Here is a 129,504-nt window from a genome sequence, read left to right on the forward strand (position 1 = left end):
TTTCCTGGCCTCTGCCACATAGTTTCCTATATGAAGGCTTCTGTAAGTGCCAGGATTAGAGGCTCTGGGCTTTCCAGGTTGCACACATGTCAGCATGTATTTCTTGTTAGTTTATGCCCATTCCCTCATGCATGCTTCTTCTCAGTGCTGGGATGAGAGGTCTCCAGATTTCCAGGTGAGGGATGTGTCAGTGTAGGTGGAAGTGCCAGAGGGGTCCAGTGGAGGTAGGTAATTTCAGCCTCAGGAATTCTGGTGGCTTATTTTTATTTAATGATCTTACTTACAGGAAGAGCCTGAGCTGCTCCCAGCCCTGCAATCCTTGGCTCATCCCCAAAGAGCTCCTGTGAGTGCGTGCACTGTCCTCTCTGATTCCCTCCCAGCTTGTTTCAGCAGTCAGTTGCTGTCTGAATTCCCACACAGCTGGGCTGCACTTTCTGTTTTCATCTCTCTTTCACCCTAAGCTGCCCTCAGGAGGACATTGTGAAACTCTTTGACACCCTCCTCTCTCTGGGCAGTCCATGGATCCCTGAGACTAATCCAAGCAATGCTGCCAGTGCATCTGTCCTGCTTAAAGTGCCCCGTTCTTACGCTGGAGGGAACATCTGCAACTGCTCCTCAGTCCCATTCATTGCTACGTGCTGGCTGGCTCAGCACACACCTGTTTGCTTCTAGTGAGACCATTTTTCTGTGTACATGCCTGTTTCTTTGCATGTCTCTGGCCTAGTGCACATTTGCTTGCCTTTGTGCATCTCTGTGTATCTTGGTGCACACGTGAGCATGTTTGCTTATGTGCATGTGTGTGTGTACACAGTTGTGCCTGACCAACCCAAAGCCATCATTGACACCCCTCTGTGCCAGTCCCAGTCTCTGGCACAGTCTCAGCCTATTGTTATTACAGAGGGCAGAGCCAATGCCACAGCATTCTGGTCTCAATGAGGAGAATGCCCAATTCTGAACAACTTACTTCATGTTGGCTCCAGGTAGCCTCAGAAGGGCTCAGCTGTTTCACAGGGTTCCTTCTCCTTACTCCTGTAAAAGCTTTGAGGTGACAGGATTCACCTGGTCCATGACTGATACTTGTCCAGACTCAGGACCTATGGGAGAAGGAATGAGAGCCTCGGGAACCTGGGAGGAGGAAGATGGTGAACGTGAGGCATGTAGACAATGGCACCAGTAAAGAGCACCGACACTGGAAAGAGCTGAGGATCCCTAGTGCCAGCAGCACTAGAGAAGGCCAGCTGTGCCATAAGGTCTCTTTACAAGACTCTAGTGAGACACTGACTCAAAACACTGGTTCCCAGCCAGTTGGCCATGGCTGATATGCAGGAGATGTAGCTTCTGGGCACCAAGGAGTAGGGAAGGAAAGGGGAACTCCAGCAACAGCTAGCATCACCACACAGGGGAAACCATCTACTGGCTCTCCTCTGAAAAGCTTTTCTGAAAAGCAAGTATTCTGGCAAAATGGATTGGCATTTACCAGACAAAGCCTTTCATCATGACAAGTTGCAGTTACATGCCCTGACCATGAGGTTTTTGCCAAGTTCAGTTGGTTGTTGCCAGTCCTTACAGGCTACCCCCAGTATCCCTCTCTCAGGAGGTTTAGTTTCTTAGAAACACCAGTGACACTGTTTTTTGCTTCCTCAGCCTTGCTGCCTCCCTGCTCTGACAGCACTGAGATGCACCCCACAAGCTCACACCACAGTGCACTTCCTCTTCCCCACCCAATGGCAGGGAGACCCTACTCAGGCTTCCCAGTATGACCTGGGAAATGGTCCATCCCTCCTCAGAGGCAGACATATGACGGCATGTCTGGACTGACTGGGCTGGGGATCTTGACTGTGCCCTGCTCTGTACCTGGCCCACATCAAGAAACTGTGGGGAAAGACCACAAGGTAAAGCAGCAACACCAGGAAATTCAGGCTTGTCTCAGGGCCAGCACACAGGGTCTCAATTCATTTGGCCCCCATCACAGAAAAGCTCTTCTGTCCATATCTTTTCCAGGCCCATGCTGAAGTCCAGCAAAACCCTTGGGTCCACCCCTTCAGGAGACACTGCAGCAGCCCTGTCCAAAATGTCTCTCCAGAGCTACTCTCACTTAGCCAAGCACCCTTGACAGGGCACTGTGAGGCCTTGTCATAAAGCGGGAAATCAAAGGCAGCATAAAGGGAAACAGCGGCACGTGTCATGACATTACCTGCAATGTAACCATTCATTAAGAGAATGCAGGGAAATTGTGGCTTATGCAGCAGCTGTGTTTGAGATTGAGGCCACGTGAAGACAATAGAAAAGCCATTTCAACTGTTTGCTCTCTGAAGTCACCTCCTTCACCTTAACAACATGGTGAATGGGAACTCCCTCTTCTCCTCCTCCTCCTCCTATAGGAAAGGGTCCAGCCTGCAAGGACATCAGTTGATATCAGATCCTTGGTCTTGTGTTAGTGTTCTGAGATTGTGGTTGTGGGAGAAGGCAGAGATGGTTTGTCATGGAGAGAGGCTAAGGCTGGGCTGAGGTGGCTTTGTGGCTATAGGTCCTGCAGGAGGATCCCTGGGCCTGGTTTCTACCTGAGGGACCCTGCTGGGCTCAGGCAAAGAATACCTTGTTCCCCCTGCAGAACCTCCAACTTCCCATCCAGCAGGTGACTTGTCTTCCTTTTTGTGGGGTTTCAGGCTGTTCCTCAGGTGTTCCTGCGTGCTTCCTCCTCCCTGCCCTCTCTCCCAGGTGAACTACCAGCACCATGACATGTCCTGTTATAACCAGTGCCTGCCCTGCCAGCCTTGCAGCTTAACCCCACTGGTCAAAAGCTCCCCTGCATTACCAGCCTCTACTATGACAGCAGAAGGTGTTCCCCTTGCTAAAGCCACTGGTGATGGTCTAGACCAGGAGGCCCAGAAATGGAGAGAATGATGAATCTGGCATTGGAAAGGACGTAAGGAGACTGTTTCCCACCCCATTCACCAGCAACACAGCATCAGCAGGGTATCACTGCAGGGACAATGGCCTGCACAGCTCGGCAGGGTTTCTTGGCATTTCTCCCTGTCTGTAAAGCAGGAGAGATAGGAAGAGGAGGCGGAGACTGCATTTCAGTTCTCTGAGCACCTCTCTGCCAGGACAAAGTCATCACCATTCAGCTGCAGATGGGCTCCTTCTGGCAAGGGCAACCTGCTGCTCTACAGTGCCCGTGGACATACCAATGGAGAGTCCCCCACTATGACCTGCACATGTCTTCATGATAACTGTCAAAGAGGTACAGACTGACACAGGTGTGCTCTTGCAGGCCTGCATGGAATTGTGCAAAAATATGTATGGTCACAGAAAGTCCAGAAAATATCAGCAAGTGGGGACTGTGCTGTGATGCTGGGGACCACATATGATACAACCTCTCAAACACAATCCTTGGGCATCTGGCCACACGCATTGCAGTGTTGCTCATTTCCTAACACCTTTGCCACAAAGAAGCCTTCATATGGGAAAGCACATGCCAGGTGCCAGAAAATGAAAAGGCGGTAGTGCAGGAAACCAGAACACAGCCCATACGATTAGCTGGCGTGATTTGCATTCAACATGAGCTTGTCATAAAATTATTACTTCCACAATGGGTTCTTGGGCCTGAGGCAGTGCAGGACTCCTATAAAAGGCAGCCCAACTCTCTGCTCTCTCATCCACTTCTCTCGCCTCCTTCTCCTTGGGCATCAGGTGAGTTTGAAGCCTCTTGTCCTTCTTCAGGATCAAGTGTGTCAACCTAAATGTGTTTCTCAGCTGATGGGGGTCGGTCCTGGCCCTGGGGTGGGAGCTGCTTCTCATGGGAGAGGGAAGGGGAGAGAAGGTCTTCTGCTGAGAGATGCTGGGACTTAGTGGAGGTGGCTTCTGGGACTTGACATGGGCAGTGTATGTTGGGCCAGGAGGTGCACTGGTTCCACAGCAGCTGGGTGCAGTGCTGCTTCTCGTGATCAACTTCACATGCTCTACTTCCTCCTACCTTCTATTCCAGGCAACCCTCTTTCCCAGAGACATGTCCTGCTGCAACCCATGCGTGCCCTGCCAGCCCTGTGGCCCCACCCCACTGGCCAACAGCTGCAATGAGCCCTGTGTCAGGCAGTGCCAGAGCTCCAATGTGGTCATCCAGCCCTCCGCCGTGGTGGTGACCCTGCCAGGCCCCATCCTCAGCTCCTTCCCACAGAACACCGTTGTGGGCTCCTCCACCTCTGCTGCTGTTGGCAGCATCCTCAGCTGTGAGGGAGTGCCCATCAACTCTGGGGGCTTTGACCTCTCCTGCATTACCAGCCGCTACTGTGGCAACAGATGCCGCCCCTGCTAAAGCTGCTGGCAATGTCCTTGGGCAAGAACCTTCTAAGACCTTGGAACATGGTACTTGAAAGGTGATAGAGTTCCATGGCATTGTGTTCAGAGCTTTGAACCATTGCTCCATTCTTCCACTCGTATCTCTCTCTCTTTCCACTGTTCTTTCTGTCAAGAAGGCCAGCCTACCTGTTGGCCTCCCTCCTTCTGCAGGGCAGGCAGACTGACACCCTGCAGGAGTTTCACCAAATCCTTGTGTCTGCCAGTGGTGTTCCCTGTGAGCCACCTCCTTTTCCTTTTGAGATTCATTAAAGGTGTGTTGCATCCAAGCCTGGTCCTCAGAGTCCTCCTTTGTTCTCAGGCAACTCTTCCAGTCTGCTGCAGGAAAAAAGTGGATGAAGGAGAGAGTTGGACTCCCTGCTGTGGTTTTTGTCACTTGCAAACAAAGTATAATTTCTTTAATGTTTTCATGAATTAATTCATTGGACGTGGTTCTGAGCAATGATCAGCTTAGTGGCTGTCTCACTTCTCACCCAGCATTGTCTCCTTTTCCCAGTCTCAGTTGATGAAATGTCCATCCAGCAGTATTAGACCTAACAGGCACGTTTCAGCATTTGCAGTAAGAAATTAAGAATGAGGCAATTAATAATCCAGTGTACCCAGGAACTGTCACATATCCAATTATGTGCAACTTGAGTCAGTGTTGTTATGACAATGGTGAGTTCCGATAGAGCAGAATTTTTGGTCAGAACTCTGCCACGTCCTTTCTGCTCTAGTCTACAAAGCACACCTCAGCCCAGGTATGTTCAGACCTTTACATGGGGTAAGTTGGTTGTCTCAGTCAGAAACGGGGGTTGTTTTGTCTCTCTAACAGAAACAGAAATAATAGATTTAACCCACCACAGCTTTGTTCTTTCACTCTTGTCTGGGTAGCTGAGTCCTTCTGGTCATGTATTGGGCCATGACAAAGTAATTGTAATTGATCTCATTTCCCGGGGCTTCCCATCCCTCCCAAGGTGAGCATGTGAGGTTCTCCCTGTTTAACTGCCCAGACTGGTGCTGTTCCCTGCAGAGCCCAGTGTAGGCAGAGGTGCCCTACTATGGGGGCACAGCCCTGCATGTTAATGTGCCCATGTTGTTCCCAGGAGTGTGCAAGGTCTCTTGCAGGACAGCTCTCTAAGGGCCAGGGACTACACTGCTGGGAAGACTCTGGCCTGCCAGTGAGGAGTAGTGGTGACATGAGCAGAGTTCAGGCTGGCCCTGCCTCAGAGCTCTGGGGGAGCCTGGGAAGCTGAGTACTAGCAGGGTCATCGCAAGAGTTTCAACAGTGCTTGGATTGGTGCCTGTCCTGTCCACTGCAAGTGCTCAGCATCCAGTGAAATGGATAATGGTGATGTTTCTGCCCTGAAGTGTGGACAGAATGAATATGAGGGGAACCTTCCATGGTCCATGGGGTGCTGTGTGCTTCAGCAATAATTCTGAGCCCAGCAGTGCCTTCAGGAGTTCCTTTTCTACACCCAGAAGGCCACAGGAGGTGACATCTAGAATGACTTGTTCTCATCACTTTTACAGGGATGGAAGTAAGGTGGGCTAGTCTGTAGTTTTCTAGGACATCAATCGGGCACATTTGAGATTTAGGTAGACAGGGTCCTGGGCTATCTTGTCTAGCCTGTGATTTTGCCAACAAGCGGGCATCCAGGTGATCCTTATGCTCCCTCCCATCTTGGTGTTTGATGATGCAGATGCATGTCTAGAGAGCAGCTGGGCCCTGCCACATGCTGAAGGACTGTAGGAGGTTCCTCTATCTCATCTCTCTATGTCCATGTGTGTTGCCCATACACACTAGATCAGGCTATGGAAGGGAATAAATGAGAGAGATGAGGGTGTGGATTGTCCCCAGGAATTTCTGTTTCCCAACCCCACTCTGGCCACACTTTGGAGCCCTTTCCTCGCTTAATGGCATTGGCTGTGGAGTAGCCATGAATGTCTTCCTCAGCTACAAGGGAGAGGGCATAAAATAAAATGCACTGCAGGGAGTCCCACCCTCCCCTTTCTTCTCCTTTTTCCTGCAGCAGACTGGAAGAGTTGCCTCAGAACAAAGGAGGACTCAGAGGCCCAGACTTGGATGCAGCACAACTTTAATAAGTCTCAAGAAGAAAAGAAGGTGTCTCACAGGGAAGACCATGGACACACACAAGGATGAGGAGAAACTCCTGCAGGGAGTCAGTCTGCTTGTCCTGCAGAGGGAAGGATGCCAACATTTATAGCTAGGGCAGCCTTGGGGAGAGAATAAGGGAAGGAAAGAGTGAGAAACACAAGTGGAAGAAGGAAGCAATGATACAAAACCCTGAATGCAAAACCATGGATCTCTATCTCCTTTTAACAATGATGTTCCAAGGTCTTGCGAGGTTCTTGCCCAAGGACATTGCCAGCAGCTTTAGCAGGGTCGGCATCTGTTGCCACAGTAGCGGCTGGTAATGCAGGAGAGGTCAAAGCCCCCAGAGTTGATGGGCACTCCCTCACAGCTGAGGATGCTGCCAACAGCAGCAGAGGTGGAGGAGCCCACAACAGTGTTCTGAGGGAAGGAGCTGAGGATGGGGCCAGGCAGGGTCACCACCACGGCGGAGGGCTGGATGACCACATTGGAGCTCTGGCACTGCCTGACACAGGGCTCATTGCAGCTGTTGGCCAGCGGGGTCGGGCCACAGGGCTGGCAGGGCACGCATGGGTTGCAGTAGGACATGTCTCTGGGTCAAAGGTTCACCTGAGAGAAAGGGGAGGAGGAAGCAGAGCATGAGGGCTTGATCATGAGAAGCAGCACTGCACCCAACCACAGTGGAGCCAAGGCAGCTCTTTGCCCAGCAGATACTGCCCAGTTCAAATCACAGGAGTTACCTCCACTAAGTCCCAGCATCTCTCTGCAGAAGACCTTCTCTCCCCTTCCCTCTCCCATTAGAAGCAGCTCCTACCCCAGGGCAAGGACTGACCCTTTCAGCTGAGACACACATTGAAAAAAGACACCTGGTCCTGAAGGAGGAGGACAAGAGGCTTCACACTCACCTGATTCCCAAGGAGAAGGAGGCGAGAGAAGTGGATGAGAGAGGGGAGAGTTGGGCTGCCTTTTATAGGAGTCCTGCACTGCCTCAGGTCCAGGCTCCCTTTGTGGAAGTAATAATTTTCTGACAAGCTCACACTGAATGCAAAACATGCCAGCTAATCAGTTAATAGTATAGGCTGTGCCCTGGTTTCCTGCACTGCTGCCTTTTCATTTCCTGGCTTCTGCCACGTGCTTTCATATATGAAGTCCTCTTCTGTAACGTCCAGGATGAAAGGCCCCAGGATTTCCAGAGCAGACACACGTCAACACAGGCATAAGTGTCACCCCAAGTGCTTGTGGTATGCTGTGCAGACAGGTGATGTGTACCTGGGTCATTCTTGTAGGCTTCTTTGTGGAAAAGTTGTCTGGAAATGGGCAATACTTTCATGTTCCACAACTGTTTGCTAAGTGCTGCCATATGGGAGGATGTGCTATATCCTTTTCTCTTGTTATCCCATCTCTCTCTGATGGTTGCTCATTGTTTTACACAGGTGGGCCTCTACTGGGATGGTTGGAAAGTATATCAACACTAACAGCACATTCAGGACTCCACAGGTCCTCAGGCAACACCAGGAGATTGTCCTAAGCCTGTTTTGTCCCTGTGGTACTTGACTCCTTTTCTGCCATTGTAGAAGCCTGCCTTCCCTGACTGCTCATCAGCCGAGTATTGAGTGAGACAGAGACTGAGAACTCAAACCAGAGGGGTATTGCACTAAAAGGACAGGAGACCAGAATTTGCCCTGCTGTGAGATGGAGGATATTTGTACCAGCCCAACTTAGAGGAAGAGTAGCTGAGAGCTGCTCCCTTCCCTTTGTTGGATTTGCTTTGATCATTGCCAGTTGGTGCTGGCAGGAGGCTGCAGCCAGTACCATCTCCCCTTCCCATGGGTGCAGCTTTGAAGCTTTAGTTCTTGTTCTCAGCACCAACCTGAGTTAGTAGTCTGGTGGTGACACTTCTGTGCCTGTGTCTGGAAATGGACTCCACTGATCTCAGCTTGGACCTTTACAGGGGACCTTTTCCAATGAGGCCTGAGGCCTGTCACATCTCCATGGACACACTTGCTTAGGGCTGGACTTTGCTGAACTCTCGTTGTTGTCATGAGACATCATCCAGTCTTCAACTCACTGATACGCTGTTCTTGTTGTTTAAGCCAGCCTTGATCAAAGCACAACATAGCCCCTCCCTCACTCCTCCCAATTTGGATGGTGTGGAGAATCAGAAGGTTAAAAGAGAGAAATATTATGGGTGGAGGTAAAAACAGTCAAAAAAGAATTAAGAGAAAACAAAGGAAAAAATGACAAAAAAAAATAAAGGAAAATAAAGTTAAGAAAATCAAGTAATGCAAAAGAAAATAATCACTCACCACAAACTGCCGGTCTCCAAGAAACTGTAGCACCTCTAACTTAATGCCCACAGTTTTATTGTGGAACATGACATTATATGGTACGGAATATCCCTTTGGTCAGTTGGGGTCAGTTGTCCAAGCTGTGTCGCATCCCAACTTTTTGTGCATCCCCAGGCTACTCATTACCCAGACTATCTAAGGAGCAGAAGATGCCTTGATTCTCTGTGTGTGTGTAAGCACTGCTCAGCAATAGCTCAAACATCCTGGTATTACAAACACTATTTCCAGCATATATCCAGAACATAGTCCCGTACAAGCTAGTTTGTAGAATCTTAACTCTGTCCCAAACAAAACCAGTACATGCACTGACTTGCCTTTTCCAGCGTGACCTCAGACACATCTGAGGCAGGAGCCTGAGACAGAACACAAGTGAGATGACTGAAAACTCTGTGCACACTTGCAGACCTATGTTCTTCTTAGGATTTTGGAAAAACTGGGATAGCTCTCATGTCTGGCGTGTGCAGTGGCTGTGCAAAACAGAAGGCAAAAATTGTAACCCTGCCCTTCTACTTCCTGCAAGATCTACCAAGGACATTAGATGCCCATTGGCTTGGAACATTTATTCCAAAGTATTAAGTGAGAGTAATAATACCATTTTTTTTTATTATTATTATTCAAAGCTATATCTATCCCATAATGAAGCCTGGGCTGGTAAATTTCTGTTTACATTTTTATTCATCTAATTCTTCCTCACAATCTGTTGAACTCACTCTATCAGGCTTACATGGCAAGGCTTTGGTAGTGTTGTCCCAAAACCAGGGTTCTTTACACGGTGTGTGTGCAAATGAGCCAAATTTAGCATAGAGAGATGAGATATTGTTTCTTACAGAGTTGCGCAAGCCTGAATGCTGGAATAAAGCCAGTATACCAGAAAGAAAAGTAACAGCCATTATACAAACCCTTATCACTACATTCACACCCGCACGGCAAGTCCTAAGAGTCAACTGCTTACACATTTGCATATTGCATTACATAGAGTGTATAATGAGCAACGTTCAGATGAAGGACACTTTATCCAACAGTCTCAAGATATGTGTTAAAAGAAGACTAAACAAATTGCAGAGTCTTCAAAATATCTAAAGCTTCAAGGTCGGTAGTGTCTGTAGTTTCTGATTAGGTGTTTTGCAGGTCAGTCTTATCTTTCTCAGAGGAGCAGCCTGCAATTTCTGGCAGGATTCGTTCTTTTAAGTTGTAATAACTACAGTAGTGGGGGGAGGAAGGTTGCAGAGATGGTCTCTGAAAAGAATCCAGGGGATGCTGTGACGGATGCCCCTGAGTCCACCAACAAGTCCATAAGTAACATGTCAGAGTGTTTTAACCTGGTCGGGTTGGAGTGTGACAGATTCACTTGTTCTTCCCCACATGAAGAGAAGCTGCCATATTCATGTATACTGTGGTTAAGTTACAAAAGATGTACCCATCATTAATTAATTGACATGATAAATGCTTTCTGACCACCTGCAAAATGAGGGGATATCTTTCAAGTTTTAATCCTTCTGCATGACAAGAGGGAGACAGAAGATTAAGTGATACATTGTTTAGAAGCAGAGTGCTTAGTTTATATTTAACTAATAATTAATAGGTGTATTGTAAGTAAGAAACTAAACAATTATAGCTAACATCATCAATTATTTCTTAGCAGAGATGTATTGTATGCCAAAATTTTCAAAAATTGTAATGCATATGTAATAATTATGTGAATATAAGCAAGGCAAGAGCATCCAGTCTTCGGAGAACTTATGAAGAATGATCCCCAGAGCTCCACAGCACTGATAAGATAAAGAATGCCGCTTAACAGTGTAATTGACTCTGCTGTTAAGTTTATTTCTCCATTTCACACAACCGAACCAGCAGCAGCTGGGTTCAGGTTCCAAAGTGTTAGCAAACGAGACACATAACCACGGACGTGGTTATATGCGGTGCTTTTATTTCAGCGCTGGGAAACCAGGGGTTCGCACCCAAAGCTGGCTTCGACCACTGATTCGAACTCCACTACATTTATACAATTTGGTTACATACATATTCATTAGGGTTACAACATATGTATTGCATATTAATCAGATTACACAACTATTTCACAATATCAGTTGCAACACCTTGGAACTACTCTAAGCATGTACAGTGTCCTCTGGTGGTTGTTCAGGTGGTCTTCAGGATGAAGTAAGGAGTCTTCTTCACCCATGTGCTTTTCACCTTTTGTCACCGCACATGCGCACTATTCCTATGTTCATTGTGAAATCATGTAAAATTCTTGGATTTCTTAGATGTGCATTCTCAGCACATCCTATCCTTTCAAGATAAGATACGGACTGAGGACTAAATTTCAGTTCTCTTTTTGTATACAACTTGCAAAGCCTCAAGATAAGGTAAGAATCTTGGATACAGTTTACAAAACTTAGTTACAACCATAACAAAAGGAGGGAAAGGCCTGAGCTGCAGCTGGGCCAAGAACCCCTTCTGGAAACCCACAAGGAAGTAGAATGACACACTGAACACCAAGAAGTTGTGGCTGCAAGAAGTCTCGTGCAGACCTTTCCCATTGTGTGTGATTTGCCTATGAGCCAACCACTTTATTCCATAAATACGACAGCCTGAGTGAGCCTACTTGAACTCTGCCTGCTAGACAAACGTGGCTGTTTGGCAATGATCTTTTACTGACCACTGAATGAGCCAAATTAAAGTTTCGTATTAATAGTTTGCCATAAAGAAGTACACTTTAAACAGAATGAATCCCTTAGAATTTTTAGTACCCTGTCTGCTTAACATTACTTAGTAGATAAATTTGCTGAAATTGTAAACTGTATGTTGTAAAGTTCTGCTGACATTTACCAAACTTGTGGCTATTTGAGCAAAACAAAGCAGCTACAGACCATCAACACCACCTGTATAATAAGGCCTGTTTTGTACCCTATTGAGCAAAACAGGATCGACTCAAGCAAAATGACACCCTCAAGGCCAGCACAAAGCATCTACAATCAACACCACCTGCAGCTAAACAAGAAAAGGGTCAGTCTGAAGACAGTGAAAGGATCTGATGAGAAGCAAGAAGAACCCCGATTCAAATATTACTCTTGGACTGAATCATCTTATGAGGCCCAGGTAAAGAGACTGTGAGGTTATCATTACCCAGGGACTTCTGTGATCAGTTCGACATCTCTTCCAAAATAATAAGTTAAATGAAACTTCCGCAAGTCAAGCCTGTTTTGCCTGTGACAGTAATTGGTAAGTAATTCCCCAGTCCTTATCTTGACCATCAAGCTTTTTACCTTACTTTCTCCTCCTGTCTTGTTAAAGAGGAAAAGGTAGAGAGCAAAGAGCTGAGGGGTTGCCTTGGAAGCCGTTCAAGGTCTTCTTGGTTTTGGAGCAACTGTGGTAATTAGAAGTGCCATGGGTGTCATTTACACATTTGGCACTGCTGAATGAGTGCCTCCTGAAGGGTGCGCATAGGTGTTTTTCTGGACTGCAACATGGCCCTGGGGAGAATACAGACAGCACCCACTGTGGTGATGGTGGACAACTGAATTAAAAGTCCCAGTGAACCACAGCAGGTCCAGTGTGGATCCTGTGCATGGGCTGCAATTTTTCCTTTCACTGTGACCTCCTCAGAAAAATCTTGTTTCCCTCTTTAGATTCATTCATCTGTTGTATCAGATGACACTGTCTCTCTCCAGTTCTTTCTCTCTGGATGCTCTCTAAAGCTGTCCAGAGAGAAAGGACATATGCCAGTAGGGAACAAATGGGTGAGCAGGTGGACTCTCTCATTCCTAGAGGAATGGGAGGGCAGGACACGCTGTCTGTGTCCTTCAGTTCCTGTCCATAGGAGCTGAGGATAACATCTCTGGCTATTCCACAGCCAATGACCACCAGCCCTTCCCTTGCTGTATCTCTGTCCAGAAATATTCCCCTTGGCCTCTGAGCATACCTTAAGGATGCTGATCCCAATTTGTGCTGTCATCATAGGGGATCCCATTGTTGCAGGAGGCCCTGGCAGGTTAGCAGCACCACACACACTCAGGGCCATTTCTGTTGCTCTGGAAGGAGCTGTGCTGGGGCAGAAGGCTCTGATATTAGATTGCAACGAGGGTGGAAGGAGTGGATGTTAGCAGAAATCACTTTGGCTAGAGCCCAGATCCTCCTCCTTGGCTTCCCACTAGTCTTGAGGAGGTGGCATGGAATACATCCAAGGGCAAGGATCGCGAGGGCAAGTCCCCTCTTTTTCCCTCGCAGCCACACAGTGCCCTGTGGAGGCCCAGCAATTCATTACACAGGTTTACATGCCAAGGTGTTTTGCAGACGGCACATCCCAACTCCATTCAGACAGTTATCTCCAGGACTAAAGGTTATTCACATGGGCCTACAAGATGACACAGATGAGCAATTTGACAGTTCCTCCATGGTACTGTAGAGAGAGCACAGATCAGTAGATTACCCGTGCTCTGTCTTTGCAGCTCTTACGTAAGTTCAATCCCATTCTGAGGTGCAGGGAAGAACAGTTCCATTGTAGAAACTCCTTCAACACCTCCATATATATGAGGCACGAAATCCAGACCCTCAAAGGAAAAGGATTTTCATTGGCAGATCTCTGGGTGCACAGGAAAAATGGAGGTGCCAGGGTAGAAATGAGGACTCTTTCCAGTACTCAGCCTTGCACAGCAGTGTGTCCTTGCAGGATGCCAAGAGAGAACTGTACAGTGCCCCTCTTGCCAGCTCCCTTCTCTTCTGAAGTCTATAGATCACAGGGAACAGCCTTTGATGCTTACACTTAGGAAATCTGGGACTAGAAAGACAGCCAAGATCTTGTGCACTGACCTATCTGTGGAACATTGAGAGTGGGTAGGCAAGAAATAGAGGCAAAGATGGCTAATTAACATAACTGTTGCAAAACCAATAAGACGGTTCACTGTGTGGTTTCCAGGCACCCACACAGCCGTATGCCTTCTCCCTCCTCTACAGGACAAGAGAAGAATGTAAGGTAAAAATGGTCATGGATCCATGTAAAGGCAGGGGAATTGCTTACCAATTAACATGATAGGGAAAAACAGACATGACTTAGGGAAGATTTATTTAACTTATTACCAAGAAAAATACAGCAGGATCGGGAGAAACAGCAAAACTTACTAAAATTACTAAACTACCTTTACCACTTCACAAACAATTTTTCACAAACTCAATTTCCCTCCTTCATTCCAGGTTTCTCTATTTGTTTCACTCTTAAACAAGAGTGGGATGAAAAGAAGGGGGTTGCGGTCAGAGCACAACAGTTTCTTCCTGAACAAGGAGAGACTTCACCTGACATGCTAATGAAAATATATCAGTTCTCTGGTGGTTTCCCCTAAATCACATGTCCCTGCAGCCACAGATAAGGCTGCTGGGCCCTCAGGCTCAGCTTTTAATGAGACACATGGAAGACCTGGTGTTGAAAACCAAAGGAGTTTGACTCAAAGCTCTTTGACTCCAAATGATCCACCTAGAGATTTTGTCCTCCATCTCCAACCAGGGTAACACCTGGGACCCTGTCCCTTTAGTCCAATACCCATTTAGTGAGAGCCATTGGTCCCTGCCACACTGAGCAAAAGGCTGATGAGCTGCAAAATGTATTTGGCATTGGCATGGACATGAGGAGGCTGTCCCGCCCCAGTCACCAGCAACACTACATTAGCAGGGTATCACCACACAGATAACGGCCTCCACAGGCAGGCAAGGTTTCTTGGCATATCTCCCTGTTAGTAAAGGAAGAAAGGGAGGATGCAGGAGGAAGAGATTGCATTTCAGTTCTCTGAGCACTTCTCTGTCAGAAGAGAAGCACCACCATTCACCTCCAGATGGGCATCTTCTGGCAAGGGTAACACTCTTGGAGAGTTTACAGATCACAGATCATGGAAGGAGGGGCTGGCCACTTGGGAAGAATATAAGGCTGTTGTCAGGGGATGTAGGGAGGCAACTAGGAAAGCTAAGGCCTCATTAGAATTAAAGCTGGCACAAGGGGTCAAGGACAACAGAAAGAGCTTTTTCAAATATGTGGCAGATAAAACTAACACCAGAAGCAATGTAGGCCCACTGATGAATGAGGTGGGTGCCCTGGTGACAGAAGATACAGAGAAGGCAGAGTTACTGAATGCCTTCTTTGTTTCTGTCTATTCTGCCAGAGGCTGTCCTGAGGAGCCCCCTACCCCTGAGGCCCCAGAGGAAGTCAGGACAGTGCAAGAATTTGCAATGGTTGATGAGGACTGGGTTAAGGAATAATTAGGCAATCTGAACATCCACAAATCCATGGGCTCAGATGGGATGCACCCATGGGTGCTGAGGGAGCTGGCTGGCATCATTGCTAGACCACTCTCCATCATCTTTGCCAAGTCTTGGGAGATGGGAGAGGTGCCTGAGGACTGGAGGAAAGCAAATGTCACTGCAGTCTTCAAAAAGAGCAAGAAGGAAGACCCAGGTAATTATAGACCGGTCAGCCTCACCTCCATCCCTGGGAAAGTAATGAATGACTTATCTTTGGTGCCATCTCAAGGCATATCAAGGACAAGAGGGTCATTGGGGGCAGTCAAGATGGCTTCACCAAGGCGAAGTCATGCTTGACCAACCTCATAGCCTTTTATGAAGATATAACGAGGTGGATAGATGATGGCAGGGCGTTGGATGTGGTCTACTTTGACATCAGTAAGGCATTTGACACAGTGTCCCACAGCATCCTCACAGCTAAACTGAGGAAGTGTGGTCTGGATGACCAGGTAGTGAGGTGGACTGCGAACTGGCTGAAGGAAAGAAGCCAGAGAATCATGGTCAATGGGGCAGAGTCCGGTTGGAGGCCTGTATCTAGTGGAGTGCCTCAAGGGTCGGTGCTGGGGCCAGTGCTGTTCAACATATTCATCAATGACTTGGATGAGGGACTAGAGCGTACTATCAGCAAGTTTGCCTATGACACCAAGCTGGGAGGAGTGGCTGAAACACCAGAAGGCTGTGCCACCATCCAGTGTGACCTGGACAGGCTGGAGAGCTGGGCGGGGAAAAAATTAATGAAATATAACAAGGGTAAATGTAGAGTATTGCATCTGGGCAGGAGCAACCCCAGGTTCCAATATAAGTTGGGGAATGATCCATTAGAGAGCAGTGTAGGGGAGAGGGACCTGAGGATCCTGGTGGACAGCAGGATGACCATGAGCCAGCACTGTGTCCTTGTGGCCAAGAGGGCAAATGGCATCCTGAGATGTATTAGAAAGGGGGTGGTTAGTAGGTCGAGAGAGGTTCTCCTTCCTCTCTACTCTGCCCTGGTGAGACCACACCTGGAATATTGTGTCCAGTTCTGGACTCCTCAGTTCAAGAAGGACATGGAACTGCAGGAGAGAGTCCAGCGTGGGACAACCAAGATGATGAAGGGAGTCAAGCACCTCCCTTATGAGGAAAGAGTGGGGGAACTGGGTCTCTTTTGTTTGAAGAAGAGGAGACTGAGGGGTGACCTTATTAATGTTTACAAATATACAAAGGGTGAGTGTCACGAGGATGGAGTCAGGCTCTTCTCAGTGACAAGCAATGGTAGGACAAGGGGTAATGGGTTTAAACTGGAACATAAGAGGTTCCACTTAAACTTGAGAAGAAACTTCTTCTCAGTAAGAGTAACAGAACACTGGAACAGGCTGTCCAGGGAGGTTGTGGAGTCTCCTAGTCTCCTACTCTGCAGACATTCAAAACCCACCGGGACACGTTCCTGTGTAGCCTCATCTAGGTGTTCCTGCTCCGGCAGGGGGATTGGACTAGATGATCTTTTGAGGTCCCTTCCAATCCCTAGCATTCTATGATTCTATGACAAACTAGTGGAGAATCCTCCACTATGACCTGCACATGTCCACATGATGAGGGTCCCACAGGTACAGACTGACACAGGTGTGTTCATGCAGGCCTGCAAGAACCATGCAAAAATTTGTATGGTCACAGAAAGACAGGAAAACATTAGCAACTGGGAATTCTGCTGAAGAGATGCTGAAGATGACATATGACCTGATCTCACAAATGTGAGACCTAGTGATTCTCAACATGAAAATGACAGCGTGCTCATTTCCAAACAACTTTGCCACAAAGAAGCCCACAGGAATGACCAAGGTGCACATCACCTGTCTGCACGGCATACCACAAGCACTTGGGCTGAGACTTCTGCCTGGGCTGACGTCTGTCCAAGCTGCAAGTGCCCAGCACTTACAGAAGTCTTCATATGGGAAAGCACATGGCAGAAACTAAGAAATTAAAAGACAGCAGTGCAGGAAACCAGGACACAGCCCCTACCATTAGCTAGTGTGTGTTTTATGTCCAACACGAGCTTGACAGAAAATTATTGCTTCCACAAAGGGTGCCTGGGCCTGAGGCAGTGCAGAACTCCTATAATAGGCAGCCCAACTCTCTGCTCTCTCATCCACTTCTCTTGCCTACTTCTCCTTGGGAAGCAGGTGAGTATGAAACCTCCTCTCCTCCTGCTTCAGGATCAGGTGTCTTTCCTCAATGTGTGTCTCAGCTGATAGGGTCTGTCCTGGCCCTGTGGTGGAAGCTGCTTCTCATGGGAGAGGGAAGGAGAGAGAATGTCCTCTGCAGAGAGAGCTTGTGATGTAGTGGAAGTGGCTGCTGTAGTGAAGTGGAAGTGGCTGCTGACATTTGAGCTGGGCAGCATATGTTGGGCCAGGAGGTGCCTTGTGTCCTCTGTGGTTGTGTGCAATGCTGCTTCTCATGATCTATTTCCTCCTGAGCTCCCAGGTGAATCTCTGTCCCAGAGGCACGTTCTACTACAATCCGTGCCTGCCCTGCCAGCCCTGCAACCTGGTATCAAAAATAATGGAGAATTTCCTTGTCCTGAAGAAAGTCCTCTGTGTTGCCTAGTGGCTGGCACAGTCATTTTCATGTTTGCCTGACTTCCTGGCTATCACTGAGTTAATGATCCTCTCAGTGATGTGCATCAATTATGATGCCACAATAAGCAAACCTCTCCACTGCACCACAGTCATCACAGAGAAAATCCAAATTCCAAAAGAGTTTATATGCATTGATACTGGCATATTTTGCAAAGAAAACAGAATGCTGCGTGGAAAATGTCCTCTTCATTTCCCAGACTTGTTCAACAAAAGAGACATACTCTGCAGGCAGGGAATAGCAAAGAGGGACATGAACCTTTCAACTTCTCTATACAGACAGTGAAGATCAAGAGAAATGAGAATCCCTTAAGTGTGAATCAGCAGGTCCATATGAGACTTTCACCTAGAGTGAAGGATATGTGTCTGGATTGTCTAGGTCTTCTCACTGACAGCTCTCTTGTGTGTGCACAGGTTCCATGCTGGGGTCCATTGCCTGGGCCCAGGGCAGAGAGGGTCCACAATATCACGCGGGGAACTTGCCTTCCTGGGCTTAGGACCAGTACTCATTCTCCCAGTGTACATGCCCAGACTGGTGCTGTTCCCTGCAGATCCCGATGCGGGGAGAGATGCCCTACCATGAGGGCACAGCCCTGTACTTTACTGTGCCCATGTGGTTCCCAGGGGTATGCAGGGTCTCTTGCAGGACAGCTCTCCAATGGCCAGGGGCTGCAATCCTGGGAAGACCCTAGTGTGCAAGTGAGGAGCAGTAGTGACAGGAACAGAAGGTCGGGCTGGCCCTGCCTCAGAGATCTTGGGGAATCCCAGGAAGCTGAGTACTAGCAGAGTCAGCACTTGCGTATCAGCTGCGCTTGGGTTAGTACCTGTCCTGTCCATTGCAAGTGCCCAGCACCCAGTGAGATGGGTAATGGTGGTGTTTCTGTCCTGAAGTGTGGACAGGAAGAACATGCGGAGAACCTCATGTTGTCCATGGGTCCCTGTGAGCATGAGCCATCATTTTGAGCCCAACAGTGCCTCCGACTTGTTTTTCTGCACACAGGGCACCACGGATACTAGAGGGATTCCAAGATTTAGAGTAAAAGCCAGGACTGAGGGCCAAGGTCTACAAAGATATTTTCAAATATCATTGAAAAGTATACCTGAATTTTGACCTGAACAGTGAAAGCACAAACTCAGGGAAGATGGGTACCGGAAACAAGCCATGAAAAGGCAAAGGGCCTCTGGATTGTAGAGAGTCCAAGCTACTGTGGGGATGCTCTGTGCACTGCTGCCATTTACCCAGTCACCCTTTGCCTGTAAGAGGTGGGGTGGTGGCCAGGAAATCGGTCTTTGGACACTGGGCGCTGTCCTGGAGCTGCAATAAACCAGGGAAGTGGTGGATTCTGAAACATTGAACACATTTGAGATTGAGCTAGACAGAGTGCTGGGCCATCTTGGCTAGCCTGTGCTTTTGACAAGAAACATTAGTGCAGGTGATCCTTGTGCTCCCTTCTATCCTGGTGTTCAATGATGATGATGCAGATTCATGTCTAGAGAGCAGCTGGGCTCTGCCACATGCTGAAGGATAGTATGAGGTTCCTCTGACTCATCTTCTTGTGCCCATCTGTGCTGGCCATGCACACTAGATCAGGTCATGGAGGGGAATAAATGAGACACAGGAGGTTGACAGTTGTCCTCAGGAATTACTGTTTCCCAGTCAAACTCCTGCCACATTTGGAGCCATTTCCTCACTTCTGGCCATTGGCTGTGTATTAGCCATGAATGTCTTCTGCACTTCCAAGGGAAAGTGAACAAAAGAAAATGCAAAGCAGGGAGTCCCACCACCCTCTTCTTCCAATTTTTTGCCTGATTGGATTGGCAGAGCCACATGAGAAAGAAGAAGGACTCAGAGGCCTGGCCTTGGACGCAGCATAACTTTATTGAGTCTCAAGAAGAAAAGGAGGTGACTCACAGGGAGTACCATGGGCAGCCACATGAATGCAGTGATAGTCCTGCAGGGTGTTGGTCTCCCTGCCCTGAAAAGGGAAGGAGAGCAACAGGTCTCAGCTAGGCTAGCCATGAGGGAGAGAAAGAATAGAGTAAACAGAGAGAGAGAGATGAGTGGAAGAAGGAAACATTGGTTCAAAGGTCTGAATGCAATGCCATGAAGCTTTATCTCCTTTTAAGGACCATGTTCCAAGGTCTTGGGAGGTTCTTGCTCATGAAAGTACCCAGCAGCTTTAGCAGGGTCGGCATCTGCTGCCACAGTAGCGGCTGGTAATGCAGGAGAGGTCAAAGCCCCCAGAGTTGATGGGCACTCCCTCACGGCTCAGGATGCTGCCAGCAGCAGCGGAGGTGGAGGAGCCCACAACGGTGTTCTGAGGGAAGGAGCTGAGGATGGGGCCAGGCAGGGTCACCACCACGGCGGAGGGCTGGATGACGACATTGGAGCTCTGACACTGCCTGACACAGGGCTCATTGCAGCTGTTGGCCAGTGGGGTTGGGCCACAGGGTTGGCAGGGCACGCACGGGTTGCAGCAGGACATGTCTCTGGGACAGAGGTTCACCTGAAGAGAGAAAAGATGAGAGGGGAGAGGAGAGAGGAGAGGAAAGAGAGGAGAGGAGGAAGAAGAACGTGCAGGTCTGATCATGCGAAGAAGCACTGCACCGAACCATAGAGGAGCCAAGGCGCCTCTTGGCCCAGCATATGCTACCCAGCTCAAATCCCAGGAGCCACTGCCACTACATCCCAGGCTCTCTCGGCAGAAGACCTTCTCTCCCCTTCCCTCTCCCATTAGAAGCAGCTTCTACCCCAGAGCCTGGACAGACTCTGTCAGCTGAGACACACATTGAGGAAAAACACCTGATTCTGAAGGAGGAGGAGAAGAGGCTTCACACTCACCTGATTCTCAAGGAGCAGGAGGCGAGAGAACTGAATGAGAGAGCAGAGAGTTGGGCTGCCTTTTATAGGAGTCCTGCACTGCCTCAGGTCCAGGCTCCCTTTGTGGAAGTAATAATTTTCTGACAAGCTCGTGATGAATGTAAAAGACAGCAGCTAATGTTAGGAGATGTTTCCTGTTTTCCTGCATTGCCACCTTTTCATTGCCGGGCTTTTGCCACGTGATTTCCCATATGGAGGCTTCCCTAAGCCTTGGGATGAAAGGCCCAAGGATTTCCAGAGCAGACACACGTGTCAGCCGCAGGCATAAGTGTCAGCCCAAGTGCTTGTTGCATCCTGTGCCGGCAGGTGATGTGGACCTAGGTCATTTTTGTTGACTTCTTTATGGCAATGTTGTCTGAGAATTGGCAACGCTTTTATGTTTCGCATCCGCTTCCCAAGGACTGCCATTTTAGACAATGTGACATATCCTTTTCTCTTGTCAACCCACTTCTCTCTGATGCTTGCTCATTGTTTCACACAGGGAGGTCACTACTGGGAGGGATAGAAAATATGGCAATGGTACTCTCAGGACAATTCGGTTGGACTCCTTTGCCTCAGCCCCTCTCTGTGGACTCGCTACTGCTCCTCAGGAAACATCAGGAGCATGTCTGGGCCCTGGGTTTTCTATGGAATATTTTTTCACCACCCAGTGCTCATGCATACTCCAGGGGAGAGTCCCCAGCTGTGACCTGCACATGTCCTCATGATGAGGGTCACACAGGTACAAACTGACACAGGTGTGCTCACGCAGGCCTGCAGGAAACCATGCAAAAATCTTTTTCGTAAGAGAAAGCAAGGACAACATCAGCAACTGAGGACTCTGCTGAAGAGATCCCAAGGACAACATATAAAATAACTAATGAAATGTGACCCTTGGGCATCTGGACCTGAGCATGACAGCGTTGCTCATATCCTAACATCTTTGCCACAAAGGAACCCACAGGAATGACCAAGGTTCATATCACCTGCCTGCACAAGATGCATCCAGCACTTGTGCTGAAGCTTCTGCCTGCTCTGACGTGTGTCCCCACTGGAAAACCTCAGGCCTTTCATCCCATTACATACAGAAGCCTTCATACGGGAAATCACGTGGCAGAAGCCAGGAAAAGAAAAGGTGACAGTGCTGGAAACCAGGAAACATGTCCTAATATTAGCTGGTGTGTTTTACATTCAACATGAGTATGCCAGAAAATTATTACTTCCATTAAGGATGCCTGGGCCTGAGGCAGTGCAGGACTCCTATAAAAGGCAGCCCAACTCTCCCCTCTCTCATCCGCTTCACACACCTCCTTCTCCTTGTGAAACAGGTGAGTTTGAAGCCTCTTCTTCTTCTCCTTCAGGATCAAGTGTCTTTCCTCAATGTGTATCTCAGCTGACAAGGTCTGTCCTGGCCCAGTGGTGGAAGCTGCTTCTTATGGGTGAGGGAAGGGGAGAGAAGGTCTTGTGCAGAGAGAGCCTGGGATGTTGTGGAGGTGGGTCCTGGGATTTGAGCTGGGAAGCATATGCTGGGCCATGAGGTTCCTTGTCTCCACTGTGGTTGGGAGCAGTGCTGCTTCTCATGATCAAGTCCTCATGCTCTGCTTCCTCCTGTGCTGTCTCTCAGGTGAACCTCTGTCCTAAAGATATGTCCTGCTGCAACCCATGCGTGCCCTGCCAGCCCTGTGGCCCAACCCCGCTGGCCAACAGCTGCAATGAGCCCTGTGTCAGGCAGTGCCAGAGCTCCAACGTCGTCATCCAGCCCTCCGCCGTGGTGGTGACCCTGCCTGGCCCCATCCTCAGCTCCTTCCCTCAGAACACTGTTGTGGGCTCCTCCACCTCTGCTGCTGTTGGCAGCATCCTCAGCTGTGAGGGAGTTCCCATCAACTCTGGGGGCTTTGACCTCTCCTGCATTACCAGCCGCTACTGTGGCAACAGATGCCGACCCTGCTAAAGCTGCTGGGGCCATTCTTGAGCAAGAACTTCCCAAGACCTTGGAACATGGTCCTTGAAAGGAGATAGAGCTACAGGGCATTGCATTCAGAGCTTTGAATGGATGTTTCCTTCTTTCACTTGTGTGTCTCTCTCTCTTTCCTTTTCTCTTTCTGCCTTCCTAGGCCAGCCAAATGAGTACCTCTTGGCCTCCCTCGTTCTGTAGGGGAGGCAGCCTGTCTGTCTACAGGAGTTTCACTACATCCTTGTGACTGACCCTGGTGCTCCCCGTGAGCCACCTCCTTTTCTTCTTAAAACTCAATAAAGTTGTGATGCATTCAAGCTTGGGCCTTCAAGTCCTCTTTTGTTCTGAGGCAACTCTTTCAGTTTGCTCAGAGAAAAAGGTGAAGGAAGGGGAGAGTGGGACTCCCTGTGGTGGGATTTTGTCACTTGGTCACACAGTAAATTATTTTCAGGCTTTCATCAATTAACTGTGTGGTGTTTAGTCTGAGGGATGTTCAGCTTATTGGCTTTCTCACCGTTCCTGACCTTGCTTGGGCAAAGGCATTGCTATTCCTTACCCCACATTCTCTCCCATGCCACACCTGATGAAATCTTCAACCATGGTCTGTGTTAGACTTAACAGGGACTTTGGGCATTTGAAGTAAACAATTAAAAGGAATCAATTAAGAATTCAATGAACCCAGGCATTACAACACATCCTATTACATGTAATGGGTGCCCACCATTCCATGGTAATGGTGAGTTCTAGCAGCTGAAAAATGTTGGTCACAATTCATTCTACATGGTCTTTTCTGCTCTGGTCCACATCTGCACCTCAGCCCAGGTATGGACAGACCTGCATCTAAGTTAAGTGTGTTCTCTCAGTTGGAAACCAGGGCTTGTTTGTCCATCTGAAAGCAACAGAAAAAATATATTTTTCCCACTACAGCTTTGCACCTTCAGTCTTGTCTGGGTTCTGATTACTTCTGGTCATGTACTGAGCTGCAAAGGAGAAGAAGACACCTGTATTTGATCTCATTCTCCTGGGTTTCCCATCCCTCAAAAAGTGGGCACATGGCCCCATGTGCCATTATCTTCTCCATGTACCTTCCAACCCTGATGGAGAATGGCTTCCGTTCTTTATGCTCCTCAGGTTTCAGTTGTGGAGACCTGATATATTGTCGTTGTTGTGTAAAAATAAAGGAGACTTTCCTTGTCCCGAGGAAAATCTTTTGTGTTGCTTGCTGGCTGGAGCAGCCATTCCCATTTTTTATTGCCTTCCTGTTCATCACTGAGTTCATGATCCTCTCAGTGATGTCTTTTAATTGTGGTGTCACCATATGCAAACTTCTTCATTCCAACACTCACATGAGAGAGAAAATCGGCTTCTGGTAAGCCCTGGCAGCATGGTCATTGGGATTGTGGTCATACTCATGCAGGTGTCACTTCCACTGACTGGCCATTCCACATCAAGAAAACTGCAGCAGGGATCCATTCCCCCGGATTCAGCCTTCGCTGATCCTTTTCCAGGAGCCACCACCTCTCTTGTGTGTGTCTCTAATTGGACCAAAGGCCTGCAGAACCTGTCCTCTGAGAGAAGAGTGAAGGAGATAAGTCCTTGATCTTGGGAGAACAGAAGTCTTGGGGGAACCTCATCTTAACATTCTTGTACCTAAACGGCATCTAGAAAGAGGACAGATTCTCCCTCATCACAGGGAGCCAGGTGGAGAAGGCAAAGTCCAATGAGTACATGTGTCACTGGTAGAGGTTTCACTTTGACAGAAGAAATATTTTTTTTTTTTACCATTAAAAACAGTCCTTCACAGGAATGACATCTCAGGGCTGTGGTAGAGTCCCTGTCACTGGAAGATTCCAAAATATGATTGTACAGAGTGGTTGATAATCTCATCTAGTCTCTCTTGCCCATGAAAGATTGGACGAGATGACCTTTCAAGTTCCCTTCCAATATGGAATATTCTATAATTCTATGACCTCTCAGTGACGTCATTCAATCATGATGTCACAATATGCAAACCACTCCATTGTACCACTGTCATCACTAAAGAAATCCTTATTCTAAAAGAGTTTATTGCAATGGAGACTGACATTTTTGGCAGAGAAAATAGGATGCTGCATGGCTAATGTCCCCTTCATTTCCAAATCTTGTTCAACAAAAGAGACATATTCTGCAGGCAGGGAATAGCAAAGAGGGACATGAAGCTTTCAACTTCTTCTCTAGCAGGACAATGAAGATCAAGAAAAATTAGAAACCTAAAGTGTGAATCAGCAGGTCCATATGAGACTTCCATCTAGAGTGTCTGATGCATGTGCCCAGAGGAGTGTCTTGATTGCCCAGGTCTTCTCACTGACACCTCTCTCTTTGCATGCAAAGGCTCCATGCTAGGGTCCATTGCCTGGGCCCAGGGTAGAGCAGGACCATGGCACCATGCTGGGAGCTTGCCTTCCTGGGATTTGGACCAGTAATTTTCCTCCCAGTGTTCATGTCTAGACTGTTGCTGTTCCCTGCAGTTCCCCGTATGGAGAGAGATGTCCTACCATGAGGGCACTGCCCTTCACTTTGGTGTGCCCATGTGGTTCCCAGCGGTGTGCAGGGTCTCTTGCAGGACAGCTCACTAAAGGGCACGGGCTGTATGGTTGGGAAGACCCTGGCAGGCGAGTGAGGAGCAGTGGTCTCATAAAGAGAGCTCAGTTTGGTCCTACCTCAGAGCTCTTGAGGGAGCCCGGGAAGCTGAGTTCAGGCAGGGTGACTACTTGTGTATCAGCTACGCTTGGGTTGGTGCCTGTCCTATGCCCAGCACCCAGTGAGATGGGTAATGGTGGTGTTTCTGTCCTGAAGTGTGGACAGGAAGAGCATGAGGAGAACCTCATGTTGTCCATCGGTCCCTGTGAGCATGAGCCATCATTTTGAGCCCAACAATGCCTCCAACTTGTATTTCTACACACATGACTCCACGGATACCAGAGGGATTCCAAGGTTTAGAGTAAGAGCCAGGACAGAGGGCCAAGGTCTACAATGATATTTTCAAATATCATTGAAAACTGTGCCTGAATTTTGACCTGAACAGTGAAAGCACAAACTCAGGGAAGATGGGTACCAGAAAAAAGCCATGAGAAGGCAAAGGGCCACTGGATTGTGGAGAGCCCAAGTTACTGTGGGGATGCTCTGTGCACTGCTGTCATTTACCCAGTCACCCTTTGCCTATAAGAGGTGGGGTGCTGGCCAAGAAATTAGTCTTTGGACACTGGGTGCTGTCCTGGAGCTGCAATAACCCACAGGGTCTTTGAGTTTACAGGAAGTGGTGACTCCAGTATGTAGCCTGAGTGTGGCTGATACCAATCCTAATCTGTGAATTATCTCAGCCTTGAATGGAGGGTCAGCCTGCAGGATGACCTGGAGTGGTTGGAGGATTTGGCTGACAAGAACCTGATGAAGTTCAACAAGGACAACTGTAAGGACCTGCCCCTGGGACAATATACACCAGGAGCGCAGCACGGGCTGGGATCTACTGGGCTAGGAAGCAGCTCTGTGGAAAGGGACCTGGGGGTCCTGGTGGACAACAAGGTCAATATTAGTGAACAATGTGCTGCTGCAGCAAAGAAGGCCAACAGGATGCCCAGTTGCATTTGATAGGGCATCACCAGTGGCGGCAAAGAAGTCATAATGATACTCTACTCAGAGCTTGTCAGGCCAAATCTTGAATATTGTGTTCAGTTTTGGTCTCCTCTATACAAAAAAATGTGGACAGGCCGGAAAAGGTCCAGAGAATTTCCACAAAGATGATCAAAGAACTGAGAAGCTGCAATACAATGAAAGCCTAAGAGAACTGGGTTTGTTCAGCTTTGAGAAACTTACGGGAGACCTCAGCACCATGCTCCAATATATTGAGTGCCTAGAAAGAAATTGAGACTCCCTTCTTACAAGCACTCATGTGGAAAAGACAAGGGGCAAAGGCTACAATGAACTCCTGGTAGCATTCTGATTGGACAAGGGATAGAAATTTTCCATGGTGAGAATAGGGAGACATTAGAGACATCTTCCCAGGGAAGTGGTGGATTCTGAAACATTGGACACATTTAAGATTGAGCTGAACAGGGTGCTGGGCCATCTTGCTAGCCTGTGCTTTTGTCAAGAAACATGGGTCCAGATGATCCTTGTGCTCCCTTCCGTCTTGGTGTTCAATGATGATGATGCAGATGCATGTCTAGAGAGTAGCTGGGCTCTGCCACATGCTGAAGGACTGTATGATGTTCCTCTGTCTCATCTTCCTGTGACCTTATGTGTTGGGCATGCACAGCAAATCGGGTAAAGGAGGGAAAAGAATGAGAGAGATGAGAGTGTGGATTGTCCTCAGGAAATATTGTTTCCCAGCCAAACTCCTACCACCATTTGGAGCCATTTCCTCACTTCTGGTGATTGGCTGTGGATTAGCCATGAATGTCTTCCCCAGTTCCAAGGTGAACAAAAGTGAACAAAAGAAAATGCAAGGCATGGAGTCGCGCCATCCTCTTCTTCCAAATTTTTGCCGAATTGGACCGGCAGAGGTACCTCAGACGGAAGAAGGACTCAGAGGCCCAGGCTTAGATGCAGCACAACTTTATTGAGTCTTAAGAATAAAAAGGAGGTAGCTCACATGGAACACCATGGGCAGCCACAAGGATGTCGCTCAATTCCAGCAGGGAGTCAGTCTACCTGTCCTGCAAAAGCAGGGAGACCGACTGCTCCCACTAGGGTGGCTTTGGGAGACAGAAAGAGCACAGGAAAGCTAGAGAGAGAGACACAAGTGGAAGAAGGAAACAGTGTTTGAAAGTTCTGAATGCAATGCCGTGAAGCTCTATCTCATGTCAAGGACCATGTTCCAAGGTCTTGGGAGGTTCTTGCTCATGAAAGTTCTCAGCAGCTTTAGCAGGGTCGGCATCTGTTGCCACAGTAGCGGCTGGTAATGCAGGAGAGGTCAAAGCCCCCAGAGTTGATGGGCACTCCCTCACGGCTCAGGATGCTGCCAGCAGCAGCAGAGGTGGAGGAGCCCACAACGGTGTTCTGAGGGAAGGAGCTGAGGATGGGGCCAGGCAGGGTCACCACCACGGGAGAGGGCTCAATGACGACGATGGAGTCCTGGCACTGCCTGCAACAGGGCTCATTGCAGCTGTTGGCCAGCGGGGTTGGGCCGCAGGGCTGGCAGGGCACGCACGGGTTGCAGCAGGACATGTCTCTGGGACAGAGGTTCACCTGAAGAGAGAAGAGGGGAGAGAGGAGGCGAGAGGAGAGGAAAGAGAGGAGAGGAGGAAAAAGAACGTGCAGGTCTGATCATGCGAAGAAGCACTGCACCGAACCATAGACGAGCCAAGGCGCCTCTTGGCCCAGCATATGCTACCCAGCTCAAATCCCAGGAGCCACTGCCACTACATCCCAGGCTCTCTCGGCAGAAGACTTTCTCTCCCCTTCCCTCTCCCATTAGAAGCAGCTTCTACCCCAGAGCCTGGACAGACCCTGTCAGCTGAGACACACATTGAGGAAAAACACCTGATCCTGAAGGAGGAGGACAAGAGGCTTCACACTCACCTGATTCCCAAGGAGAAGGAGGCGAGAGAAGTGGATGAGAGAGCAGAGAGTTGGGCTGCCTTTTATAGGAGTCCTGCACTGCCTCAGGTCCAGGCTCCCTTTGTGGAAGTAATAATTTTCTGACAAGCTCGTGATGAATGTAAAAGACAGCAGCTAATGTTAGGAGATGTTTCCTGTTTTCCTGCATTGCCACCTTTTCATTGCCGGGCTTTTGCCACGTGATTTCCCATATGGAGGCTTCCCTAAGTGTTGGGATGAAAGGCCCAAGGATTTCCAGAGCAGACACACGTGTCAGCCGCAGGCATAAGTGTCAACCTAAGTGATTGTGGCATCCTATGCCGGCAGGTTATATGGACACAGGTCATTTTTGTTGACTTCTTTGTGGCAATGTTGTCCGAGAATTGGCAACGCTTTTATGTTTCTCATCCGCTTCCCAAGGACTGCCATTTTGGAAAATGTGACATATCCTTTTCTCTTGTCAACCCACTTCTCTCTGATGCTTGCTCATTGTTTCACACAGGGGGGTCACTGCTGGGAGGGATTGAAAATATGGCAATGGTACTCTCAGAACAATTCGGTTGGACTCCTTTGCCTCAGCTCCTCTCTGTGGACTCGCTACTGCTCCTCAGGAAATATCAGGAACATGTCTGGGCACTGGGTTTTCTATGGAATATTTTTTCACCACCCAGTGCTCATGCATACACCAGGGGAGAGTCCCCAGCTGTGACCTGCACATGTCCTCATGATGAGGGTCACACAGGTACAAACTGACACAGGTGTGCTCACGCAGGCCTGCAGGAAACCATGCAAAAATCTTTTTCGTAAGAGAAAGCAAGGACAACATCAGCAACTGAGGACTCTGCTGAAGAGATCCCAAGGACAACATATAAAATAACTAATGAAATGTGACCCTTGGGCATCTGGACCTGAGCATGACAGCGTTGCTCATATCCTAACATCTTTGCCACAAAGGAACCCACAGGAATGACCAAGGTTCATATCACCTGCCTGCACAAGATGCATCCAGCACTTGTGCTGAAGCTTCTGCCTGCTCTGACGTGTGTCCCCACTGGAAAACCTCAGGCCTTTCATCCCATTACATACAGAAGCCTTCATATGGGAAATCACGTGGCAGAAGCCAGGAAAAGAAAAGGTGACAGTGCTGGAAACCAGGAAACATGTCCTAATATTAGCTGGTGTGTTTTACATTCAACATGAGTATGCCAGAAAATTATTACTTCCATTAAGGATGCCTGGGCCTGAGGCAGTGCAGGACTCCTATAAAAGGCAGCCCAACTCTCCCCTCTCTCATCCGCTTCACACACCTCCTTCTCCTTGTGAAACAGGTGAGTTTGAAGCCTCTTCTTCTTCTCCTTCAGGATCAAGTGTCTTTCCTCAATGTGTATCTCAGCTGACAAGGTCTGTCCTGGCCCAGTGGTGGAAGCTGCTTCTTATGGGTGAGGGAAGGGGAGAGAAGGTCTTGTGCAGAGAGAGCCTGGGATGTTGTGGAGGTGGCTCCTGGGATTTGAGCTGGGAAGCATATGCTGGGCCATGAGGTTCCTTGTCTCCACTGTGGTTGGGAGCAGTGCTGCTTCTCATGATCAAGTCCTCATGCTCTGCTTCCTCCTGTGCTGTCTCTCAGGTGAACCTCTGTCCTAAAGATATGTCCTGCTGCAACCCATGCGTGCCCTGCCAGCCCTGTGGCCCAACCCCGCTGGCCAACAGCTGCAATGAGCCCTGTGTCAGGCAGTGCCAGAGCTCCAACGTCGTCATCCAGCCCTCCGCCGTGGTGGTGACCCTGCCTGGCCCCATACTCAGCTCCTTCCCTCAGAACACCGTTGTGGGCTCCTCCACCTCTGCTGCTGTTGGCAGCATCCTCAGCTGTGAGGGAGTTCCCATCAACTCTGGGGGCTTTGACCTCTCCTGCATTACCAGCCGCTACTGTGGCAACAGATGCCGACCCTGCTAAAGCTGCTGGGGCCATTCTTGAGCAAGAACTTCCCAAGACCTTGGAACATGGTCCTTGAAAGGAGATAGAGCTACAGGGCATTGCATTCAGAGCTTTGAATGGATGTTTCCTTCTTTCACTTGTGTGTCTCTCTCTCTTTCCTTTTCTCTTTCTGCCTTCCTAGGCCAGCCAAATGAGTACCTCTTGGCCTCCCTCGTTCTGTAGGGGAGGCAGCCTGTCTGTCTACAGGAGTTTCACTACATCCTTGTGACTGACCCTGGTGCTCCCCGTGAGCCACCTCCTTTTCTTCTTAAAACTCAATAAAGTTGTGATGCATTCAAGCTTGGGCCTTCAAGTCCTCTTTTGTTCTGAGGCAACTCTTTCAGTCTGCTCAGAGAAAAAGGTGAAGGAAGGGGAGAGTGGGACTCCCTGTGGTGGGATTTTGTCACTTGGTCACACAGTAAATTATTTTCAGGCTTTCATCAATTAACTGTGTGGTGTTTAGTCTGAGGGATGTTCAGCTTATTGGCTTTCTCACCGTTCCTGACCTTGCTTGGGCAAAGGCATTGCTATTCCTTACCCCACATTCTCTCCCATGCCACACCTGATGAAATCTTCAACCATGGTCTGTGTTAGACTTAACAGGGACTTTGGGCATTTGAAGTAAACAATTAAAAGGAATCAATTAAGAATTCAATGAACCCAGGCATTACAACACATCCTATTACATGTAATGGGTGCCCACCATTCCATGGTAATGGTGAGTTCTAGCAGCTGAAAAATGTTGGTCACAATTCATTCTACATGGTCTTTTCTGCTCTGGTCCACATCTGCACCTCAGCCCAGGTATGGACAGACCTGCATCTAAGTTAAGTGTGTTCTCTCAGTTGGAAACCAGGGCTTGTTTGTCCATCTGAAAGCAACAGAAAAAATATATTTTTCCCACTACAGCTTTGCACCTTCAGTCTTGTCTGGGTTCTAATTACTTCTGGTCATGTACTGAGCTGCAAAGGAGAAGAAGACACCTGTATTTGATCTCATTCTCCTGGGTTTCCCATCCCTCAAAAAGTGGGCACATGGCCCCATGTGCCATTATCTTCTCCATGTACCTTCCAACCCTGATGGAGAATGGCTTCCGTTCTTTATGCTCCTCAGGTTTCAGTTGTGGAGACCTGATATATTGTCGTTGTTGTGTAAAAATAAAGGAGACTTTCCTTGTCCCGAGGAAAATCTTTTGTGTTGCTTGCTGGCTGGAGCAGCCATTCCCATTTTTTATTGCCTTCCTGTTCATCACTGAGTTCATGATCCTCTCAGTGATGTCTTTTAATTGTGGTGTCACCATATGCAAACTTCTTCATTCCAACACTCACATGAGAGAGAAAATCGGCTTCTGGTAAGCCCTGGCAGCATGGTCATTGGGATTGTGGTCATACTCATGCAGGTGTCACTTCCACTGACTGGCCATTCCACATCAAGAAAACTGCAGCAGGGATCCATTCCCCCGGATTCAGCCTTCGCTGATCCTTTTCCAGGAGCCACCACCTCTCTTGTGTGTGTCTCTAATTGGACCAAAGGCCTGCAGAACCTGTCCTCTGAGAGACGAGTGAAGGAGATAAGTCCTTTATCCTGGGAGAACAGAAGTCTTGGGGGAACCTCATCTTAACATTCTTGTACCTAAACGGCATCTAGAAAGAGGACAGATTCTCCCTCATCACAGGGAGCCAGGTGGAGAAGGCAAAGTCCAATGAGTACATGTGTCACTGGTAGAGGTTTCACTTTGACAGAAGAAATATTTTTTTTTTTTTACCATTAAAAACAGTCCTTCACAGGAATGACATCTCAGGGCTGTAGTAGAGTCCCTGTCACTGGAAGATTCCAAAATATGATTGTACAGAGTGGTTGATAATCTCATCTAGTCTCTCTTGCCCATGAAAGATTGGACGAGATGACCTTTCAAGTTCCCTTCCAATATGGAATATTCTATAATTCTATGACCTCTCAGTGACGTCATTCAATCATGATGTCACAATATGCAAACCACTCCATTGTACCACTGTCATCACTAAAGAAATCCTTATTCTAAAAGAGTTTATTGCAATGGAGACTGACATTTTTGGCAGAGAAAATAGGATGCTGCATGGCTAATGTCCCCTTCGTTTCCAAATCTTGTTCAACAAAAGAGACATATTCTGCAGGCAGGGAATAGCAAAGAGGGACATGAAGCTTTCAACTTCTTCTCTAGCAGGACAATGAAGATCAAGAAAAATTAGAAACCTAAAGTGTGAATCAGCAGGTCCATATGAGACTTCCATCGAGAGTGTCTGATGCATGTGCCCAGAGGAGTGTCTTGATTGCCCAGGTCTTCTCACTGACACCTCTCTCTTTGCATGCAAAGGCTCCATGCTAGGGTCCATTGCCTGGGCCCAGGGTAGAGCAGGACCATGGCACCATGCTGGGAGCTTGCCTTCCTGGGATTTGGACCAGTAATTTTCCTCCCAGTGTTCATGTCTAGACTGTTGCTGTTCCCTGCAGTTCCCCGTATGGAGAGAGATGTCCTACCATGAGGGCACTGCCCTTCACTTTGGTGTGCCCATGTGGTTCCCAGCGGTGTGCAGGGTCTCTTGCAGGACAGCTCACTAAAGGGCACGGGCTGTATGGTTGGGAAGACCCTGGCAGGCGAGTGAGGAGCAGTGGTCTCATAAAGAGAGCTCAGTTTGGTCCTACCTCAGAGCTCTTGAGGGAGCCCGGGAAGCTGAGTTCAGGCAGGGTGACTACTTGTGTATCAGCTACGCTTGGGTTGGTGCCTGTCCTATGCCCAGCACCCAGTGAGATGGGTAATGGTGGTGTTTCTGTCCTGAAGTGTGGACAGGAAGAGCATGAGGAGAACCTCATGTTGTCCATCGGTCCCTGTGAGCATGAGCCATCATTTTGAGCCCAACAATGCCTCCAACTTGTATTTCTACACACATGACTCCACGGATACCAGAGGGATTCCAAGGTTTAGAGTAAGAGCCAGGACAGAGGGCCAAGGTCTACAATGATATTTTCAAATATCATTGAAAACTGTGCCTGAATTTTGACCTGAACAGTGAAAGCACAAACTCAGGGAAGATGGGTACCAGAAAAAAGCCATGAGAAGGCAAAGGGCCACTGGATTGTGGAGAGCCCAAGTTACTGTGGGGATGCTCTGTGCACTGCTGTCATTTACCCAGTCACCCTTTGCCTATAAGAGGTGGGGTGCTGGCCAAGAAATTAGTCTTTGGACACTGGGTGCTGTTCTGAAGCTGCAATAACACACAGGGTCTTTGAGTTTACAGGAAGTGGTGACTCCAGTATGTAGCCTGAGTGTGGCTGATACCAATCCTAATCTGTGAATTATCTCAGCCTTGAATGGAGGGTCAGCCTGCAGGATGACCTGGAGTGGTTGGAGGATTTGGCTGACAAGAACCTGATGAAGTTCAACAAGGACAACTGTAAGGACCTGCCCCTGGGACAATATACACCAGGAGCGCAGCACGGGCTGGGATCTACCGGGCTGGGAAGCAGCTCTGTGGAAAGGGACCTGGGGGTCCTGGTGGACAACAAGGTCAATATTAGTGAACAATGTGCTGCTGCAGCAAAGAAGGCCAACAGGATGCCCAGTTGCATTTGATAGGGCATCACCAGTGGCGGCAAAGAAGTCATAATGATACTCTACTCAGAGCTTGTCAGGCCAAATCTTGAATATTGTGTTCAGTTTTGGTCTCCTCTATACAAAAAAATGTGGACAGGCCGGAAAAGGTCCAGAGAATTTCCACAAAGATGATCAAAGAACTGAGAAGCTGCAATACAATGAAAGCCTAAGAGAACTGGGTTTGTTCAGCTTTGAGAAACTTACGGGAGACCTCAGCACCATGCTCCAATATATTGAGTGCCTAGAAAGAAATTGAGACTCCCTTCTTACAAGCACTCATGTGGAAAAGACAAGGGGCAAAGGCTACAATGAACTCCTGGTAGCATTCTGATTGGACAAGGGATAGAAATTTTCCATGGTGAGAATAGGGAGACATTAGAGACATCTTCCCAGGGAAGTGGTGGATTCTGAAACATTGGACACATTTAAGATTGAGCTGGACAGGGTGCTGGGCCATCTTGCTAGCCTGTGCTTTTGTCAAGAAACATGGGTCCAGATGATCCTTGTGCTCCCTTCCGTCTTGGTGTTCAATGATGATGATGCAGATGCATGTCTAGAGAGTAGCTGGGCTCTGCCACATGCTGAAGGACTGTATGATGTTCCTCTGTCTCATCTTCCTGTGACCTTATGTGTTGGGCATGCACAGCAAATCGGGTAAAGGAGGGAAAAGAATGAGAGAGATGAGAGTGTGGATTGTCCTCAGGAAATATTGTTTCCCAGCCAAACTCCTACCACCATTTGGAGCCATTTCCTCACTTCTGGTGATTGGCTGTGGATTAGCCATGAATATCTTCCCCAGTTCCAAGGTGAACAAAAGTGAACAAAAGAAAATGCAAGGCATGGAGTCGCGCCATCCTCTTCTTCCAAATTTTTGCCGAATTGGACCGGCAGAGGTACCTCAGACGGAAGAAGGACTCAGAGGCCCAGGCTTAGATGCAGCACAACTTTATTGAGTCTTAAGAATAAAAAGGAGGTAGCTCACATGGAACACCATGGGCAGCCACAAGGATGTCGCTCAATTCCAGCAGGGAGTCAGTCTACCTGTCCTGCAAAAGCAGGGAGACCGACTGCTCCCACTAGGGTGGCTTTGGGAGACAGAAAGAGCACAGGAAAGCTAGAGAGAGAGACACAAGTGGAAGAAGGAAACAGTGTTTGAAAGTTCTGAATGCAATGCCGTGAAGCTCTATCTCATGTCAAGGACCATGTTCCAAGGTCTTGGGAGGTTCTTGCTCATGAAAGTTCTCAGCAGCTTTAGCAGGGTCGGCATCTGTTGCCACAGTAGCGGCTGGTAATGCAGGAGAGGTCAAAGCCCCCAGAGTTGATGGGAACTCCCTCACGGCTCAGGATGCTGCCAGCAGCAGCAGAGGTGGAGGAGCCCACAACGGTGTTCTGAGGGAAGGAGCTGAGGATGGGGCCAGGCAGGGTCACCACCACGGGAGAGGGCTCAATGACGACGATGGAGTCCTGGCACTGCCTGCAACAGGGCTCATTGCAGCTGTTGGCCAGCGGGGTTGGGCCGCAGGGCTGGCAGGGCACGCACGGGTTGCAGCAGGACATGTCTCTGGGACAGAGGTTCACCTGAAGAGAGAAGAGGGGAGAGAGGAGGCGAGAGGAGAGGAAAGAGAGGAGAGGAGGAAAAAGAACGTGCAGGTCTGATCATGCGAAGAAGCACTGCACCGAACCATAGAGGAGCCAAGGCGCCTCTTGGCCCAGCATATGCTACCCAGCTCAAATCCCAGGAGCCACTGCCACTACATCCCAGGCTCTCTCGGCAGAAGACTTTCTCTCCCCTTCCCTCTCCCATTAGAAGCAGCTTCTACCCCAGAGCCTGGACAGACCCTGTCAGCTGAGACACACATTGAGGAAAAACACCTGATCCTGAAGGAGGAGGACAAGAGGCTTCACACTCACCTGATTCCCAAGGAGAAGGAGGCGAGAGAAGTGGATGAGAGAGCAGAGAGTTGGGCTGCCTTTTATAGGAGTCCTGCACTGCCTCAGGTCCAGGCTCCCTTTGTGGAAGTAATAATTTTCTGACAAGCTCGTGATGAATGTAAAAGACAGCAGCTAATGTTAGGAGATGTTTCCTGTTTTCCTGCATTGCCACCTTTTCATTGCCGGGCTTTTGCCACGTGATTTCCCATATGGAGGCTTCCCTAAGTGTTGGGATGAAAGGCCCAAGGATTTCCAGAGCAGACACACGTGTCAGCCGCAGGCATAAGTGTCAACCTAAGTGATTGTGGCATCCTATGCCGGCAGGTTATATGGACACAGGTCATTTTTGTTGACTTCTTTGTGGCAATGTTGTCCGAGAATTGGCAACGCTTTTATGTTTCGCATCCGCTTCCCAAGGACTGCCATTTTGGACAATGTGACATATCCTTTTCTCTTGTCAACCCACTTCTCTCTGATGCTTGCTCATTGTTTCACACAGGGGGGTCACTGCTGGGAGGGATAGAAAATATGGCAATGGTACTCTCAGGACAATTCGGTTGGACTCCTTTGCCTCAGCCCCTCTCTGTGGACTCGCTACTGCTCCTCAGGAAATATCAGGAACATGTCTGGGCACTGGGTTTTCTATGGAATATTTTTTCACCACCCAGTGCTCATGCATACACCAGGGGAGAGTCCCCAGCTGTGACCTGCACATGTCCTCATGATGAGGGTCACACAGGTACAAACTGACACAGGTGTGCTCACGCAGGCCTGCAGGAAACCATGCAAAAATCTTTTTGCTAACAGAAAGCAAGGACAACATTAGCAACTGGGGACTCTGCTGAGGAGATCCCAAGGACAACATATAAAATAACTAATGAAATGTGACCCTTGGGCATCTGGACCTGAGCATGACAGCGCCGCTGATATCTTAACATCTTTGCCACAAAGGAACCGACAGAATGACCAAGGTTCATATTACCTGCCTGCACAAGATGCATCCAGCACTTGTGCTGAAGCTTCTGCCTGCTCTGACGTGTGTCCCCACTGGAAAACCTCAGGCCTTTCATCCCATTACATACAGAAGCCTTCATATGGGAAATCACGTGGCAGAAGCCAGGAAAAGAAAAGGTGACAGTGCTGGAAACCAGGAAACATGTCCTAATATTAGCTGGTGTGTTTTACATTCAACATGAGTATGCCAGAAAATTATTACTTCCATTAAGGATGCCTGGGCCTGAGGCAGTGCAGGACTCCTATAAAAGGCAGCCCAACTCTCCCCTCTCTCATCCGCTTCACACACCTCCTTCTCCTTGTGAAACAGGTGAGTTTGAAGCCTCTTCTTCTTCTCCTTCAGGATCAGATGTCTTTCCTCAATGTGTATCTCAGCTGACAAGGTCTGTCCTGGCCCAGTGGTGGAAGCTGCTTCTTATGGGAGAGGGAAGGCGAGAGAAGGTCTTGTGCAGAGAGAGCCTGGGATGTTGTGGAGGTGGCTCCTGGGATTTGAGCTGGAAAGCATATGCTGGGCCATGAGGTTCCTTGTCTCCACTGTGGTTGGGAGCAGTGCTGCTTCTCATGATCAAGTCCTCATGCTCTGCTTCCTCCTGTGCTGTCTCTCAGGTGAACCTCTGTCCTAAAGACATGTCCTGCTGCAACCCATGCGTGCCCTGCCAGCCCTGTGGCCCAACCCCGCTGGCCAACAGCTGCAATGAGCCCTGTGTCAGGCAGTGCCAGAGCTCCAACGTCGTCATCCAGCCCTCCGCCGTGGTGGTGACCCTGCCTGGCCCCATCCTCAGCTCCTTCCCTCAGAACACCGTTGTGGGCTCCTCCACCTCTGCTGCTGTTGGCAGCATCCTCAGCTGTGAGGGAGTTCCCATCAACTCTGGGGGCTTTGACCTCTCCTGCATTACCAGCCGCTACTGTGGCAACAGATGCCGACCCTGCTAAAGCTGCTGGGGCCATTCTTGAGCAAGAACTTCCCAAGACCTTGGAACATGGTCCTTGAAAGGAGATAGAGCTACAGGGCATTGCATTCAGAGCTTTGAATGGATGTTTCCTTCTTTCACTTGTGTGTCTCTCTCTCTTTCCTTTTCTCTTTCTGCCTTCCTAGGCCAGCCAAATGAGTACCTCTTGGCCTCCCTCGTTCTGTAGGGGAGGCAGCCTGTCTGTCTACAGGAGTTTCACTACATCCTTGTGACTGACCCTGGTGCTCCCCGTGAGCCACCTCCTTTTCTTCTTAAAACTCAATAAAGTTGTGATGCATTCAAGCTTGGGCCTTCAAGTCCTCTTTTGTTCTGAGGCAACTCTTTCAGTCTGCTCAGAGAAAAAGGTGAAGGAAGGGGAGAGTGGGACTCCCTGTGGTGGGATTTTGTCACTTGGTCACACAGTAAATTATTTTCAGGCTTTCATCAATTAACTGTGTGGTGTTTAGTCTGAGGGATGTTCAGCTTATTGGCTTTCTCACCGTTCCTGACCTTGCTTGGGCAAAGGCATTGCTATTCCTTACCCCACATTCTCTCCCATGCCACACCTGATGAAATCTTCAACCATGGTCTGTGTTAGACTTAACAGGGACTTTGGGCATTTGAAGTAAACAATTAAAAGGAATCAATTAAGAATTCAATGAACCCAGGCATTACAACACATCCTATTACATGTAATGGGTGCCCACCATTCCATGGTAATGGTGAGTTCTAGCAGCTGAAAAATGTTGGTCACAATTCATTCTACATGGTCTTTTCTGCTCTGGTCCACATCTGCACCTCAGCCCAGGTATGGACAGACCTGCATCTAAGTTAAGTGTGTTCTCTCAGTTGGAAACCAGGGCTTGTTTGTCCATCTGAAAGCAACAGAAAAAATATATTTTTCCCACTACAGCTTTGCACCTTCAGTCTTGTCTGGGTTCTAATTACTTCTGGTCATGTACTGAGCTGCAAAGGAGAAGAAGACACCTGTATTTGATCTCATTCTCCTGGGTTTCCCATCCCTCAAAAAGTGGGCACATGGCCCCATGTGCCATTATCTTCTCCATGTACCTTCCAACCCTGATGGAGAATGGCTTCCGTTCTTTATGCTCCTCAGGTTTCAGTTGTGGAGACCTGATATATTGTCGTTGTTGTGTAAAAATAAAGGAGACTTTCCTTGTCCCGAGGAAAATCTTTTGTGTTGCTTGCTGGCTGGAGCAGCCATTCCCATTTTTTATTGCCTTCCTGTTCATCACTGAGTTCATGATCCTCTCAGTGATGTCTTTTAATTGTGGTGTCACCATATGCAAACTTCTTCATTCCAACACTCACATGAGAGAGAAAATCGGCTTCTGGTAAGCCCTGGCAGCATGGTCATTGGGATTGTGGTCATACTCATGCAGGTGTCACTTCCACTGACTGGCCATTCCACATCAAGAAAACTGCAGCAGGGATCCATTCCCCCGGATTCAGCCTTCGCTGATCCTTTTCCAGGAGCCACCACCTCTCTTGTGTGTGTCTCTAATTGGACCAAAGGCCTGCAGAACCTGTCCTCTGAGAGACGAGTGAAGGAGATAAGTCCTTTATCCTGGGAGAACAGAAGTCTTGGGGGAACCTCATCTTAACATTCTTGTACCTAAACGGCATCTAGAAAGAGGACAGATTCTCCCTCATCACAGGGAGCCAGGTGGAGAAGGCAAAGTCCAATGAGTACATGTGTCACTGGTAGAGGTTTCACTTTGACAGAAGAAATATTTTTTTTTTTTTACCATTAAAAACAGTCCTTCACAGGAATGACATCTCAGGGCTGTAGTAGAGTCCCTGTCACTGGAAGATTCCAAAATATGATTGTACAGAGTGGTTGATAATCTCATCTAGTCTCTCTTGCCCATGAAAGATTGGACGAGATGACCTTTCAAGTTCCCTTCCAATATGGAATATTCTATAATTCTATGACCTCTCAGTGACGTCATTCAATCATGATGTCACAATATGCAAACCACTCCATTGTACCACTGTCATCACTAAAGAAATCCTTATTCTAAAAGAGTTTATTGCAATGGAGACTGACATTTTTGGCAGAGAAAATAGGATGCTGCATGGCTAATGTCCCCTTCGTTTCCAAATCTTGTTCAACAAAAGAGACATATTCTGCAGGCAGGGAATAGCAAAGAGGGACATGAAGCTTTCAACTTCTTCTCTAGCAGGACAATGAAGATCAAGAAAAATTAGAAACCTAAAGTGTGAATCAGCAGGTCCATATGAGACTTCCATCGAGAGTGTCTGATGCATGTGCCCAGAGGAGTGTCTTGATTGCCCAGGTCTTCTCACTGACACCTCTCTCTTTGCATGCAAAGGCTCCATGCTAGGGTCCATTGCCTGGGCCCAGGGTAGAGCAGGACCATGGCACCATGCTGGGAGCTTGCCTTCCTGGGATTTGGACCAGTAATTTTCCTCCCAGTGTTCATGTCTAGACTGTTGCTGTTCCCTGCAGTTCCCCGTATGGAGAGAGATGTCCTACCATGAGGGCACTGCCCTTCACTTTGGTGTGCCCATGTGGTTCCCAGCGGTGTGCAGGGTCTCTTGCAGGACAGCTCACTAAAGGGCACGGGCTGTATGGTTGGGAAGACCCTGGCAGGCGAGTGAGGAGCAGTGGTCTCATAAAGAGAGCTCAGTTTGGTCCTACCTCAGAGCTCTTGAGGGAGCCCGGGAAGCTGAGTTCAGGCAGGGTGACTACTTGTGTATCAGCTACGCTTGGGTTGGTGCCTGTCCTATGCCCAGCACCCAGTGAGATGGGTAATGGTGGTGTTTCTGTCCTGAAGTGTGGACAGGAAGAGCATGAGGAGAACCTCATGTTGTCCATCGGTCCCTGTGAGCATGAGCCATCATTTTGAGCCCAACAATGCCTCCAACTTGTATTTCTACACACATGACTCCACGGATACCAGAGGGATTCCAAGGTTTAGAGTAAGAGCCAGGACAGAGGGCCAAGGTCTACAATGATATTTTCAAATATCATTGAAAACTGTGCCTGAATTTTGACCTGAACAGTGAAAGCACAAACTCAGGGAAGATGGGTACCAGAAAAAAGCCATGAGAAGGCAAAGGGCCACTGGATTGTGGAGAGCCCAAGTTACTGTGGGGATGCTCTGTGCACTGCTGTCATTTACCCAGTCACCCTTTGCCTATAAGAGGTGGGGTGCTGGCCAAGAAATTAGTCTTTGGACACTGGGTGCTGTCCTGGAGCTGCAATAACCCACAGGGTCTTTGAGTTTACAGGAAGTGGTGACTCCAGTATGTAGCCTGAGTGTGGCTGATACCAATCCTAATCTGTGAATTATCTCAGCCTTGAATGGAGGGTCAGCCTGCAGGATGACCTGGAGTGGTTGGAGGATTTGGCTGACAAGAACCTGATGAAGTTCAACAAGGACAACTGTAAGGACCTGCCCCTGGGGACAATATACACCAGGAGCGCAGCACGGGCTGGGATCTACTGGGCTGGGAAGCAGCTCTGTGGAAAGGGACCTGGGGGTCCTGGTGGACAACAAGGTCAATATTAGTGAACAATGTGCTGCTGCAGCAAAGAAGGCCAACAGGATGCCCAGTTGCATTTGATAGGGCATCACCAGTGGCGGCAAAGAAGTCATAATGATACTCTACTCAGAGCTTGTCAGGCCAAATCTTGAATATTGTGTTCAGTTTTGGTCTCCTCTATACAAAAAAATGTGGACAGGCCGGAAAAGGTCCAGAGAATTTCCACAAAGATGATCAAAGAACTGAGAAGCTGCAATACAATGAAAGCCTAAGAGAACTGGGTTTGTTCAGCTTTGAGAAACTTACGGGAGACCTCAGCACCATGCTCCAATATATTGAGTGCCTAGAAAGAAATTGAGACTCCCTTCTTACAAGCACTCATGTGGAAAAGACAAGGGGCAAAGGCTACAATGAACTCCTGGTAGCATTCTGATTGGACAAGGGATAGAAATTTTCCATGGTGAGAATAGGGAGACATTAGAGACATCTTCCCAGGGAAGTGGTGGATTCTGAAACATTGGACACATTTAAGATTGAGCTGGACAGGGTGCTGGGCCATCTTGCTAGCCTGTGCTTTTGTCAAGAAACATGGGTCCAGATGATCCTTGTGCTCCCTTCCGTCTTGGTGTTCAATGATGATGATGCAGATGCATGTCTAGAGAGTAGCTGGGCTCTGCCACATGCTGAAGGACTGTATGATGTTCCTCTGTCTCATCTTCCTGTGACCTTATGTGTTGGGCATGCACAGCAAATCGGGTAAAGGAGGGAAAAGAATGAGAGAGATGAGAGTGTGGATTGTCCTCAGGAAATATTGTTTCCCAGCCAAACTCCTACCACCATTTGGAGCCATTTCCTCACTTCTGGTGATTGGCTGTGGATTAGCCATGAATGTCTTCCCCAGTTCCAAGGTGAACAAAAGTGAACAAAAGAAAATGCAAGGCATGGAGTCGCGCCATCCTCTTCTTCCAAATTTTTGCCGAATTGGACCGGCAGAGGTACCTCAGACGGAAGAAGGACTCAGAGGCCCAGGCTTAGATGCAGCACAACTTTATTGAGTCTTAAGAATAAAAAGGAGGTAGCTCACATGGAACACCATGGGCAGCCACAAGGATGTCGCTCAATTCCAGCAGGGAGTCAGTCTACCTGTCCTGCAAAAGCAGGGAGACCGACTGCTCCCACTAGGGTGGCTTTGGGAGACAGAAAGAGCACAGGAAAGCTAGAGAGAGAGACACAAGTGGAAGAAGGAAACAGTGTTTGAAAGTTCTGAATGCAATGCCGTGAAGCTCTATCTCATGTCAAGGACCATGTTCCAAGGTCTTGGGAGGTTCTTGCTCATGAAAGTTCTCAGCAGCTTTAGCAGGGTCGGCATCTGTTGCCACAGTAGCGACTGGTAATGCAGGAGAGGTCAAAGCCCCCAGAGTTGATGGGAACTCCCTCACGGCTCAGGATGCTGCCAGCAGCAGCAGAGGTGGAGGAGCCCACAACGGTGTTCTGAGGGAAGGAGCTGAGGATGGGGCCAGGCAGGGTCACCACCACGGGAGAGGGCTCAATGACGACGATGGAGTCCTGGCACTGCCTGCAACAGGGCTCATTGCAGCTGTTGGCCAGTGGGGTTGGGCCACAGGGTTGGCAGGGCACGCACGGGTTGCAGCAGGACATGTCTCTGGGACAGAGGTTCACCTGAAGAGAGAAGAGGGGAGAGAGGAGGTGAGAGGAGAGGAAAGAGAGGAGAGGAGGAAAAAGAACGTGCAGGTCTGATCATGCGAAGAAGCACTGCACCGAACCATAGAGGAGCCAAGGCGCCTCTTGGCCCAGCATATGCTACCCAGCTCAAATCCCAGGAGCCACTGCCACTACATCCCAGGCTCTCTCGGCAGAAGACTTTCTCTCCCCTTCCCTCTCCCATTAGAAGCAGCTTCTACCCCAGAGCCTGGACAGACCCTGTCAGCTGAGACACACATTGAGGAAAAACACCTGATCCTGAAGGAGGAGGACAAGAGGCTTCACACTCACCTGATTCCCAAGGAGAAGGAGGCGAGAGAAGTGGATGAGAGAGCAGAGAGTTGGGCTGCCTTTTATAGGAGTCCTGCACTGCCTCAGGTCCAGGCTCCCTTTGTGGAAGTAATAATTTTCTGACAAGCTCGTGATGAATGTAAAAGACAGCAGCTAATGTTAGGAGATGTTTCCTGTTTTCCTGCATTGCCACCTTTTCATTGCCGGGCTTTTGCCACGTGATTTCCCATATGGAGGCTTCCCTAAGTGTTGGGATGAAAGGCCCAAGGATTTCCAGAGCAGACACACGTGTCAGCCGCAGGCATAAGTGTCAACCTAAGTGATTGTGGCATCCTGTGCCGGCAGGTTATATGGACACAGGTCATTTTTGTTGACTTCTTTGTGGCAATGTTGTCCGAGAATTGGCAACGCTTTTATGTTTCGCATCCGCTTCCCAAGGACTGCCATTTTGGACAATGTGACATATCCTTTTCTCTTGTCAACCCACTTCTCTCTGATGCTTGCTCATTGTTTCACACAGGGGGGTCACTGCTGGGAGGGATTGAAAATATGGCAATGGTACTCTCAGAACAATTCGGTTGGACTCCTTTGCCTCAGCCCCTCTCTGTGGACTCGCTACTGCTCCTCAGGAAATATCAGGAACATGTCTGGGCACTGGGTTTTCTATGGAATATTTTTTCACCACCCAGTGCTCATGCATACACCAGGGGAGAGTCCCCAGCTGTGACCTGCACATGTCCTCATGATGAGGGTCACACAGGTACAAACTGACACAGGTGTGCTCACGCAGGCCTGCAGGAAACCATGCAAAAATCTTTTTGCTAACAGAAAGCAAGGACAACATTAGCAACTGGGGACTCTGCTGAGGAGATCCCAAGGACAACATATAAAATAACTAATGAAATGTGACCCTTGGGCATCTGGACCTGAGCATGACAGCGTTGCTCATATCTTAACATCTTTGCCACAAAGGAACCCACAGGAATGACCAAGGTTCATATCACCTGCCTGCACAAGATGCATCCAGCACTTGTGCTGAAGCTTCTGCCTGCTCTGACGTGTGTCCCCACTGGAAAACCTCAGGCCTTTCATCCCATTACATACAGAAGCCTTCATATGGGAAATCACGTGGCAGAAGCCAGGAAAAGAAAAGGTGACAGTGCTGGAAACCAGGAAACATGTCCTAATATTAGCTGGTGTGTTTTACATTCAACATGAGTATGCCAGAAAATTATTACTTCCATTAAGGATGCCTGGGCCTGAGGCAGTGCAGGACTCCTATAAAAGGCAGCCCAACTCTCCCCTCTCTCATCCGCTTCACACACCTCCTTCTCCTTGTGAAACAGGTGAGTTTGAAGCCTCTTCTTCTTCTCCTTCAGGATCAGGTGTCTTTCCTCAATGTGTATCTCAGCTGACAAGGTCTGTCCTGGCCCAGTGGTGGAAGCTGCTTCTTATGGGTGAGGGAAGGGGAGAGAAGGTCTTGTGCAGAGAGAGCCTGGGATGTTGTGGAGGTGGCTCCTGGGATTTGAGCTGGGAAGCATATGCTGGGCCATGAGGTTCCTTGTCTCCACTGTGGTTGGGAGCAGTGCTGCTTCTCGTGATCAAGTCCTCATGCTCTGCTTCCTCCTGTGCTGTCTCTCAGGTGAACCTCTGTCCTAAAGACATGTCCTGCTGCAACCCATGCGTGCCCTGCCAGCCCTGTGGCCCAACCCCACTGGCCAACAGCTGCAATGAGCCCTGTGTCAGGCAGTGCCAGAGCTCCAACGTCGTCATCCAGCCCTCCGCCGTGGTGGTGACCCTGCCTGGCCCCATCCTCAGCTCCTTCCCTCAGAACACCGTTGTGGGCTCCTCCACCTCTGCTGCTGTTGGCAGCATCCTCAGCTGTGAGGGAGTTCCCATCAACTCTGGGGGCTTTGACCTCTCCTGCATTACCAGCCGCTACTGTGGCAACAGATGCCGACCCTGCTAAAGCTGCTGGGGCCATTCTTGAGCAAGAACTTCCCAAGACCTTGGAACATGGTCCTTGAAAGGAGATAGAGCTACAGGGCATTGCATTCAGAGCTTTGAATGGATGTTTCCTTCTTTCACTTGTGTGTCTCTCTCTCTTTCTTTTTCTCTTTCTGCCTTCCTAGGCCAGCCAAATGAGTACCTCTTGGCCTCCCTCGTTCTGTAGGGGAGGCAGCCTGTCTGTCTACAGGAGTTTCACTACATCCTTGTGACTGACCCTGGTGCTCCCCATGAGCCACCTCCTTTTCTTCTTAAAACTCAATAAAGTTGTGATGCATTCAAGCTTGGGCCTTCAAGTCCTCTTTTGTTCTGAGGCAACTCTTTCAGTCTGCTCAGAGAAAAAGGTGAAGGAAGGGGAGAGTGGGACTCCCTGTGGTGGGATTTTGTCACTTGGTCACACAGTAAATTATTTTCAGGCTTTCATCAATTAACTGTGTGGTGTTTAGTCTGAGGGATGTTCAGCTTATTGGCTTTCTCACCGTTCCTGACCTTGCTTGGGCAAAGGCATTGTTATTCCTTACCCCACATTCTCTCCCATGCCACACCTGATGAAATCTTCAACCATGGTCTGTGTTAGACTTAACAGGGACTTTGGGCATTTGAAGTAAACAATTAAAAGGAATCAATTAAGAATTCAATGAACCCAGGCATTACAACACATCCTATTACATGTAATGGGTGCCCGCCATTCCATGGTAATGGTGAGTTCTAGCAGCTGAAAAATGTTAGTCACAATTCTACATGATCTTTTCTGCTCTGGTCCACATCCACACCTCAGCCCAGGTATGGACGGATCTGCATCTAAGTTAAGTGTGTTCTCTCAGTTGGAAACCAGGGCTTGTTTGTCCATCTGAAAGCAACAGAAAAAATATATTTTTCCCACTACAGCTTTGCACCTTCAGTCTTGTCTGGGTTCTGATTACTTCTGGTCATGTACTGAGCTGCAAAGGAGAAGAAGACACCTGTATTTGATCTCATTCTCCTGGGTTTCCCATCCCTCAAAAAGTGGGCACATGGCCCCATGTGCCATTATCTTCTCCATGTACCTTCCAACCCTGATGGAGAATGGCTTCCGTTCTTTATGCTCCTCAGGTTTCAGTTGTGGAGACCTGATATATTGTCGTTGTTGTGTAAAAATAAAGGAGACTTTCCTTGTCCCGAGGAAAATCTTTTGTGTTGCTTGCTGGCTGGAGCAGCCATTCCCATTTTTTATTGCCTTCCTGTTCATCACTGAGTTCATGATCCTCTCAGTGATGTCTTTTAATTGTGGTGTCACCATATGCAAACTTCTTCATTCCAACACTCACATGAGAGAGAAAATCGGCTTCTGGTAAGCCCTGGCAGCATGGTCATTGGGATTGTGGTCATACTCATGCAGGTGTCACTTCCACCGACTGGCTATTCCACATCAAGAAAACTGCAGCAGGGATCCATTCCCCCGGATTCAGCCTTCGCTGATTCTATTCCAGGAGCCACCACCTCTCTTGTGTGTGTCTCTAATTGGACCAAAGGCCTGCAGAACCTGTCCTCTGAGAGACGAGTGAAGGAGATAAGTCCTTGATCTTGGGAGAACAGAAGTCTTGGGGGAACCTCATCTTAACATTCTTGTACCTAAACGGCATCTAGAAAGAGGACAGATTCTCCCTCATCACAGGGAGCCAGGTGGAGAAGGCAAAGTCCAATGAGTACATGTGTCACTGGTAGAGGTTTCACTTTGACAGAAGAAATATTTTTTTTTTTTACCATTAAAAACAGTCCTTCACAGGAATGACATCTCAGGGCTGTGGTAGAGTCCCTGTCACTGGAAGATTCCAAAATATGATTGTACAGAGTGGTTGATAATCTCATCTAGTCTCTCTTGCCCATGAAAGATTGGACGAGATGACCTTTCAAGTTCCCTTCCAATATGGAATATTCTATAATTCTATGACCTCTCAGTGACGTCATTCAATCATGATGTCACAATATGCAAACCACTCCACTGCACCACTATCATCACTAAAGAAATCCTCATTCCAAAAGAGTTTATTACAATTGAGACTGACATTTTGGCAGAGAAAATAGGAAGCTGCATGGCTAATGTCCTCTTCCTTTCCAAATCTTGTTCAACAAAAGAGACATATTCTGCAGGCAGGGAATAGCAAAGAGGGACATGAAGCTTTCAACTTCTTCTCTAGCAGGACAATGAAGACCAAGAAAAATTAGAAACCCAAAGTGTGAATCAGCAGGTCCATATGAGACTTCCATCTAGAGTGTCTGATGCATGTGCCCAGAGGAGTGTCTTGATTGCCCAGGTCTTCTCACTGACACCTCTCTCTTTGCATGCACAGGCACCATGCTAGGGTCCATTGCCTGGGCCCAGGGTAGAGCAGGACCATGGCACCATGCTGCAAGCTTGCCTTCCTGGGCTTTGGACTGGTACTTTTTCTCCCAGTGTACATGCCCAGACTGTTGCTGTTCCCTGCAAATCCCCATGTGGAGAGAGATGTCCTACCATGAAGGCACAGCCCTTCACTTTGGTGTGCCCATGTGGTTCCCAGGGGTGTGCAGGGTCTCTTGCAGGACAGCTCTCTGAAGGGCAGGGACTGCACAGTTGGGAAGACCCTGGCAGGCTAGTGAGAAGCAGTGGTCTCATAAGGAGAGCTCAGCTTGGTCCTGCCTCAGAGCTCTTGAGGGAGCCCAGGAAGCTGAGTTCAGGCAGGGTGACTACTTGTGTATCAGCTACGCTTGGGTTGGTGCCTGTCCTGGCCACTGCAAGTGTCCAGCACCCAGTGAGATGGGTAATAGTGGTGTTTCTGCGCTGAAGTGCAGAAAGGAAGAGCATGAGGAGAACCTCATGTTGTCTATCGGTCCCTGTGAGCATGAGCCATCATTTTGAGCCCAACACTACCTCCAACTTGTATTTCTACACACATGACACCACGGATACCAGAGGGATTCCAAGGTTTAGAGTAAGAGCCAGGACAGAGGGTCAAGGTCTACAATGATATTTTCAAATATCATTGAAAACTATGCCTGAATTTTGACCTGAACAGTGAAAGCACAAACTCAGGGAAGATGGGTACCAGAAAAAAGCCATGAGAAGGCAAAGGGCCACTGGATTGTGGAGAGCCCAAGTTACTGTGGGGATGCTCTGTGCACTGCTGTCATTTACCCAGTCACCCTTTGCCTATAAGAGGTGGGATGGTGGCCAAGAAATTAGTCTTTGGACACTGGGTGCTGTTCTGGAGCTGCAATAACACACAGGGTCTTTGAGTTTACAGGAAGTGGTGACTCCAGTATGTAGCCTGAGTGTGGCTGATACCAATCCTAATCTGTGAATTATCTCAGCCTTGAATGGAGGGTCAGCCTGCAGGATGACCTGGAGTGGTTGGAGGATTTGGCTAACAAGAACCTGATGAAGTTCAACAAGGACAACTGTAAGGACCTGCCCCTGGGGACAATATACACCAGGAGCGCAGCATGGGCTGGAATCTACCGGGCTGGGAAGCAGCTCTGTGGAAAGGGACCTGGGGGTCCTGGTGGACAACAAGGTCAATATTAGTGAACAATGTGCTGCTGCAGCAAAGAAGGCCAACAGGATGCCCAGTTGCATTTGATAGGGCATCACCAGTGGCGGCAAAGAAGTCATAATGATACTCTACTCAGAGCTTGTCAGGCCAAATCTTGAATATTGTGTTCAGTTTTGGTCTCCTCTATACAAAAAAATGTGGACAGGCCGGAAAAGGTCCAGAGAATTTCCACAAAGATGATCAAAGAACTGAGAAGCTGCAATACAATGAAAGCCTAAGAGAACTGGGTTTGTTCAGCTTTGAGAGACTTACGGGAGACCTCAGCACCATGCTCCAATATATTAGGAGTGCCTAGAAAGAAGATGGAGACTCCCTTGTTACAAGCACTCACATGGAAAAGACACGGGGCAAAGGCTACAGTGAGCTCCTGGTAGCATTCTGATTGGACAAGGGATAGAAATTTTCCATGGTGAGACCAGGGAGACATTGGAGACATCTTCCCAGGGAAGTGGTGGATTCTGAAACATTAGACACATTTAAGATTGAGCTGGACAGGGTGCGGGATCGTCTTACTAGCCTGTGCTTTTGTCAAGAAACATGGGTCCAGATGATCCTTGTGCTCCTTTCCATCCTGGTGTTCAATGATGATGATGCAGATGCATGTCTAGAGAGTAGCTGGACTCTGCCACATGCTGAAGGAATGTATGAGGTTCCTCTGTCTCATCTTCCCGTGACCTTATGTGTTGGGCATGCACAGCAAATTGGGTAAAGGAGGGAAAAGAGTGAGAGAGATGAGAATGTGGATTGTCCTCAGGAAATGTTGTTTCCCAGCCAAAATCCTACCACCATTTGGAGCCATTTCCTCACTTCTGGCGATTGGCTGTGGATTGGCCATGAATGTCTTCCCCAGTTCCAAGGTGAACAAAAGTGAACAAAAGTGAAAGTGAACAAAAGAAAATGCAAGGCATGGAGTTGCACCATCCTTTTCTTCCAAATTTTTGCCGAATTGGACCGGCAGAGGTACCTCAGACGGAAGAAGGACTCAGAGGCCCAGGCTTAGATGCAGCACAACTTTATTGAGTCTTAAGAATAAAAAGGAGGTAGCTCACATGGAACACCATGGGCAGCCACAAGGATTTGGTTAAATTCCAGCAGGGAGTCAGTCTACCTGTCCTGCAAAAGTAGGGAGACTGACTACTCCCACTAGGGTGGCTGTGGGAGACAGAAAGAGCACAGGAAAGCTGGAGAGAGAGACACAAGTGGAAGAAGGAAACAGTGTTTGAAAGTTCTGAATGCAATGCCGTGAAGCTCTATCTCATGTCAAGGACCATGTTCCAAGGTCTTGGGAGGTTCTTGCTCATGAAAGTTCTCAGCAGCTTTAGCAGGGTCGGCATCTGTTGCCACAGTAGCGGCTGGTAATGCAGGAGAGGTCAAAGCCTCCAGAGTTGATGGGAACTCCCTCACGGCTCAGGATGCTGCCAGCAGCAGCAGAGGTGGAGGAGCCCACAACGGTGTTCTGAGGGAAGGAGCTGAGGATGGGGCCAGGCAGGGTCACCACCACGGGAGAGGGCTCAATGACGACGATGGAGTCCTGGCACTGCCTGCAACAGGGTTCATTGCAGCTGTTGGCCAGCGGGGTTGGGCCACAGGGCTGGCAGGGCACGCACGGGTTGCAGCAGGACATGTCTCTGGGACAGATGTTCACCTGAAGAGAGAAGAGGGGAGAGGGGAGAGGAGAGGAAAGAGAGGAGAGGAGGAAAAAGAACGTACAGGTCTGATCATGCGAAGAAACACTGCACCGAACCATAGAGGAGCAAAGGCGCCTCATGGACCAGCATACGCTACCCAGCTCAAATCCCAGGAGCCACTGCCACTACATCCCAGGCTCTCTCGGCAGAAGACCTTCTCTCACCTTCCCTCTCCCATTAAAAGCAGCTTCTACCCCAGAGCCTGGACAGACCCTGTCAACTGAGACACACATTGAGGAAAAACACCTGATCCTGAAGGAGGAGGAGAAGAGGCTTCACACTCACCTGATTCCCGAGGAGAAGGAGGCGAGAGAAGTGGATGAGAGAGCAGAGAGTTGGGCTGCCTTTTATAGGAGTCCTGCACTGCCTCAGGTCCAGGCTCCCTTTGTGGAAGTAATAATTTTCTGACAAGCTCGTGATGAATGTAAAAGACAGCAGCTAATGTTAGGAGATGTTTCCTGTTTTCCTGCATTGCCACCTTTTCATTGCCGGGCTTTTGCCACGTGATTTCCCATGTGGAGGCTTCCCTAAGCATTGGGATGAAAGGCCCAAGGATTTCCAGAGCAGACACACATGTTAGCCGTAGGGAAAAGTGTCAGCCCAAGTGATTGTGGCATCTTGCACAGGCAGGTGATGTGGACACAGGTCATTTTTGTTGGCTTCTTTGTGGCAATGTTGTCTGAGAATTGGCAACGCTTTTATGTTTCTCATCCGCTTCCCAAGGACTGCCATTTTGGACAATGTGACATATCCTTTTCTCTTGTCAACCCACTTCTCTCTGATGCTTGCTCATTGTTTCACACAGGGGGGTCACTACTGGGAGGGATTGAAAATATGGCAACGGTACTCTCAGGACAATTCGGTTGGACTCCTTTGCCTCAGCCCCTCTCTGTGGACTCGCTACTGGTCCTCAGGAAACATCAGGAACATGTCTGGGCACTGGGTTTTCTATGGAATATTTTTTCACCACCCAGTGCTCATGCATACTCCAGGGGAGAGTCCCCAGCTGTGACCTGCACATGTCCTCATGATGAGGGTCACACAGGTACAAACTGACACAGGTGTGCTCACGCAGGCCTGCAGGAAACCATGCAAAAATCTTTTTGCTAACAGAAAGCAAGGACAACATTAGCAACTGGGGACTCTGCTGACGGGATCCCCGGAACCACATATGAAATAACTAATGAAATGTGACCCTTGGGCATCTGGACCTGAGCATGACAGCGTTGCTCATATCCTAACATCTTTGCCACAAAGGAACCCACAGGAATGACCAAGGTTCATATTACCTGCCTGCACAAGATGCATCCAGCACTTGTGCTGAAGCTTCTGCCTGTTCTGATGTGTGTCCCCTCTGGAAAACCTCAGGCCTTTCATCCCATTACATACAGGAAATCACGTGGCAGAAGCCAGGAAAAGAAAAGGTGACAGTGCTGGAAACCAGGAAACATGTCCTAATATTAGCTGGTGTGTTTTACATTCAACATGAGTATGCTAGAAAATTATTACTTCCACAAAGAGTACCTTGGCCTGAGGCAGTGCAGGACTCCTATAAAAGGCAGCCCAACTCTCCGCTCTCTCATCCACTTCACACACCTCCTTCTCCTTGTGAAACAGGTGAGTTTGAAGCCTCTTCTTCTCCTTCAGGATCAGGTGTCTTTCCTCAATGTGTATCTCAGCTGACAGGGTCTGTCCTGGCCCAGTGGTGGAAGCTGCTTTTTATGGGTGAGGGAAGGGGAGAGAAGGTCTTCTTCAGAGAGAGCCAGGGATGTTGTGGAGGTGGGTCCTGGGATTTGAGCTGGGAAGCATATGCTGGGCCATGAGGTTCCTTGTCTCCACTGTGGTTGGGAGCAGTGCTGCTTCTCGTGATCAAGTCCTCATGCTCTGCTTCCTCCTGTGCTGTCTCTCAGGTGAAAATCTGTCCCAGAGACATGTCCTGCTGCAACCCATGCGTTCCCTGCCAGCCCTGTGGCCCAACCCCGCTGGCCAACAGCTGCAATGAGCCCTGTGTCAGGCAGTGCCAGAGCTCCAACGTCGTCATCCAGCCCTCCGCCGTGGTGGTGACCCTGCCTGGCCCCATCCTCAGCTCCTTCCCTCAGAACACCGTTGTGGGCTCCTCCACCTCTGCTGCTGTTGGCAGCATCCTCAGCTGTGAGGGAGTTCCCATCAACTCTGGGGGCTTTGACCTCTCCTGCATTACCAGCCGCTACTGTGGCAACAGATGCCGACCCTGCTAAAGCTGCTGGGGCCATTCTTGAGCAAGAACTTCCCAAGACCTTGGAACATGGTCCTTGAAAGGAGATAGAGCTACATGACATTGCATTCAGGGCTTTGAATGGATGTTTCCTTCTTCCATTTGTGCGTCTCTCTCTCTTTCCTTTTCTCTTTCTGCCTTCCTAGGCCAGCCAAGTGGGTACCTCTTGGCCTCCCTCGTTCTGTAGGGGAGGCAGCCTGTCTGTCTACAGGAGTTTCACTACATCCTTGCGACTGACCCTGATGCTCCCCGTGAGCCACCTCCTTTTCTTCTTAAAACTCAATAAAGTTGTGATGCATTCAAGCTTGGGCCTTCAAGTCCTCTTTTGTTCTGAGGCAACTCTTTCAGTCTGCTCAGAGAAAAAGGTGAAGGAAGGGGAGAGTGGGACTCCCTGTGGTGGGATTTTGTCACTTGGTCACACAGTAAATTATTTTCAGGCTTTCATCAATTAACTGTGTGGTGTTTAGTCTGAGGGATGTTCAGCTTATTGGCTTTCTCACCGTTCCTGACCTTGCTTGGGCAAAGGCATTGTTATTCCTTACCCCACATTCTCTCCCATGCCACACCTGATGAAATCTTCAACCATGGTCTGTGTTAGACTTAACAGGGACTTTGGGCATTTGAAGTAAACAATTAAAAGGAATCAATTAAGAATTCAATGAACCCAGGCATTACAACACATCCTATTACATGTAATGGGTGCCCGCCATTCCATGGTAATGGTGAGTTCTAGCAGCTGAAAAATGTTGGTTACAGTTCTACATGGTCTTTTCTGCTCTGGTCCACATCCACACCTCAGCCCAGGTATGGACGGACCTGCATCTAAGTTAAGTGTGTTCTCTCAGTTGGAAACCAGGGCTTGTTTGTCCATCTGAAAGCAACAGAAAAAATATATTTTTCCCACTACAGCTTTGCACCTTCAGTCTTGTCTGGGTTCTGATTACTTCTGGTCATGTACTGAGCTGCAAAGGAGAAGAAGACACCTGTATTTGATCTCATTCTCCTGGGTTTCCCATCCCTCAAAAAGTGGGCACATGGCCCCATGTGCCATTATCTTCTCCATGTACCTTCCAACCCTGATGGAGAATGGCTTCCGTTCTTTATGCTCCTCAGGTTTCAGTTGTGGAGACCTGATATATTGTCGTTGTTGTGTAAAAATAAAGGAGACTTTCCTTGTCCCGAGGAAAATCTTTTGTGTTGCTTGCTGGCTGGAGCAGCCATTCCCATTTTTTATTGCCTTCCTGTTCATCACTGAGTTCATGATCCTCTCAGTGATGTCTTTTAATTGTGATGTCACCATACGCAAACTTCTTCTATTCTAACACTCGCATGAGAGAGAAAATTATCTTCTTGTGTGCCCTGGCAGCATGGTCATTGGGATTGTGGTCATACTCAAGCAGGTGTCACTTCCACTGACTGGCCATTCCACATCAGGAAAACTGCAGCAGGGATCCATTCCCTCGGATCAGCCTTCGCTGATCCTTTTCCAGGAGCCACCACCTCTCTTGTGTGTGTCTCTAATTGGACCAAAGGCCTGCAGAACCTGTCCTCTGAGAGAAGAGTGAAGGAGATATGTCCTTTATCCTGGGAGAACAGAAGTCTTGGGGGTACCTCATCTTAACATTCTTGTACTTAAAGGATATCTAGAAAGAGGACAGATTCTTCCTCATCACAGGGAGCCAGGTGGAGAAGGCAAAGTCCAATGAGTACATGTGTCACTGGTAGAGGTTTCACTTTGACAGAATATATTTTTTTTTTACCATTAAGAACCGTCCTTCACAGGAATGACATCTCAGGGCTGTGGTAGAGTCCCTGTCACTGGAAGATTCCAAAATATGATTGTACAGAGTGGTTGATAATCTCATCTAGTCTCTCTTGCCCATGAAAGATTGGACGAGATGACCTTTCAAGTTCCCTTCCAATATGGAATATTCTATAATTCTATGACCTCTCAGTGATGTCATTCAATCATGATGTCACAATATGCAAACCACTCCACTGTACCACTATCATCACTAAAGAAATCCTCATTCCAAAAGAGTTTCTTACAATTGAGACTGACAATTCTGGCAGAGAAAATTGGATGCTGGATGGCTAATGTCCTCTTCCTTTCCAAGACTTGTTCAACAAAAGAGACATATTCTGCAGGCAGGGAATAGCAAAGATGGACATGAATCTTTGAACTTCTTCTCTAGCAGGACAGTGAAGACCAAGAGAAATGAGAACCCCAAAGTGTGAATCAGCAGGTCCATGTGAGACTTCCATCGAGAGTGTCTGATGCATGTGCCCAGAGGAGTGTCTTGATTGCCCAGGTCTTCTCACTGACATCTCTCTCTTTGCATGCACAGGCACCATGCTGGGGTCCATTGCCTGGGCCCAGGGTAGAGCAGGACCATGGCACCATGCTGGGAGCTTGCCTTCCTGGGCTTTGGACTGGTACTTTTCCTCCCAGTGTTCATGCCCAGACTGTTGCTGTTCCCTGCAAATCCCCATGTGGAGAGAGATGTCCTACCATGAAGGCATAGCCCTTCACTTTGGTGTGCCCATGTGGTTCCCAGGGGTGTGCAGGGTCTCTTGCAGGACAGCTCTCTGAAGGGCAGGGACTGCACAGTTGGGAAGACCCTGGCAGGCTAGTGAGAAGCAGTGGTCTCATAAGGAGAGCTCAGCTTGGTCCTGCCTCAGAGCTCTTGAGGGAGCCCAGGAAGCTCAGTACACTCAGGGTGACCACTTGTGTATCAGCTACGCTTGGGTTGGTGCCTGTCCTGTCCACTGCAAGTGCCCAGCCCCCAGTGAGATGGGTAATGGTGTTTCTGTCCTGAAGTGTGGACAGGAAGAGCATGAGGAGAACCTCGTGTTGTCCATGGGTCCCTGTGAGCATGAGCCTTCATTTTGAGCCCAACAGTGCCTCTGACTTGTTTTTCTGCACACATGACAACACGGATACCAGAGGGATTCCAAGGTTTAGAATAAGAGCCAGGACAGAGGGCCAAGGTCTACAATGATATTTTCAAATATCATTGAAAACTATGCCTGAATTTTGACCTGAACAGTGAAAGCACAAACTCAGGGAAGATGGGTACCAGAAAAAAGCCATGAGAAGGCAAAGGGCCACTGGATTGTGGAGAGCCCAAGTTACTGTGGGGATGCTCTGTGCACTGCTGTCATTTACCCAGTCACCCTTTGCCTATAAGAGGTGGGGTGCTGGCCAAGAAATTAGTCTTTGGACACTGAGTGCTGTCCTGGAGCTGCAATAACCCACAGGGTCTTTGAGTTTACAGTAAGTGGTGACTCCAGTATGTAGCCTGAGTGTGGCTGATACCAATCCTAATCTGTGAATTATCTCAGCCTTGAATGGAGGGTCAGCCTGCAGGATGACCTGGAGTGGTTGGAGGATTTGGCTGACAAGAACCTGATGAAGTTCAACAAGGACAACTGTAAGGACCTGCCCCTGGGACAATATACACCAGGAGCGCAGCACGGGCTGGGATCTACTGGGCTGGGAAGCAGCTCTGTGGAAAGGGACCTGGGGGTCCTGGTGGACAACAAGGTCAATATTAGTGAACAATGTGCTGCTACAGCAAAGAAGGCCAACAGGATGCCCAGTTACATTTGATAGGGCATCACCAGTGGAGGCAAAGAAGTCATAATGATACTCTACTCAGAGCTTGTCAGACCAAATCTTGAATATTGTGTTCAGTTTTGGTCTCCTCTATATGAAAAAATATGGACAGGCTGGAAAAGGTCCAGAGAATTTCCACAAAGATGATCAAAGAACTGAGAAGCTGCAATACAATGAAAGCCTAAGAGAACTGAGTTTGTTCAGTTTTGAGAAACTTACGGAAGACCTCAGCACCATGCTCCAATATCTTAGCAGTGCCTAGAAAGAAGATGGAGACTCCCTTCTTACAAGCACTCATGTGGAAAAGACAAGGGGCAAAGGCTACAATGAACTCCTGGTAGCATTCTGATTGGACAGAAGATGGAAATTTTCCATGGTGAGACCAGGGAGACATTGGAGACATCTTCCCAGGGAAGTGGTGGATTCTGAAACACTGGACACATTTAAGATAGAGCTGGACAGGGTGCTGGGCCATCTTGCTAGCCTGTGCTTTTGCCAAGAAACATGGGTCCAGATGATTCTTGTGCTCCTTTCCATCCTGGTGTTCAATGATGATGATGCAGATGCATGTCTAGAGAGTAGCTGGGCTCTACCACATGCTGAATGACTGTATGAGGTTCCTCTGTCTCATCTTCCTGTAACCTTATATGTTGGGCATGCACAGCAAATCGGGTAAAGGAGGAAAAAGAATGAGAGAGATGAGAGTGTGGGTTGTCCTCAGGAAATGTTGTTTCCCAGCCAAACTCCTACCACCATTTGGAGCCATTTCCTCACTTCTGGCGATTGGCTGTGGATTGGCCATGAATGTCTTCCCCAGTTCCAAGCTGAACAAAAGTGAACAAAACTGAAAGTGAACAAAAGAAAATGCAAGGCATGGAGTCGCACCATCCTCTTCTTCCAAATTTTTGCCGAATTGGACCGGCAGAGGTACCTCAGACGGAAGAAGGACTCAGAGGCCCAGGCTTAGATGCAGCACAACTTTATTGGGTCTTAAGAAAAAAAAGGAGGTAGCTCACATGGAACACCATGGGCAGCCACAAGGATTTGGTTAAATTCCAGCAGGGAGTCAGTCTACCTGTCCTGCAAAAGCAGGGAGACTGACTGCTCGCACTAGGGTGGCTTTGGGAGACAGAAAGAGCACAGGAAAGCTAGAGAGAGAGACACAAGTGGAAGAAGGAAACATTGTTTCAAAGTTCTGAATGCAATGCCATGAAGCTCTATCTCATGTCAAGGACCATGTTCCAAGGTCTTGGGAGGTTCTTGCTCATGAAAGTTCTCAGCAGCTTTAGCAGGGTCGGCATCTGTTGCCACAGTAGCGGCTGGTAATGCAGGAGAGGTCAAAGCCCCCAGAGTTGATGGGAACTCCCTCACGGCTGAGGATGCTGCCAGCAGCAGCAGAGGTGGAGGAGCCCACAACGGTGTTCTGAGGGAAGGAGCTGAGGATGGGGCCAGGCAGGGTCACCACCACGGGAGAGGGCTCAATGACGACGATGGAGTCCTGGCACTGCCTGCAACAGGGCTCATTGCAGCTGTTGGCCAGCGGGGTCGGGCCGCAGGGCTGGCAGGGTACACACGGGTTGCAGCAGGACATATCTCTTGGACAGAGGTTCACCTGAAGAGAGAAGAGGGGAGAGGGGAGAGGAGAGGAAAGAGAGGAGAGGAGGAAAAAGAACGTGCAGGTCTGATTATGCAAAGAAGCACTGCACCAAATCATAGAGGAGCCAAGGCGCCTCTTGGCCCAGCATACGCTACCCAGTTCAAATCCCAGGAGCCACTGCCACTACATCCCAGGCTCTCTCGGCAGAAGACCTTCTCTCACCTTCCCTCTCCCATTAGAAGCAGCTTCTACCCCAGAGCCTGGACAGACCCTGCCAACTGAGACACACATTGAGGAAAAACACCTGATCCTGAAGGAGGAGGACAAGAGGCTTCACACTCACCTGATTCCCGAGGAGAAGGAGGCGAGAGAAGTGGATGAGAGAGCAGAGAGTTGGGCTGCCTTTTATAAGAGTCCTGCACTGCCTCAGGCCCAAGAACCCATTGTGGAAGTAATAATTTTCTGACAAGCTCGTGATGAATGTAAAAGACAGCAGCTAATGTTAGGAGATGTTTCCTGTTTTCCTGCATTGCCACCTTTTCATTGCCGGGCTTTTGCCACGTGATTTCCCATATGGAGGCTTCCCTAAGTGTTGGGATGAAAGGCCCAAGGATTTCCAGAGCAGACACACATGTTAGCCGTAGGGATAAGTGTCAGCCCAAGTGCTTGTGGAATCCTGTGCTGGCAGGTGATGTGGACCTAGGTCATTTTTGTTGACTTCTTTGTGGCAATGTTGTCCGAGAATTGGCAACGCTTTTATGTTTCATGTCTGTTTCCCAAGGACTGCCATTTTGGACAATGTGACATATCCTTTTCTCTTGTCAACCCACTTCTCTCTGATGCTTGCTCAGTGTTTCACACAGGGGGGTCACTGCTGGGAGGGATTGAAAATATGGCAACGGTACTCTCAGGACAATTCGGTTGGACTCCTTTGCCTCAGCCCCTCTCTGTGGACTCGCTACTGGTCCTCAGGAAACATCAGGAGCATGTCTGGGCACTGGGTTTCTCTGGAATATTTTTTCACCACCCAGTGCTCATGAATACACCAGGGGAGAGTCCCCAGCTGTGACCTGCACATGTCCTCATGATGAGGGTCACACAGGTACAAACTGACACAGGTGTGCTCACGCAGGCCTGCAGGAAACCATGCAAAAATCTTTTTGCTAAGAGAAAGCAAGGACAACATCAGCAGCTGGAGACTCTGCTGAAGAGATCCCAGGAACCACATACGAAATAACTAATGAAATGTGACCCTTGGGCATCTGGATCTGAGCATGACAGAGTTGCTGATATCCTAACATCTTTGCCACAAAGGAACCCACAGGAATGACCAAGGTTCATATCACCTGCCTGCACAAGATGCATCCAGCACTTGTGCTGAAGCTTCTGCCTGCTCTGACATGTGTCCCCTCTGGAAAACCTCAAGCCTTTTATCTCAGTACATACAGAAGCCTTCATGTGGCAAAGCATGTGGCAGAAGCCAGGAAATGAAAAGGTGGCAGTGCAGGAAACCAGGAATCATCTCCTAACATTAGTTGCTGTGTTTTACATTCATCACGAGCTTGTCAGAAAATTATTACTTCCACAAAGAGTACCTTGGCCTGAGGCAGTGCAGGACTCCTATAAAAGGCAGCCCAGCGCTCTGCTGTCTCATCCACTTCTCTCACTTCATTCTCTTTGGGAATCAGGTGAGTATGAAGCCTCTTGTCCTGCTCCTTCAGAATCAGGTGTCTTTCCTCAATGTGTGTCTCTGCTCATAGGGGCTGTCCTGGCCCTGTGGTGGAAAGGGAAGGGGAGAGAAGGGAAGTGGACGGAAGGGAAGGGAAGGGAAGGGAAGGGAAGGGAAGGGAAGGGAAGGGAAGGGAAGGGAAGGGAAGGGCTTCTGCCGTGGCAGGCTGGGACTTAGTGGAGGTGGCTCCTGTGATCTGAGATAAGCATCATATGCTGAGCAAGAAGGTTCCTTATCTCCACTGTGTTTGGGTTCTGTGCTGGTTCTCATGATCAAGCCCTCATGCTCTATTTCCTCCTATGCTGTCTCTCAGGTGAGCCTCTGTCCCAGAGACATGTCCTGCTGCAACCCATGCGTGCCCTGCCAGCCCTGCGGCCCAACCCCACTGGCCAACAGCTGCAATGAGCCCTGTGTCAGGCAGTGCCAGAGCTCCAACGTTGTCATTCAGCCCTCCCCCGTCATTGTGACCCTGCCTGGCCCCATCCTCAGCTCCTTCCCACAGAACACCGTTGTGGGCTCCTCTACCTCTGCTGCTGCTGGCAGCATCCTGAGCCGTGATGGAGTTCCCATCAACTCTGGGGGCTTCGACCTCTCCTGCATTACCAGCCGCTACTGTGGCAACAGATGTCAACCCTGCTAAAGCTGCTGGCAACTTCCTTGGGCAAAAACCACCGAAGACCTTCGAACATGGTCCTTGAGATGAGATAGAGCTGTATGGCATTCCATTCAGAGCTTTGAATGGATGTTTCCTTCTTCCCCTCATGTCACTCTCATTCTTTCCTCAGCTGTTTTTGTCTCCCAAGGCCAGCCTAGTGGGAACCTCTTGGCCTCCCTCCTTCTGCAGGGCAGGCAGCCTGTCTGTCTACAAGAGTTTCACCACATCTTTGTGTCTGACCCTGGTGCTTCCCATGAGCCACCTCCTTTTCTCCTTAAGACTCATTAAATTTGTGCTGCATCCAAGCCTGGACCTTCATGTACTCCTTTGTTCTGAGGCAACTCTTTCAGTCTGCTCAGGGAAAAAGGTAAAGGAAGGGGAGAGTGGGACTCCCTGTGGTGAATTTTTTCACTTGGAAACACGGTGAATTAATTTCATGGGTTCATCAATTAACTGTTTGGCATTGAGTCTGAGGGATGTTCAGCTTATTGGCTTTCTCACTATTCCTGACCTTGCTTGGGCAAAGGCATTGTTATTCCTTACCCCACATTCTCTCCCATGCCACACTTGATGAAATCTTCAACCATGGTCTGTGTTAGACTTAACATGTACTTTGGGCATTTGAAGTAAGCAATTGAAAGGAAGCAGTTAAGAATTCAATGAATCCAGGAATTACAACACATCTTAGTATGTGCCATGGATGCCTGCCATTCCATGGTAATGGTGATTTCTAGGAGAGCAGAAGTGTTGCTCACAACTCTACCAGTTCCTTTCTGCTCTTGTCCATATCCACACCTCAGCCCAGGTATGGACAGACCTTTATCTAGGTTAAGTGTGTTCTCTCAATTAGAAACCAGGCTTGTCTATCTGAGAGTAATAGAAATAATAGCTTTTACCTACCACAGTTTTGCACCTACATTCTTGTCTGGGTTCTGGTTACTTCTGGTGATGTACTGTGTCATGGCAAAGGAGAAGACACCTGTATTTGAACTCATTCCCCTGGGTTTCCCATCCCTCAAAAAAAAAACCTGGAAGTTTCCAAAATAGATTGGAAAGGGTGATTGATAATCTCATCTAGTCTCTCTTGCCCATGAAAGATTGGACCAGATGATCTTTCAAGGTTCCTTCCAATACAAAATATTCTATAATTCTATGACCTCTCAGTGACATCCTTCAATCATGATGTCACAATATGCTAACCACTCCACTGCACCACTGTCATCACTAAGGAAATCCTCATTCCAAATGACTGTATATCAGTTCAGACTGACATTTTTGGCAGAGAAAATAGGATGCTGCATGGCCAATGTCCTCTTCATTTCCAAGACTTGTTCAACAAAAGAGAAAACTCTGCAAGCAGGGAGTAAGAAAGAGGGACATGAAGCTTTCAATTTCTTCTCTAGAAGATCAAGAGAAATGAGAATGCCCAAAGTGTAGTCAGCAGGTCCATATGAGACTTCCATGTAGAGTGTCAGCTACATGTACCCAAAGGTCTGTCTTGATTGTCTAGGTCTTCTCACTGACACCTCTCTTGTGTGTGTACAGGCTCCATGCTGGGGTGCATTGCCTGGGCCCAGGGCAGAGTAGGATTATGGCACCATGCTGGGAGCTTGCCTTCCTGGACTTTGGACCAGTACTTTTACTCCCAGTGTACATCCCCAGATTGGTGCTTTTCCCTACAGAACCCCGTATGAAGAGAGATATCCTACCATGAGGGCACAGCCCTTCACTTTGGTGTGCACATGTGGTTCCCAGGGGTGTGCAGAGTATCTTGCAGGACAGATCTCTAAGGGTCAGGGACTGCTCTGCTGGGGAGACCCTGGCCAACAAGTGAGGAACAGTGGTGACAGGAACAGAAGGTCGGGCTGGCCCTGCCTCAGAGCTCTTGAGGGAGCCTGCGAAGCTGAGTACAGGCAGGGTGACTACTTGTGTATCAGCTACGCTTGGGTTGGTGCCTGTCCTGTCCACTGCAAGTACCCAGCACCAAGTGAGATGAGTAATGGTGGTGTTTCTGCCCTGAAGTGTGGGTAAGAAGAGCATGAGGTTGTCCATGGGTCTCTGTGAGCATGAGCCATTATTTTGAGCCCAATAGTGCCTCCGAGTTGTTTTTCTGCACACAGGACACCACGGATACCAGAGGAATGCCAGTAATTAGAGTAAAAGCCAGGACTGAAGGCCAAGGTCTATAAAGATACTTTCAAATATAATCGAAAAATATACTCTAAATCTTCACATAAACAGTGAAAGCACAAACTCAAGGAACTTATCCTTGGCACCATCTCAAGGCATATCAAGTATGAGAAGTCAAAATGGCTTCACCAAGGGGAAGTTGTGCTCAACCAACCTAATAGCCTCGTTTAAAGAGATAACAAGGTGGACAAATGATGGCAGTGGTGGATGTGGTCTACCTTGAATTCAGTAAAGCATTTGACACAGTCTCCCACAGCATTCTCACAGCTAAACTGAGGAAGTGTGATTTGGATAATCAGGTAGTGAGGTGGACAGTGAAATGGCTGAAGGAAAGAAGCCAGAGAGTTGTGGTCAGTGGGGCGGAGTCCAGTTGGAGGCCTGTATCTAGTGGAGTGCCTCAAGGGTCAGTACTGGGGCTGGTAATATTCAACATATTAATAAATTAATTGGATGAGGGAATTGAGTGTACTATCAGCAAGTTTGCTGATGACACCAAGCTGGGAGGAGTGGCTGAAACGCCAGAAGGCTGTGCTGCCATCCAGAGACCTGGAGAGTTGGGTGGTGAAAAATTTAATGAAATAGACCAAGGGAAAGTGTAGAGTCTTGTATCTGGGTAGGAACAATCCCAGGTTCCAGTATAAGTTGGGGAATGACCTATTAGAGAGCAGCATAGGGAAAAGAGACCTGGGGGTCCTGGTGGACAGCAGGATGACCATGAGCCAGCACTGGGCCTTTGTGGCCAAGAAGGCCAATGGTACCTGGGGTGTATTAGAATGAGGTGGTTAGTAGGTTGAGAGAGGTTCTCTTTCCCCTCTACTCTGCCCTGGTGAGACCACACCTGGAATATTGTGTCCAATTCTGGGCCCCTCAGTTCCAGAAGGACAGGGAACTTTTGGAGAGAGTCCAGTGTAGGGCAACAAAGATGATTAAGGGAGTGGAGCATCTCCCGTATGAGGAAAGACTGAGGGAGCTGGGGCTCTTTAGTCTGGAGGAGACTGAGGGGTGACCTCATTAATGTTTATAAATATGTAAAGGGTGAGTGTCACAAGGATGGAGCCAGGCTCTTCTCAGTGATGACAAATGGTAGGACAAAGGGTAATGGGTGCAAACTAGAACAGAAGAGGTTCCACTTAAATCTGAGAAGAAACTTTTCTCAGTAAGACTAACAGAACACTGGAAGAGGCTATCCAGGGGGAGTTGTGGAGCCTCCTACTCTGGAGACATTCAAAACCTTCCTGGTCGCCTTCCTGTGTAGCCTCATATATATATTCATGCTCCAGCAGGGGAATTGGACTAGATGATCTTTTGAGGTCCCTTCCAATTCCTAATATTCTGTGATTCTGTGATGGAGACCAGAAACAATCCATGAGAAGGAAAAGAGCCAAAGGATTGTGGAGAGCCCAACTTGCTGTGTGAATGCTCAGTACACTGCTGCCATCTACCCAGTCACCCTCTGCCTATAAAAGTTGGGATGCTGGCCAGAAAATCGGTCTTTAGACACTGGGCACTATCCTGGAGCTGCTGGGATCTACTGGGCTGGGAAGCAGCTCTGTGGAAAGGGACCTGGGGGTCCTGGTGGACAACAAGGTCAATATTAGTGAACAATGTGCTGCTGCGGCAAAGAAGGCCAACAAAGAAGGCTTCGGTTACATTTGATAGGGCATCACCAGTGGAGGCAAAGAAGTCATAATGATGCTCTACTCAGAGCTTGTCAGGCCAAATCTTGAATATTGTGTTCAGTTTTGGTCTCCTCTATATGAAAAAAATGTGGACAGGCCGGAAAAGGTCCAGAGAATTTCCACAAAGATGATCAAAGAACTGAGAAGCTGCAATACAATGAAAGCCTAAGAGAACTGAGTTTGTTCAGCTTTGAGAAACTTACGGGAGACCTCAGCACCATGCTCCAATATATTAAGAGTGCCTAGAAAGAAGATGGAGACTCCCTTGTTACAAGCACTCACGTGGAAAAGACAAGGGGCAAAGGCTACAATGAACTCCTAGTAGCATTCTGATTGGACAGAAGATGGAAATTTTCCAAGATGAGACCAGGGAGACATTGGAGACATCTTCCCAGGGAAGTGGTGGATTCTGAAACATTGGACACATTTAAGATTGAGCTGGACAGGGTGCTGGGCCATCTTGGCTAGCCTGTGCTTTTGCCAAGAAACATTTGTACAGGTATTCCTTGTGCTCCTTTCCATCCTGGTGTTCAATGATGATGATGCAGATGCATGTCTAGAGAGTAGCTGGGCTCTGCCACATGCTGAAGGACTGTATGATGTTCCTCTGTCTCATCTTCCTGTGACCTTATGTGTTGGGCATGCACAGCAAATCGGGTAAAGAAGGGAAAGAGTGAGAGAGATGAGAGTGTGGATTGTCCTCAGGAAATGTTGTTTCCCAGCCAAACTCCTACCACCATTTGGAGCCATTTCCTCACTTCTGGCTATTGGCTGTAGATTGGCCATGAATGTCTTCTGTAGTTCCAAGGGAAAGTGAACAAAAAAAAATGCAAAGCAGGGAGACCCACCACCCTATTCTTCCAAATTTTTGCCTAATCGGACTGGCAGCGGTACCCAAGAATGAAGAAGGACTTAGAGGCCCAGGCTTAGATGCAACACAATTTTAATGGGTCTTAAGAAGAAAAGGATGTGGGTCACAGGGAATACCATGGGCAGTCACAAGGATGCAGAGATAGTCCTGCAGGGTGTTGGTCTGCATGCCCTGCAGAGGGATGGAGACCAACAGGTCCCAGTTAGTCTGGCTTTTGGAGACAAAATGAGCTGAAGAAAGAGGGAGAGAGACAAGAGTAGAAGAAGGAAACATTGTTTCAAAGCTCTGAATGCAATGCCATGAAGCTCTATCTCATCTCAAAGACCATGTTCCAAGGTCTTGGGAGGTTCTTGCTCATGAAAGTTCACAGCAGCTTTAGCAGGGTCGGCATCTGTTGCCACAGTAGCGGCTGGTAATGCAGGAGAGGTCAAAGCCTCCAGAGTTGATGGGCACTCCCTCACAGCTGAGGATGCTGCCAACCGCAGCAGAGGTGGAGGAGCCCACAACGGTGTTCTGAGGGAAGGAGCTGAGGATGGGGCCGGGCAGGGTCACCACCACAGGGGAGGGCTCAATGACAACGGTGGAGTTCTGGCACTGCCTGACACAGGGCTCATTGCAGCTGTTGGCCAGTGGGGTTGGGCCACAGGGCTGGCAGGGCAGACACGGGCTGCAGCAGGACATGTCTCTGGGACAGAGACCCAGACCCAGAGACCTGGGAGACAGCATAGGAAGAGGAACAGAGCATGAGGACTTGATCATGAGAAGCAGCACAGCACCCAACCACAGTGGAGCCTAGACACCTTCTTGCCCAGTATATGATGCTTATCTCAGATCGCAGGAGCCACCTCCATTAAGTCCCAGCCTGCCATGGCAGAAGCCCTTCCCTTCCCTTCCCTTCCCTTCCCTTCCCTTCCCTTCCCTTCCCTTCCCTTCCCTTCCCTTCCCTTCCCTTCCCTTCCCTTCCCTTCCCTTCCCTTCCCTTCCCTTCCTTTCCCTTCCCTTCCCTTCCCTTCCCTTCCCTTCCCTTCCCTTCCCTTCCCTTCCCTTCCCTTCCCTTCCCTTCCCTTCCCTTCCCTTCCCTTCCCTTCCTTCTCCCATGAAAAGCAGCTCCCACTCCAGGGCCAGGACAGACCCTATGAGCAGAGACACACATTGAGGAAAGACTCCTGATCTAGAAGGGGAGGAGAACAGGCTTCACACTCACCTGATTCTCAAGGAGCAGGAGGCAAGAGAAGTGGATGAGACAGCAGAGCGTTGGGCTGCCTTTTATAGGAGTCCTGCACTGCTGCAGGCCCACGTACCCTGAGTGGAAGTAACAATTTTCTAACAAACTCATTATGAATGTAAAACACACACTAATGGTAGGGGCTGTGTCCTGGTTTCCTGCACTGCCACCTTCTCATTTCCAGGCTTCTGACTTGTGTTTTCACATTCGAAGGTTTCTTCTGTAAGTTGCAGGATGAAAGGAGTAGGCAGAAGATGAAGCTGAAGAGCTGGTGGCATCCTGTGTAGGCAGGTGATGTGTACTTGGGTCATTCTTGTCGCCTTCTTTGTGGCAAAGTTGTCCAGAAATGGGCAATACTTTCATGTTTCACATCCATTTTCCAAGGACTGCCATTTGGGACTACATAGTATATTATTTCCTATTGTCAGCCCACCTCTCTCTTTTGGTTGTTCATTGTTTCACACAGATGGGGCGCTGCTGGGAGGGTTTGACACTACTGCAACAGTGCTATCAGTACAATTTCTTTGTGCCGTGCCTTATTGCTCTCTGTGCACTTGCCACAGGTCCTCAAGAAACAAAAGGATCAAGTCTAGGGCCCAGGGCTTCCTATGGAATAACTTATCTCCACCCAGTGCTCATGAATACATCAGTGGAGAGTCCCCAGCTGTGACCTGCACATGTCCTCATGATGAGGGTCACACGGGTACAGACTGACACAGGTGTGCTCATGCAGCCTGCAGGAAACCGTGCAAAAATCTTTATGCTCACAGAAAGAACGGAAAATGTCAGCAACTGGGGACTCTGCTGACGAGATTCCAGGGACCACATATGAAATAACCTCTCAAATGTGATCCTTGGGCATCTGGAAATGAACATGACGGTGCTGCTCATATTCTAACAACTTTGCCACAAAAGAACCCACAGGAATGACCAACATTCATGTCACCTGCCTGCACAGGATGCACCAGCAACTGAGCTGAGTCTTCTGCCTGTACTGTCATGTGTCCCCTCTTGATATCCTCAGAGCAATCATTGCACTACTTAGAGAACACATCATATAGGAAATAACATGGCAGATGGCAGGAAATGAAAAGGTGGCAGTGCAGGAAACCAGGACACAGGCCATACCATTAGCTGGTGTGTTTTACATTCAATATGAGCTTGTCATAAAATTATTACTTCCACAAAGGGAGCCTGAGGCAGTGCAGGACTCCTATAAAAGGCAGCCCAATGCTCTGCTCTCTCATCCACTTCTGTTGCCTCCTTCTCCTTGGGACTCAGGTGAGTGTGAAGCCTCTTCTCCTCCTCTTCAGGATCAGGTGTCTTTCCTCAATGTGTGTCTCTGCTGACACAGTCTGTCCTGGCCCTGGGTTGGGAGCTGCTTCTCATGGGTGAGGGAAGGGGAGAGAATGTCTTCCACAGAGAGACGCTGGGACTTAGTGGAGGTGGCTCCTGGCATGTGAGCTGGGCAGTGTATGCTGGGCCAGGAGGTTATCTCAGCTCGACTGTGTTTGGGTGTAATGCTGCTTCTCATGATCAGCTCCTTATGATCTATTTCCTCCTGCCCTCTCTTCCAGGTGAACCTCTGGCCCAGAGACATGTCCTGCTGCAACCCATGCGTGCCCTGCCAGCCCTGTGGCCCAACCCCACTGGCCAACAGCTGCAATGAGCCCTGTTGCAGGCAGTGCCAGGACTCCATCGTCGTCATTGAGCCCTCCCCTGTGGTGGTGACCCTGCCCGGCCCCATCCTCAGCTCCTTCCCTCAGAACACCGTTGTGGGCTCTTCCACCTCTGCTGCTGTTGGCAGCATCCTCAGCTGTGAGGGAGTGCCCATCAACTCTGGGGGCTTTGACCTCTCCTGCATTACCAGTCGCTACTGTGGCAACAGATGCCGACCCTGCTAAAGCTGAAGGGAATCTCCCAAGACCTTGGAACATGGTCCTTCAAATGAGATAGAGCTTTACAGCATTGCACTCAGAGCTTTGGACTGATGTTTCTTTCTTCCACTCATGTCTCTCTCTTTTTCTCTTTCTGTCTCCAAGGGCAGCCTAGTGGGTACCTCTTGGCCTCCCTCCTTCTGCAGGGCAGGCAGCCTGACTCCCTGCAAGAGTTTCACCACATCCTTGTGACTGATCCTGTGAGCCACCTCCTTTTTTTCTTGAGACTAATTAAAGTCATGCTGCATCCAAGCCTGAGCCTCTGAGTCTTCCTTTATTCTGAGGCAACTATTCCAGTGCGCTAAGGGAAAAATGTGGAGGAAGAGGAGTGTGGGACTTTCCTCAGTGGATTTTGTCACTTGGACACACAGTAAATTATTTTCAGGGTTTCATCAATTAACTTTTTGGAGTTGAGTCTGAGGGATGCTGAGCTTAGCAGCTGTCTCACTCTTCCTGACCTTGTTGGGCAAAGACATTGTTATTTCTTATCTGACATTCTCTCCCCTGTCACACTTGATGAAATCTCCAACCACGGTCTGTATTAGACTTAAAAGGTACTTTGGGATTTGAAGTAAGGAATTAAGAGGAAGCAATTAAGAGTTCAATGAATCCAGGAATTACAACACATCTTATTATCTGCAATGAGAGTCCACCATTCCACGGCAATAGTGAGTTCCAGCAGAGCAGAAATGTTGGTCACAACTCTGCCATGTCCTTTCTACCCTGGTCCACATCCACACTGCAGGCTAGGTATTGTCAGACCTTTGTCTGGGCTAAGTGGGTTCTCTCAGTCTAAAACAGGTGCTGATTTGTACACCTGACAGCAAACAACATAATAGATTTTACCCACCACATATTTGTTCCTTCAGTCTTGTCTGGGTTCTGATTACTTCTGGTCATGTCCTGGGCTGGCAAAGGAGAACAAGACACCTGTATTTGACCTCATTCCCCTGGGTTTCCCACCCCTCAAAAAGTGGGCACGTGGCCCCATGTGCCATTATATTCTCAATGTACATTCTAACCCTGATGGAAAATGGCTTCCGTTCTTTATCCTCCTCAGGTTTCAGTTGTGGAGACCTGGTATACAATCACTGTTGTGTGAAAAATAATGGAGACATTCCATGTCCTTAGGAAAATCTTTTGTGTTGCTTGCTGGCTGGAGCAGTCATTCTCACTTTTTACTGCCTTCTTGTTTATCACCGAGTTCATGATCCCCTCAGTGATGTCCTTTAATTGCAATGTCGCCGTATGGAAACTTCTTCATTCCAACGCTCCCATGAGAGAAAAATTGTACTTCTTGCTAACCCTGGTAACATGGGCATTTGGATGCTGGTCATTGTCACACACATGGCACTTCCTCTGACCATGTCCACTCCACAACAACAAAAAAAACACAGCTGGGATCCAATGCCCCAGACTCAGCCTTCACTGATCCTTATCCAGGAGCCAACAGCGCTCCTGTGGATGTGCCTAATTAGACCAAAGGACTGGAGAACCTGTCCTTGGATGGTAGACTGAAGTTGTTTTGTCTTTTTTTCCCTGGAGAACAGAAGGCTCAAGGACACCTCATCACAGTATTCGAGTACTTAGAGAGTATCTAGAAAAAGGACAGATGCTCTCTCATCACAAGGAGCCAGGTGGACAACATAAGGTCCAGTGAGTACATGTATCACTGGGAGAGGATTCATTATGACAGACAATTGTTTTTTTATATGTTAAGAACAATCCTTCCCAGGAATGACCACCCAGGGATGTAGAGACCCTGTCACTGGAAGTTTCCAAGATGAGATTGGAAAGGGTGATTGATAATCTCATCTAGTCTCTCTTGCCCATGAAAGATTGGACCAGATGATCTTTCAAGGTCCCTTCCAACATAAAATATTCTATAATTCTATGACCTCTCAGTGACATCCTTCAATCATGATGTCACAATATGCAAACCACTCCACTGCACCACCGTCATCACTAAGGAAATCCTCATTCCAAATGACTGTATATCAGTTCAGACTGACATTTTTGGCAGAGAAAATAGGATGCTGCATGGCCAATGTCCTCTTCATTTCCAAGTCTTATTCACCAAAAGAGAAAACTCTGCAGGTAGGGAATAGGGAAGAGGGACATGAAGCTTTCAACTTCTTCTCTAGAAGATCAAGAGAAATGAGAGTGTCAGCTACATGTACCCAAAGGCGTGTCCTGATTGTCTAGGTCTTTTAGATGACAGCTCTCTTGTGTGTGCACAGACTCCATTCTGGGGCCCATTGCTTGGGCCCAAGGCAGACCAGGACCATGGCACCATGCTGGGAGCTTGCCTTCCTGGGCTTCGGACCAGTACTTTTTCTCCCAGTGTACATGCCCAGACTGGTGCTTTTCCCTACAGATCTCTGTGTGGGGAGAGATGTCCTACCATGGGGGCACAGCCCTTCACTTTGGTGTGCTCATGTGGTTCCCAGGAGTGTGCAGGGTCTCTTGCAGGTCAGCTCTCAAAGTAAGGAGCAGTGGTGACATGAGCACTCAGGTTGCCCCGGCCTCAGAGCCCTTGAGAGAGACCAGAAAGCTGAGTACTGGCAGGATCAGCACTTGTGCTTCAGCTGCACTTGGGTTGGTGCCTGTCCTGTCCACTGCAAGTGGTGTCTGTCCTGGAGCTGCAGTAACATATAAGGTCATTGAGTTCACAGGAAGTGGTGACTCCATTATGTAGCCTGAGTGTGGTTGATACCAATCCTAACTTGTGAATTATCTTAGTCTTGAAAAGCAGGTCAACCTGCAGGATGACCTGGACAGGTTTGAGGATTTGCCATGAATGTCTTCTGCAGCTCTAAGGGAAAGTGAACGAAAGAAAATGCAATATCATGAAAGCCTAAGAGAACTGGGTTTGTTCAGTTTTGAGATACTTACGGGAGACCTCAGCACCATGCTCCAATATATTAGCAGTGCCTAGAAAGAAGATGGAGACTCCCTTCTTACAAGCAGTCACATGGAAAAGACAAGGGGCAAAGGCTACAATGAACTCCTGGTAGCATTTTGATTGGACAGAAGATGGAAATTTTCCATGATGAGAACAGGGAGACATTGGAGACATCTTCCCAGGGAAGTGGTGGATTCTGAAACATTAGACACATTTAAGATTGAGCTGGACAGGGTGCTGGGCCATCTTGGCTAGCCTGTGCTTTTGCCAAGAAACATTAGTGCAGGTGATCCTTGTGCTCCCTTCCGTCTTGGTGTTCAATGATGATGATGCAGATGCGTGTCTAGAGAGTAGCTGGACTCAGCAAATGCTGAAGATCTGTATGAGGTTCCTCTATGTCATCTTCCTGTGATCTTGTGTGTTGGGCATGCACAGCAAATCGGGTAAAGGAGGAAAAAGAATGAGAGAGATGAGAGTGTGGATTGTCCTCAGGAATTGTTGTTTCCCTGCCAAACTCCTACCACCATTTGGAACCATTTCCTCACTTCTCACTATTGGCTGTGGATTGGCCATGAATGTCTTCTGCAGTTCCAAGGGAAAGTGAACAAAAGAAAATGCAAGGCAGAGAGTCCCACCATCCTCTTCTTCCAAATTTTTGCCGAATGGGACTGGCAGAGGTACCCAAGAATGAACAAGGACAGGAGGGCCCAGGATTGAATTCAGCACAACTTTACTGAGTCTTAAGAAAAAAAAGGAGGTGGCTTACATGGAGAACCAGAGGCAGCCACAAGGATGTTGTTAAGCTCCAGCACAGAGTCAGTCTGTCTACCCTGCAGAAGGAGGGTCCCACTAGGCTGGTTTTGGGAGACAGGAAGAGCAGAGGAAAGTGAGAGAGAGAGAGACATGAGTGGAAGAAGGAAACATTGATTCAAAGCTCTGAATGCAATGCCATGAAGCTCTATCTCATTCCAAGGATCATGTTCCAAAGTCTTGCAAGGTTCTCGCCCGATGACATCTCCGTCAGCTTTAGCAGGGTCGGCATCTGTTGCCACAGTAGCGGCTGGTAATGCAGGAGAGGTCAAAGCCCCCAGAGTTGATGGGCACTCCCTCACAGCTGAGGATGCTGCCAACAGCAGCAGAGGTGGAGGAGCCCACAACGGTGTTCTGAGGGAAGGAGCTGAGGATGGGGCCGGGCAGGGTCACCACCACAGGGGAGGGCTCAATGACAACGGTGGAGTTCTGGCACTGCCTGACACAAGGCTCATTGCAGCTGTTGGCCAGTGGGGTTGGGCCACAGGGCTGGCAGGGCAGACACGGGTTGCAGCAGGACATGTCTCTGGGACAGAGGTTCACCTGGGAGACAGCATAGGAGAAGGAAGCAGAGAATGTGGGGCTGATCATGAGAAGCAGCATTGCACCCAACCACAGTGGAGCCAAGGCACATCCTGGGCCAGTATACTATGCCCATCTGAGATCCCAGGAGCCACCTCCACTAAGTCCCAGCGTCTCTCTGCAGAAGACCTTCTCTACCCTTCCCTCACCCATGAGAAGCAGCTCCCAACCCAGAGCCAGGACAGACCCCGTCAGCTGAGACACACGTTGAAGAAAGACACCTGATCCTGAAGAGGAGGACAAGAAGCTTCACACTCACCTGATGTCCAAGGAGAAGGAGGTGAGAGAAGTGGATGAGAGAGCAGAGTGTTGGGCTGCCTTTTATAGGAGTCCTGCACTGCCTCAGGCCCAAGAACCCTTTGTGGAAGTAATTATTTCCTGACAAGCTCGTGATGAATGTAAAACACACTAGTGGTATGGTCTGTGTCCTGGTTTCCTGCACTGCCGGCCTTTCATTTCCTGGATTCTGACACATGCTTTCCCATATTAAGATTTCTTTAAGTGCTGGGATGAAAGGCTCAAGGATTTCCAGAGCAAACACATGTCAGTACAGGCATAGGTGTCAGCCCAAGTGCTGCTGACATCCCGTGCAGATAGGTGATGTGCACCTGGGTCATTGTTGTGGGCTTCTTTGTGGCAAAGTTGTCTGGAAATGGGAAACACTTTTATGTTTCACATCCATTTCCAAAGGACTGCCAGCTCTCGGTGAAGGTTGCTCATTGTTTCACACAGGTGGGTGGGTCACCACTGGGAGTGATTTACAATAGAACAACAGTGCTCTCAGGAAATTTTTGGTGGGTTTCTTAGCCTCATCCCCTCTGTGTACTTACCACAGGTCCTCAGGAAATATCAGGAGTATGTCCCCAGTTTTTCCCTGGAATATTATATCTCCACCCAGTGCTCATGGATACACCAGGAAAGAGTCCCCAGCTGTGACCTGCACGTCGTCATGATGAGGGTCACACAGGTACAGACTGACACAGGTGTGCTCATGCAGTCTGCAGGAAACCATGCAAAAATCTTTATGCTCACAGAAAGACAGGAAATTGTCAGCAACTGGTGCCTCTGCTGTGGAGATTCTAGGGACCACATATGAAATAACCTCTTAAATGTGATCCTTGGGCATCTGGAAATGAACATGACAGTGTTGCTCATATCCTAACAACTTTGCCACAAAGAAGCCCACAGAACTGACCCAGGTGCACATCACCAACCTACACAGGGTGCCTTAATCTGACACTTCTGCCTGTGCTGACATGTGTGCCCCTGGAAATCCTTGGTGCTTTCATTGCTCCACTTACAGAAGCCTTCATATGGGAAAGCCCTTAGCAGACGCCAGGAAATGAAAAGGCGACAGTGCAGGAAACCACGGCACAGCCCATACCATTAGCCGATGTGTTTTACATTCATCACAAGCTTGTCAGAAAATTATTACTTCCACAAAGAGTACCTGGGCCTGAGGCAGTGCAGGACTCCTATAAAAGGCAGCCCAACTCTCTGCTCTCTCACCGACTTCTCTCGCCTCCTTCTCCTTGGGAATCAGGTGAGTGTGAAGCCTCTTCTCCTCCTCTTCAGGATCAGGTGTCTTTCCTCAATGTGTGTCTCTGCTCATAGGGTCTGTCTTGACCCTGGGTTGGGAGCTGGGACTTAGTGGAGGTGGCTCCTGGCATTTGAGCTCGGCAGCGTATGCTGTCCCGCGATGTGCCTTGGCTCCACTGTGGTTGGGTGCTGTGCTGCTTCTCATGATCAAGCCCTCATGCTCTGCTTCCTTCTCCTATGCTGTCTCCCAGGTGAACCTCTGTCCCAGAGACATGTCCTGCTGCAACCCGTGTCTGCCCTGCCAGCCCTGTGGCCCAACCCCACTGGCCAACAGCTGCAATGAGCCCTGTGTCAGGCAGTGCCAGAGCTCCAACGTCGTCATTCAGCCCTCCGCCGTGGTGGTGACCCTGCCTGGCCCCATCCTCAGCTCCTTCCCACAGAACACCGTTGTGGGCTCCTCCACCTCTGCTGCTGTTGGCAGCATCCTCAGCTGTGAGGGAGTTCCCATCAACTCTGGGGGCTTTGACCTCTCCTGCATTACCAGCCGCTACTGTGGCAACAGATGTCAACCCTGCTAAAGATGCTGGCAACATCCTTGGGCAAGAAACTCCCAAGACCTTGGAACATGATCCTTGGAATGAGATAGAGCTTCATGGCATTGCATTCAGAGCTTTGAACCATTGTTTCCTTTTGCTCTCCCATCTCTCTCTTTTCTCAACTCTTTCTGTTTTCCAAGCTCAGCCTCGTTGAGACCAGTAGCCTCCCTCCGTGTTCAGGGCAGGCAGACTTATACCCTGCAGGAGTTTCACTACATCTTTGTGACTGCCTATAGTGTTCCTTGTCAGTTCCTATTCTTCTTGAGCCTCATTAAAGCTGTGCTGCAAAAAAGCCTGGGCCTTTTCGTCCTTTGTTCTGAGGCAACTGTTCTAGTCTGCTCAGGGAAAAAGGTGGAGGAAGGGGAGGGCTGGACTCTCTGTAGTGGATTTTGTGTTTTGCCTTTTCCCTTGGAGCTGCAGAAGACATTGATGGCTGCTCCACAGCCATTGGCCAGAATCGAGGAAATGGCTCCACAGGGTGGCAGGAGTGGGGCTGGGAAATAGCAATTCTTGTTTAGAGCCCACAGCTTCATATCTCTCATTCCTTTCCCTCTGTTACCTGATCTAGTGTTCATGGTCAGTAACATATGGGCATATGTAGATGAGATAGGTACCTCATACAGTTCTTTAGCTCCTGGCAGGGTTCAGCTTCTCTGCAGATGGGAAGGATTGATGTAAATCACAAGTTAGCACTGGTATCAGCCACATTGAAGCTACACAGTGTGAACCAAACATCCTTTTGGGCCACCACAGCTCCACGACCATGCCCAGTGTCCAAGGATGCATTTTCTAGCTACCATTCCACTATTTATAGGTGGAGGGTGGCTGGGCAGATAGCAGCATTGTACAGAGCATCCCCATAGCAGCTTCAGTTCTCTGCAGTCCAGTGACCCACCTGCCTTCTCATGGTTTGTTTCAGGTGTCCACCTTCCCTGATTTTGTGCAAATGGTGTTTGGCTTCACTGTTCTTGACAACATTTAGGCGTGTTTTTCAATGATACTTGAAAATACCTTTATAGACCTTGGCCTCCAGCCCTGGGTAATACTTTAAATTGTTTCATCTCTTATGTATCCCTGGTCTTCTGAGTGCAGAAAAGGAAATCCTGAATGCTCTGCTGGCCTCAAAATGACAACTCAGGCACACAGCACCCCATGAACTATGTGAAGTTCCCCTCATGCTCTTCCCTTCTTCAGAGCAGAAACACCATCTTTGTCCATCTCACTGGACACTGGTCACCTTCCACAGTACAGGACAGGCACCTATCCAAACAGAACACAAACACTTGTGATGACCCTATCGGTACTCAGCTTCCCTGATTTCCCAATCGCTCTGAGACAGGGCCAGCCTGAGCTCTGCTCACCCCACCACTGCTCCTCGAATGCAATCCAGGGCCTTCCCAGATCTGCAGTCTTGGCTAATTCTGTCTACAGAATAGTTCTCTCTAGGTGACAAATCTAAGTAATTTAGAGGGTATTAGCCATGCAAAATCCTATTTTCTCTGTAATAAACTGCAGTCTTCATCGTAATACACTTTTTTAGAATGCAGATTTTCTTTGTCATGACAGTGGTGCATTGGAGCTCTTTGCATACGGCAGCACTGCCTTTGAAAGACATCACCGAGAATGTCACAGAATATTGGAAAGTCCTGGTTGGAAGATTGTGTTCCATTTACATGGCAAGGTTTTATTAGCAGAGAGGTCTTCAGAGGTGATTTCTGTGAGCATACAGCAGAATCTGTTCTCATGTCAGATGAAGCCAGTTCCTGTTGGCTCTAAGATAGACCCACTGCTGACCACAGCTGAGTCAATCAGTAACGTTGCTTGTGCCTCTGTGATAACATATTTAAGGAGGTGTAAAAGCTGTTGTTCAGGAGCAGCTGGGAGAGAGGAGTGGGAATATGTGAGAGAAACAACTGTGCAGACACCAAGGAAAGCGAAGAACAAGGGGGATGAGGTGCTTCAGCTGCCAGAACAGAGAATCCCCTGCAGCCTGTGGTGGTGCATGTAGTGCCATTGTACCCCACGGAGGACCATGGTGGAGCAGATATCCACTCTGCAGTCTGCAGAGGACCTCAGCCCATGAAGGAAGCTGTGGCCCCATGAAGAGCCTGCACTGGAACAGTTTCCTGTCAGGAACTGCCGTATTGTTGAGGAAAGCTGGTCTTCTGGCAGGACCTGTGGCCCCTTGGGGGATGCACGATAGATCAGTCTGTTCCTGAACAACTGCACGCTTTGGAAATGACACACACTGAAGCACTTCATAAAGAAATGAAGGCCATGGAAAGGACCCATTTTGGAGAATTTTGTGAAGGACTGCCTCCCATGGGTGGGACCCCACAGTGGAGCAGGGGAGAAGAATGAGGAGAAAGGAGTGGCAGAGACTACATGTGAAAAACTGACTGCAGCCCCAATTCTCCATCCTCCCGTGTCGCTCAGGGGGCAGAAGGTAGAGAAATTGGCAGTGAAGTTGAGCCCGGGAAGAAGGGAAAGCTGAAGGAAAGGTGGTTTTAGATTTGTTCTTATTTCTCACTATCCTGCTCTGCAATTAATTTTCAATAAATTAAGTTAATATCCCCAAGTCAAGTCTCTTTTGCCCATGACGGTAATTGCTGAGTGTTCTCCCTGTCCTTTACCTCAATCCACGAGCCTTTCATTGTATTTTTCCCCATGTCCAGTTGAGGAGAAGGACTAATATAATGGCTTGGAGGGTACCTGGTGATCAGCCAAATTCAACTCACACAACTTGAAAAGTTCATCTGGTCCAATCTTTCATGGGAAAGAGAGACGAGATGAGATTATCTACCACCCTGTCCAATCACACATTGGTAACTTCCAGTGACAGGGACTCTACCACATACCTGGGAGGTCATTCCTGTGAAGGATTGTTCTTAATGTAAAAAATGTATTTCTTATGTCAAGATACAATCTCTCCCAGTAACACTTGTACTCACTGGCCCTTGTCCTCTCTACATGGCTCCTTATGATGAGAGAGCCTCTGTCCTCTTTCTAGATACCCTTCAAGTACTAAAACACTGTTACGACATGCCCTTAAGCCTTCTCTTCTCCAGGGAGAAAAAGACCAAACAACTTCAGTCTTCCCTCAGAGGACAGGTTCTCCAGCCCTTTGGTCTAATTAGGCACATGCACAAGAATGTTGGTGGCTGTTGTATCAGGATCAGCAAAGGCCAAGTCAGGGGACTTGGATCCTGGCAGTGGTTTTCTTGATTCAGAATCACCAGTCAGCAAAGAGCCACCTGTGTGAAGATGATTACAGTCCCAATGCCCATGTTACTAAGGCTTTCAGGAAGCAGATTTTCTCTCTCATGGGAGTGTTGGAATGGAGAAGTTTGCATATGGTGACATCACAATTAAAAGACATCACTGAGAGCATCATGAACTCAGTGATAACCATGAAGATGGGAAAAAATGAAACTGATTGCATCAGCCAGCAGACAACACAAAATATTTTCCTCAGAACAAAGAAAGTCTTCAACATTTTTGGCACAATATGGGTGGTGTACCTCCCTCCACAAAGGAAAACTGATGAGGATGAAGAAAAGAAGCAAGATCTGCAGATGCTGATTGCTCCACTCAGTGACAATGAGGAGGTCATTCTCCACCAGGTTTAGAAGATACATGGAGAAGATAATGGCACATGAGGCCATGTGTCCAGCTTGGGAGGAATGGAAAGCCCAGGGGAATGAGATCAGTTACAGGTGTCTTGTTTCTCCTTTGCCGTGACCCAGTACATGATGAGAAGGAATCAGCTGTCCAGACAAGAATGAAGGAACAAAGATGTGGTGGGTTAAATCTATTATTTCTGTTGCTCTCAGAGGAACAAATCAGTCCCTGTTTCTGATTGAGAGAACCCAGCACCCCAGATAAAGGTCTGATCATACCTGAGCTGAGGTGTGGATTGTAGACCAGAGCAGAACGGACCTGGAAGAGTTCTGACCAACATTTCTGCTCTGCTGGAACCCACCATTACCATGAAATTGTTGACTCCTGTTGCACCTAATTGGATATGTGGCAATTCCTGGATGCATTGGTTTCTTAATTGGCTCTATCTTAATTGCTTGGTTCAAATACTCAAATTGTCTGTTAGTTATAGAATCATAGAATCTTAGAATAACTTTGATTGGAAAAGACCTTTAAGATCATCATGTCCAACCGTCAACCTAGCACTTCCAATGCCACCACTAAATCATGTTCCTAAGTGCCACATCTACATGTCTTTTAGACACCTCAAGGGATGGTGATTCAACTACTTTCCTATGCAGCCTGTTCCAATGCACTACAACTGTTTCTATGAATAAATTTTTCCTAGTAACCAATCTAAACCTCTCCTGGTGTGACTTGAGGCCATTTCCTCTCATCCTATTGCTTGTTACTTGTCAGAAGAAACCAACCCCCACCTCGCTACAACCTCCTTTCAGGTAGTTCTAGAGAGCCATGAGTTCTCCTCTTTTAAGGAACTTCTTTTTCTCTAGGTTTCTGATATCAGAGACTCAGGAATGGATTCCAGAATTTTTTTTTAAAATAAATAATTCATTTACAAACAGCTCAAACTGGCTGCCCCCTGAAGAGACCCTCAGTGGAAAAATACTTGGATAATTATTACCCCTGCAATCCAAGCCCTGCCTCCCATACGCCACTCCAGGAAAATTGCAAAATTAGAGTCTGGGGTCTCCCCATTCTTCATTGGATATATTAATTTTCATCAGATGGGCCATCAAAGTCCTGAGCTTCAGTTCCTATTTTGCACCTACAGCTATAGAAAAATAAGATCTTGATAACAGCCAAAACATTCTTCTTTTTCTCATCTTCTGTTAGGTAGAGTTCTGTCCCTTTACTTATCTGTGGAAAGGTAGGTCCCCTTATCTTCTACCTTGAAGACTCTGGGTCCTTTTTTACTTGACAGAGCAGAAAGTTCAAAGGTTCACAGGTTGCAGAATTTATGTTAAGCAAACTTAATAAAATAATTCTGTATAAGCAGTTTCTCAATAAGTTCTTTGATAGCAGTATAACAAAGAATTTGATAAGCTAAGGCAGTCTATTCCCTAACAGCCCTGAGCCTCCTTTTCTCCAAAAGACAGATTGTGACACTCTAAATGTTAGTGAGATGAGAATTTCCAAATCCCTTTGGCAGTTTTGTTTTGAGAAGTCCAGCGTATTTGTCTTGCAAAGGGAGAATTTTGAGACTGTAGGAGAGCAGAGAGTGGCAGCACATTTAAGAAATATTGGCTACAGGTGAATGAGAAGAGAGGGAAAATAGTGGATGGCTTGGGAAAAGAAATCAGGAGAAGCTGGCTGATTGACAATCAGGAAAGGCTGCTTCTCTCCCCTCTCTTTTCCAGCAGTGGCAATATCTTGAGAAAAGATGTGGATAAACACGTAAGACAAAATTTTCCTATTTTCTCTGCTTCTTCAAGAGCAGATCCCTGCAGAGACCTGACAGGACAGAGAGGGGTTTTGAGGCAGAAGAGGCATTATACCTTGAGTCAAAGCAAGTATATACCCAGCAATTGCTTCAGAAAGGCAGCAAGGACAAGATAGTCAAGATCAATAGACAGGGTCCTCAGGTAAAGAGGTGCCCAAGCCCAGAGAAGCTTCTGGGTCATGCTTGTAATGACCACAGCCAGACCCAACCAGGCTATAAATGGGGCCCACACCAAAGAACTCCTTTGAGTTGGTTTTCTTGGAATAGCGGGTCTGTGAATAGATGCCTTCCCTTAGAGTGGGACACCATCTAGGAAGACTTGCCAGGATTGAGAGCCCTCAGTTTCTCCCTGGTGAGTGATTATTTCTTCTTGATATATCCTTGAGTGAGTCCTTTTTCTCCCTCACCAGGCAAGCAATTATTTCTTTTTGTACCCTTGAGCGTGAGAGCCTTCTCTTTTGAGTGAATGCGTGCACACTGTGGCTCATCATTCTTGCGTGGCCATATGGTAATAATATCCCCAACTGGTATATCGAAGCTGAAGTTTACTAAATGATGTCAGTGTTGGCTGATTGTGGATTCCCCACCTCCCGCTTGGATTGGTTTCTGTCATTTAGATTTACTCTGTCATTTGGTTTTGATTTCAGTTCCAAAGTTGTTTTAAGCCTATATTTGTTAGGAGTCACTTGGGGTTCCTCCTTGACAAGGTGTAAGTGGCAAGAGAGGTATTCTGCCTGATGGAGAGCTCTACAGCTCATGTAGGGGAACCGCACACGGCTGTAGTGTTCTGCTGAGCCCGGTTCCGGTGCTGGTGCTGATTCCAGTGCGGTCTGGGCAGGGGAACACCCTGGCGGGTCCGCCGGGGACTGTCCCCTCGCCCCCGTCACACCCGCCTGGCCCCGCCCACAGCAGTTCGTGTCTGTCTGCAGCCCCGGCTCCTCTCCCTGTGTCTCCCACGGCGCAGTAATACACCACCGCATCCCCGCGCCGGGGCCGTTCGAACCACAGGGCGCTGGACCGGCTGTCTGCTGCTACCAACAGCCAACCCGGAGGGTCCGACAGCGCTTTGGATTCTTTGTGACTGCTCATAATGAATGCAAGATCTCAGCCTTGGAACTGAGAATGGATGAATTTGATAGACTGTGTGTCAGCATAAGAGCAGTTGATGTTGGTGATGGTGCCCTTGATGGTCCCTGCCAGCAACTCCTGCCTTTCCTGGGCTCTGCCTGCAGCCACTGTCAAGGAGACAAAACCTGACAAGCCCTGCCTGCTCTTTCCCAGGAGAAATCCCACAGAAGCAGCCAGGAACATACAGAGATGATAGGGAGGAGAGTTCCAGGGGATGCCAGCATCATACAGAAAGACACAGAGGAAAGGATAGAAACAGAGAGAGTCAGATGAAGAATAGACCAATGAGTTTGCTGAGGAAAGGTGCGATGAGTGTGGAGGGAGGGCTGGATTGAAGGACAGTCCTGGAAAAGAGGTCTGTGAAGAAGCCGGGGGTTACAGCATAGTGAGGGATGGGTAGGGCCGCTCCATGCCAAATCCCAGTCCTGGCCCCATGCAGTTCCAAGCCTGGAACCTCACCTCTGCCCCCTGCACACCCAGGAGCACTGCAGCCAGCCTCACCAGACCTGCACCCCAGCACAGCCACATGCCTTCGCTCTGTTGCCCACACCTGCTTCCTCCTGCCAGACCTGGATCTCTGCTCCAGCCGTGGTGCCTCTTCTCTGCCACCTCCTTTCTTACACTGCCACCAGCTCTGCTCTGGGGCAGTGCCCTGCTCCAGTGTCACATGGGATCTCACTCAGTCCTGGGCCCTGTTAGGGTGCAACAAGGAAACAAGAGTGGTGGGAGTGTGGTGCTCGGTGGGGCTGTGGTCCATGGAGGCTGAAAGGTTGGGGTGCGTGGGACAAAAGTGGGACAGGACAGGGAGCACAGGGCTGCCGAGCCATAGTCCCCCTGCAGTGCCTGGTGTAGACAGGAGAATCTTCCACAATCAGAGAATGCCTATTCTGTTCCTTGAGTCTACTCCAAATGCTGTCAGGAATGCAGATGGACATGTTTCCACAGAACACAACTCAAATCTAAAATCATAGAATGATAGAATCATAGATCATTATTCATTGGGTTGAAAGGGCTGATTACTGTAGTTAGTGTTTGGGACCTTTCCTCAATCATTGTGTCCTCAGATGAAGTTTGGGTCTCTCAGCCATCATGTTCTTAGATGTATCAATCAAACATGACATGTATGAATCAAACATGACATTCTGAGGGGTGTTTTGGTCCCTGATAGAACTGAATCATTGTTTGATAGACACAGGCCAAGCCTCAATATATTGTTAAAAGCTGCTAGTTTTCACTGGGTAGGCAGGGCACCCTGTTATCAGGTGGCATGTCAATTTACAAGGGATACTACTCTGTTCAAGTGTAAAATTCTAGGCCATGAGAAGTGATAAATGCCCTTGGAACTTGCCTAAATTCTTCCATACACCCTGCCATCCAGGAACCAGCCACCTCAGGGCATGTTTCACTATTACTTTACCCAAAAGTTGTCTCCACTTATGCCAGCATGACACCATATCCCACAAACCCCAAATTAAGTCAATAGTGTTAATGAGTACAGCTGTTAATTAAATAGCTCAAGGGTAAATGAGGTCCTTGCAGCCCGCACAACAAAACAATTCAGATGGGAAGAGGGAGGTGAATTCCCTCATCCTCCCCACTAGACAGCTCTCTCAACACTGTGAGGGCTCCAATGCCAGGACCAAGCACAGAGCATTTGGTTCTATTAACATGTTCCCAACCTTAGCAAAATAAAGGGATAAGCAGTGCAGCAAGCAAACTGTCTGTGCTATACAAAGGCCTGTAAATCAGTAACTGCTACAGCTATAGCCTGTTCAATTCAAAGCTGTTGTTGTCTTGAGCCTCACATTAAGCACCAAAAAGACTGGGGAGAGTCAGTCTTGTCTGGTTGCCAGGTGTCCACCAGGATGTTCTATCACTCCCCTCCTCAGTGGCAGAGGGTGAAAATAAGTTGAAAAATTGATGGATTGAGATAAAGACATTTTAATGAAGAAAAGCAAAGTAAGACATGGAAGCAAAACAAAGCAGAAGTATTTATTCACTACTTGCCATCAGCAGGGGATTTTCAGCCCCTTCCTATAAAGCAGGGCCAGAGTACATGTGGTGGTTCCTTTGGAAGACAAACACCTTAACAATAAATGCACCCCCCACCCCTTTATCTCACATTTTGTTGCTGACCATGATGTCATCTGGTATCGAATACCTCCTTGGTCAGTCCAGGTCTGCTGTCCGGGTTATCTCCCCTCCCAACCTCTACCCCACCCCAAGACTACTGGTCTTTGGGAAGGTGGGTTGGAGAGACAATTTTACTGCTGTGCAAGCACTGCTCACCAGTAACCAAAACATTGCCATTTTATCAACATTACTCCAGCTACAAATATAAAGTTTACCACTATGAGGGCTGCTATAGGGGAAATTAATTCCATCCCAACCAGACTCAGTGCCTACATGCTCACTTGTGAGTACATATTCCTGCTTGTGGAGGCACATTGTGTGTGTTTTCATCTATATATGTGCGAGATATGCACACACACCTGTGTATGTGTGCTTGTGATGATACATAAAAGTGTGTCCAAATAACCACGTATATATGTGAACTATTTGCACATGCACATGAGCATGTTTTACATGCATCTCTGTGTCTCTTGGTTGTGAAATTCCTTTCATTTGCTTGTGATGTCAACAGGTGAGATCAGGATAAAAACAAGACATCCAAGTGAAGCCTTCAGTGAAACTGGTCTAACTCAGACATCTCACAGGGGCAAGATGCTGTGACTGTCCAGGTTTGCCCACGACTGTTTCATTATCCCTGGTGGATGTTATCTGGGAAACAGCTCCTGTGCTTACAGTCCCATTTACTAAGATGCAGGAGTGCTGACACTTGGGAACTCGACTCTCTCCTTCCTTCAGCCCAGCCCAGGAGACAGGAGCAAAAGAGCAAAATGTGGGAAAAGACTGAAATAGCTCCTTCAGCAGAGAATAACATAACAGACAACCTGGAGAGCTTAGGACTCAGTGTCTGTGCACTTGGCAGCTCTTCACCAGGTCGGTGTCATCACTGTTTAGCTGCACTCAGTGTCCTCCTGATCTGGAGCACTTGCTGCTTTGTGATGCTCATGGACAGAGTAGTGGAGAGTGCCCCTGCCATGAGTAACACACTCCCTCATGACAGACAAGGACACACAAATACACATGATCATGAAAATCTGCATGGACACATGTACAATGTTGTGCACCTACATGTATTCACAGAGATCTATATGCACAAATATGCACAACACAAATTAACTGTGGACTTAAGCAAGGAGAAGCTGGATTCCATCCCAGTAAGGAAGATCTGGAGCACCTTGGGGTAGAATAAAGCTCCAGATACATCAGTACTGTGTATTGAGGACTCCCAGGGACTTCCCAGAGTGAGGAGGAGGACAAACAGGCTGGCAATATTCTCAAATCAAATCCCAGCAATACAGCCCATTCACCTGAGGAAGCGGCAACAAATGCCTGTCTAGCAAGTGGGGAGGGAGCAAGCTGGGAGGGTCATGGAATGGATTTATAACACTATTTTAGTGTAGCAGCAATTTGATATTTATTGAGGCAGATCACCAGTTTAATATATGATTTGCAATAACTCCGTATCAACAGATGATTAATAAAGTTATGCAATTTAATTCAATATTTTTTTTTATAGTCAACATAGCAACTTAATTAAAGATTTGATGATGGCAGGGTCACACTATACTTACAAAAGAGATAAATAAAATGACATGCACATAAACACATACATAAATATGGGGATAAAACCCACACATACAAGGTTATAAATCACACACACACACTAATGCACATTAAACCATGGATGTGTGAATGTACATATAATGTGTGTTTAATGTATGTGTAACATATGTGTAGGTACAGCTATTGCTAAAATTTCCCTCATGAGTTTAGGAATTACTTTTAGTGTGACTTTCTAAATGAGCACTCGTAGAATCTTGCAAAATCTATCTTCGCTAGCAGACTGTACTCAGTTATGTCTTTAGATCCTTGTAGAATCATCAGCAAATGATTATTGGGTTTTCACAAAGTGAGCTCTGGTGGTTTCCCATCAGAGGGAGGTTCTGATTACAGCCCGCTGTAATCCAGGAGAGCTCAAAGGGTCTTAGTTTAGGATCACCATTTATTGATCATTACCTTTTGTCAGTAAATTTCCACTCTGGCCACACTTAGGATAATTTGTGGTGCTTTCCACCATTTATCTATGTCCAGAACTTTTCAGATTATATAGTTCTGTACCATCCTACTCAGGCTATGATCCAGGTATCAGGACATCCACAGGTCCATTAAGCTGTCAGGAGTGACTGAACATTGCTACCTTTTTCAGACAAAAGGGGGCTCTTTTCCCATTCAGCAGGAGTTTTGAGAGCATGGAGGGGGTGCCTCAATGCTTTGTCTCACTACATTTGCATAATGGGAATTGTTTCTCCTTGATATACCCTGTTTTCCTAGGCACCCAGGTGCTCAGGTGGCTCAGGGGAGGTGGCAACCATCACAGGGAGAAAGGGATGGAGGAAGAAAGAAGGGTGTAATGTGCTCTGTCACACAGAAGCCCTTGGGTGTCCAGCTGAGGATTGTACAGGTGCAAGTAGCTGAGGCCATGCCAATATCACCTGCTTACATGGGACCTTTCTGGTACTTTGTCCACATATTCTGCCAGTATTAACACATTCCTGTCCTAGAAAACCTTGTCCCTACCATTCCAACATGCCATGGGGAGTGTGTCCTCTCCAGCTTGTCCAGCTGCTACTGCAGTAGAAGGTGCCTCCCCTCCTAAAGCCACTAGTGAAGACTGGTACATGGTGACACTTCACCATTCCTAGAGGAAAGGTACAGTGGAACATATTGAACAGACCCCTTTCCCTCAAAGGTAAGGAAGGTTTCTGAGGCCCTGCCTTGCTTTGTCTCTCCCAGGAAATGTCCTCACAGACACAGAACGTATCCTGCAGATGTGAGGACCTTGGGGCCTGCAGGAAGCACTTAGACAGCAGCATCCCCACAGACTCTTGGGGAAAGGTGTTCCTCTTGCTCCACATCAAGTTGTGCTGGGGAGGTGGCTCTGACAGAAAATGATCTTTAAGGATGGCACATTTTCCTGTATAGTGGGGAGAGTGGAGGGAGAGAGTTGCATTGCAGGAAGAGAGGATGGGATGTTGCCTATATGTCCCAAGGGTAGCCAGAAGTTTTCCAAATTATACGTTTCAACCACAGAAGACATTAGAAGATGTAATCTACCTGAGAAATGTGAGTTCCTAAACAGTTTGCAGGACATTTACTGGGTATGCTCACACACATCCACACATCCATCCAAAGCCCTGTTAGGAGGACTAAACCCATGCTCTGACCCAGCACACCTTCCATTCCTTCACAAACAAAGCTGAAGGGGTGAGAAAGGAAAACCTGCTGAGAGGTGAGGTAACTATGTTAAGACAGGTGTGAAATGACATGCTGATAATGCTGATAAAAAATTTCCAGCTGCTAATTAACAATATTTTGCATGCTGCAGGAAGTGTATTTGTCAGTAATTAATGCTGGAATGAACCTCATCAGCTGATCTTCATTCCTATTTCCTCACCACAGCATTTGCAACTTGTGGGAAGTCAGGCTTGTCCTAGACTTGCAACTCACTGCTGCAGCACAGCTTCCTGCACAGGAGCTCTGGCTGGTTCCAAACTGCCACGTCTTTCTCTAAGGAGTTTACAATCACAGGGGAGCTGCAAGGTTTCACATATTCATTTATTTGCTTATCTTTTGCAAACATGAGAAACACTTGAGTCTTTGCCAAGAGGGATTGAGAGTTGTTCTACATCTTATTTTTTTCCCATTGTGGTTTAACCCCAGGTGGCAACTAAGCACCACACAACTGCTTGCTCACTCTGGCCCTGGTGGGAGGATGGAGAGAATCTGAAGAGCAAAAGTGAGAAAACTCATTGGTTGAGATAAACACACTTTAATAAGTAAAGCAAAAGCAACACATGCAAACAAAGCAAAACAAGGAATTTACTGCTTCCCATCATAGGCTGGTGTTCAGCCATATCCAGGATAGCAAGGCTCCATCATGTGTAACAGTTACTTGGGAAGATAAACACCATGACCCCAAACATCCCCCTTCTCCAAACACCCTTCTTCTTCTCCCACCATATATACTGAGCATACCATCATATGGCATTGAATATCCTTTTGGCCAGTTTGGGTCAGCTGTCCTGGTTGTTCCTCATCCCAGCTTCTTTTGTACCTGACAAGGCATGAGAAGATGAAAAGGCCTTGCCTACTTAGCAACAACTAAAACATCAACATATTATCAACATTATTCTCATTCTAAATCCAAAACACAGCACTATACCAGCTACTAGAATGAAAGTTAACTCTATTCCAGCCAAAACCAGGAATTATTTTACATGCAGATAGATATTGTCTGGTTGAACACCTGGAGCTGACCTGGCAGCTTCAAATCCAATGCAGTTCCTTCCTTCCTTCCTTCCTTCCTTCCTTCCTTCCTTCCTTTCCTTCCTTTCCTTCCTTTCCTTCCTTTCCTTCCTTTCCTTCCTTTCCTTCCTTCCTTCCTTTCCTTTCCTTTTCTTTCCTTTTCTTTCTTTCTTTTCTTTCTTTCTTTTCTTTCTTTCTTTTCTTTCTTTCTTTTCTTTCTCTTAATTTATAATAAACCCCTGGCCAAAAAAAACCAAAAAACAACAAACTCATTTTGGAGCAGCCAGTGAGGGCTACCCAGTGCCTTCTTGCACTTTGTAACAGTGGGCATTCAGTAACTTGGTAACAGTGCCCAGGGGAGCTGGGAGCTGGCCCTAAAACTTCTGTTTCCCAGCAGTTTTCTCTGCTAGCAAGGGCAGAAGAGCAGGGCAGTGCTGTCCCAGCCAGATAACCAGCATCAGATATCTCTCCCCAGCCAGCACAAAGACTATGGCCCACACCTTGGAGCATGGGTGGCTGCACCAGCACAGGAGCAAAGCCAGTTAATCCTGGGAGAACTGACAGAATGGCATTTGGAGCCTACTCTCCTCTTCCCAACCACACAGTCTGAGTTCTTCACACAGGTTTTGTATTATGGCAAACAGGCGCCATGGATGTGTGTTATTAGCTCTCCACAGTGAGCCTTGGGGATGATTCATCTTGCAAGGACGTAGCCAGTTAGACAATTCAAAAATGAATGCACCCTGAAATTACCATGTACAGAATGAGTTTTGTAAGAGCCTGACATTTAGTGACAGGAAATGTTTGTCAGAGATCTGTAAGGTAATCTTTATTCTCGTCTACCACCTGTTCCTCTAGTAAAGCAGGATTAAAGCTTCATCTGGCATAAACTGGTTGCCATAACTTACAATAGTGGGGGTATTTTGGCCCTCTGATATCAACAGAGACAGTGCATTTATGCTGTCACTGCTTGGGACCCCTGCTTTTTTCAGGGGAGGCATTTTCTTTAGGCATGACAAAGATGTGCCAAAGCAGAATAAGACATTGCTTTCTATAGAATTGCAAACTGAAGAAACTCTACATTCCCAAGAGCTGCAGAAGAAGAAAGTTGCCTGTTGTGGATACAGCTCTGTTGTTCAATCCCACATCTGGGCAGAGCCTGGAATCCCACAGTCTAGAGAACACCAGGGGACTGGAGTTTGATCTCCTGGTTTTTGGTTGAGAGGGGAGGCTGTTGAGGTCCAGTTAAAAGGCTGGACTTGTGGTTTCATGTCTGGAGGAAAGGTCTGACCTAGAGTTTAAAGTAAGCATTGCTGGGACACACAGTGCCGTGTCAGATTCTCAAGTCTCACAAGGAAGGGTGAGATCTGTTGTTCATAGACTCCATACTTCCATTCCTCTATGCTTTTCTGAAGTGTATGATCCAATATTTAGAGAAACAGAACTGGAAAGTGAAGAATCAGTCAGGGCCAAGCAAGCAGTGCCCTACAACAACAGAAGGACAGACATTCAGGCCCAGATATAGTTCCATGGAAAGTCTGAATTCCTTGCCTAGTGTGGAACTCCACAGGCAGAGCTCAGGCCCCTGACACTTTCAGAGATCATCCAGTTACTCCAGCACAACTCGAGCATAGCACAGTACATTTCTGCTTCTCAGGGGCAAGCAAGTCATTAACCACAAAACCACAGTATCTCAAGAAGACAAAAAGCTCCTGACCCCATAGGAAATTATGTCTCCCGAGTTAAGCCTTAGGGGGAGAAATCTTCTGATGACCAGTCTTTCTGTTCCTCTCCTGGGATCTGGACCAGACGAACAAGTGACCAGCAATTTGCTCTCCTCCTAATGTGTCAGTCCTTGTGGAAGATGAGCCATACATGGCAGGAGATGACACAAGAAAGCTTGCCTATATCCATGTGGAAGATGGTCATGGACATCCCTACAGCCACAATGTTTTTCCAGCTGCAGCCTCGACTGTGGTCACAGAAACACAAAAGGTGTGAGCACATAGGCTAAGCACATGTCTTCTGACTGAACTTGCTAGTGACTATTCACCCTTGGAAAAGTCTCCATGCAAAATATCAAGCAATTTTTTACAGGTCATTCAGGAGGTTATGAACATAAAGATACTAGTATGAGATGTACAAGGGACAAAAAAATGCATTCTAGCACAACAGAATCACAGAATCACAGAATGTCAGGGCTTGGAAGGGACCTTGAAAGATCATCCAGTCCAATCCCCCCCCGGAGAAGGAACAACCAGATGAGGTTACACAGGAAGGTGTCCAGGTGGGTTTGGATGTCTCCAGAGTAGGAGACTCCACAAACTCCCTGGGCAGCCTGTTCCAGTGTTCTGTCACCCTTACTGAGAAGAAGTTTTTTCTCAAATTTAAGTGGAACCTCTTGTGTTCCAGTTTGAACCCATTACCCCTTGTCCTACCATTGGTTGTCACCAAGAAGAGCCTGGCTCCATCCTCGTGACACTCACCCTTTATCTACTTGTAAACATTAATAAGGTCACCCCTCAGTTTCCTCCAAGCTAAAGAGACCAAGCTCCCTCAGCCTTTCCTCATAAGGGAGATGCTCCACTCCCTTAATCATCTTTGTTGCCCTGCGCTGGACTCTCTCCAGCAGTTCCCTGTCCTTCTGGAACTGAATATGGAGGTGTAGGTGCTGTACTGCTGCAGGGGGACAGCCCAAACACAGATGAAGGGGAAAAGATATGAAGCATATGATCTGCATAATCTTCTCTGACACATTTTCCTTTTCCTCCTCTCCTCTCCTCTCCTCTCCTCTCCTCTCCTCTCCTCTCCTCTCCTCTCCTCTCCTCTCCTCTCCTCTCCTCTCCTCTCCTCTCCTCTCCTCTCCTCTCATTTTTCCTTTTTTTTTGAGAATACAGAGATTCTCAGCTGTGTGTGAATATCCATGTTTTCTCTAGAAGAAACTGCCTCCACTATTCTTTGTGAAACAACACATCAACAAGAGCTTTATATTGCTGCTCTTCTGCCTGGCAAGTTGGAAAAAGACAGATCTACAGCACAGCATGGAGAGAGGCGAATGGGACAACCAGACATTGTTGATGGAGTTCCTCTTCCTGGGACTGGGGGATGTCTGTGAGCTCCAGACACCTCTCTTTCTTCTTTGTCTGACCATATATACAGTGACCATAGTAGGGAACATCCTCATCATTGCACTGGTGGTCACAGACCCACATATGCACACACCCATGTACTTCTTCCTGGCAAATATGTCTGGCCTAGAGACCTGCTACAGCTCCACCATCCTGCCCAGGCTGCTAGTCAGCTTCCTGACTGGAGACAAGACCATCTCTGTGCCGGGATGTATGGCACAGTTTTTCTTCTTCAGCACTTTTGCAACTTCTGAGTGTTACCTGCTTGCTGCCATGTCCTATGATCGTTATCTGGCCATATGTCAACACCTGCTTTATGCAAGCCTCATTAACTGGAAGATATGTCTCCAACTAGTGGCTGGATCGTGGGTTGCAGGACTGCTAATTTCTACAGGAATCACATCTGTCATATCTCGCCAGAGGTTCTGTGACTCCGGTGCAACTGAGCATTTCTTCTGTGAAGAAGCTCCATTGCTAGAACTCTCCTGCAGTGACACTGGGATGATCAGAAGTCTTAGCATCATATTACCTTTCCCTGATGTAGTTTTCCCATTTATGTTCACTCTGGCATCCTCTGTCTACATCACAGCTGCCATCCTGAGGATCCCATCCAGCATGGGGAGGAACAAGGCCTTTTCTACCTGCTTCTCTCACCCCACTGTGATCATTGTTTTCTATGGGACCCTCATCATTGTCTACACCCTGCCCAGAACAGTGCCACTGAGACAGCTCAACAAAATGTTCTCCATTTTTTACATGGTCCTTACACCTCTCATCAATCCACTCATCTACAGTCTGAGGAACAGAGAGGTCAAGGGGGCACTGGGGAGGGTGCTCAGGAGAGTTGCTACTTGCACTGACATCTCCAACTAGATGTGTATTTCAGAGGTCAGATCTGGTTCTCCTGCAAACGGGTGAAGAGAATGAAGGAAGGTATGTGCTTTATCCCAGGAGTACTTTTGCAAGTGTTTGGCTTTCACCTACGATGTGCAATGGTAAGAGGCAGAGATAAAAGAGGTCTTTAGTGAAATACATGCTCAATTGAGAAGAGAAGGTAATATCTTCCTCTGACTTGCTTTTTCCTTAGAGGCAATGGAATGGTTGGGCTACTGTATGTGGGAACTGAAACCAAATACTGAACTTCTCTTTGTCAAGGAAGTGAATAAAAAAATCTGGATTGAAATGTGACCTTGGTCTTGAGACAAGTGTGGTACCATTTTTTCTGACTGTGAGATCCTGGGGTGGGAACTTTCTTCCTTTAGTCATGTACATTTCCAGTGAGAAAATCATTCAGACCTTGACCCTGATGTCACTTTTATTTAATGGAAATCATTGGCTCAACACAGCTGCTCACACACCTGCTGATTCCTGCTTTGGTTTGAGATGTCACTGAGTACCCCACACATCCAGGTGTTCCTGCCAGGAAGATTCAGGGTCATGATGCAGTGACCTGTAAGGATATGAGGAGAACATGGATGCAGGAAGGAAGATGAAGGTATCTGAGAGGGCCCTAGCTCTTACTGTGGCCAGCAGCAGTCACACTTCATATATCAGAGAATCCAGTGGAAAAAGGTTTGTCATAAACTCACCTTGAGATCAGTGCTAAACACAGGCCACACACAGTATGCCGTCGGAGCACCTAATTCTTTTTTGCAGTGCGTCCTACGAGTTTGGCAGAATCAGGTGGAGTGGTGAATGTCCTTTCACTGTTGTGACACTCATCTCTGTTTCATCATTTACTTATTTACAGGGAATCCAGACTGTAAATGGAGTTGGTGTTGGATGGTGAGAGGTTTAGCTTTCATAGGTAGCATTTGAGAAGTATTTAAGGTGCTTTAGACCTATCCAAATATATGACTAGTTTTTAAATAAGGTAGAAAATTGACCTTACATTTCATCTGCTTCCCTGGACTTGCATAGGACCAATTTGGTTTTGTGCTCCCTATCTTAATCTTTCTTCTCTGTGGACAATAATTCCCTGATATAGATTCTGCCTTGGGCTCAGGGATATGGTAAAAACAATGTATCTATATTCCTCTGGGTAGCCCATCTGCTGACCCCTGGACGAGTTGAAGGCTGCTGTGATGGTTCTGATGATACTATTTGTCATACTTAACTACTCTCAGGATCTTAAATTCTGCCATCTCATATTCACTGCAGCCAAAGGTGCTTTCAAATGTCATACCCAGTTCTTCCTTTTAGGTGAGCAACTGGCTGAACAGATAATTCACCCCAGTCAGCGACCATTTTAAAGAAAATGTTTAGAATACAATGTAGATATCGCCTGGGTTTCTTGTGATCCACTGTGTTCCCCTTTCAGCAGATATCAGGGGGGGTGAGGAGAGTCCCCCAGGAAAGTGAGGACCTGTGTTTGAGAGGCTTCCTCTGTCAGCCTGAAGAAGCCTTTGTCTCCTTCCTCTCCTTGATCAGGTGGTTTGTAGCAAGTGTCAACCACAACATCACTATGTTGGTCTGTCCTCCAAGACTTTTCCAGAAACTCTTTACTCTCTCCCCAGTTCTACGAAGGAAAAAACTCTCACACTTGAGCCACTGCCAAGGTTCCCAACATTCCGGAAACATTTCAAAGGACTTGAAGTGTCAAACATGTGGCATGAAGATTGTTTTATCTCCAGAGCTGCAAATAAGTAGGTGGAAAATATGGATGTCTAAATACAGAAATATTAAGGTTTAGTTCATTCAACCTCATTTTAGATGTCAGACCATCTATCACAGTTATGGTCTGAGTCATAGCAATCTAAATAAAGATTTGAGCTGTGCATCAGACAATTAATCTGGTGCCCTTACTCAGAGCAGTAGGGAGAGATATTATTGGTGATGCAGTAGTGATTTGTTCTAGGAGATGATGGATCAACCATGGAAAGTTCTACTCTTTTTGCGTGGGTGAAGGAAAGAGCTCAGATTAATGCCCTTGATAGGCCACATGTAGCCTTACCATCTCAGTGAAGACATTGGCAAGGAATCAGCCTCGTAAACCTCCCTTTCATCCTTTCATGTTATAAATCAGCAAAAACAGTTTTCCAGGATTTGGCTTGTCTGAGATAATTGAGACTATTTCAGATATAATTATAATCAGAAGGGAATTGATCTCCCTGACCTCCAGAGCAGGGAGATCAATTTCTTCACGTGAGCTATTCATCTTTGTTCAACTGATCGTCAGTGGAGAGAAATGGGCAACCTCAGGCCTTAGTTCACCTCCTACAAATATTACTGTACAAGTTAGGCAAACCGTGTTTTAGAAGGATCAGTTTTTTCCCAGTGGTGCTCAAGAGAGTCTAAAAACTAAAGCTGGCCTAGGCACAAGAAAATTCATAGTATATACCCATGTCTTCCTGAGAAGACTTCCATCCAAAAATGCTGTCTACACTCTATAGAGCCAAAACGGAGAGATGTTGGACATGACAAAATCACTCTCTGCAACTCCTGTGTCAAGTTGAAGGTCTCAATGTAGTTAAAGGAAGGCAATTTGCTTGTGCTTTGTGTGACAGATGCAGCTGATTAGAGCAACCTGCCCAACTTCTCCACACAAAAAAGCCCTGTCCCTGCCAGCTCTCTCTCTTCCTAGAGTACTTTCGACATGGCAGAGATGTTCAGCAGTCGGATAGAGATGCTTGTACAGCGGTATGGCAGGTAATGAGTTCACTTCTGATAATTTGATGAAGCAAGCTATGCACACATGGCAATGCATATTGGTCATGCAATTGTTTTATATTTTACAACTAGATCAGTGGACATTTTGTTCACATTGGCTTCACCAACACTTTCTGGCCTCTATTACAGATTATAGCCAAACTGTGGAGACACAAGCTGGAGAAGTGGAATGTGAGGTGAGTGAAAAATTCACTAGATTTCTGAGCTCAGAAGATTCTCACCAGAGGTAAACACTCCATCTCCCATGAGGGCACCTTGCTTCACTGAAATTGCCACATCAGAATGCTTAGTCTTTACTAGAAACAAAAGGCAAAAGCTCAGACAAAAGGCAGAAAGAAATACCATTGTCTTGAGACCTTATTAAAATCCTCCTGTTTACCATCTCGCTTGCTAATAAAAACAAACAAATGAACAAAACTGGAAAAGCTCCCTAATTAGCCACATGAGAATGACCTATCTTCCAAGTCCTAACGAGTGGTAAAAAACATTCCACACCTGTAGGGGCAGGGCTGGGTGGTGTTAGCCTTTAGGTCACCTTGGGGGCATTGCATGTCTTTAAGTCTTTGCATGCAACCTAGTCAGCAGGAGCCTTGAGTCTTCTCATGCTACTGCGGAAAAGCTGTTCTAGGAACTCTAGGTGGACCAGTGTGTGCTAAGAGGATCCGCTTCTGTCTAACGCTTCTTCAATACTGCAGTGAACCACACAGATTCAACACTAATATTAGACCCAAGAGAAGCATGAATAAACAGATGGGTAACAGGATTTGGCTTGTCTGAGATTTGATTTCTTAAGAGCTGTAAAGATGGGCTTCAGCTCATGCTCTTTTTAGACGAGATCTGGCTTTGTCCAAACTGAGAAGATGCACTTAAATGACGTGACCCAGTTCAGGCTGTAATTACGTAGCATTCTACAACTTGGACTCAGATGAAATGGAACAGGTCCTCTGATGGGGCCTCTCACATATCCTTTCATTTTTCAAGGTTTCCAAGGGCTTAGTCCTCCTTCAGGGTCCCACTGCAATTGCTTCTACAATTTTCATTCAGTTCTATTCCCATTTAACTTCAGAAAACAAAACCAGGTGTGGACTTTCAGGATGTCTGCCTTGCTCCCCCTTGACCATTCCTCCACTGCTATCCCAGAAGACTGAGTGCACATGCCTCCACCCCTTTGTTCATCACCCAGCACGTGGAAATACACTCTAAGCACCAAGCTACAGAAACCTCTCTGATAGGCCTTGCACATGACCAAAGGGAGCTCCATGCCTCATGCTACAGCCTCTGGAGGGTATTCTCTACACACTAATAAGTCATTTCTGGGGGTTGGGTTCTGGAAAGGGTGGTTCCTAGAAGGAAAATGTTCTCCTTCTGCCCACAACTTAGACGCAGTGCCTTAGTCATCATGTCCAACTTGGAATGGCTGCTACTAGAAAAGATCCCAGCTAATGAAAAATGTGGAATTCTTGAGATCACTTATTGGACAGGATCTCCCAAATGGTGAGGTAAAAGAAGGTCCCAGGTCACTGTTGTCCTTGTAAGATCAAATGACCCCAGTGGCCACAAAAATGAGGATAGGGACATGAAGACCAGAAGTGCCGTGTAGAGAACTTATCCCTGTGACCAAGTTCTCCTCTGGCTAAGCTTGAAGGCCAGGCTGAATATGACCTACATAGCTAAGATTCCTTGAAGAGCTGCAGCACTTCCTCTTGAGGGGTACCAAATCTTGTAGCCCAGTAGAAATGCTTCCATAGTTCCATATGCCCAAAGCGAACCAGCAGGAAGGCTCAGAATGTATTCCAAGTGAGCACACACACACGCAAACCACACAGCTCAACACAGGCAGGCACAGTCAGCACTCAAATGCAAAAAAAAAGAGTACTAAGGCCATCCTCCTGTTCCTCACTCTGGTTGATTAGAAGGTCATTTAGTGGAAAGTACATGCATAAATATATACAGTGTCAATCTCTGGAGTAGCTTGGCTTAGACACTTAGAAGCTGTCCTTTGAATCCACCAACAGACATGAACACCACAGACATACTGGTCCTCTTATCCAAGGTCACACTCCAGTTGCTGGCACCAAGACCTCCATGCATACTGATTTGCTCAGAACAGAGTTTATCATGCTGGGAAATAAATAGAAATTGAATTTAATGAGAAAATAGGAAACACAGAGCTTATTAGGCTTAGGGCACGATCAGACAAGTTTACTAACCATCTACCTCTTTACACGTGATCAGTCCTTTTTATCCCTTTATTCCTCAGTTTTGCCACACTTGTTCCTCCACAAATTCTCCACGGGAGGGAAGGTGGAAAGGGAACCCACCTTTGGTTCCTCCCATAAACATCCCATACTAAGTCTTGGGCAATCTCATCATGTTTTTAGCCCTCATCCTCTAATGTGTTCCATATTGCTAAGGAGTAATCCCCCTCAATATGGGACCCATGGAACAGCTGAGAAAGTTGCATTCTGTTTCTGATTTCCTGTGTCCCAGTATCTACAAATCAAAGCCAGAATAGAGGAAAAAGGAGTCTTTGTCAGTTTTGACATACAAGAAGAAATCAGTGGCCACACCATGCTTCACTATATGTGCCAGCAAGAAGAGAGATTGGGATGGTCCTTGTTAATAAATGAGAGTGGCTGCACCTTTGAAATATTCACTGAATTTGTGTTGCCAGGGCAGAAACTTTGACAGCAGTAGAGGAGAGAACTCCTCCAGGGACATAGCTGTGAAACTTGCACCAAGTGGATCAGAAGAGAGAAGGAGCAAGGAAGTGATAGATGGGGAAAGAAAAGCAGGAGTTAGTCTGCCATGGTCTGGGCCCCATGGCCATGTCCCAAGCAGTGCTTGCTGCTCACCTTACGGGTCTGTCAGAAACACCCAGATACAGCTATGCTGAGTCAGAGCACAGGGGCATTGACAGGAACGAGGGTGCCAGTCCTCTGCAACAGAGTAATGGGAGCAGGTGGGGACCTCTGAGGAACTGGCAGCTTCATGTTCCAGTAGAGAAGCCCTGAATTCCTCAAGACTCAGGGCCAGTTTCTGATCAGTTACCTTAAATGTGTCTTTTTGTCCTCACCAGTGTTCAGGGCACCCCTTCTGAAGGAGCAGTCCTGCAGGTAAAGCAGCAGCTGTCCTTCCACATGAGAATCCCTGGATGTCTGGTTAAGGATGGGAGGAGTTTGGCCTTCTCTGCCACTTGACCTAAAAATAATCCCACAGGAGTGCCCCAGGACAGTGTCCTAGACCTGCAAGGGAACCCTCCAGCACTTTGGATGAACTTTATGACATGTCCCTGCCATGGAAATTCTTGGAATTCTCATTCCAGCCATCAAAATAAATATCCATTGGGGAATTAACATGGCATAAACACAGGAATTAAAAGATAACAAGGAAGGATCTGAAACACATGCCCTATCATTAACTGGGATGTTTTGCAACTGACCTTCTAAGAAAAATATTACTTCCACAAAGGACTTCTCTAGGCATGGAGCAGTTCAGGATCAGGCCAATGTCTCACTCTTTCATCTACTTTGGTCCCCTTTTTATTCTTACAAACCAGGTGAGTTGGAAGGTCCATCCTCTTCCTCCAGGCTGTGCTACTGCCTGAATAGATATCTTAGCTCTGTCTTATGATGAGGCTTGGGGTTATCTGTAATGGAAGTGGGAAGTGAGTAAAAGGTCCAGTATGAAGGAGGGTGGAGGATTTGATTAGGTGGATTCTGAGATCTGGGACAGATAAAAGCCTTCTTGGGCCTGGCTGCTCTTTGCAGACTCCTTGGGACCTAAATGCAATAAATTGTGCCTCCTCGCGTAACTTTGACCTCCTCATACATCAGGTACCTTGGATCTCTCATTATGGGGTGACAGGCTGCTCCTCACCCAAGCCTATGCTCTGCTTTCCCCGTCCTCACTCTCAGGTTCACCACCAGCCAGCAGCAACCACCGGGCTACAATCAGTGCCTGCCCTGCTAGTCCAACAATCCGACCAAAGTGGCCAACAGCCACAATGAGCCCTATATCCAGTGGTGAATGGTCTCTGCCATTGTCATACACCATCATGGTGGTGACCCTACCCAGTCCCATCCTCAGTTCTTTCTGGCAGAACACAATTGTGGGCTCCAACATCTCCGCTGCCATTTGAAAAATATTTAAACAGCTCATTCCATGGAAGATTAAGTGTGAGGGCCCTATCCTGGGAAAAATGGATGACTGTGAAAGAAAGGAGAGGGGGAACAGAAAAAAGAGAGGAGAGGAGAGGAGAGGAGAGGAGAGGAGAGGAGAGGAGAGGAGAGGAGAGGAGAGGAGAGGAGAGGAGAGGAGAGGAGAGGAGAGGAGAGGAGAGGAAGAAGATATAACACAAGGCAAGGCTCATGTATAAGAGCCCAGTATGTCATCACACAGGAGAAAAGCAGCACTGTTTGGCATGATGATCTGACACAGACGCTGCTCTGACTCTGGCAGTGCACTGGGTGGTGAGAGGAGTTGAACAGGGAAAATTTTGCCATGCTGGACATGGCTATGAGTGTTGTTTCCCTGGTCACCTCCTTTGTCTCATTCTGCCCAAGCACTGCAGTTCCAGTTCTGGGAACTGTCAGCAGGTTCCTAACTGCCTGTGGTAGGCATGCACTTCCCCTGAGCAGCCCAGCCTGGAGTTCTACAACAGGCAGCAGTTTTACAAAAGGGTATGTGTGCCTGCAAGGATTTCCAGGGCCCTTGTGACCAAGAAGATATTTGAAACATTGGGCCATAGTCTGGCTGCTCCAGTTGGTGGCTGCCAGCACTGGAAAACCTTTGATACTTCTGGGGAGCCTGGAGCCCAGCAGACATGGCAGCTTGATTCCCTTAGTTTGGCAGAGCAAATATTCTATCAACTAGGCCATGTGAGAAGAAAAGCTCCCTGGGGCAGAGGTGTGGAATCCCAGGTAGTCCTCAGAGTGTTTTGCTCTGCACCCCTTGGGCTGAGGTTTGGAGGTGGCTTAGAGCTGGGAGAGGGAGGAGAGCACAGCAGCTGACAAGCTTCAGCCCCAACTTCCTAGGAACTTCCTGGACACCTTGTTGAGTGAGGAGTGTGACATGGTCCAGCTTTGCCCACAGCCTTGGTGGACTGGCAGAGGCTGGTGACACATGGGTGTCCAATAGGGTGGAGCAGGGGTAGCAGGAGACATCTTGTGGGCAGAGGCACACTGAGGGGAGATGGCAGGGAGGAGCACAGGAACATGAGAGCAGCAACCTGTCAAGCAACCACCACCACCACACCTGCCACAGGATCCACCTGAAGCAAGAACCACCAGTCAGGATGTGCTCCCAGGGGCTGCTGGATGCAGAACCAGCTCCCAGTGCCATCACTGCCCACCAGTGCGGCCACAAAGATGGAATTCTCACTCAGACAGTGGTGGGGCTTCCCATGATCTGCAGGTTGTGCTCGAAGACTGAGGAGGCCATATGTGTTCAGGCTTGCAGAGAACCAGGCCCTGAGCACTGCTGGCTCTGTAGGAGCCAGGAACATGTTCCTCAGCTGCAAGGGACAGTGTCTTAAAGGGAGCCCACTGATGGTGTCTCACCCTCCCCTTACTCCTGGAATGCTGACAGTTCCTCTTGTACCTACAAGATCTCCCCAGAGTGACACCTTTAAATCTGGTAAATGCAGAGATTGTCTGGAGAGAGAAGGACAACACAGAAGCCAAGGCTGGGATGCAGCAGAACTTTAATGAACTGAAAAAGGAAAGGAGGTCCCCTGAGTGGGGGCCATGGTGCAGGGAGCACCAGGTGTACCTGGGGGTCTTTGCCCCTTTCCCACAGTGGACTACGCACTGGGTATCTGCCCGCCTGCCCCTGAGAAGCAGAGTGGCAGGAGGTCCGTCCTTGGATGAGGCTTAGCAGGTGCTCACAGCCCAGGGAAACAGAAGACAAGAGAGAGAAGAGACAGAGAAAAGAGAGTGAGAACATGGCAAGTTAGACAAGGGTCATGTTTTCAGAGAGCCCAGGCACGCTGCTTCCTGCATTTCTTTGCAGGTGGAGTCAAGAACGCTCAGTCCCTCTGGAAACAATAGTGAGGACCTCCATGCTCAGTTACCATCTTCTAGATTCCTGGGTTTTCTTCACCAGAACTGCATGACACAGCTTAGGAAGGCAGGCATCTTGTGTCGCAGTAGCGGTTGCTGAAGCAGAAGTCACAACACCCAGAGTTGATGGGCACTCCATTACAGCTGAGGATGTCACCAACAGCAGCGGAGGTGGAGGAGCCCACAACCGTGTTCTGTGGGAAGGAGCTGAGGATGGGGCCAGGCAGGGTCATCACCACGGGGGAGGGCTCAATGACAACGTTGGAGCTCAAGCACTGCCTGCAACAGGGCTCATTGCAGCTGTTGGCCAGTGGGGTTGGGCCACAGGGCTGGCAGGGCACGCATGGGTTGCAGCAGGACATGTCTTGTGGCTGGAGGTGCACCTGTAAAGGAGGGAAGGAAAGAAAAGAAGCATTGGAGTGTGTGAGGAGCAGCCTGTCTGCCCACCACAAGTGGCCCTAGGTACCTGCCAGATGGAGAGGTTAGAGCAGTGTGGGAAGACCCATGTACCTTCTTGCCTGTCTCCCCAAGCATTGTGTGAAGAGTATCAGGCCCAGAAAAGCTCTTCCCTAACCCACAGCTCACACATCTACACAGCCCACACTCAGCCACTCTCCACACCACTCCTTCTTCTGGCTCCCCTCCCAGGAGTGGGAGCCCCAAGCCCCAGTACAGGACAGAGCTTCCAACTCACTTGTTTCCGATGGAGAAAAAGGAGAAAGAAGTGGATGAGGGAGTGAAGATCTGCGATGGCTTTTATACTAGTCCTGCATTGCCCCAGGCCCAGAGGAGACTCCTGTGGAACTCATAATTTTCCAAGAAGCTTATCTCAAATGCAAAACATCTCAGCTAATGATATGAGCTGTGTTTCGGTTTCCTGAACAGCTGTCTTTTCATTTCCTTGTTTGGCCATACCCTCTGCCCCTTGAGGGCTCTTTTTCAGAGCTAGAGTGGGAGACCCGAGGATTCCTAGGAAATAAGCACATCAATGCATACGGAAGATGAGTTCAAGTGCCTGAAGGCTCACGTGCAGGCTGGGGACATTGGGCCTGGGCACTCATGTAGTCTTGTTTGCAGCCCCTTTGGCAGGAAGGGCCCTGCTGCTCCCAGACCTGTCATCCTTACCTGGATACCAAAAGGGCCCTGAGTGAGACGATGTACTCTGTCCCCTTTTTCTCACCATCCAAGGTGTCTCTGCTGCTCACTGGCCCTTCTCTCTGCAAGGTGGATGGTCAGCGGAGCCACTTTTGATTCTCTTATTCCTCATACAGCTCTGGGGAGGCTCTCTTGTTCCCCTGATGGGTCTCCTCCTCTCTCCGGGCTCTCTCTGGCAGTTCCCTACCAATGTCAACACCATCAGTGTATCTGGAGCCTTGTCCTGCCACTGGGTGCTTCCAATCACCCTAGCTGTCAGGTGAGTTCACAGTTGCTCATGTGTGGGCATTTGCGCTTGCTTACTTGCCCTTGAGTGCATATTGGAGTAGTGTGCAGGGAAATTTCATCTAGGCATGAGCAAAAATTCCTTCAGTGTTAGGGTTACCAAGCCCAAGACACCTTGTCCAGGTAGCTTGTGGAGTCTCTGTTCTAGGACATTTTCAGGGCTGTGTCCTGATTAACCTGTTGTTGTTGACCCTAATCCGAGCAAGATGATTAGAACTGTCCGACTCCGGACGCGCCTTCCAACCTAATCAATTCTGGGATTCTGGTCCTGGGTGATTGGCTACTCATTGATCACTAAGTTTTAGATTCTGTTGGATTTCCTAATCTGTGGAGAGGACAGACTTCTTTGGCAGTAGTGTGTCCCAACTCTTCCTGCTCACAGTCATGTCTTACGGCCAATCTAGGGCCATGTGCCAGTCCTAAGGGTCCCCAGTGTCATGCAAGGGAAGGTCTGCGTCATTGCACTGGCAGGTCTGAGGGCTGGGGCTACTCTCCCCTTGTTGGCACCAGTGGGACTCGCCCTCTCTTTGCCCAACTACAGCACCAATACCATTGGCTGCTTGATCTGTGGGGTATGTCCCTTGCTGGCCTGTGCTGAGGGCTGCTGGACTGGTGTGCTCCTTGTCTCTAACGGAAGCACCAATTGCCTGGTGTTCTTCCAGGCCTTGCTGGGCTCCTGTGGGGTCATTCAGCTCTCCACCAGGGCAGTGGATATGATAATACAGACACAAGTGACATGCCTCTTAACTATGGCAGTGCTTTTATTAAGACCATGCATGGTCCATGATCTTCACCCACCTTCCTACCACCACTGTTGAGGAAATAGGACTGTTGTATTCAACAGTGCTGGTGTTGCCTCTCCTCAAAGCATTGATTTAGAGTACAAAGATACAGAAGGTGAGGGAAGTGGTAAGAAAGTGGGAAAGAGTGGGCTTCACCAGGATGAGCAAGGATGTTGTAAGGACGGAGATCACCAAACTTGTGCAACCTTCTTTCTGGAGCTGGGCTTGGGGAGGAGAGGTTGCAATGGCTATGGAGAAGGTTCTACACACTGGGTGGGAAAGAAGAAGTGAAGAAAAAGGGAAAAGGGAAAAAAAAGGGAAAAAAAAGGGAAGGGAAGGGAAGGGAAGGGAAGGGAAGGGAAGGGAAGGGAAGGGAAGGGAAGGGAAGGGAAGGGAAGGGAAGGGAAGGGAAGGGAAGGGAAGGGAAGGGAAGGGAAGGGAAGGGAAGGGAAGGGAAGGGAAGGGGAGGGGAGGGGAGGGGAGGGGAGGGGAGGGGAGGGGAGGGGAGGGGAGGGGAGGGGAGGGGAGGGGAGGGGAGGGGAGGGGAGGGGAGGGGAGGGGAGGGGAGGGGAGGGGAGGGGAGGGGAGGGGAGGGGAGGGGAGGGAAGGGAAGGGAAGGGAAGGGAAGGGAAGGGAAGGGAAGGGAAGGGAAGGGAAGGGAAGGGAAGGGAAGGGAAGGGAAGGGAAGGGAAGGGAAGGGAAGGGAAGGGAAGGGAAGGGAAGGGAAGGGAAGGGAAGGGAAGGGAAGGGAAGGGAAGGGAAGGGAAGGGAAGGGAAGGGAAGAAGGAAGTCTGGCTGAGCAAGTGCTCTAATAACTAGGCCATGAGAGTAGAAAGGCTCCCTGGGGCAGAGGTGTGGGGTCCCAGGCAGCCCTCAGAGTGTTTTGCTCTGCACCTTGGGCTGAGGTTTGGAGGTGGCTTAGAGCTGGCAGAAGAGAATCGCACAGACAGTGACAAGCTTCAACTCCCTCTTCCTGGGAACTCCCTGGACAGCTTGTTGAGCAAAGACTGTGACAGGGTTTCCCAGCAGTCATAGTGGGATTAGAAGAGGCTGGTGACACACGGGTGTCTGATGAGGTGGAGTAGGACACTGGTTCAGTTGACTGTCAGTGCTGGAGAGCACTGCCTGACTGCCCCCAGGATGGAATGGGGCCGCAGGTTCTTCCACAGATGACGTTTAACAGGTACTCACCACCCAGGGGAGAAGAACAAGTGACAGAGAAGAGAGAAAGACAAGAGAGTGAGAAAAAAGCAAGTAAGGCAAGGGCTATGTTTTCAGAGAGTTCAAGCACATCCCTTCATGCCTGCCTTTGCAGGTAAAGCTGAGAATGCTGAGTCCCTCTGAATGCAACGGCCAGGATCTCCATGTTCAGTCCGTTACCATCTTCTGGGTTCCTGGGAATCATTCAGGGTGGACACCTGTGGCAGTTTTAGCAAGGCAGGCACCTCGTGCCACAGTAGCGGTTGCTGAAGCAGGAGAGGTCACAGCATCCCGAGTTGATGGGCACTCCATTACAGCTGAGGATTCTGCCAGCAGCAACAGAGATGGAGGAGCCCACAATGGTGTTCTGTGAGAAGGAGCTGAGGATGGGACCAGGCAGGGTCACCACCACGGGGGAGGGCTCAATGACGGTGGTGGAGCTTGGGCACTGCCTGCAACAGGGCTCATTGCAGCTGTTGGCCAGCGAGGTTGGGCCGCAGGGCTGGCAGGGCACGCACGGGTTGCAGCAGGACATGTCTTGTGGCTGGAGCTGCACCTGGGAGAGGCAAGCATTGGGGTGTGTGAGGAGCAGCCTGCCTGCCCACCATAAGCAGCCCTAGGTACCTGTCAGGTGTGCAGGTTATAGAAGCAGGAAGATCCATATACCTCCTTTCCTGTTTCCCCGAGCACTGTGCAAAGGGAGAACCAGGCAAAGAACAGCTCCTACCTAACCCATAGCTCACAAATCCACACAGCCCATGCTCACCCCTCTCCACACCAGGCCTTCTCCCTCCTCCCATCCCAGGAGTGGCAGCCCCAAGCCCCAGTACAAGACAGAGCTTCCAACTCACTTGCTTCCAAAGGAGAAGAAGGAGATGAAAGGTGTTGAGGGAGTGAAGAGCTGCGATGGTTTTTATACTGGTCCTGCATTGCCCCAGGCCCAGAAGAAGCCTTTGAGGAATTCATAATTTTCTGAGAAGCTCATCTCAAGTGCAAATCATCTCAGCTAATGATACGAGCTGTGTTTTGGTTTCCTGAACAGCTGTCTTTTCATTTCCTTGTTTGACCATATTCTCTGCCCCTTGAGGGCTCTTTTTCAAAGCTGGAGCAGGCCACCCAAGGATTCCTAGGAAATAAGCACATCATTGCATGTGGAAGATGAGTTCCAAGTGCCTGAAGGCTCACGTGCAGGCTGGGGACATTGGGCCTGGGCACTCATGTAGTCTTGTTTGCAGCCCCAATGTCAGGAGGGGCCCTGCTGCTCCTAGACCCTGTCATCCTCGCCTGGATGCCAAAGGGCCCCCGAGTGAGACGATGTGCCCTGTCCCCTTTCTCCCACCCTCCAACGTCTCCCTGGTGCTCACTGGACATTGCTTCTGCAGGGAGGTGGTCCTCACCACTGCTTTTGATTCTCTTCCTTGTCCTACTTCTCTGTGGAGGCATTTGTGTGCTGACAAGGTCTCCTGTGTTCTCTCTGGCAGTCTCTTACCAATGTCAACATTATCAGTGTTTCTGGGGCCTGGGCCCGCCACAGGGTGCTACAGAGTGATTTCACAGGTACTCATTTGTAGACATTTGTGCCCTTGTGTGTGGACTGGAGCAGTGTGCACGGAATTTTCACTAAAGGATGAGCAATAGCTCTCTTACTGTGGTGGTGGCCAAGCCCAGGACACCTTGTCCAGACAGCTTGTGAGGTCTCTGTTCTTGGAACTAATCTGGGCCCCACAGGACAGTGTTTTCATTAACCTACTGATGTTGACCCTACACTAAACAGGAGGATTGGAAGTGACCATCTCCAGAGGCACCTTTCAGCCTCAAAGATTCTGAGATTCTGGGCCATGGGTAACTGGTCATAATGTTCAAGATGATGCTGGACTTCCTCTCTGTAGAGAGAACAAGCTCCCTTGGCAGTGGTGGGGCTTAGATCTTCCTGCTCGCAGTCACGTCCTATGGCCAACATATGGCCATGTGCCCGTCCAAGGGATTCCCAGCGTCAAGTGAGGGAAGATCTGTTCCATTGCATTGGCAGACCTGAGGCCTAGTTGTACACTACTTTAAGCTATTGCCCTTCATCTTCATCCGCTACCCTACCAGCCCCTCCTGGGACAGAGAATAGTTTGTCTTCAACAGTGATGGTGCTGCCTTTCCTCAAAACACTGATCTGGGGCCCAAAGAAAGAGAAGGTGGAACAAGCATTAAGAAAGTGGGAAACACTGTTCTTCACTAGAATGTGAAGAGATGGTGGAAGTTCTGGGAGGACCCAGTTATGGCAAGTTTCTCTCTGGAGCATGGGAGGTGGAATGGAGTAGGAGTGGTAGCAAAAGAGTGGGGAGGGATCTACAGACTGGATGAGAAATGAGCAGAGGAGTAAAAGGGAAGAGGACAGGGCAAGGCAGGGAAGGGAAGGGAATGGAAGGGAAGGGAAGGGAATGCAGGATGTAGATCTCTTTGGTTTGGCATCCTTCATTTTTTGATAGAACGGTCAAGTGAAACAGCTAGATGTGGATTTCCTCTGTCAAAACATGTAATTGGCAGGAAGCATTTGTGATTGCCTTGAATACAGTATAGTTGACTTCCGTGATTGATGAATGGCTGGACTGGAGGTGCAAAGTGATGCAACCAACCCGTGTTTCCTTGGGACATAGTTGCTGGTGGTAGGGATTTGTGGACACCTCATGCTACAGTCAGTGGGACCGTTTGGTGAGCAATGTCCATCCCAGTACAAAGGACTGGTCACAGGCGAATACACCTGTGACAAAGCTTGCCAGCTGCTCTACAGATACAGAACCCTGGTCGAAATGAGTGGAAGTTGCTCTGAGTTTTCCCTGGGAGACCCTATATTTTATAGGGATATCAACTGGGTAGCTATGATATGCAAAGGCATGGATAAGCCAAAATGAACTGTTGCATTGGGGGATCACTGAAAATAGCCATGGCTTATCCATTATGTAGTGCAGAGAACTGTCCTCTGTGGGAGACCACTGAAAATCTTTCCACCATTCTGTCTTGGTTTTGTTACAAACAAGACCGATTTCCCTTTAAGTGAACTCTTCTTTCAGCTAAGTCCTTCTTAGTAACCACACTTTTCTGAAGTTGGGTACATGTTTTGGTAGACATAGCAACAGAATGCAAGGGCGCTGATAACGATGCACTTCCCGTAAGTGAGAGGGGCAAGGAGGAGTGAACTCAACAGATGACTAAAACCGACCAACTAGGTATTCCATCCCTTTATTGTGTACTTTGTATACAAGCGGGAGATCATGAGGGTCTCCACCTTCTTCAACTATGGCCAACATCTGGGAAGGACCCTGCCTGCCATCGCTGCAAATCTGAGGCCTAGTGATGGACCCTGCATCCTTGAATCCAGTTCCAGTTTGCTGCAGAGTCCAGCGCAGGACTTCTGGGTGCCCGTTCTGCTGCTGCCTGAGCAGCTGGTGCTGAGTTCCTGGGAATTTCAAGATTGGTTTTGCATATTTATATTATTTTCTCTATTTTATTAGTAGCATTAGTTAAACATTTAAAATTCTTTCCAACTTGCAATTCATCTCTCTTTTTGCCTCTCTTTGCTCTCCTCTTGCCTTTCCTTAGTGGGGAGATGGGGAGCTGAGGGTGAGCTGCAGAAATGACTTTACAACCTGTGCGATTGTAAAGAAGGTATGTAATTTTACAAGACTGGACACACGGGGGATAAGTCCACCCAGGACGAGTGGAAATTTCCAGTAGCTGTGAGTTGTTTATATGCAGTGAAGTGTTACATATTCAGGAAAGTTTTAGGAACATATTCACAAAATGTCCTCGAGAAGGCAGTTCTTATTGCAATGAGTTTCGAGAGACCATTTCCATAGTCTCCACCTCTGGCTCCTCCTGGTTGCAGCTGCACAGTGATCATGAACCCGGGTCCTCTTCTGTGTACACGGTCACCTTTGGTCCGGTGTGATGAGTCGTTTGGGACTCAGACTGCTGAGTTGGTTAAAACTGGTGTATCTCCTGTCCTGTGCCCAAGTTTCTGTTATCTAGTTCACTCAAGGATGCACCAAGGTTTTTTAGCTTTGCAAGGCACCAGCGAACACCTGTTTCTCGTACAATAATTTACACAAAGTTAAGGAAGATTAGGCAGTAGTGATGTGGGTTAAGGGTTCCTCTCTGTTAGCTCTTTAAGTCTTTAAGTGTTAGTTCTTTAAAAGTTAATTAATTAATTGTTACTTCCCTATATGAAGGGAGAGGAAAAGGGGATGGGGGTTAACAAAGCATCTGCCACGGTTTATTGTCGCCCTGCAATGAAACCTTGAAAAATGCTGATAGTGCTGTTTTCCCAGCATGTATGCAAAATACAACCAGTGTCATTAGGGATGGCTGCAGCCCAGTGACATTCTCTCAAGTAAGAAGGACAGACCTACCATGTGGGCAGAAAGACCTGAGGAGAAGGAAGACCAGCTGAATGTCTGGACAGCTGCTGGGTGGAGAAGAGGAGAGAAGAATTGGGACTGGTGTCAGCATTCAGGAGAAAAGCAGCACTGCTCAACATGGTGGTCTGACGCAGATGCTGCCCTGATTCTGGCAGTGCAGTGGGTGGTCAGAGATGTTGACCAAGGAACCGCTTGCCCTTCTGGAGATGATTGTGAGGGTTGTTTCCTTCTCCACATCCTTTGTCTCATTCTGCCTGAGCACTGCAGTTCCAGCTCTGGGAACTGTCAGCAGGTTCCTAGCTGCCTGTGGTAGGCATGCACTTCCCCTGAGCAGCCTGGCCTGGAGTTCTGCAACAGGCAGCAGTTTTACAAGAGGGTATGTGTGCTTGCAAGGATGTCCAGAGCTCTTACGATGGAGAACATTTTTCAAAATTCGAGATGTGACTTGGTTGCACAAGTTGGCAGCTCCAAATGCTGGAAAACCTGGTCATGGCCCTGGGGAGCCTGGGGCTGAGAATTGGAGGTGCCTTCATTCCCCTAGTCTGGCTGAGCAAGTGCTCTAATAACTAGGCCATGAGAGTAGAAAGGCTCCCTGGGGCAGAGGTGTTGGATCCCAGGCAGCCCGCAGAGTGTTTTGCTCTGCACCTTGGGCTGAGGTTTGGAGGTGGCTTAGAGCTGGCAGAAGGAGAAGAGCACAGCAGCTGACAAGCTTCAGCTCCCTCTTCCTGGGATCATCCTGAGCATCTTGTTGTGTGAGGATTGTGCGACAGTCCTGGTTTCCCAGCAGTCTTGGTGGGATTGTCAGAGGCTGGTGACACACGGGTGTCTGATGGGGTGGAGCAGGACAGTGGTTCAGTCGATTGTCAGTGCTGGAGAGCAGAGAGTTAATCCTGACACTTCAGGAAATCCAGGAGCTCTGCTTTCGTGTCAGTGGAGCCTGCAGATGGTGCATGGCAAGGCATGGGTGACAGCTTATGAATGTGGAAGGGGAAACAAGATGCTACACATCTCTTTTGCAGATAAGACAAATCCTCCTGCGTATTCTTTCTATGAGCATGCCTAGATATATAGACTGAGATGTCAGGAAACAGACCACATCTGCACTTAGTAACTCCACATCTTTTAACTGTATAGAGAAAATACAGACATCCTGTCGGGGCATAGACAAGATCCCTGCAAGACCTATGAGGAAGGCTAAGAGAACACAAGGAGAGCTTCTGTGCTGCAGCTGTGCAGGCTTGTAGCTGGAAGCCACAAAGGGAGGTGGGCAAGCAGTAGCCCACCTCTCCCCTCAGCTGAGGGAGAGAGACGTGGTGGCTGCAGATGTCTTGTGGGCAGAAGCGCACTGGGTAGAGATGGCAGGGAGGAGCACAGGGCATGTGAGGAGAAACCTGTGACACATCCACAATAACAAACACTACCACACTTGCCACAGGGCCCTCTCAAAGCAAGAACCACAAGCCCGGAAGTGGTCACAGGTGCTGCTGGATGCAGAACCAGCTGCCAGTGCCACCACCCCCATCAGTGTGGCTGGGGAGCTGGACTCATCACTTGAACGGTAATTGAGCTCCCCATCATCTACAGATGTTGCTCAAAAGGCTGAGGAGGCCATGTGTGCAGGCATGCAGAGAGCCAGGCCCTGACTGCTGCTGGCTCTGCAGGAGTCACAAACATGTTCCTCAGATGCAAGGGACAGGGTCCTGAAAGGAGCCCTCTGCCCATGTCTCACCCTCCCCTTTCTCCTGGAATGCTGACCATTCCTCTTTTACCTGCAAGATGTTCCCAGAATGACACCTGTAAATGTGGCAAACGTGGAAATTGTCTGGAGGGAGAAGGACAACGCAGAGTCCCAGGTTAGAATGCAGAAGAACTTTAATGAGTTGAAAGAGGGAAAGCACATCCCCTGAGTGGGGGTCACGATGCAGGGTAAACCAAGAGTAGCTGGGGCCTTACCCTTTATCCAGGGTTGACTTAGCACTGGGCATCTGTCTGCCTGACTGCCCCCAGGATGGAATGGGGCAGCAGGTCCTTCCACAGATGAGGCTTAACAGGTACTCACCGCCCAGGGGAGAAGAACAAGTGACAGAGAAGAGATCCAAGAAAGTGAGAAAAAGGCAAGTAAGGCAAGGGCTATGTTTTCAGATAGCCCAGGCACACCTCTTCATGCCTGCCTTTGCAGGTAAAATCGAGAATGCTGAGTCCCTCTGAACGCAACGGCCAGGATCTCCATGTTCAGTCCGTTACCATCTTCTGGGTTCCTGGGAATCATTCAGGGTGGACACCTGTGGCAGTTTTAGCAAGGCAGGCACCTCGTGCCACAGTAGCGGTTGCTGAAGCAGGAGAGGTCACAGCATCCCGAGTTGATGGGCACTCCATTACAGCTGAGGATTCTGCCAGCAGCAGCAGAGGTGGAGGAGCCCACAATGGTGTTCTGTGAGAAGGAGCTGAGGATGGGACCAGGCAGGGTCACCACCACGGGGGAGGGCTCAATGACGATGGTGGAGCTTGGGCACTGCCTGCAACAGGGCTCATTGCAGCTGTTGGCCAGCGGGGTTGGGCCGCAGGGCTGGCAGGGCACGCACGGGTTGCAGCAGGACATGTCTTGTGGCTGGAGCTGCACCTGGGAGAGGCAAGAATTGGGGTGTGTGAGGAGCAGCCTGCCTGCCCACCATAAGCAGCCCTAGGTACCTGTCAGGTGTGAAGGTTACAGAAGCAGAAAGATCCATATACCTCCTTTCCTGTTTCCCGGAGCACTGTGCAAAGGGAGAACCAGGTCAAGAAAAGCTCCTACCTAACCCATAGCTCACAAATCCAAACAGCCCAGACTCAGCTCCTCTCCACACCAGGCCTTCTCCTTCCTCCCATCCCAGGAATGGCAGCCCCAAGCCCCAGTACAAGACAGAGCATCCAACTCACTTGCTTCCAAAGGAGAAGAAGGAGATGAAAGGTGTTGAGGGAGTGAAGAGCTGCGATGGCTTTTATACTGGTCCTGCACTGCCCCAGGCCCAGAAGACGCCTTTGAGGAATTCATAATTTTCTGAGAAGCTCATCTCAAGTGCAAATCATCTCAGCTAATGATACGAGCTGTGTTTTGGTTTCCTGAACAGCTGTCTTTTCATTTCCTTGTTTGACCATATTCTCTGCCCCTTGAGGGCTCTTTTTCAGACCTGGAGTGGGCCACCCAAGCATTCCTAGGAAATAAGCACATCAATGCATGCGGAAGATGAGTTCCAAGTGCCTGAAGGCTCACATGCAGGCTGGGGACATTGGGCCCGGGCACTCATGTAGTCTTGTTTGCAGCCCCAATGTCAGGAGGGGCCCTGCTGCTCCTAGACCTGTCATCCTCGCCTGGATGCCAAAGGGCCCCCGAGTGAGATGATGTGCCCTGTCCTCTTCCCTTTTACTCCTCTGCTCATTTCTCAGCCAGTCTGTAGATCCCTCCCCACTCTTTTGCTACCACTCCTACTCCATTCCACCTCTCATGCTCCAGAGAGACTCTTGCCATAACTGGGTCCTCCCAGAACTTCCACCATCTCTTCACTTTCTAGTGAAGAACAGTGTTTCCCACTTTCTTAACACTTGTTCCACCTTCTCTTTCTTTGGGCCTCAGATCAGTGTTTTGAGGAAAGGCAGCACCATCACTGTTGAAGACAAACCATCCTCTGTCCCAGGAGGGGGCTGGTAGGGTAGCGGATGAAGATGAAGGGCAATAGCTTAAAGTAGTGTACAACTAGGCCTCAGGTCTGCCAACGCAATGGAACAGATCTTCCCTCACTTGACGCTGGGAATCCCTTGGACGGGCACATGGGCCATATAGTTGGCCCATAGGACGTGACGTGCGAGCAGGAAGATCTAAGCCCCACCACTGCCAACGGAGCTTGTTCTCTCTACAGAGAGGAAGTTCCAGCATCATCTTTCAAGATGATGCTGAACTTCCTCTCTGTAGAGAGAACAAGCTCCGTTGGCAGTGGTGGGGCTTAGATCTTCCTGCTCGCAGTCACGTCCTATGGCCAATATATGGCCATGTGCCCGTCCAAGGGATTCCCAGCGTCAAGTGAGGGAAGATCTGTTCCATTGCGTTGGCAGACCTGAGGCCTAGTTGTACACTACTTTAAGCTATTGCCCTTCATCTTCATCCGCTACCCTACCAGCCCCTCCTGGGACAGAGGATGGTTTGTCTTCAACAGTGATGGTGCTGCCTTTCCTCAAAACACTGATCTGAGGCCCAAAGAAAGAGAAGGTGGAACAAGTGTTAAGAAAGTGGGAAACACTGTTCTTCACTAGAAAGTGAAGAGATGGTGGAAGTTCTGGGAGGACCCAGTTATGGCAAGAGTCTCTCTGGAGCATGAGAGGTGGAATGGAGTAGGAGTGGTAGCAAAAGAGTGGGGAGGGATCTACAGACTGGCTGAGAAATGAGCAGAGGAGTAAAAGGGAAGAGGACAGGGCAAGGCAGGAGAGGGAAGGGAAGGGAAGGGAAGGGAAGGGAAGGGAAGGGAAGGGAATGCAGGATGTAGATCTCTTTGGTTTGGCGTCCTTCATTTTTTGATAGAACGGTCAAGTGAAACAGCTAGGTGTGGATTTCCTCTGTCAAAACGTGTAATTGGCAGGAAGCATTTGTGATTGCCTTGAATACAGTATAGTTGACTTCCGTGATTGATGCATGGCTGGACTGGAGGTGCAAAGTGATGCAACCAACCCGTGTTTCCTTGGGACATAGTTGCTGGTGGTAGGGATTTGTGGACACCTCATACTACAGTCAGTGGGACCGTTTGGTGAGCAATGTCCATCCCAGTACAAAGGACTGGTCACAGGCGAATACACCTGTGACAAAGCTTGCCAGCTGCTCTACAGATATAGAACCCTGGTCGAAATGAGTGGAAGTTGCTCTGAGTTTTCCCTGGGAGACCCTATATTTTATAGGGATATCAACTGGGTAGCTGTGATATGCAAAGGCATGGATAAGTCAAGACTAACTGTTGCATTGGGGGAATCACTGAAAATAGCCATGGCTTATCCATTATGTAGTGCAGAGAACTGTCCTCTGTGGGAGACCACTGAAAATCTTTCCACCATTCTGTCTTGGTTTTGTTACAAACAAGACCGATTTCCCTTTAAGTGAACTCTTCTTTCAGCTAAGTCCTTCTTACTAACCACACTTTTCTGAAGTTAGATACATGTTTTGGTAGACATAGCAACAGAATGCGAGGGCGCTGATAAGGATGCACTTCCCGTAAGTGAGAGAGGCAAGGAGGAGTGAACTCAACAGGTGACTAAAACCGACCAACTAGGTATTCCATCCCTTTATTTTGTACTTTGTATACAAGTGGGAGATCATGAGGGTCTCCACCTTCTTCAACTATGGTCAACATCTGGGAAGGACCCTGCCTGCCATCGCTGCAAATCTGAGGCCTAGTGATGGACCCTGCATCCTTGAATCCAGTTCCAGTTTGCTGCAGAGTCCAGCGCAGGACTTCTGGGTGCCCGTTCTGCTGCTGCCTGAGCAGCTGGTGCTGAGTTCGTGGGAAATTCAAGATTGGTTTTGCATATTTATATTATTTTCTCTATTTTATTAGTAACATTAGTTAAACATTTAAAATTCTTTCCAACTTGCAATTCATCTCTCTTTTTGCCTCTCTTTGCTCTCCTCTTGCCTTTCCTTAGTGGGGAGATGGGGAGCTGAGGGTGAGCCGCAGAAATGACTTTACAACCCGTGCAATTGTAAAGAAGGTATGTAATTTTACAAGACTGGACACACGGGGGATAAGTCCACCCAGGACGTGTGGAAATTTCCAGTAGCTGTGAGTTGTTTATATGCAGTGAAGTGTTACATATTCAGGAAAGTTTTAGGAACATATTCACAAAATGTCCTCGAGAAGGCAGTTCTTATTGCAATGAGTTTCGAGAGACCATTTCCATAGTCTCCACCTCTGGCTCCTCCTGGTTGCAGCTGCACAGTGATCATGAACCCGGGTCCTCTTCTGTGTACATGGTCACCTTTGGTCCGATGTGATGAGTCGTTTGGGACTCAGACTGCTGAGTTGGTTAAAACTGGTGTATCTCCTGTCCTGTGCCCAAGTTTCTGTTATCTAGTTCACCCAAGGATGCACCAAGGTTTTTTAGCTTTGCAAGGCACCAGCAAACGCCTGTTTCTCGTACAATAAGTTACACAATGCTAAGCAAGGTTAGGCAGTAGTGATGTGGGTTAAGGGTTATCTCACTGTTAGCTCTTTTAGTTTTAGTTCTTTAAAAGTTAATTAATTAATTGTTACTTCCCTGTATCAAGGGAGGGGAAAAGGGGATGGGGGTTAACAAAGCATCTGCCATGGTTTATTGTCGCCCTGTAATGAACCTTGAAAAATGCTGATAGTGCTGCTTTCCCAGCATGTATGCAAAATACAACCAGTGTCATTGGGGATGGCTTCAGCCCAGTGACATTCTCTCAAGAAGGAAGGACAGACCTACCATGCGGGCGGAAAGACCTGAGGAGAAGGAAGACCAGCTGAATGTCTGGACAGCTGCTGGGTGGAGAAGAGGAGAGAAGAATCAGGACTGGTGTCAGCACTCAGGAGAAAAACACCTCTGCTCAGCATGGTGCTCTGAGGCAGATGCTGTCCTGACTCTGGCAGTTCAGTGAGTAGTCAGAGAAGTCGACCAAAGCTCCTCTTGCCCTGCTGGAGATGATTGTGAGGGTTGTTTCCTTCTCCACATCCTTTGTCTCATTCTGCCTGATCACTGCAGTTCCACTCTGGGAACTGTCAGCAGGTTCCTAGCTGCCTGTGGTAGGCATGCACTTCCCCTGAGCAGCTTGGCCTGGAGTTCTGCAACAGGCAGCAGTTTTACAAGAGGGTATGTGTGCTTGCAAGGATGTCCAGAGCTCTTACGATGGAGAACATTTTTCAAAAGTCGAGATGTGACTCGATTGCACAAGTTGGCAGCTCCAAATGCTGGAAAACCTGGTCATGGCCCTGGGGAGCCTGGGGCTGAGAACTGGAGGTGCCTTCATTCCCCTAGTCTGGCTGAGCAAGTGCTCTAATAACTAGGCCATGAGAGTAGAAAGGCTCCCTGGGATAGAGGTGTGGGATCCCAGGCAGCCCTCAGAGTGTTTTGCTCTGCACCTTGGGCTGAGGTTTGGAGGTGGCTTAGAGCTGGCAGAAGGAGAAGAGCACAGCAGCTGACAAGCTTCAGCTCCCTCTTCCTGGGATCATCCTGAGCATCTTGTTGTGTGAGGAGTGTGCGACAGTCCTGGTTTCCCAACAGCCTTGGTGGGACTGGCAGAGGCTGGTGACACACGGGTGTCTGATGGGGTGCAGCAGGACAGTGGTTCAGTCAATTGTCAGTGCTGGAGAGCAGAGAGTTAATCCTGACACTTCAGGAAATCCAGGAGCTCTGCTTTCATGTCAGTGGAGGCTGCAGATGGTGCATGGCAAGTCATGGGTGAGAGTTTGTCAATATGAAAGGGAGAACATGATGCTACACATCTTTTTTGCAGATAACAAATCCTCCTATGTACTCTTTCTATAAGAATGCTAGATAGACAGAGTGAGCTGTCAGGAAACAGACCACATCTGCACTTAGTAACTCCATATCTTCTAACTGTATAGAGAAAATACAGACATCCTGTCGGGGGACAGACAAGATCCCTGCAAGACCTATGAGGAAGGCTAAGAGAACACAAGGAGAGCTTCAGTGCTGCAGCAGTGCAGGCTTGTAGCTGGAAGTCACAAAGGGAGGTGGGCAAGCAGTAGCCCACCTCTCCCCTCAGCTGAGGGAGAGAGACGTGGTGGCTGCAGATGTCTTGTGGGCAGAGGCGCACTGGGTAGAGATGGCAGGGAGGAGCACAGGGCATGTGAGGAGAAACCTATGACACATCCACAATAACAAACACTACCACACTTGCCACAGGGCCCTCTCAAAGCAAGAACCACAAGCCCGGAAGTGGTCACAGGTGCTGCTGGATGCAGAACCAGCTGCCAGTGCCACCACCCCCATCAGTGTGGCTGGGGAGCTGGACTCATCACTTGAACGGTAATTGAGCTCCCCATCATCTACAGATGTTGCTCAAAAGGCTGAGGAGGCTCCCCTCAGCTGTGCACAGGCATGCAGAGAGCCAGGCCCTGAGTGCTGCTGGCTCTGCATGAGTCACTAACATGTTCCTCAGATGTAAGGGACAGTGTCCTGAAAGGAGCCCGCTGCCCATATCTCACCCTCCCCTTTCTCCTGGAATGCTGACCATTCCTCTTTTACCTACAAGATGACCCAGAGTGACACCTTTAAATGTGGAAAATGTGTAAATTATCTGGAGGGAGAAGGATAACACAGAGTCCCAGGTTAGAATGCAGAAGAACTTTAATGAGTTGAAAGAGGGAAAGCACATCCCCTGAGTGGGGGTCACGATGCAGGGTAAACCAAGTGTAACTGGGGCCTTGCCCCTTATCCAGGGTGGACTTAGCACTGGGCATCTGTCTGCCTGACTGCCCCCAGGATGGAATAGGGCCGCAGGTCCTTCCATGGATGAGGCTTAACAGGTACTCACCGCCCAGGGGAGAAGAACAAGTGACAGAGAAGAGAGAGAGACAAGAGAGCGAGAAAAAAGCAAGTAAGGCAAGGGCTATGTTTTCAGAGAGTCCGGGCACACCTCTTCATGCCTGCCTTTGCAGGTAAAGCCGAGAATGCTGAGTCCCTCTGAATGCAGCAGCAAGGATCCTCATGTTCAGTCCATTACCGTCTTCTGGCTTCCTGGGAATCATTCAGGGTGGACACCTGTGGCAGTTTTAGCAAGGCAGGCACCTCGTGCCACAGTAGCGGTTGCTGAAGCAGGAGAGGTCACAGCATCCCGAGTTGATGGGCACTCCATTACAGCTGAGGATTCTGCCAGCAGCAGCAGAGGTGGAGGAGCCCACAATGGTGTTCTGTGAGAAGGAGCTGAGGATGGGACCAGGCAGGGTCACCACCACGGGGGAGGGCTCAATGACGATGGTGGAGCTCGGGCACTGCCTGCAACAGGGCTCATTGCAGCTGTTGGCCAGCGGGGTTGGGCCGCAGGGCTGGCAGGGCACGCACGGGTTGCAGCAGGACATGTCTTGTGGCTGGAGGTGCACCTGGGAGAGGCAAGCATTGGGGTGTGTGAGGAGCAGCCTGCCTGCCCACCACAAGCAGCCCTAGGTACCTGTCAGGCGTGCAGGTTACAGAAGCAGGAAGATCCATATACCTCCTTTCATTTTTCCCCAAGCACTGTGCAAAGGGAGAACCAGGCAAAGAAAAGCTCCTACCTAACCCATAGCTCACAAATCCAAACAGCCCACACTCATCCCTCTCCACACCAGGCCTTCTCCATCCTCCCATCCCAGGAATGGCAGCCCCAAGCCCCAGTACAAGACAGAGCTTCCAACTCACTTGCTTCCAAAGGAGAATAAGGAGATGAAAGGTGTTGAGGGAGTGAAGAGCTGCGATGGTTTTTATACTGGTCCTGCACTGCCCCAGGCCCAGAAGAAGCCTTTGAGGAATTCATAATTTTCTGAGAAGCTCATCTCAAGTGCAAAACATCTCAGCTAATGATATGGGGTGTACTTTGGTTTCCTGAACAGCTGTCTTTTCATTTCCTTGTTTGACCATATTCTCTGCCCCTTGAGGGCTCTTTTTCAGACCTGGAGTGGGCCACCCAAGCATTCCTAGGAAATAAGCACATCAATGCATGCAGAAGATGAGTTCCAAGTGCCTGAAGGCTCACATGCAGGCTGGGGACATTGGGCCCGGGCACTCATGTAGTCTTGTTTGCAGCCCCAATGTCAGGAAGGGCCCTGCTGCTCCTAGACCCTGTCACCCTCACCTGGATGCCAAAGGGCCCCCGAGTGAGATGATGTGCCCTGTCCCCTTTCTCCCACCCTCCAACGTCTCTCTGGTGCTCACTGGACATTGCTTCTGCAGGGAGGTGGTCCTCATCACTACTTTTGATTCTCTTTCTTGTCCTACTTCTCTGTGGAGGCATTTGTGTGCTGATTGGGTCTCCTGTGTTCTCTCTGGCAGTCTCTTCCCAATGTCAACATTATCAGTGTTTCTGCCACAGGGTGCTACAGAGTGAGTTCACAGGTACTCATTTGTAGGCATTTGTGCTTCCTGAAGTGCCCTTGTGTGTGGACTGGAGCAGTGTGCATGGAATTTCCACTGAAGCATGAAGAAAAGCATTTTTACTGTGGTGGTGGCCAAGCCCAGGATACCTTGTCCAGAGAGCTTGTGGGGTCTCTGTTCTTGGAAATAATCAGGGCCCCACGGGACAGTGTCTTCATTAACCTACTGATGTTGACCCTACACTAAACAGGAGGATTGGAAGTGACCATCTCCAGAGGCACATTTCAGCCTCAAAGATTCTGAGATTCTGGGCCATGGGTAACTGGTCATAATGTTCAAGATGATGCTGGACTTCCTCTCTGTAGAGAGAACAAGCTCCTTTGGCAGTGGTGGGGCTTAGATCTTCCTGCTCGCAGTCACGTCCTATGGCCAACTTATGGCCATGTGCCAGCCCCAAAGATTCCCAGCGTCAAGTGAGGGAAGATCTGTTCCATTGCATTGGCAGACCTGAGGCCTAGTTGTACACTACTTTAAGCTATTGCCCTTCATCTTCATCCGCTACCCTACCAGCCCCTCCTGGGACAGAGGATGGTGTGTCCTCAGCAGTGATGGTGCTGCCTTTCCTCAAAACACTGATCTGAGGCCCAAAGAAAGAGAAGGTGGAACAAGTGTTAAGAAAGTGGGAAACACTGTTCTTCACTAGAATGTGAAGAGATGGTGGAAGTTCTGGGAGGACCCAATTACAGCAAGTTTCTCTCTGGAGCATGGGAGGTGGAATGGAGTAGGAGTGGTAGCAAAAGAGTGGGGAGGGATCTACAGACTGAGTGAGAAATGAGCAGAGGAGTAAAAGGGAAGAGGACAGGGCAGGACAGGGCAAGGGAGAGAAGGGCAGAGCAGGGCAGGGCAGGGAAGGGAAGGGAAGGGAAGGGAATGCAGGATGTAGATCTCTTTGGTTTGGCATCTTTCATTTTTTGACAGAACGGTCAAGTGAAACAGCTAGGTGTGGATTTCCTCTGTCAAAACATGTAATTGGCAGGAAGCATTTGTGATTGCCTTGAATACAGTATAGTTGACGTCCGTGGTTGATGCATGGCTGGACTGGAGGTGCAAAGTGATGCAACCAGCCCATGTTTCCTTGGGACATAGTTGCTGGTGGTAGGGATTTGTGGACACCTCATGCTACAGTCAGTGGGACCGTTTGGTGAGCAATGTCCATCCCAGTACAAAGGACTGTTCACAGGGGAATACAACTGTGACAAAGCTTGCCAGCTGCCCTACAGATACAGAACCCTGGTCGAAATGAGTGGAAGTTGCTCTGAGTTTTCCCTGGCAGACCCTATGTTTTATAGGGATATCAACTGGGTAGCTATGATATGCAAAGGCATGGATAAGCCAAGACGAACTGTTGCATTGGGGGATCACTGAAAATAGCCATGGCTTATCCATTATGTAGTGCAGAGAACTGTTCTCTGTTGGACCCCACTGAAAATCTTTCTACCATTCTGTCTTGGGTTTCTTACAACTGAGACCAATTTCCCTTTAAGTGAACTCTTCTTTCAGCTAAGTCCTTCTTACTAACCACACTTTTCTGAAGTTGGATACATGTTTTGGTAGACATAGCAACAGAATGCGAGGGCGCTGATAACGATGCACTTCCCGTAAGTGAGAGAGGCAAGGAGGGGTGAACTGAACAGGTGACTAAAACCGACCAACTAGGTATTCCATCCCTTTATTGTGTACTTCGTATACAAGTGGGAGATCATGAGGGTCTCCACCTTCTTCAACTATGGCCAACATCTGGGAAGGACCCTGCCTGCAATCTCTGCAAATCTGAGGCCTAGTGATGGACCCTGCATCCTTGAATCCAGTTCCAGTTTGCTGCAGAGTCCAGCGCAGGACTTCTGGGTGCCCTCTCTGCTGCTGCCCACCAAGCTGGTGCTGAGTTCGTGGGAAATTCAAGATTGGTTTTGCATATTTTGTATTATTTTCTCTATTTTATTAGTAGCATTAGTTAAACATTTACATTCTTTCCAACTTGCAATTCATCTCTCTTTTTGCCTCTCTTTGCTCTCCTCTTGCCTTTCCTTAGTGAGGAGATGGGGAGCTGAGGGTGAGCCGTGGAAATGACTTTACAACCCGTGCAATTGTAAAGAAGGTATGTAATTTTACAAGACTGGACACACAGGAGATAAGTCCACCCAGGACGTGTGGAAATTTCCAGTAGCTGTGAGTTTGGTTATATGCAGTGAAGTGTTACATATTCAGGAGAGTGTTAGGAACATATTCACAAAATGTCCTCGAGAAGGCGGTTCTTATTGCAATGAGTTTTGAGAGACCATTTCCATAGTCTTCACCTCCGGCTGCTCCTGGTTGCAGCTGCATAGTGATCATGAACCCGGGTCCTCTTCTGTGTACACGGTCACCTTTGGTCCGGTGTGATGAGTCGTTTGGGACTCAGACTGCTGAGTTGGTTAAAACTGGTGTATCTCCTGTCCTGTGCCCAAGTTTCTGTTATCTAGTTCACCCAAGGATGCACCAAGGTTTTTTAGCTTTGCAAGGCACCAGCAAACGCCTGTTTCTCGTACAATAAGTTACACAAAGCTAAGCAAGATTAGGCAGTAGTGATGTGGGTTAAGGGTTAGCTCACTGTTAGCTCTTTTAGTTTTAGTTCTTTAAAAGTTAGTTAATTAATTGTTACTTCCCTGTATCAAGGGAGGGGAAAAGGGGATGGGGGTTAACAAAGCATCTGCCACGGTTTATTGTCGCCCTGCAATGAAACCTTGAAAAATGCTGATAGTGCTGCTTTCCCAGCATGCATGCAAAATACAACCAGTGTCATTGGGGATGGCTTCAACCCAGTGACATTCTCTCAAGTAAGAAGGACAGACTAACCATGTGGGCAGAAAGACCTGAGGAGAAGGAAGACCAGCTGAATGTCTGGACAGCTGCTGGGTGGAGAAGACGAGAGAAGAATCACGACTGGTGTCAGCATTCAGGAGAAAAACACCACTGCTCAGCATGGTGCTCTGAGGCAGATGCTGTCCTGACTCTGACAGTTCAGTGGGTAGTCAGAGAAGTCGACCAAAGCTCCTCTTGCCCTGCTGGAGATGATTGTGAGGGTTGTTTCCTTCTCCACATCCTTTGTTTCATTCTGCCTGAGCACTGCAGTTCCAGCTCTGGGAACTGTCAGCAGGTTCCTAGCTGCCTGTGGTAGGCATGCACTTCCCCTGAGCAGCCTGGCCTGGAGTTCTGCAACAGGCAGCAGTTTTACAAGGGGGTATGTGTGCTTGCAAGGATGTCCGGAGATCTTATGATGGAGAACATTTTTCAAAAGTCGAGATGTGACTCGGTTGCACAAGTTGGCAGCTCCAAATGCTGGAAAACCTGGTCATGGCCCTGGGGAGCCTGGGGCTGAGAATTGGAGGCGCCTTCATTCCCCTAGTCTGGCTGAGCAAGTGCTCTAATAACTAGACCATGAGAGTAGAAAGGCTCCCTGGGGCAGAGGTGTGGGATCCCAGGCAGCCCGCAGAGTGTTTTGCTCTGCACCTTGGGCTGAGGTTTGGAGGTGGCTTAGAGCTGGCAGAAGGAGAAGAGCACAGCAGCTGATAAGCTTCAGCTCCCTCTTCCTGGGATCATCCTGAGCATCTTGTTGTGTGAGGAGTGTGCGACAGTCCTGGTTTCCCAACAGCCTTGGTGGGATTGGCAGAGGCTGGTGACACATGGATGTCTGATGGGGTGGAGCAGGACAGTGGTTCAGTCGATTGTCAGTGCTGGAGAGCAGAGAGTTAATCCTGACACTTCAGGAAATCCAGGACCTCTGCTTTCGTGTCAGTGGAGGCTGCAGATGATGCATGGCAAGGCATGGGTGACAGCTTGTGAATATTAAAGGGAGAACATGATGCTACACATCTCTTTTGCAGATTACACAAATCCACCTATGTACTCATTCTATAAGCATGTCTAGATAGACAGAGTGAACTGTCAGGAAACAGACCACATCTGCACTTAGTAACTCCACATCTTTTAACTGTATAGAGAAAATAGAGACATCCTGTCGGTGAACAGGCAAGACCCCTGCAAGACCTATGAGGAAGACTAAGAGAACACAAGGAGAGCTTCAGTGCTGCAGCAGTGCAGGCTTGTAGCTGGAAGTCACAAAGGGAGGTGGGCAAGCAGTAGCCCACCTCTCCCCTCAGCTGAGGGAGAGAGACGTGGTGGCTGCAGATGTCTTGTGGGCAGAGGCGCACTGGGAAGAGACGGCAGGGAGGAGCACAGGGCATGTGAGGAGAAATCTGTGACACATCCACAATAACAAATACTACCACACTTGCCACAGGGCCCTCTTGAAGCAAGAACCACAAGCCCGGAAGTGGTCACAAGTGCTGCTGGATGCAGAACCAGCTGCCAGTGCCACCACCCCCATCAGTGTGGCTGGGGAGCTGGACTCATCACTTGAAGGGTAATTGAGCTCCCCATCATCTACAGATGTTGCTCAAAAGGCTGAGGAGTCCATGTGTGCAGGCATGCAGAGAGTCAGGCCCTGAGTGTTGCTGGCTCTGCAGGAGTCACTAACATGTTCCTCAGTTGCAAGGAATAGTGTCCTGAAAGGAGCCCACTGCCCATGTCTCACCCTCCCCTTTCTCCCGGAATGCTGAATGTTCCCCTTGTAACTGCAAGATGTTCCCAGAATGACACCTGTAAATGTGGCAAACGTGGAAATTGTCTGGAGGGAGAAGGACAACCCAGAGTCCCAGGTTAGAATGCAGAAGAACTTTAATGAGTTGAAAGAGGGAAAGCACATCCCCTGTGTGGGCGTCACGACACAGGGTAGACCAAGAGTAGGTGGAGCCTTGCCCCTTATCCAGGGTGGACTTAGCACTGGGCATCTGTCTGCCTGACTGCCCCCAGGATGGAATGGGGCCGCAGGTCCTTCCACGGATGAGGCTTAACACGTACTCACCGCCCAGGGGAGAAGAACAAGTGACAGAGAAGAGATACAAGAAAGTGAGGTAAAGGCAAGTTAGACAAGGGCTATGTTTTCAGAGAGTCCAGGCACACCTCTTCATGCCTGCCTTTGCAGGTAAAGCCGAGAATGCTGAGTCCCTCTGCATGTTCAGTCCGTGACCATCTTCTGGGTTCCTGGGAATCGTTCAGGGTGGACACCTGTGGCAGTTTTAGCAAGGCAGGCACCTCGTGCCACAGTAGCGGTTGCTGAAGCAGGAGAGGTCACAGCACTCAGAGTTGATGGGCACTCCATTACAGCTGAGGATTCTGCCAGCAGCAGCAGAGGTGGAGGAGCCCACAATGGTGTTCTGTGAGAAGGAGCTGAGGATGGGACCAGGCAGGGTCACCACCACGGGGGAGGGCTCAATGACGATGGTGGAGCTCGGGCACTGCCTGCAACAGGGCTCATTGCAGCTGTTGGCCAGCGGGGTTGGGCCGCAGGGCTGGCAGGGCACGCATGGGTTGCAGCAGGACATGTCTTGTGGCTGGAGGTGCACCTGGGAGAGGCAAGCATTGGGGTGTGTGAGGAGCAGCCTGCCTGCCCACCATAAGCAGCCCTAGGTACCTGTCAGGTGTGCAGGTTATAGAAGCAGGAAGATCCATATACCTCCTTTCCTGTTTCCCCAAGCACTGTGCAAAGAGAACCAGGTCCAGAAAAGCTCCTACCTAACCCATAGCTCACAAATCCACACAGCCCACGCTCAGCCCCTCTCCACACCAGGCCTTCTCCTTCCTCCCATCCCAGGAGTGGCAGCCCCAAGCCCCAGTACAAGACAGAGCTTCCAACTCACTTGCTTCCAAAGGAGAATAAGGAGATGAAAGGTGTTGAGGGAGTGAAGAGCTGCGATGGTTTTTATACTGGTCCTGCACTGCCCCAGGCCCAGAAGAAGCCTTTGAGGAATTCATAATTTTCTGAGAAGCTCATCTCAAGTGCAAAACATCTCAGCTAATGATATGGGGTGTACTTTGGTTTCCTGAACAGCTGTCTTTTCATTTCCTTGTTTGGCCATATTCTCTGCCCCTTGAGGGCTCTTTTTCAGAGCTGGAGTGGGCCACCCAAGCATTCCTAGGAAATAAGCACATCAATGCATGCGGAAGATGAGTTCCAAGTGCCTGAAGGCTCACATGCAGGCTGGGGACATTGGGCCCGGGCACTCATGTAGTCTTGTTTGCAGCCCCAATGGCAGGAAGGGCCCTGCTGCTCCTAGACCCTGTCACCCTCACCTGGATGCCAAAGGGCCCCTGAGTGAGATGATGTGCCCTGTCCCCTTTCTCCCACCCTCCAACGTCTCTCTGGTGCTCACTGGACATTACTTCTGCAGGGAGGTGGTCCTCACCACTGCTTTTGATTCTCTTCCTTGCCCTAACTCTCTGTGGAGGCATTTGTGTGCTGATTGGGTCTCCTGTGTTCTCTCTGGCCATTTCTTACCAATGTCAACATTATCAGTGTTTCTGTGGCCTTGACCTGCCACAGGGTGCTACAGAGTGAGTTCACAGTTACTCATTTGTGGGTATTTGTGCTTCCTTAAGTGCCCTTGTCTGTGGACTGGAGCAGTGTGCAAAGAATTTTCACTAAAGCATGAGCAACAGCTCTCTTACTGTGATGGTGGCCAAGCCCAGGATACCTTGTCCAGAGAGCTTGTGGGGTCTCTGTTCTTGGAAATAATCAGGGCCCCACGGGACAGTGTTTTCATTAACCTACTGATGTTGACCCTACACTGAACAGGAGGATTGGAAGTGACCATCTCCAGGGGCGCCTTTCAGCCTCAAAGATTCTGAGATTCTAGGCCTGGGTAACTGGTCATAATGTTCAAGATGATGCTGGACTTCCTCTCTGTAGAGAGAACAAGCTCCTTTGGCAGTGGTGGGGCTTAGATCTTCCTGCTTGCAGTCACGTCCTGTGGCCAACATATGGCCACATGCCCGCCTCAGGGATTCCCAGCGTCAAGCCAGGGAAGGTCTGTGCCACTGCGTTGGCAGACCTGAGGCCTAGTTGTACACTACTTTAAGCTATTGCCCTTCATCTTCATCCGCTACCCTACCAGCCCCTCCTGGGACAGAGGATGGTGTGTCCTCAGCAGTGATGGTGCTGCCTTTCCTCAAAACACTGATCTGAGGCCCAAAGAAAGAGAAGGTGGAGCAAGTGTTAAGAAAGTGGGAAACACTGTTCTTCACTAGAATGTGAAGAGATGGTGGAAGTTCTGGGAGGACCCAGTTATGGCAAGTTTCTCTCTGGAGCATGGGAGGTGGAATGGAGTAGGAGTGGTTGCAAAAAGAATGGGGAGGGATCTACAGATTGGGTGAGAAATGAGCAGAGGAGTAAAAGGGAAGAGGACAGGGCAGGGCAGAGAAGGGAAGGGAAGGGCAGGGCAGGGCAGGGCAGGGCAGGGAAGGGAAGGGAAGGGAAGGGAAGGGAAGGGAAGGGAAGGGAAGGGAAGGGAAGGGAAAGGAATGCAGGATGTAGATCTCTTTGGTTTGACATCCTTCATTTTTTGACAGAATGGTCAAGTGAAACAGCTAGGTGTGGATTTCCTCTGTCAAAACATGTAATTGGCAGGAAGCATTTGTGATTGCCTTGAATACAGTAGAGTTGACGTCCATGGTTGATGAATGGCTGGACTGGAGGTGCAAAGTGATGCAACCAACCCGTGTTTCCTTGGGACACAGTTGCTGGTGGTAGGGATTTGTGGACAACTCATGCTGCAGTCAGTGGGACCGTTTGGTGAGCAATGTCCATCCCAGTACAAAGGAATGGTCACAGGGGAATTCACCTGTGATAAATTTAGCCAGCTGCTCTACTGATACAGAACTCTGGTCGAAATGAGTGGAAGTTGCCCTGAGTTCTCCATGACAGGCCCTATATTTTATAGGGATATCAACTGGGTAGCTGTGATATGCAAAGGCATGGATAAGCCAAGACGAACTGTTGTATTGGGGAATCACTGAAAATAACCATGGCTTATCCATTATATAGTGCAGAGAACTGTGGTCTGTGGGAGACCACTGAAAATCTTTCTACCATTCTGTCTTGGGTTTCTTACTAACAAGACCAATTTCCCTTTAAGTGAACTCTTCTTTCAGCTAAGTCCTTCTTACTAACCACACTTTTCTGAAGTTGGATACATGTTTTGGTAGACATAGCAACAGAATGCGAGGGCGCTGATAAGGATGCACTTCCCGTAAGTGAGAGAGGCAAGGAGGAGTGAACTGAACAGGTAACTAAAACTGACCAACTAGGTATTTCATCCCTTTATTGTGTACTTCGTATACAAGTGGGAGATCATGAGGGTCTCCACCTTCTTCAACTATGGCCAACATCTGGGAAGGACCCTGCCTGCAATCTCTGCAAATCTGAGGCCTAGTGATGGACCCTGCATCCTTGAATCCAGTTCCAGTTTGCTGCAGAGTCCAGCGCAGGACTTCTGGGTGCCCTCTCTGCTGCTGCCCACCAAGCTGGTGCTGAGTTCGTGGGAAATTCAAGATTGGTTTTGCATATTTTGTATTATTTTCTCTATTTTATTAGAAGAATTAGTTAAACATTTACATTCTTTCCAACTTGCAATTCATCTCTCTTTTTGCCTCTCTTTGCTCTCCTCTTGCCTTTCCTTAGCGGGGAGATGGGGAGCTGAGGGTGAGCCGTGGAAATGACTTTACAACCCGTGCAATTGTAAAGAAGGTATGTAATTTTACAAGACTGGACACACAGGAGATAAGTCCACCCAGGAAGTGTGGAAATTTCCAGTAGCTGTGAGTTTGGTTATATGCAGTGAAGTGTTACATATTCAGGAAAGTTTTAGGAACATATTCACAAAATGTCCCCGAGAAGGCGGTTCTTATTGCAATGAGTTTCAAGAGACCATTTCCATAGTCTTCACCTCTGGCTCCTCCTGGTTGCAGCTGCACAGTAATCATGAAACCGGGTCCTCTTCTGTGTACACGGTCACCTTTGGTCTGGTGTGATGAGTCGTTTGGGACTCAGACTGCTGAGTTGGTTAAAACTGGTGTATCTCCTGTCCTGTGCCCAAGTTTCTGTTATCTAGTTCACCCAAGGATGCACCAAGGTTTTTTAGCTTTGCAAGGCACCAGCAAACGCCTGTTTCTCGTACAATAAGTTACACAAAGCTAAGCAAGATTAGGCAGTAGTGATGTGGGTTAAGGGTTAGCTCACTGTTAGCTCTTTTAGTTTTAGTTCTTTAAAAGTTAGTTAATTAATTGTTACTTCCCTGTATCAAGGGAGGGGAAAAAGGGATGGGGGTTAACAAAGCATCTGCCACGGTTTATTGTCGCCCTGTAATGAACCTTGAAAAATGCTGATAGTGCTGCTTTCCCAGCATGCATGCAAAATACAACCAGTGTCATGGGGGATGGCTTCAGCCCAGAGACATTCTCTCAAATAAGAAGGACAGACTTACCATGTGGGCAGAAAGACCTGAGGAGAAGGAAGTCCAGTTGAATGTCTGGACAGCTGCTGGGTGGAGAAGACGAGAGAAGAATCAGGACTGGTGTCAGCATTCAGGAGAAAAACACCTCTGCTCAGCATGGTGCTCTGAGGCAGATGCTGCCCTCTGGTAGTTCAGTGGGTAGTCAGAGAAGTTGACCAAAGCTCCTCTTGCCCTGCTGGAGATGATTGTGAGGGTTGTTTCCTTCTCCACATCCTTTGTTTCATTCTGCCTGAGTACTGCAGTTCCAGCTCTGGGAACTGTCAGCAGGTTCCTAGCTGCCTGTGGTAGGCATGCACTTCCCCTGAGCAGCCTGGCCTGGAGTTCTGCAACAGGCAGCAGTTTTACAAGGGGGTATGTGTGCTTGCAAGGATGTCCGGAGATCTTATGATGGAGAACATTTTTCAAAAGTCGAGATGTGACTCGGTTGCACAAGTTGGCAGCTCCAAATGCTGGAAAACCTGGTCATGGCCCTGGGGAGCCTGGGGCTGACAATTGAAGGTGCCTTCATTCCCCTAGTCTGGCTGAGCAAGTGCTCTAATAACTAGGCCATGAGAGTAGAAAGGCTCCCTGGGGCAGAGGTGTGGGATCCCAGGCAGCCCGCAGAGTGTTTTGCTCTGCACCTTGGGCTGAGGTTTGGAGGTGGCTTAGAGCTGGCAGAAGGAGAAGAGCACAGCAGCTGACAAGCCTCATCTCCCTCTTCCTGGGATCATCCTGAGCATCTTGTTGTGTGAGGAGTGTGCGACAGTCCTGGTTTCCCAATAGCCTTGGTGGAATTGTCAGAGGCTGGTGACACACGGGTGTCTGATGGGGTGGAGCAGGACAGTGGTTCAGTCGATTGTCAGTGCTGGAGAGCAGAGAGTTAATCCTGACACTTCAGGAAATCCAGGAGCTCTGCTTTCGTGTCAGTGGAGCCTGCAGATGGTGCATGGCAAGGCATGGGTGACAGCTTGTGAATATGAAAGGGAGAACAAGATGCTACACATCTCTTTTGCAGATAACACAAATCTGCCTATGTACTCTTTCTATAAGCATGTCTAGATAGACAGAGTGAACTGTCAGGAAACAGACCACATCTGCACTTAGTAACTCCACATCTTTTAACTGTATAGAGAAAATACTGGCATCCTGTCGGGGGACAGACAAGATCCCTGCAAGACCTATGAGGAAGGCTAAGAGAACACAAGGAGAGCTTCAGTGCTGCAGCAGTGCAGGCTTGTAGCTGGAAGTCACAAAGGGAGGTGGGCAAGCAGTAGCCCACCTCTCCTCTCAGCTGAGGGAGAGAGACGTGGTGGCTGCAGATGTCTTGTGGGCAGAAGCGCACTGGGTAGAGATGGCAGGGAGGAGCACAGGGCATGTAAGGAGAAACCTATGACACATCCACAATAACAAATACTACCACACTTGCCACAGGGCCCTCTCAAAGCAAGAACCACAAGCCCGGAAGTGGTCACAGGTGCTGCTGGATGCAGAACCAGCTGCCAGTGCCACCACCCCCATCAGTGTGGCTGGGGAGCTGGACTCATCACTTGAACGGTAATTGAGCTCCCCATCATCTACAGATGTTGCTCAAAAGGCTGAGGAGGCTCCCCTCAGCTGTGCACAGGCATGCAGAGGGCCTGGCCCTGAGTGCTGCTGGCTCTGCATGAGTCACTAACATGTTCCTCAGATGCAAGGGACAGTGTCCTGAAAGACGCCCGCTGCCCATGTCTCACCCTCCC

The 129,504-nt window shown here is 48.6% G+C and overlaps 9 protein-coding genes across 9 annotated transcripts; 4 read left to right on the forward strand and 5 right to left on the reverse strand.

The window, feature by feature from the left end:
* Nucleotides 1-6,733: 6,733 nt before the first annotated feature.
* LOC308050067 (feather keratin Cos1-1/Cos1-3/Cos2-1-like) lies at nt 6,734-7,039 on the reverse strand (the record flags this gene model as incomplete). Its single annotated transcript, XM_080359993.1, has 1 exon — nt 6,734-7,039. One exon carries the CDS (start codon nt 7,037-7,039, stop codon nt 6,734-6,736), a length of 306 nt encoding a protein of 101 aa, XP_080216119.1.
* Nucleotides 7,040-29,729: 22,690 nt separating this feature from the next.
* On the forward strand, nt 29,730-30,035 carry LOC308050065 (feather keratin Cos1-1/Cos1-3/Cos2-1-like; the record flags this gene model as incomplete). The annotated part of the gene is made up of 1 exon (XM_080359991.1): nt 29,730-30,035. One exon carries the CDS (start codon nt 29,730-29,732, stop codon nt 30,033-30,035), a length of 306 nt encoding a protein of 101 aa, XP_080216117.1.
* A 14,758-nt stretch (nt 30,036-44,793) lies between these two features.
* Nucleotides 44,794-45,099, forward strand: LOC308049831 (feather keratin Cos1-1/Cos1-3/Cos2-1-like; the record flags this gene model as incomplete). Its single annotated transcript, XM_080359701.1, has 1 exon — nt 44,794-45,099. One exon carries the CDS (start codon nt 44,794-44,796, stop codon nt 45,097-45,099), a length of 306 nt encoding a protein of 101 aa, XP_080215827.1.
* Nucleotides 45,100-65,366: 20,267 nt separating this feature from the next.
* Nucleotides 65,367-65,672, reverse strand: LOC308050064 (feather keratin Cos1-1/Cos1-3/Cos2-1-like; the record flags this gene model as incomplete). Its single annotated transcript, XM_080359990.1, has 1 exon — nt 65,367-65,672. The coding sequence occupies one exon, from the start codon at nt 65,670-65,672 to the stop codon at nt 65,367-65,369; it is 306 nt and encodes a 101-aa protein (XP_080216116.1).
* A 2,142-nt stretch (nt 65,673-67,814) lies between these two features.
* On the forward strand, nt 67,815-68,120 carry LOC308050066 (feather keratin Cos1-1/Cos1-3/Cos2-1-like; the record flags this gene model as incomplete). The annotated part of the gene is made up of 1 exon (XM_080359992.1): nt 67,815-68,120. The coding sequence occupies one exon, from the start codon at nt 67,815-67,817 to the stop codon at nt 68,118-68,120; it is 306 nt and encodes a 101-aa protein (XP_080216118.1).
* A 3,964-nt stretch (nt 68,121-72,084) lies between these two features.
* On the reverse strand, nt 72,085-72,390 carry LOC308050059 (feather keratin Cos1-1/Cos1-3/Cos2-1-like; the record flags this gene model as incomplete). The annotated part of the gene is made up of 1 exon (XM_080359985.1): nt 72,085-72,390. The coding sequence occupies one exon, from the start codon at nt 72,388-72,390 to the stop codon at nt 72,085-72,087; it is 306 nt and encodes a 101-aa protein (XP_080216111.1).
* An 18,239-nt stretch (nt 72,391-90,629) lies between these two features.
* Nucleotides 90,630-91,589, forward strand: LOC308049832 (olfactory receptor 5F1-like; the record flags this gene model as incomplete). The annotated part of the gene is made up of 1 exon (XM_080359702.1): nt 90,630-91,589. One exon carries the CDS (start codon nt 90,630-90,632, stop codon nt 91,587-91,589), a length of 960 nt encoding a protein of 319 aa, XP_080215828.1.
* Nucleotides 91,590-100,506: 8,917 nt separating this feature from the next.
* LOC308049833 (feather keratin Cos1-1/Cos1-3/Cos2-1-like) lies at nt 100,507-100,809 on the reverse strand (the record flags this gene model as incomplete). The annotated part of the gene is made up of 1 exon (XM_080359703.1): nt 100,507-100,809. The coding sequence occupies one exon, from the start codon at nt 100,807-100,809 to the stop codon at nt 100,507-100,509; it is 303 nt and encodes a 100-aa protein (XP_080215829.1).
* Nucleotides 100,810-103,966: 3,157 nt separating this feature from the next.
* On the reverse strand, nt 103,967-104,404 carry LOC308049834 (feather keratin Cos1-1/Cos1-3/Cos2-1-like; the record flags this gene model as incomplete). Its single annotated transcript, XM_080359704.1, has 2 exons — nt 103,967-104,063; nt 104,115-104,404. The coding sequence occupies 2 exons, from the start codon at nt 104,402-104,404 to the stop codon at nt 103,967-103,969; spliced, it is 387 nt and encodes a 128-aa protein (XP_080215830.1).
* Nucleotides 104,405-129,504: the final 25,100 nt, after the last annotated feature.

The sequence above is a fragment of the Nesoenas mayeri genome, assembly GCF_963082525.1.
Source record: "Nesoenas mayeri genome assembly, chromosome: 26".
In the NCBI taxonomy this organism is placed as follows: domain Eukaryota; kingdom Metazoa; phylum Chordata; class Aves; order Columbiformes; family Columbidae; genus Nesoenas; species Nesoenas mayeri.